General features: G+C 39.5%; 4 protein-coding genes across 4 annotated transcripts; 1 reads left to right on the forward strand and 3 right to left on the reverse strand.

The window, feature by feature from the left end:
* Positions 1-747: 747 nt before the first annotated feature.
* On the reverse strand, positions 748-7,762 carry LOC136767708 (zinc finger protein 658B-like). Its single transcript, XM_066721656.1, has 2 exons — positions 7,694-7,762; positions 748-4,068 (listed from the first exon to the last, which is right to left on the reverse strand). Exon 2 carries the CDS (start codon positions 3,604-3,606, stop codon positions 1,531-1,533), a length of 2,076 nt encoding a protein of 691 aa, XP_066577753.1. The 5' UTR covers positions 3,607-4,068; positions 7,694-7,762; the 3' UTR covers positions 748-1,530.
* Positions 7,735-21,385, forward strand: LOC136767709 (zinc finger protein 665). The gene is made up of 3 exons (XM_066721657.1): positions 7,735-7,839; positions 8,227-8,371; positions 18,179-21,385. Exon 3 carries the CDS (start codon positions 18,661-18,663, stop codon positions 20,719-20,721), a length of 2,061 nt encoding a protein of 686 aa, XP_066577754.1. The 5' UTR covers positions 7,735-7,839; positions 8,227-8,371; positions 18,179-18,660; the 3' UTR covers positions 20,722-21,385.
* Positions 21,386-23,432: 2,047 nt separating this feature from the next.
* LOC136767706 (NACHT, LRR and PYD domains-containing protein 3) lies at positions 23,433-50,386 on the reverse strand. Its single transcript, XM_066721652.1, has 15 exons — positions 50,340-50,386; positions 47,736-47,867; positions 45,150-45,176; positions 42,269-42,310; positions 41,484-41,597; positions 40,816-40,929; positions 40,126-40,435; positions 36,055-36,136; positions 31,598-33,389; positions 30,363-30,536; positions 29,946-30,119; positions 28,751-28,924; positions 27,941-28,114; positions 27,167-27,213; positions 23,433-24,901 (listed from the first exon to the last, which is right to left on the reverse strand). Exons 2-15 carry the CDS (start codon positions 47,792-47,794, stop codon positions 24,372-24,374), a joined length of 3,813 nt encoding a protein of 1,270 aa, XP_066577749.1. The 5' UTR covers positions 47,795-47,867; positions 50,340-50,386; the 3' UTR covers positions 23,433-24,371.
* Positions 50,387-53,630: 3,244 nt separating this feature from the next.
* On the reverse strand, positions 53,631-63,883 carry LOC136767712 (uncharacterized). The gene is made up of 8 exons (XM_066721660.1): positions 63,791-63,883; positions 62,224-62,541; positions 57,867-58,172; positions 57,475-57,573; positions 57,314-57,344; positions 56,589-56,632; positions 55,052-55,098; positions 53,631-54,843 (listed from the first exon to the last, which is right to left on the reverse strand). The coding sequence occupies exons 1-8, from the start codon at positions 63,834-63,836 to the stop codon at positions 54,760-54,762; spliced, it is 975 nt and encodes a 324-aa protein (XP_066577757.1). The 5' UTR covers positions 63,837-63,883; the 3' UTR covers positions 53,631-54,759.
* Between the last annotated feature and the right edge of the window lie 37,710 nt (positions 63,884-101,593).

The following is a 101,593-nucleotide window of genomic DNA, read 5'->3' on the forward strand; positions in this document are numbered from 1 at the left end:
TTATAAATCACCAAAATAACTTATCTTACTTTATTCACTATCAGATTACTTTGAGACATTTAAAACTACAGTACTCACAAGATCAGCATTAGAAAGCAGTCACAGCCTTTCTTACTAAAATGTTTTATTACCATTTTACACAATTAAAAAAAGACTGAAATAAATACATTAATACACTGTATAGACTGTTACTGAGTGTTTAACTTTTATTATAAACTTGAACTTATACCCAATATGTCTGTGCAAAGGAAATCAAGTGATAATGGTGATAGATCACCTAAAGCTGAGTGTCAGGTGGACTTTTGTGGGCAGAGTCCATGACCTCCTTCCGGCGTTTACTCAAGACACATCTTTTCAGACAGTACTTGTAATATTAGAACTTTTAAATCCCCATTAGATAGCACTTCATAGCATTTTATCATGCTTCTTGCGTTGTTGATTGATTTCCTCCTTGCTCCCTTTCCCATAACCCTTGGCCCTTAACCTTACATCTTGAGGGCACTTAACTTTACTTTCCAGGATGTATGTCCGCATTTACTGTACTTAACTGTATAAATTGGAAGTTGTAAAATCTATTATATCTTGAATTGCTTTGTTTAATGTAAATTAGAATTTGTAATGTTTGATGCCTTGTATTTAACTGTATTCTTGCACTTTGTATTGCACTTATGTTGTAAGTCGCCCTGGATAAGGGCGTCTGCCAAGAAATAAAAATAATAATAATAATAATTTTAGATTCTCTGGCTGTACAATCTTAACAGTCTTTAATAGATTATCGATTTAATATTACAGTACAGTATAAAACATAATAATTTCAAATTAAAATAGTATGAAAATCATAAGTTATCAAAACTTGCATCCCTATATTACAATTACAATTACAATTTTTTTAAATATAAGATGACTATAGGATGACCATAGGGCTAGGCTCCATAAATAGGTGGGATCTTGTGAGACAGAAACAGAAAGCTGAAAAAGATGGTGCAAAGGAGGTGATTTATTACTTCAAGTGAGGGTAGTGAAATTAAAATGAGAAAATAAAACCATACATCCCTTTGGAAACCAATAATACTTCTTAACGAGTCCATGTCCAAAAATGAAACCCAAATTGTAATCCAGATGCAAGTTCAAGTTCATAAACAAAAGTTTCTTACAGGTTTTCTTTATCTCCGATGCTCTCTTGATGTCTGTTTCCCTCTCTCTCTCTCAGCTCCTTAACTCCCCAAAACAAAGGTAATTTTAAGAACTATTTCTGATCTGGAATGTATTGTATTTTTTCATTTGACCATGGACATGTAAAGAATTGTATACAAAATATGAATACAAAGACAACCTATAATTTGAAATGACACACACCACTCTAGAAGTTTTTCTTCTTGAAATGTAAAATACACCAAAATACATTGATCAATTTTCCCATGTTCTTCAAAATTTCCTCTGCAATTAAAACAGCAGTTTCTGTGATTTCATACATGTTTGGTGGTGAAATTATAGCTTGAAGCTTTTCTCAAAGGAAAGGTATCAAATCTATTATGATTTTGTGTGACGTCTCTGATGTGTTTTAAGACGTGCTGCCACACTAAAAGTCTTCCCACATTGGGAGCAGCTGAACGGTTTCTCTCCAGTGTGAATAAGTTGATGTCGTTTAAGATTTCCTGAAAGGGTGAAAGTCATGCCACACTGGGAACAGCTGTATGGTCTCTCCCCTGTGTGAATTTGCATGTGTAATTTAAGACTTCTTGCTACACTGAACGTCCTCCCACACTGTAAGCAAGGATATGGCTTTTCACCTGTGTGAATATACTTGTGTGTTTTGAGAGTACGTGAATGACTGAAAGTTTTCCCACACAGGGAACACAAGAATGGTTTCTCCCCTGTGTGAACTCTCTCATGTTCTTTAAGACCTCCTGACTGAATGAAAGTCTTCCCACACTGCTGACAGCAGTATGGTTTCTCCCCTGTATGAACTCTCTCATGTACTTTAAGATGGTCTAACCTGTTGAAAGTCTTCCCACACTGGTGGCAGCTGTATGGTTTCTCTCCTGTGTGAATTATCTCATGCTTTTTAAGAGCTACTGCCGTTTTGAAAGTTCTCCCACAGTGGGAGCAGCAGTACTGTTGTCCCTCTCCTATATGAATTGCCTTGTGGCTTGTAAGACTACTTAAATCACTAAAAGTCTTCCCACACTTGAAGCAGCCGTAGGTTCCATCTTCTGCGTGAATCAGTGTGTGTGTTTTAAGACTAATTGATCTTTTAAAACTCATTCCACAATGGGAGCAGCTGAACGGTTTCTCTCCAGTGTGAATAAGCTGATGTCTCTTAAGATTTCCTGAAAATCTGAAAGTCATGCCACACTGGGAACAGGAGTATGGTCTCTCTCCTGTGTGAATCTGCATGTGTAATTTAAGACTTCCTGCCACACTGAAAGTCTTCCCACACTGGGAGCACTGGTGCGGACTCTCTCCTGTATGGATATGCTTATGCGACTTAAGACTTTTAGCATCCCTAAAAGTGTTAGAACACTGACTACAGCTGTATGGTCTCTCTCCTGTGTGAATCCGCTCATGAATTTTAAGACTTTGTGCATGGCGGAATGTCTTCTTACAGTAGGAACAGCAATGTGTTGTTCTCAGTCCGGTGTGAGTTCGCTCATGTGATTTAAGACCACGTGCCTGACTGAATGCCTTCCCACACTGTTGACAGCTGCATGGCATCACGTCCAAGTGAATTTCCTCATGTTTTTTACATTTATTTAATGTATCAAATTTTTTCTCACAATGGGAGCAGCAATGCAGTCTCTCCCCTGTGTGAATTTGTTTGTGGCATTGAAGGCTTTCTGCATCACTAAAATGATTCCCACACCGCTTGCAGCAATATGGATTTTCTAGTGTATGAATTTGCTCGTGTTTTTTAAGACTTCCTGAATGACGAAAAGCTTCCCCACACTGTTGGCAGCAGTAAGGTTTCTCTCCAGAGTGAATTAGTTCATGTCTTTTACAATTTGCCATCTGATTGAAACACTTCCCACACGTTTGGCAGCAATATGGTCTCTTTATCCTGTGTATACGTTCATGATTTTTCAGATGACAGGATCTGCTGAAACTCTTCCCACATTTGGAGCAAGTATATATATTTTTTATGCTGTCAGTTAGTTGGTGTGTTTCACGGCTTTCTGCTAGACTGAAATTCCTCCCACTGGGGGTAAAGTGGTATGAACTGTCTCCTTGATATTTGATCAGGATGATCTGATTTTGGGGCACTATAATGGAATGGTATGTCTGTGTGTGTAAAGTGGACACTGTTGAGTTGGCACTCACTAGCAGCGAGGAGGGAATGAGTGTGTAAGAGGGTCCTGAAGGTTGCGGAGTGAGTGATGCTTGAGCGACAGCTTTCACTCCACTCAGACAAAGTCCACCAACACTTTCTTCAGGCTTCTTCATTCCCAGCTCCGGCATAGAAACAGACTCCCTTGCACATACCTCAGATTTCATGTGATCAGGGCCTAGCCTAGGCTCATTCTTTATTTCAGCAGAGTCCTGCACTTCAGTGTCGACAGACTGTAAGTGAGAGTTATCTTCTGACTTTATTACATCTAGTTCACTCATGTCTTGTAAAATTTGGTCATACACCAGAGCAGATTTCACAGTCCATCTATGTACATTTGAGAGATGGTATTTAAGAATGTTCCATCGTGCGAGACTTGACTCTGCTATAGAGATGGTCACCGAGGATTCCTGCGACTCGAGACATCATTCAGTAGAAATCCTTTCTAGTACGGCAAAAAACAATAAATCTAGAATGTGTAATAACTTGTTAAGAACATATTATACATGGATATATCAGAGTGTACTGAATCGTTTGGCATGCTCATGTCCTTTTGTGACATATACAAATCATGGTTTATCCATTCAGTAGCTCTTTCTGATGATCAATCCAATTGTATCCCATTTTTAATGTTCCTGTGCTGCTGTCAGTCCCTGTTTGTCTTCACAATTTCAAGATTATCCAAATCAAGATTCTCTCAGGGTCACTAAAATTTCCTCACAGAATTTCTGCTTCTCCTGCTCCTAGGGAAACAGAAGACAGAATAAAACATTTTAATTGCAGCACTGCATACAGAAAGAATAATACCTCTCACTGTTGGGAATAATGTCACAGTAGCAGTCATTAATGAGCAGACGGGCATTAGGTGACAATTATGGCAAACCCTCAATATACTTGCAACATCCTAATTAATTTAACACAAAAATGCAGAAGTAAAGTCAATAGGCCTTGATTCAAATAAAGTTAAGAATTATATGTTCTATGACAATTGCAATACTCTGCACAGCAATAACATATCTCCAAAATAATTATTGCATGTATTACTAAATACACAACTTGCAAGCTTGGCAATCATTTTGAATCCAGCAGAGAAAGCATGGAGTAGGTGCCATTGAACAGGTCATCAAATACTTCTCCAAAACCTCTGGAGCCCCATAACATAACAGTTTTCCATTCATAGCCAGGATTTTAGAATATCCTGGTTTATTTTGGAATATAGACTAACACACCTCGTTCTCCTGAAGGCTGATCCTATTTCTTGTAAATTTAAAAACTGATATATCCTCCTCATTGTTGTGAAAATATGTATAAATTGGAGTAGGCTATTTTTATTATTATTTATTTATTAACATACACCCTTATCCAGGGTGACTTACAAAATATAAGAGCAATACAAAGTGCAATAATACAGTACAGTTTAAAACATGATGCAATTTACAAATTCCAATTTACACAAGTGTATAGGTAATATACAGTAAACAATAGAAGTGGTACAGCCTGGATTGTTAAAGCTAATAAGTGCAGACAACATGTGAAGTCATCGTTAAGAGCTAAGGGTAAGGGGGCATAGGAGGAATCAAAATAAACAATATGAGTACTAGTAATGCAAAGCAAAAAGTATGAAAAAAACATTGTACAAGTGCAATTTTACAGGAGACTAAATGACTAAATTACAAGTACAGTCTGAAAAGATGCATCTTGAGTAATCGCCGGAAGGGACTCTGCTGTTTTGACTTCAATGCGAAAGTCATTCCAACACTTATAGGGGCCAGGGATGAAAAGGAGTGGGCTCTGGAGGAAGGGGAGTGGAGGGAGCAGAGCAGTGTAGTAGTGTGTGCGAATTGGGGCATGGAGAATATCAGGTGAGCCACAGAGTTCTGGATGAAACTTCAGACATTAATTTATCCTGTGCCTTTATGGTCGGGGTCACTTGTGTAATAGGATAAAGGAAATCCATCTTTAAAGTATGTAGGAAACCACAGCATTTTTGTGGGCTGCTAACTGCAATGGTCTCTCTCTAGTAGACTATGTACTGTCTAGTTTTTTATAGACTAAAAGTCACATGTGACTCTCCGCTTGCCTGATTTCCATTATATTTTCACATCATTATTCAAATAATGATTTCAAATGTGGGCGTGGTTAGCGATTCAGGGACCGCCCCACCAGTATCATGAGCTACGAGCCGATACTGTTTCTAGGGCAGCAGAATATACAGAACAGCCCCAAAGCAAAAAAGATCTGCCTCCATGAGTCATTGAGGGTTTCCCATTCTTCTTGAAATAAGCATGCTTTATCTTGGACTATAAAGGAATAAGTGGAGATTTCGAAGTGTAGAAGAAAACAACTTTTGAATATTGTGCTTCAGAGAATAGGCCTAATAAGAAAAATAAAGTTAGAATGAATGGTGTCAGTACCCTCCCAGCTAACAGGGAATGTCCTGGGAACTTTAGGGAACGTTCTATTTAGGTCCCAGTAGTAACGTTCTCTCTGGGACGTTTTTAAAACATTCTGCAAACATACTGAATGTTATAAACAAACAGGTCCGCTTTAGGTTCTTACTTGACGTTACAAAGCGGACCTGCACAGGACATAAGACGACGTTCCCTTGTGGTCCCCCAGTGGTCAGAGCATGACTTTCTGATTGCATGACATTTAGAAACGTTCCAGTTTTGTCCCCTTTTGGTTCCCTATTGGTTATGGCAGGATGTTATATTCAGAACATTCACAGGACTTTATGAAATGTCCCCTTATGGTTTCCTACTGGTTACGGCAGGAAATTACAATCAGGTCATTCACAGGACATTAGGAATGTTCTATATTAGGACCCATTTTGTTGTTGGCCGGCCACTTAGCCAGTGGAAATGGTGCGTAAAGTGACTCCATGGAAATGGAAGCCCAATTCCATAATTGTTTTAGAAGAACTGGCAACCCTACACAGATAGACTAGTATTATATGATGTCCATTTGTTTCAGACTCCTGGATAGCACTCGGCACATCCCCACTACCACGAGACTAGCAGAAACATTTTGAGGTTAGACTCGTCAATTCCTCCCCTTACCTAAATTGTTTTTAAGAAAATGCGCACTAGTAGGAGATTCACTCAAAACATGCAGAGATTTACTAAAAGAGGGTAACTCGGTTAATTGAGTTGTTCAATGAAGGAGTTGCTCATGAATTACTAAACTGCTCAGATTCTACTTAAATTAACAACTTCCTAGTCTGATTCTATTCTTATTCTTAGCAAATAAGTTAAGGCTGAAATTCACCCCCTCCCCGTATCAACAACTTACAAATTAAATCATGAATTTATGTAACAAACAATTTCTAGCTCAGATCTACACATAACTTAAAATAATAATAGGCCTCAACTATGAGAATCAGATTCGTTTGAGTTGTTCAGTTTCAGTCAATCAATATTCTTGTTAATCCACTCACTAGACTGAATTAAATTAATTGATTCAGTTAAATTAATACAAATGTCCATCACTACTCTCAACTTTACATTAATTGGCATTTTTTCAAATCAAAGTAATACACAGCATGTGCCTGGACTCAAAAAAGGCAGTGACCATAGTTTCTGATGACCACCCACCCGCTGGGGTTTCTAAACCAATGATTGGGAGAATCAAACATATATTAGAACCAATGTGTGAAAGCAATATCTTTTATTTGTATGAACTGTAGTATACACGGGTGTGCAATCAAAATCGATATACAAATGTGTTACATTCTGTAGTAAACATAAATAGTTCTATAACTGTTAAATGTCTGATTAATTTAAAAGCGACATAAAAAAAATGAAGTTATGAAATACTTGTGTCTGCCATTGTGGACCAGTTACAGGATTTACATTGCAATTATTTAGATGACCTATTATAAGTAATAAAATAAGCAGAACATATAGCGTGAAAAACAAATATATAATGTAATACGTTTATGGTGTAGATGGCATGGGTATAGCCCATTTAAAATTAAGAAGCGATTAAGTAAACCAGAAAATGTCATATAGCATACATTATAGGCTATACACATACATACATACATACATACATACATACATACATACATACATACATACATACATGAATACATAATAAACATACATTAAATTATTGATGATTAAAAACTCGTTATCGCGAATGTAGCTTCACGGCATTCAAATGACTGCAGACAGGGGTTTGCTTTGTATGTGAATAGTTGCAACACAATGAAAGAACCAAACATAACCGTGTCAAGTAATGCACATCTCACATAATCATATTTACAATACAGCAGTAATCAAGCTCATACTTCACATCACACTCAATGCTCAATTTGTAACATAAAACCATATACATAACTCCAGAACATAAAGCAATCACGCTTACCAGGTCATTATTTCTCAGCATCCCTTTGCAGGCTCTGGAAATCTCCTGATCCAATCACTTCCGCCTGGAACCTACTCTCCCACAACCATAGACACAGACCAGATTTAGTCAATTTGACATGTACAGAGAGACGCCAGCATGTCCAGGTATGTGCTATGTATGTACGATATGCTATGTAAGCTGATGTTGTACGAAGTGTATGTCTTCTAAGGGCTAGCAGTGTCTTGTGCCTCAAAATCAAATGTTCAGTTCGCATATATATATATATATATATATATATATATATATATATATATATATATATATATATATATATGTATATATATGTATGTATATATATACAGATTATATGGCTAGAAAACTATTCTTTCACAGTTTCACATACAATGTGTGTAAAATTGTCTCAAAATCTAAACATACTATCTCAATAATAAAAATATCAGTTATAAAATACAGTATATTATTTATACATAGGGAAGCGACATGAATGACAAAATAAAACGGCGTTTAGCTAACATTTGCCCTGTTCCTAGACATGATGGCGTTTGCTCCGCAGCGCACACGGTCTATCTAGCGGGTCTGTGTCTATGGTTGGCGGAGGCGGAAGAGAGCGGAGGCAGGAGGCTGGAAGGGGCAGCAGAAATGTGTCCATAGAGAAATGTAGCAATCAGTTACCTGGTAAGATTTGATTGTTTTTCTGTTATAGAGTTATGTCGTGTCTATGGTTTTATGTTATTAAGTGAGGTTCAAGTGTGTTGTGTACTATTTTCTTGAGTACTATTGCCTTTTATATGTATATATATTCCAAAGACGAAGACTACAATACAAACGAAAGATAGCCTATATCAGAGGAATACAATCAGATACAAACAACTTTAAAAATGTATCTTTTTTTTTTTTTTTTAATCTCGGGGGTTAAATTAACATAGTTTTTTTAAGTAAGTTCACTGATTTTGAGGCTTTACCTTTTTGAAAAACTAACGAGAATCCTATATAACAGTGGAATTCTGCCTGAAAGTATAAACAATTAACTTGTCTAATAATAATTTTGATTTATTAATGGACAATGTTGGTGGAGATATGATTAAACTATCGATGTCGCATCTTTGTTTTCATGCATACAATAAAGCAATATATGTGCAGCTTATCTACACAAACATTAAAGTGAGTATGAATAAAAGCAAATATCGGACCAAAATGTTCTGATAAAGGAATAACCAGAGAATAAATGTATAATGGATTCAGTTTTGTTGTTACAAAAACTACACAAAGCTGAAACATCAGGGTTATATTTAGATTGTTTCGTTAGTGGGGTAAATGTTATACATAATATTAAATCTTACTTTTCTAACTTTGTTAGTAATGGAGTATTTTAGAGGAAGGGGCAAAGAGAAATGCCAGTTAATGTTGCTAAAATTGCCATACCAAAAGTTCCTTTAGAGATGTAGATATTTCTGATATAAGTATTGGAATAAGTATGATCTAAAAGAAGTTTAGACCTAATCCTCAGATCAGGAAATGTATTTTTAAAAAGTCACATTGGTCATCCAGAGTTCTTGACTTTGTTTTAAAGTGATTAATCATAACTTATATTAGCATTATTATGACTATTATTATCAAAATACATTAGGACATTATTTACATTACAGTTTATATTCATTATTAATGGAATAAGTTAAATATTTCCATCAACAATAGCATCTCTTGGTTCAGATTGTTCATATATAAAATACATAAATATGGTAAGCAAATCAAAATCTAGCGAATGTTCTGTTAGACCTACAGTGTCTGCTGGTTTTTGTTCCAACAGGAGCTCCCAATTACTTAATTAGTGTCATTATTTACTCAGGTAGGCTTAGCTAACACTATTTTATTTTTATAGCTGATACAATGAAATCTGACTCAAAACACTGAACCCACAGAACATTTCAGAGTCTGGAGAGAAGGGTTCAATTCATCAATTTAATTGTTTAATTAGACCAATTAAGGAGCTGAGAGCTGGGCCGGAACAAAACCCAGCAGACACTGCGGCCCCCCAGGACTGGAGTCTGACACCCCTGGTTAAGTCAGTCCATACACTTGCAAATTGCTGTACCGGGTCTGTCAATTCTGTTTTATGCAGTCACCAGATGTGAATGTGAATTGCCTTGCCTCCACTGCTTTGTAAACAAACTTCAGCTTCTTAATCTAACCAGGAGCAGCAGAATTAATTGTTAATACCTGAATCAATGTATTGTATTCATGAAGAATCACAAGCGTCAATGATTGACACATTTATTTTTGACACCAGAAGAGATTTATAGGCGCATTGATTTATTCATATTATAGTGTGATGTATGTGAGAAATTGGACTCATTCTCTCTCACGAGCATATATTTGACTTCTACACAAAATGTCTTCATGCAGCCAAGATCGATCTCCACCCCCCCTTTTTCTCTCATTGGATAAAACGTATTTTAAATAGTCCATGTGGGATTGCATAAATGTGGAAATTATGCCGAAAATCTGAATACTCTCATGTCTGAAACAAACGCGTTATTCAAGCTTGCTGTGCAAAAGTAGGCTGATAGAAAATATTCCACACAATGCTCGAGTGCTATTCTGAACCATTTGCTCCTTTTCTTTCCGCTGTCTGCCATTTTCACTGCATTAAAATAGCAACATATAAACACTTAGTTCTCATTTTGAAGTCAAAGCATAATCGTTGCATGAAGCAAATTGCAATTCACGAATATGCCTAAAAAAACATTTTGATTTGATTTAATTCTATTCATTATCCCAGCTCTAAAATCTAAAAATGACAGTAATGTTTATTTTAATACTCATTTGTCTATAATAAGTATTAAAAAATTAAGTGATTAAAGTAACTTGTTCACATTACATTTTTATCTGTGAGGTGTATGTTTATGTAGCCTACAGTAAAATGTGATTACTTATTTAATTTTAAGTGATAATTTATTTACAAAATTACAAGAAATGTAAACAACATTAATATTTAATGTTATAATAGGGAAGTTGTGTAGATGACGTGGGTATAAACTTATAGCTTATAATTTAAAAATATGAAGTGATTAAGAAAATTAGATTACATGTATAAATACTTAAGTATTGATAATTAATAATAAAAGTCTTTATAATAGTTAACTTATTTTTAAACTAGCCATTTTAGTTGTTTTGCTGGAAGTAGAACTCTTATTGTGGCTTAATTCGGTACAGCTACTGTGTTACTTATAGTAAATAGTTTGAAGTCAAGGAATTTGGAGGAAGATACAGTTAGGTGTCTATTGGTGGCAGTTAGCTGGAACAAATGTACCTTAATGACCATTTCTTGGTAACAGAAAGTCAAGTAGTTGAATTGGGACAAAAAAGAAAGACAGTGTTTAGGGCACAACAAGTTGCTAAATTTAGAAGTGTGTGGCCACTACAGTGTCATGTTTGCAGAATGATTGCCTTCCTGGATGAACATTGTCAGCATGTTGAGGTCCTAGAGATCAGAGTCCCTGATCTTAAGGCTCAGCTTGCTGAACTGCGCTGTATTAGTGATGTGGAAGAATTGGTCAATTGGCCCATGAGAGAGATGGTCTACACGTCAAAACCTAGGAAGGTTGAGCCCTTAGAGCAGGAAAGTGTACAGAACTGCTGGGTCACAGTAGGTTGTAACTGCAGGAAAGTGAGTGCACACACCTTAAAAGAGACAACCCAAGAGCTAGAAATGCACAACAGGTTCCAACTGCTGGACACCACGTTGGACAGTGACAGCTCAGTGGGTAATGCGAGGGCAATTGAGCACCAGAGTAGAGGTCTGCGCGGGACTGTTTTTTTCATCCCACTCCCGCCCACTGCCGCCAGGTTCTATCCCGCACCCGCCCGCTCCCGCTTACAATCCATTCTGTGCTCACCCGCTATCAGCTTACAATGATTTTCTTCCCGACCCAACTGATCCCGCTAAATTTAGATCTTGTTTCCAGAATCTCACATTTAAAATTCCCCCTAAAGAAAAAGAGATTGGGGATAACAAATATAAAATGTAGTCTATAAAATAATTGTATTTGTTATTTTTATTTGTCTTTCAAAGATACAGCATTCTTTTATCATATTTTACTGTCAACACAGTAGAAAAATTGTCACATAGAAAATTTAATTAAATACAACATCTGTCACTCAAAATTATAAGCCAAAAAATACGAACAAACGAAAACTGTTGGCTTACTAGCTATACTGCAAAATTATTATTATAATTTTTTCCCAAACTATTTAAAACATCCATGCATGAACAGAATGTCGCTGACTGACAACATTTTCAGCACCGAACTTCTCCAAAATCCGACCACAAAGGCTGAATGCCTCTCTGAAGGGGCACTCGTGGCCGGGATGCAAAGATCATATCTTGCCACCAGGCTGCTCAGGGCAGGGAGCTGGGACTGTGTGAATAGCCCGCTCCCGACATCCTTTGACAACAGCAGATCCGCGCTTTCCTCATTCTTATTGACCCCCTGCACAGCCTGCTCTGAGCACTGTATTATGGCCGTGCTCCAATCAAGGACGAGTGCAAATGTAACATATGACGCAGAAAGCACATGCATAATACAGTTCTCAGAGCAGGCTGTGCAAGGGGGTTGATAAGAGTGAGTAAAGCACGGATCTGCTGTTGTCAAAGGATGTCAGGAGCGGGCTATTGTCAGACCACCCACTCCCGTCCACAGTACACCACAGTTACCGACCGCCACTGTCTTCAATTCGGAAATGTAATCCCGCACCACAGAAATCTGAACGGGTCCCGTAGGAGAACCGCGGGAATGCAGACCTCTGCACCAGAGCACCATGGTGCCCACTCCCCCCCAGAACAGGGAGGTAGTTATAGTAGGAGACTCGATTCTTAGAGGTATAGATCACAGTGTGTTCTAGTGATAAGGAGACCCGCATGGTATCTTCCCTGCCTGGTGCTCAGGTTGCAGATCTACTTGCCTGCCTCCCTGGTGCTCAGGTTGCAGGGCTACTGGCCAAAGCTGTAGGGGATCCACTGGTCATGGTCCACATTGGAACCAATGACATAGGAAAGGGTATGCTACAGATTCTGCAAGATGAATTTTAAGAGTTGGGTAAGAAACTAATTAGCAGAACTTTCATGGTATATTTCTCCAAAATACTACCAACATCACATGCCGGGAGACAGGCAGAGATTAGAAAGTTCAACATGTGGTCTAAATCCTGGTGTATGGAAGAGGGCTTTAGATTTATGGGCATTGGTCTTCTGGCAGGGCTGTATGTTAGCTTTTTTTTTGCAAATAGCACTGGTGCTACAGAGGTTGATCATTTTGTAGCACAGGCCACAAAACTGTAGAACGAGTATAAAACATCTGTTGCCATCTCTGAAAACAACTACAAGTAGTGAATTTCAACACTTAAACAGGTATGTGACTGGCAAAGGACATGAATGTTGCATACAGGGCACACAAAATCCAAACCTTAACAAGAAATGTTTTCAGACAAACATTGACGCTGGAAAGGTTACTGCAGCTCCCTCTGAGATTTTGGGCTAAAGTGGTATGTTTTCCACAGCAGGTGGAGGAGTTAATAAAGTTTACCTACCATGGGTTCCTTTTTTTGGACAGTCAGCATGGCATGGCAGTATGGCCAATTCCAATCTAAATGACTGACACAGTGTAAAAGTATGTGGTATGGGGCTTCAAAGTCTGAATGTTTCAATAATACAATTGACCATTAGTAATTAGGGAAACAAACTAGTTGTTAAGTCATCCTCATCAGAACAGTAATAAGAATTGCAATGATGAAATTATACCAATTCTTGGTTTTATGTATATTAGATCACATTCAGTGTATTTCTACAGCAGTAATCAAATTTACCTGCGAGGCATGCAGTGGAACTGAATTACATGCTCTCCGACCTCTTCTTTGATCAGGGCAATGACACCTCTACGATGTCCCATATTCACCACAGCTACATCAGTTCTGAACCCAACGAGCTTGTTTATCCATCCGATCCCCTGTCCCAGCTGCTCAACAGCAGTCTTGGTGGCTTGTAGTACTCCTTGAATGAGATGGTAACTTGCATTCATCCGAAGTACAAGGAACTCTGCATACCTTATTTGCATTATTGTCTCGTTATTGAAAAACACCCTAATAGTGGGCTACTCACATAATGCATGGCTATGTTGTAGCTTCTGTTGCCCGACCAGCTTGTTTGTTGGCTTTCCGTTTTGAAGGATTCGAACATAGACAATTTCCCATTCCTTGTTCGATGCGTCTGTGTTCCCGTTGATCATCACAGAAAGGTAGCGACTTCTTCTAATTTCCTCCACCAGGTCGAACTTCATTTCATCGGCCATCGGCGAAATCATCTCTGATGTGGTTATTATTATTATTATTATTATTATTATTTTTTTTTTTTCTTGGCAGACGCCCTTATCCAGGGCGACTTACAACATAAGTGCAAAACAAAGTGCAAAAATACAGTTCAATAAAGGCATCAATCATTACAAATTCAATTTACATAAAACATAGCAAGTCAAAATATAATACATCTATTACATTTTACAACTTCCAGTTTACACAGGCAAGTACAGTAAGTGAGGTCGTACATCCTGGATGGTAAAAGCTAAGTGCTGTCAAGATGTAGGGTCACAGTCAAGGGCTACAGGAAAGGGAGCAAGGAGGAAACAAAAACGCAAGAAGGTTTATTAGACAGATAATTATTAGACAGTAAATAGATGAACATCTTAATGAAAACCATATTCTTGGTGATAGTCAACATGGGTTTACACGAGTCAGATCATTTCTTACAAATGTATTCATGTTTTTTGAACATGCAACTGCAGCTGTAAATAGGGATTGAGCAATTGTCTCTGAACCTAAATGAAAGACTATCACCTGCAGAGAGTTAAGTTATGTGGGGCTTTTACTGTTTAATAAACTAATTGAGATTGTAATTAATTGATTTGATTGATTGTAATTATGGTCATCCATGAGCAAGTGCTGTGAGAATAAAGTGTCATTATACACTCACCTAGAGGATTATTAGGAACACCATACTAATACTGTGTTTGACCCCCTTTCGCCTTCAGAACTGCCTTAATTCTACGTGGCATTGATTCAACAAGGTGCTGAAAGCATTCTTTAGAAATGTTGGCCCATATTGATAGGAAAGCATCTTGCAGTTGATGGAGATTTGTGGGATGCACATCCAGGGCACGAAGCTCCAGTTCCACCACATCCCAAAGATGCTCTATTGGGTTGAGATCTGGTGACTGTGGGGGCCAGTTTAGTACAGTGAACTCATTGTCATGTTCAAGAAACCAATTTGAAATGATTCGACCTTTGTGACATGGTGCATTATCCTGCTGGAAGTAGCCATCAGAGGATGGGTACATGGTGGTCATAAAGGGATGGACATGGTCAGAAACAATGCTCAGGTAGGCCGTGGCATTTAAACGATGCCCAATTGGCACTAAGGGGCCTAAAGTGTGCCAAGAAAACATCCCCCACACCATTACACCACCACCACCAGCCTGCACAGTGGTAACAAGGCATGATGGATCCATGTTCTCATTCTGTTTACGCCAAATTCTGACTCTACCATCTGAATGTCTCAACAGAAATCGAGACTCATCAGACGAGGCAACATTTTTCCAGTCTTCAACTGTCCAATTTTGGTGAGCTTGTGCAAATTGTAGCCTCTTTTTCCTATTTGTAGTGGAGATGAGTGGTACCCGGTGGGGTCTTCTGCTGTTGTAGCCCATCCGCCTCAAGGTTGTACATGTTGTGGCTTCACAAATGCTTTGCTGCATACCTCGGTTATAACGAGTGGTTATTTCAGTCAAAGTTGCCCTTCTATCAGCTTGAATCAGTCGGCCCATTCTCCTCTGACCTCTAGCATCAACAAGGCATTTTCGCCCACAGGACTGCCGCATACTGGATGTTTTTCCCTTTTCACACCATTCTTTGTAAACCCTAGAAATGGTTGTGCGTGAAAATCCCAGTAACTGAGCAGATTGTGAAATACTCAGACCGGCCCGTCTGGCACCAACAACCATGCCACGCTCAAAATTGCTTAAATCACCTTTCTTTCCCATTCAGACATTCAGTTTGGAGTTCAGAAGATTGTCTTGACCAGGACCACACCCCTAAATGCATTGAAGCAACTGCCATGTGATTGGTTGGTTAGATAATGAGATAATGAGAAATTGAACAGGTGTTCCTAATAATCCTTTAGGTGAGTGTACGTTTGACTCTTTGTAGCCTATTAAACAGCACAATACATTTTGGGATTATTTTTTTTCCTTTCATGGTCATCTTATTTTTCTGATTGTAGGCTATTTTAAGTTTGTAAAATTATTTTGTATTTTTATGATAGGAGTGGATGTCTTTTGATATGTTCTTTTTTTAATTTTTTACTGTGGATCTGTCATTATCCTAGAGATCTTATATATTTTTTTTACCCAATCAAAAACAGTGACTCTACGAATATCTAACCAATTCAAAGACCCTCTGAAAGCTCTTGGACTCCTAAAGTAGGTGTCAGATTACGTGCTGGTCCAGAGCACACTGGTCAGAACGCAGAGGACAGAGAGAGAAACAGACTTGTACATTGTAGCTTATAAACAACATGTTCTTGATCCACAATGTTTTTTTATCTATGGATTCAAAACAACTTCAGTTGAAAGTAATATTCTTGTATAATGTACTTATAAGGCAGTATTTGAGTGGAAAATGTGCTTCCCTCTTGGATAGTTTGCAAATTTGCAGATGATACTAAAATAGGTGGCTCAACAGATACAATCTTGGCAGCACAGGCTATTCAAAGGGACTTGGATAATATTCAGTTGTGGTCTGACACCTGAGAGATTAAATTCAATGTGGACAAGTACAAGGTATTACATGCAGGTAACAAAAATGTCCACTATAATTACACTATGGGAGGAACAGAACTAGAAGAAGTAATGCATGAGAGACCTAGGAGTCTACATGGATGCCTCACTTTCCCCATCCAAAATGTGGGGAAGCAATAAAAAAGGCAAACAGAATGCTAAGGTATATTGTCAAAAGTGTAGAATTGATTCAAGTCTTCAAAATCATGAAAGGCATTTTCCACATCAAACCAGAGGAGCTTTTCCAGATCTGCAGGGACACATGGACCCAGGGACTCAAATGGAAATTGGCCTTAAAGGCATTCAAGACAGAAAACAGGAGACACCCTCACACAGAGAGATGTTACAGTCTGGGATTCCTCAGCAATGTGGTTGAAGCCGACAATTTTGGGACTTTCTATAATTCTTTCCCTCTGTAATTAGGGCTGGATGATAAATCAAATTAATTTGATAAATTTGAATTTATTTTTGCTTGATGTGTAAAATGCCTGAATCACGAAATGGCAAAACGTCAATCTCCGCTATCATTCTACAGGACAGGCAGAGAATAAACATAACCTGGGAATTATCTCAATACTCCAGATGGCCAGTCTGCTACTGAGCCTGGGCCCAGGTCGTTGTGTCCCAGTTTCCCCCCCCCTATCGGTGGCCTTGTATATGCCTATATATACATTACTTTCAATGGCGGCAGTGACCTTTAATCGCAAGTCAAGTGTAACATCTAGAATACGCAATAGATTTTGGACCATGTCGCCCAACACTAATTCTGGCCTAACTTAAACATGGGCAGAATTTAAATTGAAAAAGCAAAAATAAACAATTTAATCTTTACCCCTAATGAAATTACTTTTACGTTCCCAAATGTGACATGAACATGCTACTGGCAAATCTTAAACTTTTAAATGAATGTCAGTGTTTATGCTAGTTTACTTATTTCAGCTAATGACACTATCAAAATCTACATTAAAAACGCCTAATTATTAATATAATACCAGTTGGTATCTCAGTAACGTACATTCCCAAAGCTATATGATACCATGTCACTGTTTTACGTACATGCACTAAATTCTGTATCCTCCAGTTCTGCTGCCCTAGAACAAATTGTGGGGATGTATAGATTCTAAAATAAACCAGAGTATTCTAGCTAAAATGCTGGCAAAGCCTCCATCAAGATAATCAACCTAGGACACAACTGGACTTTCCAGCATGATAACAATCCAAAGAGCCCACCCACAAGTCTTTGACTAAATGGTCAAAGGAGCACCAAATCAATATTCTTGATTGCCCTTCACAATCTCTAACCCTTAATCCAATTAAACATTTGTTATTGTGGTATGAAGTCCAAAAGTGCAAGCCGCTTAACCTGGAGAGGTTCCATGGCTCCATAGGTTTTGTATTTGATGACCATATCATTAGGCTACTAGAGGCTTATTTACATTCACTGTCTACATACATTAGGCTATTGCATGTGTGTTGTGTGCCATAATTGTCACTTTTTGCTTGAGTGTCAAGCTACTGTGCCATTCTTCCCATGTTATTCTATTTGTTTGCAGTGCTGCAATTAAAATGTTTTCTGTATTCTGTCTTGTGTTTTCCCTAGGAGCAGGAAAAGCAGAAATGTCTCTACCTGTGGGAAAAAAAAATTGAGTCACCCTGAGAGAGTATTCATATGGATACACTTTGAGAAGACAAACAGGAACTGACTGAGCAGCACAGGAACATTAAAAATAGTATAACATTTGATTGATCACCAAGAAGAGCCAGAGACTGGATACACCATGATATGTATATGTTACAAAAGGACAATATTAAAATCCAAGCATGCCACGTGATTTGGTACACTATAATATCTCCATGTATAATATGTTCTTAACCAACTATCACACATTCTAGATTTACATTTTTTTTGCCACACTAGAAGAGATTTCTACCGAATTAAGTCTCAAGTCGCAGGAATCCTCAGTGACCATCTCTATAGCAGATTCAAGTCTCGCACGATGGAACAGTCTTAAATACAATCTCAAATTTACACAGATGGACTGAAAGAAATCTGCTCTGGTGTATGACCAAATTTGACAAGACATGAGTGAACTAGATGTGATAAAGTCAGAAGATAGCTCTCACTTACAGTCTGTCGACACTGAAATGCAGGGCTCTGACGAAATAAAGAATGAGCCTAGGCTAGGCCCTGATCACATGAAATCTGAGGTATGTGCAAGGGAGTCCGTTTCTATTCTGGAGCTGGGAATTAAGGACTCTAAAGAAAGTGGTGGTAGACTTTGGCAGAGTGGAGTGAAAGCTGCCACTCAAGCATCACTTACCCCGCAACCTCTACTCATGTCCCCGTCAAAGCTTGTGAGTGCCAACACAACACAGTCAACTTTACAGACACAGACAAACCATCCAGTCTTAGTGCCCCAACATCAGATCATCTTGTTCAAATATCAAGGAGACAGTTCATACCACTTTACCCCCAGTGGGAGAAATTTCAGTCTGGCAGAAAGCTGCGAGACACACCAACTTGCTGACCATATAAAAAAAATGTATACTTGCTCCAAATGTGGGAAGAATTTCAGGAGATCCTGTAATCTGAAAAACCATGAACGTATACACAGGATAAAGAGACCATATCGCTGCCAAACGTGTGGGAAGTGTTTCAATCAGATGGCAAATTGTAAAAGACATGAACTAATTCACTCTGGAGAGAAACCTTACTGCTGCCAGAAGTGTGGGGAAGCTTTTCGTCATTCAGGAAGTCTTAAAAGACATGCGCAAATTCATACAAAAGAGAATCCATATTGCTGCAAGCGGTGTGGGAATCATTTTAGTGATGCAGAAAGCCTTAAATCCCACAAACAAATTCACACAGGGGAGAGACTGCATTGCTGCTCCCATTGTGAGAAAAAATTTGATACATTAAGTAAACTTAAAAATCATGAGGAAATTCACTCAGACTTGAGGCCATACAGCTGTCAACAGTGTGGGAAGGCATTCAGTCAGGCACGTGGTCTTAAATCACATGAGCGAACTCACACCGGACTGAGAACAACACATTGCTGTTCCTACTGTAAGAAGACATTCCGCCATGCACAAAGTCTTAAAATTCATGAGCGGATTCACACAGGAGAGAGACCATACAGCTGTAGTCAGTGTTCTAACACTTTTAGGGATGCTAAAAGTCTTAAGTCGCATGAGCATATCCATACAGGAGAGAATCCACACCAATGCTCCCAGTGTGGAAAGACTTTCAGTGCAGCAAGTAGTCTTAAATTACACATGCAAATTCACACAGGGGAGAGACCATACAGCTGTTCCCAGTGTGGCATGACTTTCACCCTTTCAGGAAATCTTAAAAGACATCAGCTTATTCACACTGGAGAGAAACCGTTTAGCTGCTCCCAATGTGGAAAGAGTTTTAAAAGATCAATTAGTCTTAAAACACACAGACTTGTTCATTCAGAAGATGGAACTTACGGCTGCTTCAAATGTGGGAAGACTTTTAGTGATTTAAGTAGTCTTACAAGCCACAAGACAATTCATATAGGAGAGGGACAACAGTACTGCTGCTCCCACTGTGGGAGAACTTTTAATCTAGCAGTAGCTCTTAAAAAGCATGAGCGAATCCACACAGGAGAGAAACCATACAGCTGTCAACAGTGTGGGAAGACTTTCAACCGGTTAGGAGGACTTAAAGCACATGAGAGAGTTCATACAGGGGAGAAACCATACTGCTGCCACCAGTGTGGGAAGACTTTCATTCAATCAGGAGGTCTTAAAGCACATGAGAGAGTTCATACAGGGGAGAAACCATACTCCTGTTCCCTATGTGGGAAATCTTTCAGTCATTTACGTACTCTCAAAACACACAAGTATATTCACACAGGAGAAAAGCCATACCCTTGCTTCCAATGTGGGAGGACGTTCAGTGATCAAGGATCTCGTAAACGACATGAGCGAATTCACACAGGAGAGAAACTATTCTGCTGCCCTCCATGTGGGAAATCTTTCAAGACATCAACAGAACTTAAAACACACCAATTAATTCACACAGGAGAGAGACCATTCAGTTGCTCTCAGTGTGGGAAGACTTTTAGTGTGGCAGGACGTCTTAAAACACATCAGCGACGTCACACAAAAACATAATAGATTTACTACTTTCACTATGAGAAAAGTTTCGACCTATAATTTCACCATCAAACATGTATGAGATCCACACACCACAGAAACAATACTGCTGTTTTAACTGCAGAACACATGTTGAAGAACATTGGACAATTCATACAGCAGAAATATCACAGTGTTTCAACTGGTGTTTAAAGAATGTAATTGAAGCAGAAAATGTTCATAAATGTCAAAATGTCATAGTGTGAGGATACACCACTTCCACTGGCCATTAATACAAGATTAATAATAAAATGGCTTATGTAGTATGTGAGCTGAAGGATGTGTGATTTGTCTCATGGGGGGTGTAGTGCTAAACCAAGTTTAATAATTGACAAAGTGAAAACAAAGCAAGGGATGTATTTACATTTCAAGAATAAAAACAAATAATTTAGTAGAATTGTGTGTATCATTTCAAGTGATGGATGTATTCATATTTAGATGTTTTCATTCTTCAGGTACATTTCTTAAATAATTGAATATTGGCAAAATAAAATAATTTAACTGTCTGCTGTCAAATGAAAATAATACAATACAGCCCAGATCACAAATTGTTCTTCATATTACCTTTTTGTTCGGCAGGTGAGACGTGGCAGATATCAAGGAGAGCATGTGAGCTAAATAAAACTGGTAAATATTTATAGACATTTTGATAACTGTTTGGTGTGTGTGTGTGTTTGTTTCTTAGGGTTTTGTCTTTAGACCAGGACCTGTTAAGAAGTATAATGTCCCATTTCCACTAGCCACATTGAGGTGCACCTCAGCATGGCCATTCAAGTCCAGGGAGTTTCCATTATGGCTCAGGTGCACCACCACCTTTGCCCAAACTAGTTTTTGGAAGCACTGTTTCATATTCATCATACTGGCTGAGTACAAAACTGGTCTGTGGCACATACTGTTGTAATTAATTTAGGTTTGCCTCACCAACATGTTTGAATACTTATGCAATCATGACTTGCCCATTTTCATTTTATATTAATTCTGTTAATATATTACAATTATTTTAATAGACTATCATATAGGTGTGCATAATAAGCAAATAATGTAGGAATATTGTTGGGTGATTTATACACTTTAAAACTATAATAATAATAATAGACTCTATTACCTATTTAATTAATGAAAAGATTTACTCAAATTAAATATGGTGTTACTCTTAAAACAATTAGCAGATTTGAGCATTAGTCTTTTCCGTAGTTTGATAACAAGCAAGAAAAAAAACAATTGTGTTGCTTTAAAACTTGCAGCTATGACACTTTGAAATAGGAATGAATATTATATATACAACCTACTCCACGTATTCAAAGCAAAAACTAAAATAAACACAATTAAATATAAAATGAAAATGGGCAAGTCATGATTGCATAAGTATTCAAACATGTTGGTGTGGCAAACCAAAATTAATTCAGGTGCACAAAATGACCTAAACAAGCCACATAATCAGTTGAAGGGCCTCTGTGTGCCATAATAATAGTGATTCTCATTATTCCCGAATAAAAACACCTGTCTGTGTAGTTCCTTGGTCAGGCAGTTAATTTCAAGCACAGACTCGCCATGTAGACATGGGAGCTTTCAAAGCAAATCAGGGATAATGTAATTTAAAAGCAGATTAGGAGAAGGGTACAATAAAATATTGATGTCTCTGAATATCCTTGTGAGCACAGTGTACTCAAACATAAAGAAACAGAAGGTGCATTGTACCACCCAGAAAATTGCCTAGATCAGGCCGTTCCACCATAGTGAGCAGTCGGGCAAGGAGGAAACAACATTAAAAGAGCTACAGAGTTCAATGATTGAGACAGGAGGAATATCTAGAACACTTCTTAAAAGTGACCTGTAACCTGTAACCTGAGTGTTAAGACGGAAGCCATTGCTAAAATAAACAATTACATTTCTTATCAGACACCCATATCCAGGGCAATTTACAATTATTACAATTTATCAGATTATTTTTACTTAAAATTATACATTTACTGGAGCAATCTAGGTAAAGTACAACGGTACAACAGCAGTCTTCCCCACCTGGTCCTAACCACTACTCAAAACTACTATGGGGAAGCTTCTCCTCAGCAGGGAATGGAAGACTTTCTTGGACTGAAGGAAAAATTGATGGAGCAAAGTACAGGCAAATACTAGAGGGAATCCTGTTCCAGTCTGCTCAAGACTTAAACCAGCTGTGAAAATGTACCTTTCAGCAGGACAATAATCTAAAGCTCAAGGCCAAAGCTACACTGGAATGGCTAAAGATAAGAAACTGAATGTTCTTGAGTGGCCCAGTCAAAGACCTGACTTTAATCCTATTGAAAATCATCTGGAGACTTGAAAACTACTGTCTGTAAGTGATCCCCAAGCAACTTGAAAGAGCTTTAGCAAATTAAGTAAAAAAAAAGAAAAGGTTTGCATTATTTTGTAAATTCACAAAATGGGACACACTTGGCAGGGTCTGAATACTTTTATAAGGCACTGTATATATATTAGAAAAATTTTAAAGGATCTGGTTATAGTTAGACTGCACTCCTTGTGGAATTCCAATATGAAGTCAGACACTTTAAGATCCCGTGAATATCATACACTTTGTTAAAAGACAACCGCTCAATGTTAACCTTCCAGCAAATTTCAATTTAACACTATATATATAGGCCTTTATTATTTATATATAGGCCTATATTATTTATATATATATACACACACAATGACAATATAATTTGTTTATTGTATAATTATAATATTAGATTAAATGAAAACTGGAATTGTTTAGTATTTAAATATTTGAGGAACTGATACATAATAGAACATTCTAGTCTTCACATTAAGAGAGACAAATTCTACCAAAAGATTATGTTAATTTCATCTTCCACAGAGCTATCACATATTACATTTGTTTAAATTCCCATAAAGTCCCAAGAATGAGAAAGGCAGGGATAGAGATTGAGAGGGAGATAGTAAGTAGTGAAGGAGGGAACAAAATAAAATGAGTCAAAATGGGAAGCGTTTGGTAAAAGGTAAACAGAATAATTTGGGTCACTATGAGGATAGAGAAGATGAGGGAGGAGAAGGGGACATGTGGCATATTTATATGATTAATTCAGAATTTTAAATCAGCTTTTTCTATGCAAACATACAATAATACATTAATAAACATTCATATACATAATTTTAAATTAAGCTATCTTATTACCTGTTTTTCTTAAAATGTTGTTATTCTATGGTTACATGATCTCATCAAAGTTCTGATAGAGTTCCACAAGGTACTGGAAATAAAGGAAAATGCAGAAAGATAGAGCTGGAGCAGACAAAGAGACTAGTGTTCAGACTACAGTGGAACAGTAAGTTAGGGGTAGGAGAAAGTGAGACTGGGGTCTGAAACTGACATACAGAAGGGATGGCATATATTGAAAGACAGGGAATTCAACTTTAAATAGACATATATCCACTTCTATACTGAATAGAAAACACTATTGCCCAAAATAAAACTTGCAAGCTCAGTTTCTTAAACTGCACTGTTAACTCAGAATTTGCTTCACCAGGCCACCAAGGAGAGATAAATGACACTTTGGCTGAACACTAGGTTCAGTGAGGAGCAGCAAGTACAGACAGGGCCTGGAGGTTGTCTTACAGGACCCCCCCCCCAGCTATGTCAGCTGGCACAGGGACACACTGGAATTAAGGCCAACCCAAAAGCCTGGATAAAGGGCCTCAGTAAATGTGGTGTGAAATGTGTGCAGGAGGGTCATTGTGTCAGAGTAGACATTGTAAAATGACAGAGTCCCGGCTGTCCAGTCCAGATACACTCCTATTCTGTGGGATGGTGGGACAGGTATGGCGGTCTTTTTTTTCCTGTGCCGGGCAAAGCAAGTGTCACCCTCGCAGTACAAACTCCAGGACATGTCATTGAGTCCAAGGAAACAGTCAAGACCTGCTCCTTTCCTGCCCATTCCTTTATATGCTACTCCTATACCAGCTTCTCTCCGACTCCACTCTGCCTCCCAGTAACAGCGACCAGTCAGACCCTCACTGCACAGCACTTGGGGCCTGTAGTCAAATCTCTCTGGGTGATCGGGGTAAGGCTGCTCTTTTCGTCTCTGCGTTGCTTTTCTGTTCCCCTCAGACAGAGAGAGGTGATTGTATGCTGTGTTTGGGTTCAGTGTGAGCTGACAGGCATCTGTAGAGAAGAGGGAGGTTAGAAATATATGGAGCCAGTATCCAGCTCAAATATCTTTTAACAAGAGAGACAATAGTTCTGAACACCAGGTTACAAAAGAGAAACTACATTCACTTACATTATATACAGTCCATTTTCCTCTCCTCCCTGTATCCTTTCCTCCTGTCTTTACCCTATCCTTCCTTCATCAACCCATCCCAAATCACTTTTCTCTCCACACCAATTTCCTTCTACACCTCTACTCTCTATTATTCTTGCATCTATTTCTATACAGCCTCCCCTCCCTGGTTCTCCCCCTTTATCACCTCAGATGGAAATAGGGTAAGGATGAGATAGGTAGTGAAAAAAGTGAAAGGAGTTGAATGATATGTGGGAGAAAAGGGTGAGGGGAAGTGATCAAGTTGAGGGCGAAAGAGTATAATTTAAAGGAAGTAGACAGAAAGGTATACAGTGAGAAAGGTTAGAGAAGGTAGAAAATGAGGGGAGAGAAGAAGGGAGTGACTGAGGAAGGAGCAAAGCAATGATAAGGAGTAGGGGAGTTTTTGAGGGAGAAGAGAAATGGGAGGGCAGTGGGGGAAAAACTAAAAAGGGGGATGGGAGGCTGAAGGGAGTTGGGGATAGACAGGGAAGGGTGAGGCAAAGAGGACATGCATAATGAAATCAGAGAGGAAGGTGGACAGGAGGGAGTTAGAAAGAGAATTGGGAGATTGGAAAGAAAAAATAAAAGGCAAATTGGGGATCAAGGGAGGGATAGATAAGCAGGTAGACTGAAGAAACAACAGGAAGGAGGGGTGTAAGGAGGGAGGAGATGGTAAGGAGAGAAGGAGGAAGGAACACATTGGGAAGGGTAAGGGGAGAAGGAAGCAGATTCTGAAGAAGAGTACATGGAGAAAGGGAGAGTGAAGGAGGGAGAAAAGGTAAGAACGGTGAGCAGATGAGGGAGAGAGGAAGGCAGAGAAAGGGGTCACAGTAGTGGACTGGAGAAAAAAGAAAATAGGCAATGACAGAAGTGGGCTATGCGCTGGTGCTCTAAACTTAAGTGGTGTATGGCATATTAATTAATTAATCCTTCAGTTTCTAATTGTGGTTGTATACTGTTTATATTTCACTTTTTGCCTTGAAAATAGTGTTTTGGGAACTGCCAAACCACTAGTGTGTTTCAAATCTTAATTATAAATGATAAATAATATAAATTGAATTATTAATGATGCCTAACTCTTTTATAAACCATTTACCAATAATTTACCAATGACTCAATTTTATTCAGAAAATAAGCAGAGGATTCTTGCTGCTCAAAGTCTTTGAAAAAATATTTAGTTTTGATTCACTTGGGTTCACATATTAATCTGATATACATGAGCAGTACATAGTATAAACATAATTATGTTTATGTAGGAACAGGTATCTCAAATTCTAACAGACATATTTTTTTCTAAATAATTTAAAAAGTTCCCATTAGAGATTATAAAAATGTACTTGCATTGCATAATCAGCTTTTAACAGCACATACATAGAAGCTACATTCACTAACTTCTGTTTTTCACACTGAAAGCTTAGAGTGCCTGCCACCCTTCTATCACACAATCAGATTATTTAATGCAAATAGAGCAGGCAACACCTTGATACTGAAAGCTCCTGAAAAGCCACAGACGTTGCTTGAACATGGGTTTTCTCTATCAGTTTCCACCCATCCTCCCTTGGCTATTTGAATGCCACCTCTTTTAAGCCCTGACTGAAGCACAAGTATGATTGGAGATCACCTACAATTTGGGTAGCACTCCTGTTGAAGGCTTAAAGTGCTCACCACTCTGAAGCCCTCCTTTATGTAATGTTTTTAAATGTATCACAGTTATTATGTCTCTACCATATAGTTGCCTTATTAATTTTGAAAGGTGGAGAAAATATAGAATCATAATGGATTCAGAAGTACACTTCTGTTTCAACCCTTCTAAACAACAATGTATGAGCTTGTATGACATAATATTGAAAAATGTATGTGCCATAAAGAACAATCAGATTATTCCAGATAAGATTTAACTCAGTTGTTCAGAGGAGACCGACAGAAGAAGTAGAAAAAAATGGGAATGAGGAATAAAATAAATGATAATATGAGTGAAAGAGGGAGGGAAACAGAACAGAATGTGAAAGTGAACTGTCAATGTTACTTTCCCGCTCTATATCCTACATTCGTATTGCTTGTATATCTTTATATCTGTCTCACCTGCTCTCTTAATTAATATTTTGGAATTTATCAAACAGACTTACATCTCAGAGGTCTTGGTTTTTTCCTGTGCTCTCCACTGTGGTCGATGCTGTAAAAAAAAAAAAAAAAGAACAATTACTCACTTGCACATACACTGCTGCACACAAACTGTCTATGGAGCCTATTTATTTGGAAACCACAATTCTCACAAGGCAGGAGAATGAACAGAGAATATATTTGGCTCTACAATTTATGAAAAACAAACAAACAAACAAACAAACAAACATGCAATACCTGATCTTGATCATGATTTTAGGAAAGTTTTTCTTGTCAAAAGATTCCTTAAAAAACTAAACATTTTGTTAACATTATAACATTGCTATTTCTTTTTCAAACACCTAACAACATTACAATATGCCAGATAGATGCTCTATGAGAGGATATGATTGGCACCTTTGTGGGTGTCAAGTCCTTACATTTAGTTTTTAATTGCTCATAATGTATGTTTTATTTTAAAAGGTGATATGATCTTCAGATATCCAGAAAACACACATCCTCTACTTCAGGGGTGTCAGACCGCTGTCTTGGAGGGTCGTAGTGTCTGTTGGGTTTGCTACAGCAGAGCTCTCTGCACCTTAATTGGTCTAATTAATCAATTAACTCGATGAACCCTTCTCTCCAGATTCTGAAATATCCTGTGGGTTCAATGTTTTGAGGAATCAAAATGTAAGGTATCAGCTATCCAAGTAAAATATGAATATAAAAAGTTTTAGATAAGATTATCTGAGTAAATCTGGGCCCCCGGGACTGGAGTCTAAAACCCCTGCTCTACTTACACAAGTTTCTCCAATTTACAGTTGGGATCCTCAAGTCCATCAGAGAGCAGTATTTCACTAGAGTCCCCCAGATGATTGTAGCTTAGATCCAGCTCTCTCAGGTGTGAGGTGTTTGAACGGAGAGTTGTGGCCAGGACTGCAAAGCCTCTCTCTGTGACCCCACAGTCTGAAAGACTACAGAGAGAAGACAGGGTTTGTAATGTTTATATAACTCTAAGGGAAAGACAACCTTTTCTGCTTTTAAAAGTGTACTAAAAATCTAAATTCTATGTTATTTTTTTAGCCTTAGGATATTTACATTTATAGCAGTTTTCTTACAACATGTACATACATTTCCTTACATCTCATAGGTTCCAGCAAAATACAAAGCAGCACCAATACTAACAAGGAATAGACATCACTTCATCAATGTAACCAGACGTGTTCTGTCAGTAAGCATGTTGTGATTTCAACAAATACATCACAAGAGGGTTTGCAAACCCCCTCAACACTGATCAGGATTCATTCTCAGGCAGTTGCTCTTATTAATACGTTTTCTTATATTTTCTAAATCCACAGGTATGTTTCAATTGTAAAAGTAAAGTAGCTATTCCTCTAGGTGTGTTATTTGCTTTAAACTTGATAACAATGCGATGTGCAATGTCTGTCATCTGAAAGGAAGTCATCCAAGCTATGTCAGGGCTGTGGGGAGTGCTATATGTTAAAACCTATGACAGTGTAACCCACTACTACCTTATAAGGAATAAACATTTTAATCAGTTTGACTAGTCACTGATTTAATATTCACTAAAACATACACTTTCTACTTACACTAGTTTCTCCAGTTTACAACTGGGATTCTGCACTGCAGAATAAAGCAGAGTCACTACTGAGTCCCCCAGTAAATTGCAGCTCAGATCCAGCTCCCTCAAGGTTGAGAAGTTTGAACGGAGAACTAAGGCCAATTCCTCACATCCATTTTCTTTGATACCACACTCCAACAGCCTTCAAAGATAAACAGTCACTTGGATTCAAACATATAATACTTTTAACATTTAATACATTTGAAAAAAAATGTATATGTTTTGTCAATTTTTTCATTATGGGTATTGCATATTTAGTGTAACAAAAAAGCTTTTATTCTACATATTATAATGATTTTCTACAAAAATTGGAAATTATATTGTGATGCGTCACTGAAACATTTGCACTTTTCATTGTTTTGCATTGGCACGTTGACTATTTGTAAATAACTAAAGTTGATCAAGTTTAATCTCTTCCTGGCTTTCCTGCTCCCTATGACAGGCCCATACTATGTTCTCCTCTTAAAAGCAAGCACAACAGGCAAAATGCAATAAATGGACCCTCAATTTATTTAGATAATTTTATAAATAAATCTACTATAACAAATAAGTTATGCTATCCAACAAGGCATCAAGTAATACATGGAATAGAGACTTTTGTGCTAAAGGAAAACACAAAAGATCTTCCGTCACTTAAGGGTAAACTCCCTATTTAAGCAAAATAATGCACAGATAACATAAAACAATCAAGCAAAACAAGCCCATACCCTTAATTTTAAATACACCAGGTGCTCAATGAGTCACCATCCCCACTCCCAAAACTAAACAAACTCAAAACAAACAGCACTGTTTTAATCATATCAATTTACGTCCTCCTTATTCTAACACTTTCTTCTACCTTTGCTATAATCATAAAAAGTATGAAAACTTTTTTTTGTATTACACTTCCCTTCCACAGAGCTTACATATAGTCATGAAGTTACAGTCTTTTTATTTTGGTGACACTCCATCACAATAACTCTTTAGGTCATCCAGAAATCAACTGCCCACCTTATCATCTCTTTTCCTCATGTCCCTTTTACTACACGTCTTCACTCATCTTGAATTATTTTTAATTTTTTTAATTAACAAATTCATAATTTTTTAGAGCAAAGACCCAGGTCTATGAAATTCTACCTTTGCTAATCTCTAATAATTTACACATTCACACACCTTCAACTTACAGCAGTTTCTCTAGTTTACAGTTGGCATCCACAAGTCCATTACAGAGCAGTCTCATTCCAATGTCCCCTGGGTGATTGTAGCTCAAATCCAGTTCTCTTAGAGTTGAGCTGTTTGAATAGAGAGCTGAGGCCAGAGCTGCAAAGCCTTCACTTGTGATTTCACAGCCTGCCAGACTGCAGAGAGAAGAAGACAGGATCTCTTCAGGACTAGACAGTAATCAGAATGTTTGACACTTGTTGTAAAAGCATTCCAGTAAATTCAATTAATATTATGGAATAAAGAAAAGCAGATGTGTGTATAATTGTCTCTGCATGAATTAAGCTAGGAAAAAAGATAATGATCTCCTGTTATCCATCTTTACAATCAGGCTAGTTTTTTCTCCCCTTGGTGTGGTGATATATACCACTGTTCCTTACCTCAGTCGCTGTAATTTACAGTTGGGATGCATAAGTCCAGTAGAGAGTTTCTTCATCCCTGAATCCTCTATTTCATTGTCTCTCAGATCAAGATCTCTCAGTGTGGAGGAGTTTGAACACAGGGCTGAGGCCAGAGCTTCGCAGCTTTTCACAGAGAGATTACATTGGTCCAACCTATAACATACATGTTCATACACATGGATACAGGTTCAGGTTATAATTATATTATCCTAGTCCTCCCTTGTTCCATATATGCCCTCACCATTTGACCTATCCTTCCCTGCCCTCCTCCATGCTCCAGTCATCTCCTCAGACAAATGTAAGAGAACCAAACGTCAAAGTCTTAGAGCACAATTGCTACCTCTTTAACTCCTTCTACTCTGTAATATAACAAAAAAGTTGCAAACTCCACTTTATCCTCCCTCCCCAGCCCTATTCATTCCCCTCCATCCTCTTAAATTGATCCTGACAACATGCCTCCTTCTTCCCAAAATAATGAATACCCTTTAATGCGCAATCGCTAGCACTGTCCATCCCCTACTAACCGCCTTCCCCTCCTTCTTTGTCCTCTATGACTTTTAACTCTCCTCTCCACACCAGGGTCACAAATAATCACATGCTCTGTGGAACCTCTTTCATTCTCTTCAGGGTGTTGCTCCTGTTTTACTTCCCTTCATCTCCTCCCATCTCAACTCCCGTTTATCCTACAGGCCTACTTCCAATCAGCCTTCATACAAGCCTCTCCCTTTCCCCTACGAAAGAACGCACCCTCGACCCAACTGCCTCCAGCAGGACAACCAGGCTGTATAAAACAACCTCTCTTTGTTCCTGTCTAGCTATTCTTAGATGGACCTTCTGCAATATGGTTTCTGCTCTGTTCACTGGACTAATATAACTGTCACTGTATAACTGTGCCAAACTCTGTTTATGTTGCATCAGTCTCTCTGCTGTGTACTGACCACTCCATTCCCCTATCATCCGTTGCTGACCTTGGAATCTCAAGCACCTTCCAGGGCCTTTGTGAACCTCTCAAGACTGCTCAAACTACAACTGTACTACCTCAACCTTCCCCTTTATGGAATTATGGCTCTCTATTTGAACTTACAATTACTGTTCCTTATTATATCTGTATTTGTTGTTGTACATCAAAGTTCCTTAATTGTACACATATGTGTAATCATTTATGAATTGGGGATAGTTAAATAATATTGAATCTGGGTTATATCAATACTTACAGAGCTCTTCTAGAATTCTTGATGACTGGTAGAAGCTTCAGACAACCTTCTTCTGATCTGCTGTACTTTTTCAAGTCAAACACATCAAACGATCCTTCTGATGTCAGCAACACATAGACCAGTGCTGACCACTGTTCAGTAGATAGCATTCTTTCTGATCGATTTCCTAAGCTCATGAAACCTTTGATTTCCTCCACTAGAGAATTATCATTCAGTTCATTTAAACAATGGAACAGATTGATGCACCTCTCTGTTGAAGATTCCTTTCTAATCAATATCTTAATGTAGTTGGCTGTTTCCTGAATGCTCTGAAAGCTACTGTTTGTTTGAGTCATTAGGCCACGTAAGAGATTCTGATTAGAGTCCATTGAGATGCCCAAAAGGAAGCGAAGGAAAAGGTCTAAGTGCCCATTTGTACTCTGTAAAGCCTTATCCACTGCAGTCTTGTGCACCTCAGATAAATGTACGCTTTTAAACTGTGTTTTCAGTTTGCTGGCAATGGTTTGGTTTAGTAGATTTCTGTTGCAGTTTGTATATGAAAGAAACACATACAAAGCAGCAAAATATTCCTGAATGCTCAGATGTACAAAGCAATAGACTTTTTCCTGAATTATTTCGGATTCTTCTTTGAATATTTCCGTGAACACCCCCGAGTACACTGAAGCTTGACTGACATCGATGTCACACTTTGTTAAGTCATTTTTATAGAAAATAAGATTTCCATTTTCCAAGTGTTTAAATGCCAGCTTACCCAGTTTCAGAATATTTTCCTTCTCTGAATCTAACAGGTTTTGTGTGCTTGTCTCAATTCCACAAAGATACTTCTGGTTCTTTATATTTGTCAGGATTAGCAGGAAGTGTGTGTACATTCCAGATAGAGTTGTTGGAATGACTCCGCTGCTTGCCTTACCCAATATTCGTTCAAGAACAGTGGCTGAAATCCAGCAGAAGATTGGAATGTGGCACATGATGTGGAGGCTCCTTGATGACTTGATGTGTTTGATAATTGCAGAGGCCAGGTTCCGATCCCTGACTCTCCTCCTAAAGTACTCCTCTTTCTGCTCATCATTAAACCCTCGTACCTCCGTCACCTGGTGGATGCACTCAGCAGGGATCTGACTTGCCGCTGCTGGCCGGGATGTTATCCAGAGGAGAGCCGAGGGGAGCAAATTTCCCCTGATGAGGTTTGTCAGCAACACATTCACAGATGTTGATTGTGTTACATCATGGCACATCTGATTGTTCTGAAAATCTAATTGAGTCCGACTTTCATCCAAACCATCAAAGATCAACAAAACTTTGAAATCACTCAACTGAATATTTCCAATCTCTCTCAGTTCAGGGTGGTAGTAATAAAGAAGGTTTAGCAGACTGTATTTCTCCCCTTTCATCAAATTCAGCCCTCGAAAAGGAAGAAAGAAGGTGAAATGAATATCCTCATTTGCTTTTCCAGTTGCCCAGTCAAGGATGAACTTTTGCACAGAGACTGTTTTTCCAATGCCAGCAATCCCCTTTGTCAGCACAGTTCTAATAGTTTTTTCCTGACCAGATAAGGGCTTAAATATGTCATTACACTTGATTACAGTCTCTTTTTTCTGATGTGCCATCTCAATCTGCATCACCTCATGTTCATTGTTAACTCCTTCACTTTCACCTTCAGTGATGTAGACTTCTGTGTAAATATTATTGAGGAGGGTTTGCTTCCCTGGCTTGCCTATACCTTCAAATATGCATTCAAACCTCTCCTTCAGGATAGATTTATGTTTCTCTTGGACTCTTTTCAGGGACATACCTGATAAAAGAATGAGGGAAAAAATTACACATATTTTAAAACTACTGAATTAAAATGCATTGTAAAAAGGAATGGCTGAATGGATAATGTTTAATTTTGCACCCATAAAAGATGGTAAGAAAAGTTTAGGAATGGTCTAATTGAAGTAGATTTAAAGCTACATATCGGTGCTGTGTTGATAATCTTAAGATTTTACATATTTTAATTTCAGCAAAGTAATAAATGATATTGCGTATATTCTATTTAATCATCTTTTGTTCCATTTAAAAAGGGTATGAATAAATTAAGAGGTCACTGTGTTTACAGTTGCTATAGGAAGTATTCACCCCACTTTTTCACATTTTGTTGTGTTACAGCCTGAAATTTCCATGTCTTTAAATGGAATTTACGCATTTAATTATTATCTGTTGTATGTGTAATTAATTTAGAACAATTTGCAGATTATATTTTTCACTTTGACATTATGGACATTTTCTGTGTTGATCAGTGGCAAAACCTCCTGATTAAATCCATTCTGATTTCATGTTGTAACATTGTCACAATCCCTGTCTAAATGCACCTCCACATATCCCCACTAGATTTTGCCATCGCCCTTCCTTACCAGTCACTTCTCCCAGCTCCTTTCATTCAATCAATTCCTAAACACCGTGTGCACTTGTTCAATCACCCTCTGCTCCCATTCACCCTGCACCTCCCAAACCTGGTTCCTTGCTTCCCTCTGCTCCACATATAAACCCCTCACTCACTCTCAGTCCCTGTGAAGTTTTGTCAGTGTTAGCTACATCTTTGAGTAGTCTCCCTGTGCCATGAAGCCTTGACCTTCTGCTTTACCTCCTGGCTATGACTTTGGACTTTCCCTGTTTGCCTGATCACCCGACCCTTGCCTGTGACCACGACCACGTCTTTGCTTTGCCTTGATTGCCCTGTCCTGCTGATATCTGACCCACAACCTCTACCATGCACCGCAACTGGGTCCCCTGTTCCCGTGTCCTGTAGACAGTGACAAACACAATGAATGTTGTTGTAGTATGTTGTAATATACAGTGATGGAAAAAAGTATTTGATCCCCTGCTGATTTTGTACGTTTGCCCACTGACAAAGAAATGATCAGTCTATAATTTTAATGGTAGGTGTATTTTAACAGTGAGAGACAGAATAACAACAAAAAAATCCAGAAAAACGCATTTCAAAAAAGTTATAAATTGATTTGCATGTTAATGAGTGAAATAAGTATTTGATCCCCTATTAATCAGCAAGATTTCTGGCTCCCAGGTGTCTTTTATACAGGTAACGAACTGAGATTAGGAGCACTCTCTTAAAGGGAGAGCTCCTAATCTCAGCTCGTTACCTGTATAAAAGACACCTGTCCACAGAAGCAATCAATCAATCAGATTCCAAACTCTCCACCATGGCCAAGACCAAAGAGCTGTCCAAGGATGTCAGGGTCAAGATTGTAGACCTACACAAGGCTGGAATGGGCTACAAGACCATCGCCAAGCAGCTTGGTGAGAAGGTGACAACAGTTGGTGCGATTATTCGCAAATGGAAGAAACACAAAATAACTGTCAGTCTCCCTCGGACTGGGGCTCCATGCAAGATCTCACCTTGTGGAGTTTCAATGATCATGAGAACGGTGAGGAATCAGCCCAGAACTACACGGGAGGATCTTGTTAATGATCTCAAGGCAGCTGGGACCATAGTCACCAAGAAAACAATTGGTAACACACTACACCGTGAAGGACTGAAATACTGCAGCGCCCGCAAGGTCCCCCTGCTCAAGAAAGCATATGTACAGGCCCGTCTGAAGTTTGCCAATGAACATCTGAATGATTCAGAGGAGAACTGGGTGAAAGTGTTGTGGTCAGATGAGACCAAAATTGAGCTTTTTGGCATCAAGAGCCATGTACCATCAAATCTTGGGTGAGAACCTCCTTCCCTCAGCCAGGGCATTGAAAATGGGTCGTAGATGGGTATTCCAGCATTACAATGACCCAAAACACACAGCCAAGGCAACAAAGGAGTGGCCTAGCCAGTCTCCAGACCTTAATCCCATAGAAAATCTGTGGAGGGAGCTGAAGGTTCGAGTTGCCAAACGTCAGCCTCGAAACCTTAATGACTTGGAGAGGATCTGCAAAGAGGAGTGGGACGCAATCCCTCCTGAGATGTGTGCAAACCTGGTGGCCAACTACAAGAAATGTCTGACTTCTGTGATTGCCAACAAGGGTTTTGCCACCAAGTACTAAGTTGAAGGGGTCAAATACTTATTTCCCTCATTAACATGTAAATCAATTTATAACTTTCTTGAAATGCGTTTTTTTTTTTGTTTTTGTTATTCTGTCTCTTTCTGTTAAAATACACCTACCATTAAAATTATAGACTGATCATTTCTTTGTCAGTGGGCAAACGTACAAAATCAGCAGGGGATCAAATACTTGTTTCCCTCACTGTATATGTTATAAAGATAAAATATTTAGATAAAACTGTCCATGTGGCCCCTTAATTATCCCATCCCCCTGCCTGTTTGTTCAGAAATACCAATAGAAAAACTTAAAATAAAAAGTATAAATAAACAGACAGGCAAAGATGGAAATATTGAAATGTATAAAAGAATATGATATTTAAATGTCATTTATGTGGAAAAAATAGGCTTATCCTTTAAACCCACCCCTTCTATTCATGTCATGGAATCCTCCTGTGTGAAAATCCTTAGGATGATCTGTCAGTTCACTGGTCGTTGTCCATAGAGCCTAAAAGAACACAGCAATAAGTTTAGAGACAGATTTGACATTCAATAGCTAGTGAGAGAAGTCTGCAGTAACCCCTAATTCCTCCCTCACATGCACTCAGCTCCTTTCTCTGAAACCCCCTGCGATCATTTTTTTTAAATTAAAAACCTATAACACACTCTACTAATCTTCTGGTGAATGGTCTATGTTTTTCTAAACTGGATTACTAGGTTACTAATCTAGCAAGGACATCCTCAAAACTCACCTGTTAAGACTGTATCTATACATTGTATTGTATAATACATCACTATCCTGTGCAACTCAGCTGCCTTACCTCCAGAGTCCACTTTTTTTCCATCCTCGACCCGAAGTGGTGGAATGACCTATTCACTGAAGTCAGGACCGCACAGTCCCTGACCACTGAGGTGTCAAGACACACCTGTTCAGACTGCATCTGTAATACCCCAGCCTAATCTCCTGGACAACTCATTACTCTTGTTCTTATGCACTTGTTTATTTAACTATGCTCCATCATGCTCCTGATTACTTATGTATTTTTAGCACATCTATCATTTTACTTTAACTTCTCCTATGCCTACACCCAGGGCCGTGCACAGACATTTTGGTGGGCAAGGGCTCAAGCAAAAAAGGGTCAGCAACCTGGAGGCCATATAAAATACAATTATTAAACACCATCGAAGAGGGCACTTGATGAGTCTGAGGAAAAAGGGCAGGGGCACTAGCCCCCCCTGGGGTCTATCCATACACGGGGCTAGGGGGGTACTAGGGGGTGCTTCAGCCCCCCCCATGAAAGTTCATAGCACCTCCATAGCACCCCCAAACATTTTTATCTGGAAGGAATTATATACAGCCTACATTTTAATTAATAAATGAGTTAATAATTTGAAACAACAAAATAAAATAAAATAAAAACATTTGAATCATTACATGTGCACAGCTCACGCAATTTCACGTAATGTGAATTGCAGCTACTGTGATTGCCGCGGACCCAGAGACAGAGACGGCAGTTAGCACAACTGCAAGTTCCAGTCACATTAACAACACGAGGTCAAGTGTAAATGGGCCTATGGATATAAGCCAAAGACCAGATGAAGGACCAGGACGCCCTGTCTGCAAATATCCAACCCAGACATTTGGAAACCAACAAAGAAGCTTCCAATTTGGATGGTTTGACCATTATGACTGGCTGGAGTATTCTGTAGATAAGGATGCAGTTTTTTGCTTTTCATGCAGACATTTTGCAGCCGCGGGTGTCCATGGGCTCCGTCTAGAGACAGCGTCCACAATTTCTGGATTCCAGAACAGGCGTTCAGCACAGCTGAGGTTCAAAGCCCATAATGCAAGTGCAGCACGTAAGTTTTCTATGGAGGCATGGTGTGAATTTAAACAGAGGATGTACGATGGCTCAAAAATACTGAACGTCCTTGGTAAAGGACATTCTAAAGTGGTCGAAGAAAATCGGCACTATATGAAGGCTGTGGTGGAGAGTTTGTGTTACATGGCATGTCAGGGCATTGCTCAGCATGGCCACAGAGAGGATGAGCAGTCGGCGAACAAGGGAAACTTTCTCAAGCTCCTCCATGTCATCAGCATGTTTGACAAAACTGTTGCTAAAAAAATAGCTGACAATCCGTCAAAAGCAAAATATACTCACCACGAAATATAAAATGAGAAGATCACTATTATGGCTGATATGGTGAGGAAACAGATCAGTGAGGAACTGAGAGATGCAGGTTATTTTGCCTTAATTGTGGACGAGAGTAAAGATATTAGCAAAAAAGAACAGATTTCGGTGGTAGTTCACTACCTACATGTGAGGAATGTTATGGAGGAGTTTTTAAACTTTACGCCAGCTGATGGATTGGATGCGGATTCACTGCTACGGTCTATTAAAACAACTCTCAGTCATTGCGACATTGATGTCAACGCCTGCATCGGCCAGTGGAGCGGTGGTGATGTCAGGGTGTCACAACGGGGTGCAGGAAAAGTTCAGAAAAGAGGTGCCACATGCATTATATGTGCACTGTCATGCACACAGACTTAACCTTGTTCTGGTGGACTGTGTAAACAATGTCCAGCCTGCTTCTGAGTTTTTCGAGATTTCTGTACAATTTTTTGGGGGTTCAGTGGTCCATGACCTTTTCAAGAAAAAACAGAAGGAGCTTGAAACCTCTGAACAGCCAGTTTAAAAAAACTCTGTGAAACACGTTGGGCATGTCAGCACTTTGCATTGTGGGCAATTAAAAAATCCCTCCCAGCCATTCTGTTCACTTTGCAAGATATTAAAGGACAAACGAACACAAGGCAAGAAATAGATGCCAGGGCAATGGAGGGGCTTATTGAGCAACAATTTGTTTTGCACTTTATTTTATTTGAGGACGTTTTCCAGGTCACCAAATTCGCTTCAGACCAGCTGCAGTCACCCAAACTGGACATCTCATCAGCAAATTATTTGATCCAATCTGTCATCACAGCACTAACCAAAAAACGTTCGGAGGAATGTTGGAGCGACATACAAAATCGTGCAAAGGAACTGTGTGCCAAGGCTGGCCTAGCATCAGGGAGCTTATAACCACAGAGGAGAGATGCACGACAACAATGCCAGCGACTAAGGGACTTTATCATTGAGGCTCCTATACACGTGCTCACGCCTCTGATGATGATTTGTGCACCCAGTGCTTTTATCAAGTAATTGACAAGATGGTCAATGAATTGACAAGACGCTTTTCTAAAGAGGCCAACAATGTGCTGATGGGGGTCTCAGCCCTCAGTCCACAACACAAGTCATTCTTGGATAAGCAGTGCCTATTGCCCATGGCACAGTTCTAAGGCATCACTGAAGAAAATTTAAATGTAGAGTTACACCAAGTCCAGCGTCTGCTTGAAAGAAAAAAAACACAAGGACATTCCAGTAATAAAACCACATTTGAATGCTGTTGCTTATGGAACCATATAAAGATGCGTTTATGGACTTTTACAAATTCCTCTGCATATCCCTGACACTTCCTGTGACATCTGTGTCATGTGAGAGATCTTTCTACTGTCTCTGATGCTTAAAGACATATCTGAGAAGCAACAGTGGGGATGTCCGAAACAGCAACTTGGCACTTTTGGCCATCAATAGCTGGAGAACGAAAGCTCTGGATGTTCAACACATTATTGACAAATTTTCCATAAACCACAACAACCGCCACATTGTCCTGGTTTGAAACTTCCAATAGTAAGTGATTGTGAATATATCCCCAATGCTTATGGGTGCTTTTTGATGTCACATTGCCCTTGACTGAAATTCCGAAATATTTCTTCTATCAAGTCTTTGGGAAGATTTGAGCTATGTGTTTGTTTAATTTAATAAAAATAAAAATGGTGAGTAATAAAATAAGTAATTATCATTAATAGTATTTATTACTAATAGTTAAATAAATAAATACAATTAAAATGGAGTGGCCAAGACCTGTTCTGCTCATATTCTTTAGTATAATGGCCCAGCTCCCCCTATCAATGATCTAGCACCCTCTCAGCACCTACGATAAAAAATCTATGGCGCCGCTCCTGGGTCTATCACACAATTTTGTGTATGTGCTGATTGGCAGAGTGATGAAAGCTACTCTCATCACTCTGCCAATCAGCACATACACAAAAGTTGGCCAGGGAAAAAACGTTTTTTGTTTTGTCAATTTATTTTTATCAATGTAATTATTTTAATTTAAAATAAGTGTTTTAGTAAGATGTATTACATGGCCTTGTTTTTGTTTTTTATTGTGAGCAATTTTGTATTGTCATTGTCATCTAGGGGGAAGTGGGGGTTGGGGGAAGAAAAAACAAATGGCCTTGTTTAAGTATAACATAAGTGAAAATCTTATTTTTGAAATTCCAAAACAAAATCTCACAGTCAATATATTAAAATAAATACATACGCCAGAACTCTTTGTACATAGGAACAGTAAATAATGAGTGGAATCAACAGATAGATTAGTTTGGCTCCTTACCTGTTTCACATCCTGTCTTGTCTTAGCAAAGACAATATCATGGCTCTTGTGATTCTCCAAGGCACACAGGCTGCAGATCCAGGTCTGGTCAGTCTCACAGAACTCCAGAGCTCGGCGGTGCTGCTGGCACAGTCTGTGCTCCAGGTCTCCAGTCGTGTCCTCCAGTCTGTGTGTCTGCAGGGCTGGCGCTGTGTAGTGCTGCCGGACATGTGTTTCACAGTAGGATGCAGCACAGGTCAGACAGGATTTCACAGCTCTAATTGTCCTCACAGGGCACACATCACAAGTCACATCTCTAGGCCCAATATAGCTGCACAGAACAAGAGAGAGAAAAAGTGTGAAAATCAGAGATTGGGTGTTATTCTTAGGGATTTTAAAAAGTACAAACAAATAATTGCATAGTTGGTGCAAAGCTGCAGAATTAAAAGAAAATGAGTTTTGACATTAGTGTCGTACAAAAACAAATGTGTCCCCTTACTTAGTCAAACCTGTAAAGTGCAGCTTTTTACATGCATTCTAACAAATAAAATATGTTAGAATGTTTGATCTTTGTTTTTTGTTTTAATTGTTTGTTAAAAAAATAAGATTTTTTTTTCTAGTACATTATTTATTATTTTTCTTCACAAAATGTTTTTACATAAAGTACAGTGAATGTGTGGCATAGAATAAAAATAAGTTGAATTAGTTCACCTTTTGTCAAAGTGGAAGTCTTGTCTTCGGAACTCATTTTTTCTATTCATTGAGTCATCACTCTTCATGGAGAGACAACTGGGCACTGGTGTCACTGTTCTCCATGGTTTAAATCTGTGAAAAAACATGGACACAGGCCTTTCATTAAATCTTCCCCTCTTTGGCCAACCTTCAGCTATAGTAGCATATGGTGTAACTCAAATCAAATAGAACCAAACAAGATTAACTGGGATGGACGTTTTCAACACACAACACATCCTGAAATACTGAGCCACCATTATTTGGTAAGTTTTACATTTTAAAGTTTTAAAAGTTGTGAATATGAAAGAATCAACCTGGAAGAGTATAAATCTTACTCATATCATAATTTTAGGTCAGAGTGCACAGTAAAATGGGTAGGGCTGAATTGCTTTTAGAATGTGCTTCAAGCTGTGCAATTAAAATATCAGCCTTACTCATTTAAATCCATCAATGGAAGCATGATATTAGACATGACTGAAACTCACATGAAAAATTAGCCATTGTAAGAATAATTTCCTTACACAGATTGTTCAGTAAAATCTGTAGATTATACTGAACAAAAATATGAACTTAACATGTGAAGTGTTGGTCCCATGTTTCATGAGCTGAAATGAAAGGTCTGAAATGAGTGCACACTGTAACTCCACCTTGTGTCAAAGCTGGAGCCCTCTCCTTTGAATTCATTCAGTGGATTCAATAAATGATCACTCCTCATAGATTGGTAGCTGTGTACAGGTAAAACTGGCCTCTCCAGCCTGGCCCTGTGGACAGACATGGACACAATATTGAATATACCTCTCCTCTCTACAGCTTGGAAACTGTCTGTTATCGTATGTGTCATGTGAAAAACAATCAAACTCTATTCCTCAACAACATCTCCACCAATAGCAGTTAATTGTTCCTAGATTTGACCTGTGCTAGCATCAATCCCAGATACGCTGGGGTGGGATCATGCTTTAATCTCTGGCAATCCATGTAGATATTCTGTCATTTAATATATACATTATCAATCTTTATAAATATAGATAGATATAGATATAAATATAATATATTGATTTCATAATATTAATAATGATGTTGACTGTCATTGTAAACCAGTCAACTATAAAACAATTTTCCTGGGATTTGATCAAAACATCTGATCTGTCATTGATAACCTTTCAAAATGTTCAAATGACCACATTATTATATATCGATTGATATATATTTCATTTGTTCATCAGTTCACCTACATTTATCAGATTATAAATGTTTATTATTTGTTGATTGTTTTCTTAACTAAAAGGTTTATGTAAATTAATCTTATTAAAGCCATCCAAGTACACTTTAACATATCTCATTACTGACTGAACATAATGCATTATTAAATACAGTAATTTATTCTGAGATTTTCTTCTCTGAACTGATGGGTTGATTAATTTAGTTATCAAACCTCATAGACTGCTGGCTGTGTGCTGGTGCCACTAGCCTGGCTCTGGCAGAAAAAAAAAGAAGAAAAAGGTTGTACAGCTTGGAAATTTAAGTTATAGTATATATATATATACACAGTGGGGGAAAAAAGTATTTGATCCCCTGCTGATTTTGTACGTTTGCCCACTGACAAAGAAATGATCAGTCTATAATTTTAATGGTAGGTGTATTTTAACAGTGAGAGACAGAATAACAACAAAAAAATCCAGAAAAACACATTTCAAAAAAGTTATACATTGATTTGCATGTTAATGAGGGAAATAAGTATTTGACCCCTTTGACTTAGTACTTGGTGGCAAAACCCTTGTTGGCAATCACAGAGGTCAGACGTTTCTTGTAGTTGGCCACCAGGTTTGCACACATCTCAGGAGGGATTTTGTCCCACTCCTCTTTGCAGATCCTCTCCATTAAGGTTTTGAGGCTGACGTTTGGCAACTCGAACCTTCAGCTCCCTCCACAGATTTTCTATGGGATTAAGGTCTGGAGACTGGCTAGGCCACTCCAGGACCTTAATGTGCTTCTTCTTGAGCCACTCCTTTGTTGGCTTGGCTGTGTGTTTTGGGTCATTGTCATGCTGGAATACCCATCCACGACCCATTTTCAATGCCCTGGCTGAGGGAAGGAGGTTCTCACCCAAGATCTGACGGTACATGGCCCCGTCCATCGTCCCTTTGATGCGGTGCAGTTGTCCTGTCCCCTTAGCAGAAAAACACCCCCAAAGCATAATGTTTCCACCTCCATGTTTGACGGTGGGGATGGTGTTCTTGGGGTCATTCTTCCTCCTCCAAACACGGCGAGTTGAGTTGATGCCAAAGAGCTCAATTTTGGTCTCATCTGACCACAACACTTTCACCCAGTTCTCCTCTGAATCATTCAGATGTTCATTGGCAAACTTCAGACGGGCCTGTACATGTGCTTTCTTGAGCAGGGGGACCTTGTGGGCGCTGCAGGATTTCAGTCCTTCACGGCGTAGTGTGTTACCAATTGTTTTCCTGGTGACTATGGTCCCAGCTGCCTTGAGATCATTAACAAGATCCTCCCGTGTAGTTCTGGGCTGATTCCTCACCGTTCTCATGATCATTGAAACTCCAAGAGGTGAGATCTTGCATGGAGCCCCAGACCGAGGGAGACTGACAGTTATTTTGTGTTTCTTCCATTTGCGAATAATCGCACCAACTGTTGTCACCTTCTCACCAAGCTGCTTGGCGATGGTCTTGTAGCCCATTCCAGCCTTGTGTAGGTCTACAATCTTGATTGATTGCTTCTGTGAACAGGTGTATTTTATACAGGTAACGAGCTGAGATTAGGAGCTCTCCCTTTAAGAGAGTGCTCCTAATCTCAGCTCGTTACCTGTATAAAAGACACCTGGGAGCCAGAAATCTTGCTGAATGATAGAGGATCAAATACTTATTTCCCTCATTAATATGCAAATCAATTTATAACTTTTTTGAAATGCATATTTCTGGATTGTTTTGCTGTTATTCTGTCTCTACCTGTTGAAATACACCTACCTTTAAAATTATAGACTGATCATTTCTTTGTCAGTGGGCAAACGTACAAAATCAGCAGGGGATCAAATACTTTTTTCCCTCACTGTATATATATTATGAGATGTTTACAGCTACGTTCCAGCACACATTTCCTACACAAATGTTTATAATGCTTTATTTAATTAACTCATTGAATGCTAACCAAAATAAAATATGCCTCTTAATTGTTTTCCTATCTTTGAAGATAAATAATAAGAATGTAGCATGCATGCTGACTTTGTATTATCATTAAGCAGTTCTGAAGGTCAGACAGATATATATTGCTAACAATGAAACATGAGACAGCCTAGCATACACAATTTGCATTTTTTATAAATGAAAGTTTTTGAATATCTGACACTTCTGTAGTTAAAATTGTTGACCAGTTCACACATGGATTTCATTCAGTTTGCATTTAAGGTGAATAAGTCAGTTGATGATGCTCTGTCTTTGAGCCTACAATTAATTATATAGCATGTGGAATTTTCAAATACCTTATTATTTTTGTAGAGTATAATTAATTGTTTCTTTTTCTCTTAAGACTATTGATCAAGCATGACAACAAACTTTTGGATAATGCTGTAGTGAAAAATATCATAAATTTGTACTTGGTAATAACCATTTAATCTATTCTAAAAATGTAACAGCTCTAGAGGTTTGTTGGGGTAAACTTTCCAACAAACTAAAATGGGATATAAATGTAAATATTACCGTGACAAAGCCTCAACAGTGGGTTTTCTTACTCAGACAGCTGAAACTTTATTGTGCATCATTATTTTATAATTCAATTCAACTGAGCTGTTATGAATGTACTTATTTTTCTCATAACAAGGTGTTTGGTAATATATCACAGATTAATTAAAAAATGCTTGGGATAAATTGTCAAGACTTAGAGGCTATATTTTTAAATCCCTGACAACTCTGTACAGGGAACCGACTTAATCCATTGTTGATCAGTCACATTGCGCCTATTATCTGATTCATCTCTTAACATTCAGCAGTTGGTGTAAATCCGTCCAAGTAAAATCAAATAGTTTTCTAAACATTTATAACCCATTTGCTATAGTCCTGACAGATTCATATGAATTATTATATATACTGTGATGCATCGCGGGGCGTGGTACGTAATGGTAGATATGTGAGAAAGAGAACAGCTCCCTACCATACTCATGGAGAACTAATTAACAACGCTCATCAAAGTCACCTATGTTTGTATGTAAATGGTTTGAGCAACATTAATTCCTAGTGCATGTTGTGTAACTTAGAAGATGAATACTATATCTATCTACCTACATTAAAAAACAGTAAACTCACCTTGGGAATCGAGGAACATATTCTCCTCTGGTTGGTATATATGGGAGATAAAATGAGGTGTTAAGGTTATGTCAAAAATAATTACAGGAAATCATCAATTATTATATATTTTATCTTGAAATGAAATCTGTTTGACCTGGCTACATCTTTGTATGACTCAGTTTTAGCAATGTAGAGGCTCCATCCTGGGCCCCCTCCTGTTCTCTCTACACTTGCTCCCTGGGCCCCCTCATCGAATCCCATGGTTTCTCTTACCATTTTTACACAGATGATGCCCAGATCTTCCTGTCTTTTCCCTCATCCGACACCCTCATCCACTCTCGCATCTCTTCCTGCTTGTCTGCTATCTCTACCTGAATGCAGTCACACCACCTCAAGCTCAACCTCTGCAAATCTGATCTCTTTTTTTCCCCCTCTTCCTCGCCTTCTGCTAACCTCTCCATTTTAATCCTTTACAATGTTTTTTCATACTACTTGCCTAGCATTACTAGTACTCATATTGTTATTTTGATTTCCCCTATGCTCCCTTCCCCTTGGCCCTTGACTGTGACCTAACATCTTGTCTGCATTTGGCTTTTACAATCCAGGATGTAAGACCTCCTATATTGTATACACTTGTGTTAATTGAAATTTGTAAAATGTATTATGGTTTGAATTGCACTGTAATTTGTAAATTGGAATTTGTAATGTTTTATTTGTAACTATATATAGTTGAACTGTACTGTATTTTTGCACTTTATTGCGTTTATGTCTTGTAAGTCACCCTGGATAAGGGCGTCTGCTAATAAATAAATAATAATAATAATAATAATAATAATAATAATAATAATAATAATAATAATGATGATGATACTGTTCAACACTCTGAAGACTCTGTATAGGAAAGTTGAAGAAAGTGTTTTGTGATAATTATATAATGTTTTATATTAACACTAGCATTAGAAGTAGCTTGTATACAGACTGAGCAGATTAGCTTTAGCAGGCTAAGCAAAAGGTCAACAAGGTTCATTTGTTAGAAATTCCTGTCAGTAATAAAAGATCACACAGTGCCGAAATAGCCTACAGCTGTTTTGTTGAAAATCTGTTGTGACTTGTGTCGTTTCTCCAGATAGGCAGGAACTGTTTCTGTTAATGAGCGATTGACAGTAGGTAAATGACGACTGTGGGATCGCATCTTCCTGGTGCACATCAAAGACAGACATCTGCTTTTTGGATCCATCACCTCTTCACAGGAAGACAGATCGTAAACAGACTCGGACTTGTACCTTCTGATTGGATGAACGACCATAAGATTTCACGTCACTTTCCTATAAAGTTGCACTCATGTTTGTAAACATTAAGTCCTCACTGAAGGAATTTCCTGACATGGGGCTTTCGAGCCGGCTTGATTAAAGTTCTATTTGCTTTATCTCAACGACTTCTCCACTTATTTCTGAGACAGGTTCTACACACTCACTCAAGCATTTCCTCCTGAATGAACATGTATTTTACCACTTCAGCTATAAATAAATATACATGGAAAGTACACCAATGCAATGTATTATTTATACATGTTAATCACAAGTCACAATGACATGTCACCTCAACAACCTAGAACTTGTGTTGCAGTGGTTACAGAAATATAGGTTAAGAGAGTTAAGTATATAAAATTAATATGGGGCAAAATGGGGCCTCCAAGGGCAGTAGCGGACTCAAGGGCAGTAGCGGACTGGCCAGGGGAGTAGTGGTTAGGGCTGTTGTACAAGGTACTGTACCTAGATTGCTCCATTAAATGCCCAGCTGTATAAATGGGTAATTGTAAAAAATAATGTGATGTGATGTCTTGGCTAATGGGGTGGTGGGGAGAAAGTTGAGTGATGCATGCGGGCTGACTGGTCAATTCCTCCATCTGTGCAGCAGCTGCAGCCTTTAGCCCTGCCCCTTCCCTTACACACCAACCCACTGACAGTGATGTAGCCACTGGACATTGATGTAGCAGCTTAGGGGGAAGTCCACTTCATTTTTTGGAAAATATTGTGGAAAAGCATCACAGTACAAAATGCAAAAGTGGGGCTGAAATGTTAAGGGAGAAAAAGTAAAGTCCCATGAGTCAGATGCAGCCAGACGTTAACAGACATATTTGGTAGTAGTGCTATTAGTAGTGCATGCCAATGCCAACAATGTACATGCCATGGAGGATGCCACAGCCCCTTTTCAAACTATAGTAAAGCAGAAGAAGGAGACAGCAACAGCATAGCTGACAGGATTGTAAGTCTAGGAAAAAGGTTGCACAACATACAGCCCACAGGCCAGATGCCTCCAGATAACCATTCCCCCCACACCCCTATCATTATTTAGGCTCTGATTAAATTGTTGCAAAAGGTTAAAAAGATGGCGTTGATCAGAGAAATGGAATAAGCCATTTGAGGGAGCAAGTTAGTTTCTTATACACTCAGGAATACACTGTATCAGGAGAAGAGACACACACTCTCAATCAAACCCTTAGATAGAGATACACATTTAGAGCTTCACACTCTTAAGTTGAGGAATTCAGAATGACAGATCAATAGCCAAACAGTCCCTCACACTTTCACTGAGATACTTTACCTCTTGATTTCAGCACCCAAGGCTCTGTTTTGAGCCTCAGGTTTCCCAGAGTGTCTCATCTCTGAGGCAGATCCCACCCCCACTCCAGACCAGGGGCTGTCCTGGGCAGGCAACAGATCCAGATCAATAGACCTGCCAACACACACAACACAGTCACACAGAGACACCATAAGTATAACACAGCCATATGTATACCCACAGATTAAGTAACATCACCACCTTAGTCAGCAGATCTATGTCAGCAGACCAACAGATCTCCTCCTCCCCCTACCCTGATCAGTCTATCTCCATTACTCTGGGATCAACAATACTCTTTCCCTTCTTCTCAGCTAAATACTTGACACCTTGACCCCAATACCCCTGCCTCTCATACTCTTAGCACATATTTACTCTAGTACACACCTGCCAATTTTTCCTAAACAACATATGAATAATCCCACCCTTCCTCACCAAATACTCAACACAGCTCATCCTGACCCCGGTACTCTCTGGCATAGACTATTGCAAGTCTCTTCTGGCCAACTGCCCTGCAACTGAAACCTTCCTGATCCAGCTCATGCAGAACTTTGTCAGCTATTAAAAATACACAAGTTACAAAATCACTCAGGCTGAGTGGCTCAGCAATCTCAGCAATCAGTGCAGATATCAAACTCATAAGACAAGCTACAAGAAACAATTGGGGCAGACGTAGATATCTCCACTTGGATTGACTAGGTCATTGTTTTTTCCATGTTGACAATGGTTTTGTTACAGCTAGATATTACATTAACATTCTATTAAATTATGCCACGAAATCTGCAGTGTTACAGAAATAAGATACAATAATGCAACATTCTTAATTCCAAATATTGAGTTAACATTATTCAGAGAAATGTATACATTTTGATTAGGAAAAAACTGACAGGTTGAACTGGGAGGTTTTGTTATTTTAAAAAGTTGAGGCAAAATACATTTCTAATAAGTTTACACAAATGAAAAAAATTGCAATATATTTGCAAATATTGCTAATTTGCTAATACAAATATTGATGATCTCTTTATCTATACATATTTTTCAGAATTGCATTATTTGGTCAGTAACCAGTGTAAATTATTACAGGGGCATCTTCATATAGTGCTGATGTTAATAACCCATGTGTGTTATTACATTCTGTAGAACAATTAAGCCTCAGTCAGAATGTAACGCATGAACCAAAAGCATCTAGTTATATACATTAATTGCAGCAAACTTTACATTTGCTACTGTCAAAGTTTTATACCAGAGTAAATCTGCTTTATTGCTTTCACTAATTTGAGTATGTTCTGGATTGTGTTCATCCTAGCCCTCACCCTCTGATCCAACAGGTCCCAGACATGCTCAATGGGATTGAGATCCGTGCTCTTTGCTGGCCATGACAGAACACTGACATTCCTGTCTTGCAGGAAATCATGCACAGAATGTTTGTCCTCATAGGTGATGTCTGGTAAGGACCTGCCTTACAACAGGCCTACAAGCCCTCAGTCCAGCCTCTCTCAGCCTATTGCGGACAGTCTGAGCACTGATGGAGGGATTGTGTGTTCCTGGTGTAGCTCGGGCAGTTGTTGTTGCCATCCTGTACCTGTCCCGCAGGTGTGATATTCGGATGTACCAATCCTGTGCAGGTGGTGTTACACATGGTCTGCCACTGCGAGGACGATCAGCTGTCCTTCCTGTCTCCCTGTAGCGCTGTCTTAGGTGTCTCACAGTACGGACATTTCAATTTATTGCCCTGGCCACATCTGCAGTCCTCAAGCCTCCTTGCAGCATGTCTAAGGCACATTCATGCAGATGAGCAGGGACCCTGGGCATCTTTCTTTTGGTGTTTGGAGTCAGTAGAAAGGTCTCTTTAGTGTTTTTATAACTGTGACCTTATAGTTATAGTGTATTAATGACCGTTCCACAAGTGCATGTTCATTAATTGTTTATGGTTCATTGAACAAGCATGGAAAACATTGTTTAAACCCTTTACAATAAACATCTGTAAAGTTATTTGGATTTTTACTAAATTATCTTTAAAATACTGTGTCCTGAAAAAGGGACGATTATTTTTTGGCTGAGTATATATAGTGGTAATATGCACTTCTACAATTTACTTAGAAATACCCAAGAGTGTGATTCATGTTGTTGAATGATGTTAGTAAATAATCTGAACAACTACTGAAAATTCAACATCATCTACATCTCTCTGACAGGAAAATTACTCATCTATTTATTACAATTTTTGTTTGGTCTCTGTTTGGCTTAAAGTCACATTATTTAAAGTTGGGTAGAGTCCTTACTTTTATTTATTGTTGTTACTCCTATCATTTCCTACAAACCTACAAAAACAAGATATTACCAGAAAGTTAATATTGTTCCATTGGAGACCATCTTTCTCCCACTAACTCTTCTCTATTCCCATACATGGTCTTGGCACCAAACCTAATGCTTATCCAAGTCTTTGAAACCATAAGAGACAGACTCTACACACAATACAGAACTCAATACAGATACCTGCCAATGCAGCACACAGAAAAGCTGAATCTTCATTATTTAAACTACAAGCTTTGTTAACTTACTCAGTCATTCAACATGGTTTGCTCTTACCTCCCAGTGAATGCTTTTTTCCCTGCTTTATTCTTCAAAAATGGTAAAAGCTGTTTTAAAGCGGACTTTGTAATGTCTTTCTGTTGACCACTCCCTGTGCACTCTGTACTTCCATCAAGTTAATAATGAACATTACAAGTGTATATTATTGTTGTAGATATAAATGAATAGCACCTTAGAACAGTGTCCTTCCTTGTAGTTGGATAACATAGTGACAGAGATTAATGCAAATAATTTATCCCCAAACAGCAGAGGGAGACAGAGGAAGAGAGAGGGGGGGGGAGAAAACCAAATCACATTTTAAAAATACAAAAATGATGATTAGCAATAATAATTAGCAGATAACTTACCCAAGGTGACAGTTACAAAATATTAAATGTTATAAACATATAAAGGATTCAAATGACAACTCCAGTACTGATAAAGGATCTTTTATTTCCTCTACTTCCTACATTAGTGTTTACTTTTATCTTTACAAACTCTTACTTCACCATCCCCTATTTTGAATTTAGTTTTCCAAAACACGGACGTTGTTCAGCCATACTAAACATTCTTCCATCTGGACACTTTGAGACTAAATGAATATAAAATAGCTGTCACAATTTATAATAATGGGCACAAATGCCTAATTAATTAATGCATGAATTATGGCATCACATATATAACAATTAAGGTTATCTTTCAATTCCAAAACAGTTCCCTAGTTGACTCACGTTTGACACGGAAATATACTACCGGTCAAAAGTTTTAGAACACCCCAATTTTTCCAATTGTTATTGAAATGTAATCAGTTCAAGTCCAGTGAATAACCTTAAATGTTACAAAGGTAAGCGGTAAACTGACAGGTTAAAAAAAAAAGTTTAGGTAACCAAAAACTGAAAAATAACATACATTTCAGAGTTATATACTGTGTTACTACACCTTCTTAAGCATTATTTTATGCGCAGCTCCTGTGCATAGAAGTTACACTGTATCACTGTATTCCTACAATGTGCACATCGTTTGAAAGCTTATTCTCTTGCGGGGGGGAGGTGGGGGGCTCTCATTCAGATGGTCACAGATCACTCAATTTCAATTGAACTTGTTTGCAAATAGGCTTGTTTTGTTCAGAACAATTTAACGATTAATCCAGTATATATTTGATGTTCTATCAAGCACAGAGAAGTTCAAATCCAATTATGTCAAATTGTTGTGTATTATTACACTGTAAACAGAGTTTTCCATCTTGACATTTTGAGCTCTCTACGGGTGTGTGTTGCTTCTACTAAAACATGGATGGTCTTGTTTTGATTAGTAGACTGTCTGGTTCCAGAATGTCATAATTGTCAATATTTTACAAGATTCTGTATGCCTACTCAGGGGGACCACCCTGTGGCAATAAACAAGATATGCTATGTACCACAATGTCCACCAAGCATTCAACAATAGATTTTACTTCTATGTTCTTTTCGACTTTAGGAAATATGGTCTAATCTTGCAAAAAAAATACTAAAATGACATTCAGCAAGCCTCCAGTAATTATTTTAGCATAATATTTTGCTGAGTTTTGCATTACGCACGACATATACATTGAATGTACAAAACATTAGGAACATCTGCTCTTTCAATGAAATAGCCAAGGCAAATCTAGATGAAAGCTATTATTCTATTGATTTAACCTGTTAAAACCACTTAAATCATAGATGTAGATGTAGATGAATAGGAAGACAGGAGGAGGAGGTTATAAAATGATGTTTTTAAGCCTTGATACAATTGAGACATGGATTGTGTATGTGTGCCATTCTGTTATGCATTCACCCTACACTTCCCCAGTGCACCACCAGAGGTCATCCTCCCCCCCATTCTGACCCTCTCACATTCCTCAGCAACATATGCACTTCCCCAATTGGCATTCTTGCACACCATGTGCACTTGATTTTTCCACCCTCTCCTCCGATTGGTCCAGCACTCACAGCCTGTTACCTGCTTCCCTCTTCCCAGCATATATATACGCCTTTGTTCCTCAAACTCTTTGTGAAGTATTGTATTTTCTCAGAGTTGCATTATTAAGCACTGTTTATGTACCACTGACTCCTGTATCATTGACCCATGCCTTCCTTTTGACCTGTTGCCTGAATTTCAGGCATTGCTGCTTTTGCCTGTTTACTGATGTTTACTCTTGTTTAATAACCCCTTGCCTGTCTGTGACTCTGCCTTTTGCCCCAACCCGTGCTTCTGCACTTGGGTCTGAAACTCCTGTCCACAACCTGGCCGTGACCCGTTCAGAGGGTACATGGCCAAGACACAATATTTATGTGCCTCTAAACAGGGTATGGTAGTAGGTGCTAAGTGCCACAGTTGATTTCTTTATTTTGAAATATAGTTCTGTGAAAAAGAAGTTAGTTATTGATTTATTTATTATGCCTTTTGTTCAAGCTCCTATATATTCAATCTGTCAAATAAAACAATAGGATGTGTGTTTTTGACCATGTCACAAGGAAATTATCATATTGCAATTGAAATCACAATTGCAATATCTATCAAAATAATTGCAATATGATTTTTCGTCCAAATAGTACAGCCCTAGTACAGTACAAGCCTGTATTGGGGCTGTCCACTATCAAGCTGGTGGGCAATTCCCTCATTTTCAAGGAGCTGACACAGCGGCTTTCCTGGTGGTGGACTATGCCATTACTGCCCTAATCTCCACTCTGTCGCTTTCCACCACACAGAGAGACTTTGTCTCTCCAAACTGCCAGTGCAGGACTACTGACGTAAGTCCTATGTGGCAGATTGTGTGCATTCAAAATACATCTAGCCTGATGGCTGTATATGTGGCAGAGCTAGCAGACAAGCGCAAAGAGGCCACATGGGAGAGATTGCTGGAGTGATAGATGTGGTGGTGGAGTAAATTATGTACTCTGGACACTCACTGGCAGCCCTTGTGGCAACTAGATGCCAGCTTTAGCTCTCCAAGCCGGTCTAGGCCACCTGCCAATTTGCCCCATCATCTGCAATTGGGTGCCCCCCACAGCTGTTGTGTTTACTGGCACTCTCGAACTGAATGATAAAAGTCTCCCAACTGGACCCACAATCAAAAGTGGAAGATTTGTGTCTCAGCTGGCCCACAAATGCAAAGCCGCCAAGCTATGTACTACTTGGTGCTCTGACATTGCGGCCTGGATTCCCAGTTAAACTTCTTGGAGCTCATCAGCATCCCACTTCCTGACACCATTGTAGTATTTGCCGGGTTTTAAAAAGAGTAGCACCAACTCATGGTAGGTAGAACTAAATACAGCTTTATTGATTATGCACAGCAATACACACAGTGGGTAGAGATTGAACAGACTGCCCCATTCCTTCTGATTCCTCCTCCCTTTTATCCCCTCTCTGTGCCCCTACCCACAGCACAATTTTTCCATTATTAATCCCTTATTAGATTAAGAGCCACCTTAAAATAGCTTCACATTTAGTTGTTGGATATGGTCTGGGTTCTCGCCATCGTTAGAGCCAATAGTATGAAAAAGTATTTGAACTCAGCTTTAGCAACAAAGTCATTGTATGAAACCTTAAATTAAAAATATTAAACTTAAACATTCATAAATGTAGATAAACCAGTCTAAATGTAATGCAATGTCAAATTCAAATATAGTATATATATACACAGTTAGGTCCATAAATATTTGGACAGTGTCACAATTGTAATAATTTTGGCTCTGTACGCCACCACAATGGATTTGAAAGGAAACAATCAAGATACATTAAGTGTAGACTTTAGTGTTTTTATAACTTTAACTATAACTCTTTAATTTGAGGGTAGTTACATCCAATTGGGTGAATGTTTTAGGAATTACACCCATTTTAATATGTGGTTCCCCCAATTTCAGGGGCTCAAAAGTATTTGGACAAACTAACATAACTAACATGAATTAAATTTTGAGTTTCAATATTCAGTTGCAAATCCTTTGCAGTCAATGACTGCCTGAAGTCTGGAGCCCATTGACATCACCAGATGCTGGGTTTCTTCCCTGGTGATGCTCTGCCAGGCCTGAACTGCAGCTGTCTTTAGTCCCTGCTTGTTCTTGTTTCCTTTCAAATCCATTGTGGTGGCGTACAGAGCCAAAATTATGACAATTGTGTCACTATTAATCCACTGGGGGAAACAAATACTGTATAATATTAAAAGTAGGCCTATGCTGCAAGTGATAAATAAATATGTAAGTAAAACAAAAACTCTACACCACAAAAACTCAAACTGTATTACATCATGTACACATTATCTATGATAATATACCTTAATAAAAGAACAGTGGGTAATGGTTTCAACTGCATTAATTTCCCATATTACCTCCCATACAGCAGTCTTATAATATCAGTAAACAATCAACACAACCTAAAACCATATTGAGGTTTATCAAATAAAATATCCTGTACTCATTCTCTAGTCTTCCACAAAATCCGAATGCAAAATCATGTTTGGCCTTGGTCCCCGAAAGTCAAGCTCCAAACTTGCATATTGCACTTCCTGTCAAACAAACAAACACTTCCAAATGAGCATTTATTTTTTTATAAGAAGCTGAACTTCTACTACTGATACCTTTACAACAAGCTAGTAATACTAATAATTAGGCTATGAAAGAGTGACATGTTTACTTATAGGCATTTCAATTCAGATTCAATACATTTGACTAATCAGTAATACTAATAATAATAAATTAAATGCTTATCTTTACCGTTGTTGATTGCTTTATTTCACATCTGGCTGATTTTCCTGGTTGTCCTTAAGAAGATATAAATAAATCCATTAAAACTTAATTTACAATGTACATCCTTATTATTACATTATTTGCTAAATAAACCCTGCTCAGTTGGCCTACTATGGAAAGTGCGATTTTCTCTACCTTACAATTTAGACCAGTGGTTTTCAAACCGGTCCTGGAGTACCCTCCGCCCTGCTGGTTTTTGTTCCAAGTAAGATCTTAATTACTAATACCAGCTATTGTGCACTAAAGCTGAGGAACCCCAGTCCACATTTTGATAGAATATGGAATATGGGACACCAGTCTATACTGGGTAGAGAATGTAGATAGAATGTTTATGGGTTGCCAATTATATGAAAATTGTATGTATCATCAGTATTTGTCATAATGTATTCTCAGGCTATATTATAATAATGAATATTATTGAGCAAATAAACATGTTAATTAACCTAACTGTACATATGAAGAAGTTTAAATGTGTCTATTCCATGTTTTCTACAGTACCATCATTAAACAAGGAAATTAATAAGTTATTGTTGCACACAATGTGTTCCACTAGGACAGAGGATCTCAACCCTGGTCCTGGAGGACCCCATACCCCCCCCTGCTGGTTTCTGTTCCAACTGAGGTCTCAATTACTTAATTTAACCCTTAAGTTAACTAATAATTTCCTAAATCAGAGCCTTTTCATTATTTTAAATAACTTAAACAACTTATTAAAGAACCAACTATTTTATTATACATTTTAAAAAGTCAAATCGAAGCAGACTGTTACTTCAATTATATATATTTATGTATTTCACATATTCCTTCGTGCCTTTAAGCTTCCAGAGACACACTTGTGCTGAACTGACTGTCAACCACCATCTCTCAATGAGAGTCTGCACATTTTCTGTTGTGAACTGTCCTTTTCTAGAAGGAGGATTCTTCTGTATCATTTTAGGATTAGAGTAGGGACCCTAGGGCATAATTCTAGATGCTTTTAGGAATATTTTATTCACCCTAGGCTAGGCTATATTAACAATGATTTTAGTGATTAATTTAGTTCATTCCCCTTTGCAGAAGATTTTTTGTCCTGCTTTTCTGTGTACATCTGTATAATTAAAGACAAAAATAAATAATAGATTGCTGCTAAACTGGTATCTGTCATTGGGTGCTCTGAGGTCTTTGTTTAATGTGCCGGGGGAAGTAGGGGTGGATTAGAGGCCTCTTCAGCCTTGTTAAGTTCTTGGGGTGGTATAGGCAGATCGCTTAAGCTACAAAGCATTAGCCACCTGTGATATATACAATGATCCCCATTATATATACATTGTATAATATTTATAAACATTGAAAACTATATTGCCATCATCAGGATCAACTGACAGTCTATTAATCTGTTACAGCACTCTATTCATGTCTTATCATATCCCTTAGCCATAGTTTTCACAATATAGTGTAACTATATAGTGAAAATAATTGAATTAAGGAAACTGTGCAAAAACAAAAGCAGTAGTTTAAAAAACCTTACCAGAAGATCGATTTCTATACACTGCTGTCGTGGTTACATCTCCCCTAGAAGAATAAGATTTGATTACTTATACTGTACTATATAGTAAATGTATTTATTCCAAGATCTGGTGGTGGAAATAGCTCAATAAATTATTTGTTATGAATGATAAACTATAAACGGTACCAATGTCTGGTTATTAATGTAGCCTATAGTTAATCAGAACCAATTAGGTTTAACTAATCAGAATTGCTGGAATTACACTTCCCCCCAAGTGGTGGGATGATCTTCCCACCTAGATCAGGACCGCATAGCCCTTCCCTGACCACCTTCAGTAGTTACTGAAGACACATCTGTTCCAACTTTACCTGCAACACAGAAACCTAATCTCCTGGGCTGCTCAGCACTATTAAGCCCTTTATTTTACTATGATTCCTTATGCTCCCATGTACTTATATATTATTTCTTTTACTGCAAATTCTCCTATGCCCCCCATATACCTAGGACTCAACTGTACAATGCATTTTATATACCCACTTGTTAACTAATTGTTCTAGAATGTATGTTTATTGTATTTTGTACAGATTGTACTATTGCACTTTGGAATGCTTGAATATATGTATTGGTTATAATGTAAGTCACCCTGGATAAGGGTGTCTAAGAAATTATTATTATTATTATTATTATTTTTTTTTTTATTTTTTTTTTTATTTTTTTTTTTTAAATTAATTACATTCAATACGCACCGTTCTTTCACATCAAGGTCTTTTCTCCGCCCTACACAAAATAAAGGAGTGAAGAACACACACACAAAAGTTATAAAATAATTTGTCTGTTATAAAACGCAGATATAACAAAGCTGTATTTTAAATTTGATTTGTGTAGGGGGGTGTGGATTGTTTTTTACCTCGGCATATAAATATGATAAACAGAAGGGCTAAAATAATGGTGACCACAGTGGTTGCTAAAGTTCCATAGAGCAGTGACAAGCACATTCCTTTAGATCCTGCAACACAAGGAGAATAAACACATTGGATCCATATGTACTTTGAAACTAAACCAAAGGATTTTAAACATGTTAATTTAGCCAGTTTTTCAGAAACAATTAATGTTTTGTTTTTTTCTGTGGTTCTGAATTTGATTATGAATGTGATTATCAGCAACTATGCATTTGTTTTTCAGCAAGCAAACATTTATTTTTTAGCAGCACATTTTGTTTTCGTTGTTTGCATTTCAGGGCCACAGTACCCAATACACAAAAATCACTACATATCGAATGGAGAAAGAATGGAGGCTCACCACCATAGTGCACTATTTTACTGATATTCTTCCCAGTCACAGTCTCTACCACACAGGTACAAGGGACTCCACTCGTCCAAAAATTGGCTGGGATGAGGATTTGGTTTCGGGTGAATTGTGAAGCCGATTCCTTCTCGCTTTCCCAGCTGGTGTCAGTTTGGCCACTGTAAACTTTGTCCAATATCAACCAGTACACATGGGCCTTTGACGGAATGATCCCGAAGACCAAACACAGGAGGGGAACATAGGGCTGGTCAATATCCGATGGTGAGAGGATTTCAATGGAGAGATGTTTGGTAAGCTTCTCTTCACAATATTAGGGAGATAAAGAAGCAATTGTAAAAAGCACAAAGTTGGGAAGTGGAAGTTAAAATTTGTGTGAAATGTAATTACATGAATTGGCTCTGGCTTCCCCGCGACCCTCACCAGGATAAGCGGTTTTGAAAATGGATGGATGGATGGATGGATGTAATTACATTTATAATTTAAGCAATTAATCAATGTTAATCCCAGTCATGGTACCAGGAGAACTCAAATATCTGATTTACAGAAAAATGCAAACCTGAACTCAGTGCTGGAAGACTTTTATCAATGCATGGAGTTTGCATTATCAAGGCACATCAGACCCATTTGAATCGTCTAGGTCCCCCATGAGTCACACACCATTCCATTGTGTTGAATGATAATCACTGATAATCATAATAAAAATACCTTTACTTATTGAGTGCTTTTCTTGCTGGTGCGCAAAGAGTTTTAAAGACATTTTAAACAGAGTAAATCAATAAAAAGGCACAAGAAAACACTGACAAATTTAGCTGTTAATAATAATAATAATAATAAAAGAGCATAAAATAATTTTTGTTTTAAATAGTGCATTATATATATATATATATATATATATATATATATATATAATGCACTATTTAAAACAAAAATTATTTTATGCTCTTTTATTATTATTATTATCTGTATATATATATATATATACAGATGGGTGACAAATTAAAGGAAAAACCTGAATAAATCAGTGGAGGAACATAACGAATGCAGATGCCTCCAAACAGGTGTACTGCATGATACAATTAAGCAATTAACATCCTATCATGCTCTGTGGCATGTATACAAATGCTGAGGAGGCCCACCTGACCTTGATTTTGGATGGCAAGAGGAAATGATGTGACTTTGAAAGAGGGTCATTATTGGGGCGCGAATGGCAGGAGTTTCAGTGACAATGACTGATCAACTGGACAAGTGGGCGAGTGCATGTGTGGCGACACCAAGAGAACAGTACAGGCCTGACTTCTTGACCCCTACAGTGAGGGGGTCCGGAGGCTCTGTTATGCTGTGGGGGGGGATTTTCCTGGCATGGTTTGGGTCCACTTGTCCCCTTAGAGCAGGGATGGCGAACCTATGGCACGCCCCTCAATTGTCTAATGTTTTAATGTTGTCTAATGTTAATGTTTTAGGTCGCGTTTTTGCGCAGATTTTCGCAGTTATGTTTAGAAATGTAGAATCCTCTGCGAAAATCTGCACTTCACGAACGAGATGTTAATGTTATGATGAGTGTTTATGCGGCTGCGCAGCACTGTGGCAGCAGGAGCAAGATGACACAAACTGTAAGTCTGTCCTGTTGTGATTAATTGTGGTCAGCAATGGACATGTTTGTTGAACACGCGGGGGAAAACATTGTGTTTACCGTTATCTCCTGTATCAGATGGAGGAATGGCCACAATCACTCATATAACACTGCGACAATTTAAAAACCTAATGCATTTCGCAAAAGAAAGCTGTAAATTCTCAAAAATAAAGAAATTGTGCTCACGGTAGATTGATACCACTGCATTATTTTTGTCTTAAAACATAAGTGCCACACGATGTATATTAATCTACCTGTTTTAGTTATTTTACAAAATGTAAAAGCAGTAGATATTAAGTAAATATACGTTGATAACAAACTAAGGCGCATTGGTAGTAACTGAGTGCAAGTGCAAACAAACACAAAACAATATGAAGGGTTACTAATGCAGCCACATGAACAAACTTCTACTACTTGTGTGTAACGGCAGGGCAATGGAGAATCTGTGGGTCTTTGTTTTGGGGGTAGATGGTGGTTTTAAATGTACTTTAGCATTATAATCCTCAAACTTAATGCGTGATGCAATGTGATTCATGCATTTTACTGCACTGTAGCAATACTGCAACATTTAAATGATGTAGTAATTGTATGATGCACTTATTCTTTAATGTTGTGACATGCTTTGGCATGGTGTTCCACTATATACAATTAAGATTGATTGATTTCATTTGAATGAGGATTAAAGATTCTCATTGTCCAAAATAAAAAGGGACATATTGCAAAAAGGATTGAGCTAGTGATGTGCTATTACTATTGCTTTGTATATATGTAAATTGCCAATAATCTGTGAGTGTAACGGGGCTCATTCGGGTTATAATGAGCACGTTACAAAGTGACTTAACCCCTCAGTAAAAGTTGTACAGTGTTGAGCCTCCCATGGTGGAAGAGCTCTTTTGGGGTAGAGAGTTTAACACTGTACTGCGCTGGAGCCGCTGCGGCACGGAGCGGGCGGGGAGCTCCGACCTGCATCAGCTACATGAGCAAAAAGGGAACCTGCATATTTATAATATTTTTGGGGAAGAATATGTGCAGACTGGAGCGGCACTTGCTCTCAGGACTACAGAGGGATAAGGGGGTGGGTTGAAGGTGGGGGGAGGTTGACAGTGGATGCAGGTGGCGGGTGGGTGGGATGGTTCTATCTGTCCATAGTTTTTAGATTTTTCTGTATTGTGGTTTGTTTTGTTGGCATGTTTTATTAATAACTTAAATTACAACAAAAAAATATAATTATTGGTTAAAAAAAATACTGTTTAGCTCCTGTAAAAACTTTTTTATCCCTAATGTATCATTGGCACCCTTTGACACTTAGCAAAGTATACAAACCAGACTTTGGGCACTACATTCAAAAATGGTGCAGCATCCCTAACTTAGAGGGAAGGGTCACTGCAAATAATTACAAAGTTATTCTGAGTGATCACCTTTATCCTTTATCAATGCCCCAATCCACAGGGCATGAGGGGTCACTGAATGGTTTGAAGAGTATGAAAATAAGGTGAATCATATGCTATGGCCTTCGCAGCCAATGGATCTCAACCTAATTGAACACATATGCTCTGCACCACCATCATCAAAACACCAAATGAGAGAATATATTTTGGAAGAATGGTGTTCATCCCTCCAGTAGAGTCCAGAGACTCGTAGAATCTGTACCAAGGCGCAGGGCTTGTGGTGGCCCAACACTTTACATAGACACTTTATGTTGTTTTTTTCCTTTATCACCAGTCACCCATCACCCGTCTGTACATATGTGTGTATGTGTGCGTGCGTGCCATTATTATGACTACCAATGTGTCTTGATAACACCAATTCCATGCATTGTAAACAGTCAACACAGGTGGCTTATGTGGTTTGGTTTCGCTGGTAAAATTTTGCAGGTAAGGTAAGGGGCATGCTTTCACATCGCATTACCAAAACCATTAAACTTTAAGAGACAAATTAATTCATTAATTAATTAAGTATTTGCATGTCCACTTATTTGGAAATCTTCAAACTTGTGTCGATATCCATAGTTGTAAGGAAAAGGCAATGATATAATAACCAAAGTTGCAAAACTCTGTTTCTAGGCGTTAGCATAATATAATCTATAATGAGACATTATTATTTAACCGTGTAGCATTCATATAGTCTACCTTTTTTCTGCCTCATGTCGATTCTTATTTGTACATTTTGAATGTATTCTTCAAATACCATGTTTACCACATATTTTGTTGATTTTGCGTTTGTTTTCTGAGTCTAAATTAATGTTTTTGTTTCAGACATATTCTGGTGTTATCTGAGGCAGGCATTTATTTATTTGTTACTTTGTGGTAATTAGCAAGCATTCTTCAATCAAATTAGACATTTGAAATAATACGTTCAAATCAATAACTGAAAATGATTAAGACCTAAAGTATTCAAATAATTTTCATTATTATTCGCTGATTGATTTAGTTAATAATCGTGGTTAGTTAAATTATACATTTACCATTGATCTCTTTTCAGATTAAAAGAAACTTAACGTTTCCAGTTCATTAGGCTGTGTATAGTCAGTGGTTTTGTAACCTTTTGATTGTCGTTGATTTCAAAACTTTACAAATGCGGGGAAACTGTGTGCAAGTAACACCTGCCATTGATTTAGTATGGAGTGGGCAGTTGAAGTAAAAGAAACCCCCGTCATGACTAAGAAAATATCAGACCGAGCATCAGGTTTAGGTCAGCCGAAGTGTCTTCCTGTCGCCGTACCTGTTATTATTACCGACGACCCGTTGCCGATGTAGATCTGTTGGCCCAGCACGAAGGAGCAGTAGTAAGTACCGGAGTGGGCGACCGTGGCGTTTTTAATGAAGAATGGGCAGGTCATCCCTCTCGGAGTATCTGAAGCAGTGCTACTGGACTGGGAGTTGTGGTCGACTTTCAGCTTTTGGTTCTTCGTGTCTAATTTCAGCCAGGCTACCGTGAAGCAATAACCCGTGACTTCACCAATATCGCACTGCAGGGTGACGTTGCTGCCGACCTCCGCCACCACTGACGGCGGGTACTGGGAAAGCAGGGCCAGTGTAGCTGGGGAAATAAGTACATACATTGAATTCAGATCCAGTTACTCAAAGTGACAAAACCGTGAGTGTGTGAGGGGTTATATGATACATCTTTAATCTCAATGGTTATTATTATTATTATTATTATTATTATTATTATTATTATTATTATTATTATTATTATTATTTCATATTGTGTAATTCATTAAGCAAGCAATACACAGAAAACGGTTTATTAATCCGTGTTGTTTGTGTGTCAGTTTCAGATAAATTAAATGGGGGCTTTTTAACAACATGCCTATCCTGGAAACCTGCAGAAAAATACAGAAACCCGAATGTCTTATTTGTGGCAAAATTGTTTTTTAGCAGCATGGAAAGAACACATAATAAACAAACAAACAAAAAATGTTTTTACAAAGTTTTCTACCAGAAACACGTTGCCTTATTATTTATGTACGAGCTTTATTTCTATGTTTAGGTTACCTATCTTTCTGGAAATAAATGTATGGCATATTACCAATATACATTTGTATACGCGCTTATAGAATACAGATCAAATAAGAAAAATACGTTCTTAATAAAAATAAGACATAACACATTATCATTAAATACTGGTGCTGCATTAGATTAATTCATTAATTTCAATATAATAATGTATAGCTAACTGACAGTCATTCAGTGTCATATTACCCAAAATTCGGAAATGTTCCCTAGTGACCAACCCAGATTTTTGAAAATGTCTCCCTATGTAAATTGTGACTGATTATCATTTTTAATAAGAAACATTATGTAGCTGAAGTCAGGTTTGCAGATCAATTTTACCACATGCTATGAGGCTTTTTAATATGAACACTCAATCTGTGCCGTTGTGTTTTATGTAGTATTGTGATATATTTATTGAGATTTCCCCTTTGGTGATTAATAAAGTACTACCTTATCTTTTATCTTATCTTATCTTATCTTATCTCATCTTATCTTACAAATGTGCAGGAAAATACTACAAATCCCTGGTGTGTATGTATGTTATATTAGTAGTAGCAGCAGTACTAGTAGTAGTATTTACAAAGTAATGTACCTTAATCTGTCAATATGGGAATAAATAAATAAATAAATAAATAAATAAATAAACATTTCCGAAAACAACAATGATAAAAGGAATCCATTATTAATGTGCAGTTACATAAACTATAATACCAGCGAAAAGTTAAAAAGGCCGCTGGAAATAATAGTTAAGCAATCAATATAGAAAGATAAGTAAAGAAATACAAAGTTACCTTTCAAAACATGGCATGAATATAAAAGGAACAGCTGGAGGAGCATGTTGAAAGCTTCACAGAAATGTTTTACAGTAGGCTATACGTGCATGTCTTTACAATAGGCTGCTATCTCTGCATCGAGGAAGTCTTTGAATGTAGGACGAAAGTGTAATACTGGAACAGCACAGGAAATGATTATAGAACAAGGCTGTTGTGTACATTGTTGATTTGGGGTCACCAAATGCTGATGTTATAATTTTTGCCACCGCATGTATATTTCCAATAGATTAAACATCCTGAAAGATATAATTTAATGTAGGCTACATAATTACTGAAATATTTTCCGTAGTGAGGAGGAATTCAGAAATTACCACACAGCGACACATGTATTTCCTTTATTTTCTTAAATGTATTTAGTAATTATTTATTGGAGCACTAAAAACTTAACGATATCTAAAGGGGGCAAAATAAGACTGGATGGAAATATTTCTAAATGACCTATTAACATCACTTAAAATTCTTTCACGTGGTTTATATAAATTACAACAGGTTTTACTTATTTTTGAATATTGCGTGGACGCTGGATCGGGATGGCAGTGAAGTAGACAGAACCTCCTCTCAAGTCTCGTTCATATGTCCATATCAGGAGAATGTATACAAATCAATGAAGTTAAAGTCAAAAACCACTTGCTGCACGATTAGTCTTAATCTGTGGTCAGCCCAGAGTGACAAGCCAAATTATCATTTATGACATCTTTAATTCATCAGAAATTTCAAGATATCTTCAAATACTTTCAGATATCTTCAAATATTGAAACATGTATCTAAATAATTTAAAGATATCTGCAAGTAATGTATAGATATCTGCAAATGATTTAGATACATATTTAAAAAGCACCATAATTAGATATCTGTAAATGGTATTGCCGTCTCTGCCACTGTTCTGCCTGAGAGTCTGAAATATTCCCCCGTAGCTGTTTGTTTAATCTGTATTTATGCTATTGATTATTATGACTTTATCCATTCCTAGCGTGAAACTATGAAGAGTTTATGTTTGAAATAAATAAATAAATAAATAATATAGGTTAACTATTGCGTGCTTAATATATATTCGATCATTACGTTAATGTCCTTTTTAAAAAAAGCATTGGAATTCTATCAGAAAAAATAGGTAATTTATTATTAGATGTATAACCACTACACCAATACCTTCATTGCTAAACCACCAAATCTTGTTGCGCCAGTTTAAGCACCGTATCACACTGGGTTCAACACACACACACACACACACACACACACGCACGCACTCACGCACACACACACACTCTCACACACACACACACACACACACACACACACACACACACACGCACGCACTCACGCACACACACACACACACACACACACACGCACGCACACACACACTCTCACACACACACACACACACACACGCACGCACTCACTCACACACACACAAACTCACACACTCACACACACACACACACACGCACGCACTCACGCACACACACACACTCTCACACACACACACACACACACACACACACGCACGCACTCACGCACACACACACTCTCACACACACACACACACACACACACACACACACACTCACACACACACACACACACTCTCACACACACACACACACAAAACACACACGCACACACACACTCACGCACACACACACACACAGACATAACACAGAGACACATTCTCACACACACACACACTCACACTCACACACACACACAACACAGAGACACTCACACACACATGCACACTCACACACACTCACACACACATGCACACTGTCTCTCTCACACACACACAACACAGACACAACACAGAGACACTCTCACACACACATGCACACTCACACACACACACACACACACGTGCACACACTCACACAAACACACAACACAGACACAACACAGAGACACACTCTCACACACACATGCACACACTCACACACACACACACACACAACACAGAGACACTCACACACACATGCACACTCACACACACTCACACACACATGCACACTGTCTCTCTCACACACACACAACACAGACACAACACAGAGACACTCTCACACACACATGCACACTCACACACACTCACACACACATGCACACACTCACACACACATAACACAGACACAACACAGAGACACACTCTCACACACACATGCACACACTCACACACACACACACACAACACAGACACAACACAGAGACACACTCTCACACACACATGCACACTCACACACACTCTCTCACACACACACACACACACACACACACACACAACACCTCCAAAAGTCTCTAAAAACGGAGGTGCTTGTGCTTCTGCCGCCTACGCTTTACATGTTACAGCGTCAATTCTCCGTGTTGTAAGATCAGCTCGAAGCCACAGTCTTGTTCCCCGCAGCGGTTCTGGCCGCACTCTTGACATTTCACTGCAGTCGACAGTGTGAACAGGCACCCTGAGAGACGGACGGAAATTGCTTGAGACCACTGTTTCCGTGCACCACAAGCACAATATAAGTGGCAAAAAACAGGACCCTTGTCAATGTTCCCACCAGAATACAATGCTTTTATCAGTTGTAATGCAAGATGACGGGTACTGTCCTGTTCTGAGGAGAGACCAAATGGTCTGATAGTTTAAACAAAACCTAGTTTTAAAAATAGTTCATAACTATATTACAAATTCCTTTTTTAAATGTATTTATTTTTTACTTTGAAATTATCCAACGGAAAAGCAAACAATTAATTCAAGATTAGAAAATTAACATCCCTAAAATGTTGTAAAATGACAAAATATGTTGTAAGATAATGGTCTAACCTGAATGAAAGATATGAACTTTCCTAAAACAAAACAAAAATCAGATTCAATATGCGGGTATGCTGTTGTGCTCCCAGGATTTAAACTCCGAATAAATACCTCCTACTCTTATATCTCTATAACTCTTACAAATATCCTAAATTTCAAAAAATATCCCCCAATGAATCCCCGGACCCAATAAAGCATTGTATATTGACCAAGATAGCATTGTATATTACGGTGTCATAGCTTGTTAAATAATGTATACAACAGTTAGGAACCAGTAACACTTCCATTAATAAATTATCAATAAACCAGAATGAGATTATTTATAATGAAAATACTATTTTATTTCATGTTTTAGGGGATAAATTATAAATAATATATTATAAAGGTTCATTGATCATATCTAAATAGAATTATGAATGGTTCCAAACAATTTTATATATTATTTACCAAATAATGTATTAATGGCACTAATATATAGTTAAACTGACTGCGCCGGGAGAGTACCTCTCTTTGTGTAAGGCAGTAGAGAAAAAACACTCAACTTTCAGTGTTTACAACAACACTTATATGCTTTATATACATTGTGCTGTATCTTAACTGTCCTCTCATTCTACACAGGATGCCAAAGTTTTTCTCTGCGGCGCGATTGACCAAAGACAGTTCTGTGCGTAACATGCCTTACCTTTCTAAGCAATTCACCTAATTGCTTTGCGTAACAATGGTTAGTTAGAATATGAAGATAACAGATTTGTAAATATTTTGCAAAGTAGAAAAAAACAGACATTTTTTGACACCTATTATTGCACAAATCCAATCATATCAAGCTGCTGCTGTGCGGAAAAAGTCTCTTCTGCAGTAACTTTCCATTCCTTTCATTTTAAATATAGGTCGATAAGAAATCATCGTGATTATCTTTGCAGCCTGTGCTGTCGTAATTTTACACACATTGCATTTTGGCTACAGTTACATTAGATACGTACTGCACCTGTTCCTTCTGAACCAGAAAAAAAAAAAAAATCAGATTGAAAGTGAGGAGTTCATATAGACTCCTAGGTCTTTCTCATGCGTTTCTTCATGTAGTTCTATTCCTCCCATAGTGTAATTATAGCGGACATTTTTGTTACCTGCATGTATTACCTTGCACTTGTCCACACTGAATTTCATCTGCCAGGTGTCGGCCCACACCTGAATATTATCTAAGTCCCTTTGAATAGCCTCTGCTGCCGAGATTGTATCTGCTGAGCCACCCATTTTAGTATCATCTGCAAATGTGACAAGTTTGCTATCTATCCCAGAGTCCAGATCATTAATATAGATTAGAAAAAGCAAAGGCCCTAGTACTGATCCCTGTGGAACTCCACTAACAACCTCACTCCAGTTAGAAGCGACTCCTCTAATCGACACCCTCTGTTTCCTATACATCAACCAGTTCATAATCCATCTACTTACATTACCCTGAATGCCTACAGCTTCCAATTTGAGGATCAGTCTTTGGTGTGGAACCTTATCAAAAGCTTTTTGGAAATCTAAGTATATCATATCATATGCTTTCACGTGATCTACAGCTGCAGTTGCATGTTCAAAAAAATCTAATAAATTAGTAAGACATGATCTGCCTCGTCTAAACCCATGTTGACTATCTCCAAGAATATGGTTTTCATTAAGATGCTCCTCTATTTTCTGTCTAATCATTTTTTCCACAATTTTACAGGTCATGCAGGTGAGACTGATTGGCCTGTAATTTCCTGGCTCAGTTTTGTCCCCTTTCTTGTGGATTGCTATGACATTTGCTGTCTTCCAGTCAGTGGGCACATCCCCTGTCCTGTGTCATTTGGAATATTTAAGTTAGCAGCCTATAAATAATTTCCCTCATTTCTTTAAGTACTGTTGGAAATATCCCATCTGGTTCAGGTGATTTGTTTGTTTTTAATTCTGCTAGTCCCTTTAGTACCTCCTCCTCATTTATCCTGATCTCTCTTAGGGTTTGACTGGACTGATTATCAACCTGTGGCATGTTATCTGTCTTTTCTTTTGTAAAAACCTCTGTGAAATACTCATTTAGAACATTTGCCACATCTTGTTTGTTTTCTAAGATACTTCCATTTTTGCTCTTTATCTGTTTCACTTCCTCCTTTATTGACCTCTTGCTGTTGTAATATTGAAAAAGCTCTTTGCATTGGTTTTAGCTCCAATAGCTATGTATATTTCTGTTTCCCTCTTTGCTTTCCTGATCCCTTTCTTAAGATCTCTTTGCAGCTCAACATATTATTTGTATTTTGTTTTGTCTCCATCCCTTTTGTATGCGCTATAGAACATTTTCTATCTCTTGATATTTTTTTGCATACTTCTATTGAACCATTTTGGCCAAAGTTTTTTGGTCCTCAATTTGCTAAGTTTTGGTACAAATTTCTCCTGAGCCTCAAGTAGTATATTCTTATAAAATACCCATCCATTTTCAACTGAATCTGAATCCAGTGTGCTCCAGTCTACCTCTTCTAAGTGCCACCTCATACTTTCAAGGTTTGCTTTTCTAAAATTGTAGACCATTGTTTTAGAATTGGTCCTGGTTTTTTGAAAGAATGCCTCAAAGCTAACCATGTTGTGATCACAGTTTGCCATTGGTTCTCTAACTACTGTCCCCCTGACTCTATCTTGGTCATTTGAAAAGATCAAATCAATGCATGCACTCACCCTGGTTGGTTCTCTGACAAATTGAGTTGAGCAGTCATTTACCATCTCAACCATTTCTATTTTTGCTTCTGTAGTCCCGACTGGGCTTTCCCTGTCTATGTTTGGGAAATTGAAACCCCCAATTATAACAGCCACATCCTTGCTACATGCAGTCCTGATTACACTGTACAATGCAACATCTTGCTGAATATCTGAGTTGGGTGGTCTGTAACACACTCCTACCGCTAATCCTCCCCATCTTTTGTTCAAAAGTTTGACAAAGAAAGATTCTGGGATCTAATTTGAGTTCTTCTGCCTCAGTGTCATTTTTCACATATAATGCTACCCCACCCCTTCGATTTTGCCTGTCTCTCCTAAACTGTGTGTATCCTTTCAACTTGTATTCATCCCCATCATTTTCTGTAAGCCATGTTTCCGTCACTCCTACAACATCATAGTCACATGCCAGCACTGTGGCTTCTAGGTCTAACGTCTTGTTCCTTATACTCCTGGCATTGAGGTACAAACATTTCAGGACTTTCCTACTAACAGTTTCCCTTGGTTTTCTTTCCTTGGTTGAACATCTCCCATGGTCAGAGCTCCCTGCCCCCCTGGTCCCTAGTTAAAAAATTCTCAGTTACTCTGCACATACGCTCTCCCAAAGAACAATGCTCCATAAACCTAAAACCCTCTTCCCTACACCATGATTTAAACCACGTGTTGAACTTTCTAATCTAGTCTCCCTGGCCATGCATGTGGTACCAGAAGTATTTCAGAGTAAACTACCATGGAGGATCTGCTCTATAGTTTTGTTGCTAACTCTTTAAATTTGTCTTGCAGAACCTCTGTCCTACCTTTTTCTATGTCATTGGTTTAAATATGGACCATGACCAGTGGATTCCCCCTGGCTTTGGCCAGTAGCCCATCTACTAGTTTAGGGAGATCTGAAACCTGAGCACCAGGCAGGCAAGATACCATGTGGGTCTCCTTATCACTAGAACACACTGTGTGATCTACACCTCTAAGGATTGAATCTCCTACTATAACTATCTCCCTGTTCTGGGGGGGTGTGGGAACCATGGTGCTCTGGTGCTCAACTGCACTCCCATCACCCTCTGAGCTGTCACTGTCCAACTCAGTGTCCAGCAGTTGGAACCTGTTGGGCAATTCTAGCTCTTGGGGTGTCTCTAGGGGTTGTATGCACCCTTTTCTGCAGTTACGACCTACTGTAACCCAGCTCTGTACACTTTCCTGCTCTAAGGTCTCAACTCTCCTAGGTTTTGGCGTGCACACCATCTCTCTCATGGGCTGATTGACCACTTCTTTTATATCCCTAATAGAGCGCAGATCAACAAGCTGAGCCTCAAGATCATGAACCTTGATCTCTAGGATTTCAGCATGCCAACAACGTTCACAAATTAAATCTTCTTGGATAAGGCAATCATCCTGCAAACCCGACACTGTAGTGGCCACATGCTTCTAAATGTTAGAATCTTGATTCCAGATCCCTAGTCAACTGCTTAACTTTCTGTGACCGAGAAACAGTGCAGCTCTTTCTCAACAGCTGCTTTAAGTAGCTTTTGTCTACCTACCCCCAATTCACACCTAACTGGCCCTACCTGCAACAGAATTCCTGCTAGTCCTTGACTAAATCACCTTTCTACAACCTATTTACTTTCACCAACTCCGCAGCTGAACTGAATTGACTTCAATTTAGACAAACTACAGACAATGTTAACTTCAATTAAGGCAAACTTAAAACAAAATGAGTAATGCTAAGACTGGTCTGAAACTAGTCACACAACAAGATGGCTGCCTCTCACCTGTATTACCCTATGTCTGTCTGTGGCAACTTGTAAATACTTCTGTATTACTTACTCTTGGTAGTACAGTGAGGGAAAAAAGTATTTGATCCCCTGCTGATTTTGTACGTTTGCCCACTGACAAAGAAATGATCAGTCTATAATTTTAATGGTAGGTGTATTTTAACAGCGAGAGACAGAATAACAACAGTGGCTCTTCCACCAGCTTGTTTGTCACTGCACTCTGAAGCTGTGGCTGTATGAGGTCTGTAGGTCTCCTTGGTATCTAGAATCGAGCTGTTTTGCTTCTCGTCCTGAGCAGCAGTGCTTGAGCTTGGCTCCACTACCTGGCAGCTGCACTCTCAGCTCTGATGCATGGAGCGTGTCTCTAGACCAGTATGCAACAATATATTTTTCCATGGGCACCAATTTGGCCTTATCAGGGCACAACAGGCATTCCACTCATTAAAGTTACTGTAAAAAGTGATATGGCGAACTTTGTTTGCAATATTGGACTGTTGAACATATTATGTTCTTGTTAAGTTATATTGAGGACCCAAACTAATCATACATCAGATGCATCACTATTGATTACATCAGAAAATAACCCTGATGACCGTGTCTTCTTTAGCTTTGTCAAAAGGTGCTGGTTATTGGGCTTAATTGATGTAGAGGCATTTCAGAAATGGTCCTGCAGTCTCTTGTTTCCAAGATGACTTCTACAGTTGTTTCAACAAATGTTGCCTCACATAGGTATGTGCAGAGGATCTTTGAAGCTGCGCATGCCACACACCTGTATTTTTCTTTTGGTAACTGCAACCAAAAGTCAATTATTTTGCTGGACTTGAATGTTTGTGCCACAGAGAGGTAATTCTGAAACTCTATCAGCTTGATCTCTGACACTACACTACAAGTTTTTTGTTCTGTTTTTTCAGTGCACTTTTGGCGCTTTTCCCCTCAAGAACTTTAGTTTATTTAAATTTAGAATAAGCATCGCAGACACAGCAGATACCTCTCACGGGCATGACTTTGCAGACCATTGCTCTAGACACTCTTCCTCCCCTAGAGAGTCCACTGTGGCTTCAGGGTTCTGCTTTTCACTGAGCCCTTTGTCCTCACCCGCTCCACCCAGTCCTCCTTGATCACAGCCTGCTGAGATCAGTGGACAAGTTCCATTGTCCATGAGTCCTCTCCTCATCACCCTCTACAACACCTATCCCTTCTCTGCAAAGGCCCCAGTGCATGCAGTTGTGCTCACGACACTGTGCTGGAGGCATTATATGCCAGGATGTGAAAGGTGTTTGAAATCCTGCATTTCCCCCCCCGTGGCACCTGTCCACCCCACCCACTCCAGGCAGGGATTATGAATAGAGGGTGTGGGAATTCATTGACCCTCACCATGACAGCAAGGTGGGCTTTGCACCCACGCACCTCTGTGGAGGATAGCCATTCCCCACCAGCAGCAGGAGGACCCAGGGAGTTCCTGGTGATTGTGTAGCTTGCCGCATCGGCAACAGATCCCTTGGCCAGATGACCCTGCCCCCCCACGCTCACTTTTTGATCAGGGGAAACAGTCGAAATGGCCTCTTACAGCCCTTCCATTGCTAGCGGACTTCATGATGGAAGTCAAGTCCTCCTGGAACCGCCCGATTACAGCTCTTGTCCTGATCTGGGCATGTAAAGCTTTTGTCAGGACTCAGATTGGCACTGGTGGATTCCACAATCACTGCCATGGTCTCACTTTCCCCTTATCAGTTGAGCCTCAAGACCTCTCTTGTGCCAATAAGCACTTAAAGATGCTCAACCAGCGCACCATCCTGCAGGCCCTCCAGCCCAGGGATTGGTTCACCACAGTGATTTGAGAGATACTTATTTTCACATTACTTTCTGAAAAGTGTAACAGTCGGGCTTGTTTTTCAGCACCATGGAGAGCTGTAAGCTTTAATGTGCTTCTCCGTCAGCCTACACTAGAGAGAGACATATGACTTTAAAGTTTCACAGATTGTAGGCTGACAAAAACCCAGTACATATATTTATTCTTTATTATTTTACTTGTGACTGGGTCTGCCAACACTCCAGGATTGTGAAGTCCCCTGTGATATATCTTGCATGTTAGATTAAATGTTAAAACAAATCTCACAAACACTATTAGAATTATAATTTCTTAGTAGAAATCTATTCATTTAAGCCTCTATGTATTCCAGAGCAGAAAGCAACCAAATAGATGGCGAAAGAGACAGATAGCAAGAGGGTGTGAGCAACAAGGGAGAGGGCAGGCAAAAGGCACACAGGAAGCAAAATGTAGGTCTAAGTAGTAAGAAGTATAACAAGTGGAGTGAGGAAAGGATGAAAGGAGCTATAGAGAAGTACAGGCTTTTAGCTAGAGCATGGAATGTACCGAAGTCAACCTTACATCGGCGTGTCAAGGAAATGATTCAGGGGCATAAGTATGAAGCAGGAAGAAAGCTCTTCATTTCAAAGCAGGATGAGGCAGAACTGGAATTTGAGCACTGTTTTAATCTCTTTAAGGATCTCTTTAAGCCCAGCACGTGACTTGCATGCACTAATATAGGCCTAAAATATGTATTGAGTCTGAACTCTAATCAGTGTTAATTCTTAAGGAAAAGTAAATTAAAAGTGATTAGGTACATTGAGGGAACAAAGTATTTGATCCCCTGATGATTTTGTACATTTGCCCACTGACAAAGAAATGATCAGTCTATCATTTTAATGGTAGGTGTATTTTAACAGTGAGAGACAGAATAACAACAAAAAAATCCAGAAAAACACATTTCAAAAAAGTTATAAATTGATTTGCATGTTAATGAGGGAAATAAGTATTTGATCCCCTATCAATCAGCAAGATTTCTGGCTCCCAGGTGTCTTTTATACAGGTAACGAGCTGAGATTAGGAGCACTCTCTTAAAGGGAGTGCTCCTAATGTCAGCTCGTTACCTGTATAAAAGACACCTGTCCACAGAAGCAATCAATCAATCAGATTCCAAACTCTCCACCATGGCCAAGATCAAAGAGCTGTCCAAGGATGTCTGGGACAAGATTGTAGACCTACACAAGGCTGGAATGGGCTACAAGACCATCGCCAAGCAGCTTGGTGAGAAGGTGACACAAAATAACTGTCAGTCTCCCTCGGTCTGGGGCTCCATGCAAGATCTCACCTCGTGGAGTTTCAATGATCATGAGAACGGTGAGGAATCAGCCCAGAACTACACGGGAGGATCTTGTTAATGATCTCAAGGCAGCTGGGATCATAGTCACCAAGAAAACAACTGGTAACACACTACGCCGTGAAGGACTGAAATCCTGCAGCGCCCGCAAGGTCCCCCTGCTCAAGAAAGCACATGTACAGGCCCGTCTGAAGTTTGCCAATGAACATCTGAATGATTCAGAGGAGAACTGGGTGAAAGTGTTGTGGTCAGATGAGACCAAAATCGAGCTCTTTGGCATAAACTCAACTCACCATGTTTGGAGGAGGAGGAATGACCCCAAGAACACCATCCCCACCGTCAAACATGGAGGTGGAAACATTATGCTTTGGGGGTGTTTTTCTGCTAAGGGGACAGGACAACTGCACCGCATCAAAGGGACGATGGACGGGGCCATGTACCGTCAAATCTTGGGAGAGAACCTCCTTCCCTCAGCCAGGGCATTGAAAATGGGTCGTGGATGGGTATTCCAGCATGACAATGACCCAAAACACACAGCCAAGCCAACAAAGGCGTGGCTCAAGAAGAAGCACATTAAGGTCCTGGAGTGGCCTAGCCAGTCTCCAGACCTTAATCCCATAGAAAATCTGTGGAGGGAGCTGAAGGTTCGAGTTGCCAAACGTCAGCCTTGAAACCTTAATGACTTGGAGAGGATCTGCAAAGAGGAGTGGGACAAAATCCCTCCTGAGATGTGTGCAAACCTGGTGGCCAACTACAAGATACATCTGACCTCTGTGATTGCCAACAAGGGTTTTGCCACCAAGTACTAAGTCGAAGGGGTCAAATACTTATTTCACTCATTAACATGCAAATCAATTTATAACTTTTTTGAAATGTGTTTTTCTGGATTTTGTTGTTGTTATTCTGTCTCTCACTGTTAAAATACACCTACCATTAAAATTATAGACTGATAATTTATTTGTCAGTGGGCAAACGTACAAAATCAGCAGGGGATCAAATACTTTTTTCCCTCACTGTATGATAAATGATCAAGTGTGAATTTGTAACTATACAGTTTGAACTGAATTATCATAATACATATGGTAGCAAGTTGTGTCCCAAATTACCTAATGTGCTGTTCCAATTTGCAAAACATGACAAAAAAAATATGATTTTGCCACAGTGCACACAAAGTTGTTTGCTATGTCTCTTGAGAGTATAAGATCAACATTTAACATAATAACCTTATTATGTGGTTAGGTTAGATCCTGAGGATTTCAGAAATGTTTAATGTGTTGAGTTTAGGTTTAGAATTGATGGCAAGAGGGTTCTCATAAGGAAGAAATGCAAAATGTGTTCTGAATTCCCTCCTATATCAATTTACTGGGGGGAAAATCATAAAATTAAAATAAATTCAAAGTGAAAAATAAATAACGTATGTAAAAGAAAAACACTACCAATATTACTACTAAGCTCATGAACTGTTTTACGTCATATACACATAATCAATAAAATACCTTAAGAACAGAACAGTGGGTGTCATAATTACAACCTGAACCTTTCCTCAGGCTCACCACCAGATGTCACCATTACATCAGCTTTTGTTAAGTTCTTTAATTTGACTCTCGTTTTTTTATTATTGAATAATGTATCCCTCCCTTCTTTGTCAATCACCTGTTTCTTGTTCCCTTGGCTCATTAGTTAGTTTCCACAATGTATACCCCTTTGTCTCCAGAGCCCAGTGCGAGATATTGTCTTCTCTCAAGATACAATTAATTCCTAGTGTTTGCCTTCCTGTGATTTAGACTAGTTTCTTCCTTCGATTTACAACTTTGTATTTTCCGGACATTCCTGTTTGCCTGATCATCTGACCACTTGCCTGTATCCTTGACCACCACTTTTGCCTAGTCCCTCCTGTTCCTGATTGACAGATATTGACTCCTAACCAGCACTCTACACTTGGTTCCATCACCCCTGAAGTCTCTGCTTATGACAGAGGGTAGTAGTGTCAATGCCATTAATTGTCCACATTGCTTCATATAAAGTAGTTTGATAATGTCAGTAAAATGCATTGCAAAACAATCAACACAACCTAAAACGATATTGAGGTTTTTCAAGTAAAAGTTCCTGTACTCATTCTCTAGTCTTCTGCAAAATCCGAATGCAAAATCATGTTTGGCTTTTGTCCCCAAAAGTGAAGCTCCAAGCTGCACTTCCTGTCAAACAAATAAACGTTTAAAAAAGAGCTTTTTTTTTCATAGGAAGTTGTACTTCTACTACTGATATCTTTAGGAAGACTGAGTATATCTAATAGGCTATGTGACAGTAACTTTTGAGAAATAACGCACGTTCCAGAATGCTTAGTGCGGCCTTCTGGTTATACAAGAAAGAGAGTTCAACAAAGCAAGGCAGATTGTGTTTGGTGAGTGTAAGAAGAGAGACAGGTGCGATGCAATCTCCAAACCTGGAAGGAAGGGCTCCAGAACTGCATAGGTAACACGTCTGTTTTAGAAATATGTTGGGTAATATGTAAATAAGACTCAGAAAAGGTAATAGCAGTGGGTGAGTAAAATCACTGCACTATAGTAAAAAGCTGTAAGAAAGATTTGGGTTACAAATAAACCAATGTGCCAAAGAACAATGGAAAAACACATATGCTGAGAGAGTCAACCACTGTATTCTTCTGCAACCAAAACACGAACAATAATAAAAAAAGCAAATAAATAAATAATAAAACAACTAAAAGTCCAAGGATTTCAGTGTGTACTCAAAGCCTGCAGACCCAGCGGTACCCAGCAGAGGGCGAAAAATCGCAATCTGATATCACCCAACAGAGGGGCTGTGACAAAACAAGCAGTTAAGTGTTTGTTAAGATATATAAACACACATATTTATTTCACTGACTCTCAGAACACACTACCCCACTCCAGTATATACTAACCCTGAATACATACCGGTTCTGTGGTTTTATCTCCGGTAGTAAACCTGTAAGGCAGAGGTCAGTGTTTGTCCATGGAGTGGAACAATCCCTAACACCTTTTCCTCTTTCCTAACATAGTAAGGCAGAAAGGAGAAACCGTGTTCAATTGTTTGTGTGTTGAAATGAACCGCCATTATCCAGAGTTTGCTCTGGGTCAGAGAAACGTGCTCTGTATGTGAAGGTGGACAACACATTTGGTGTATTGGAGTGATTGTGCAACTGACTGTAGACCACCTGCACATCCCCTTGCTGGAGGATCCTTCCCTCAACCACACACTTGTTTTAAGCAGGAACAGTAATCACAAAGGCCTCTTAGAGTGCTCCCATTACCTGGACACAGCTCCCGCCGTGGTATGGCCCCTAGTGGGGCAGGTCGGTTTTCAGGTTTCACTTCACTATAGCAGCATATACCTACATGTTATGTACCTATATAGCTTAAGATTACCTGTACCTGTGGTGTGTTGACTCATAATTACCTCCCGCACTCCCTGGTGTGACAGGTCGGTATTGAGGTTTCTCTTTACTATAGCATCATATAGCTACATGTACCTATCTCTACCAGCCACACACTGTTATGTCTCAATGTTCAGCTTCCCACTGGTGTGACTTACTGCCTAACCTCCTCACAGTGATGAGCTGCTTTGCCTCCTGGTACCTTCCTGTGCCCCCTGGTGCAGCAGTTAGGTGCTGCAGCAATTTCAGGTTGGGTTTCATGGTAAGTGTATAACCCTATATTTACATAGGGGGTGTTGTGAGTCCTACACGCTGCACTACAAAGGTTGAGAGTCTAACTTCCATTGGTATGAGGCGAGTGCCCCCCAGTGATGCGCTGCACTTTTCCCTGGTTACCACCCTACAAAAACCTGTGTACACTTGGGCCCTGAGATATTACCAGGCTGCTTTGACATTGTTTAGATTTGTACTTAAGTCCAAGCTATATACTATTATTATTTATTTATTGGCAGAAATTATACTATGACTTATAAGGTGTACTGCCAGCCTTAATGCAGCCTCACACTAACATGTCTTGCCTTAATCTGTCCACTGGTGTAAAGCTTCCTGTTTGCACTATTCTGCTTTCTGGTCCACTACTCAAGAAGTAGTTCCCTGGGCTCAGAATGGTGCCTGCACCTGCTGGTGGCCCACTCACAGCCTGCTATGGTTCTCTATCTGAGACCACTACAGAGAGCTGGGGATCAAAGCACTGGCCCATGTGTGGTTGCACTGTCTCTGCTACACATTCCCCCTTTTCCCCCTTCTCATGGAGGTCCTGGAGAAGAGCTGGCAAGAATGAGTGACAGTCAGCTGATTGCTCCAGGTGGCCTCACAGAATGTGATTCGTAGACTTGGTCTCCCTCCTGTGTGGGCACCTGTGGTGGCATGCCCCATTGCATTGATCTGCTGTCTCCAGCTCAGAGCACGCTACGGCACCTGATCCAAGCTCTCAGTCTGGCCCCTCTGGGTTAGGCCTGTCTGCCATGGTGGTAGCTGTCCAGCTGGTGAGAGCTTCCTCTACAAGTTTTCCTACCACTGGCAGACTTTTCATTCATTGTGCAAGGACAAGGGTCAGGATCCAGACACCTGTCCCATTGGGGTCTTCTTGTAGTTCCTGCAGGGGCTGTTGGACGAGCACAAGTCTCCCTCCACGCTCAACGTGTACCTGGCAGCCATCTTTTTAGTTGATAAAAAATGTGACAAAACATAAATTCAACAAAAGACTAATGACATACATGACAGTATTTTATGAGGTGGCCGGTCAGGGAGCTGTTTCATGGTCCAATCATATTCATGCATGCCTTGACTCGGTCATCACGTTCGTGTAGTGCAACTTATCGCAGATCTGCGCTGCTCCACCAATGGGACCAGTAGGATTCTGCAGCTCTGAGCAGAACCGCGGAAATCTGCATGACAGAATGCACCCCGATTGTACCCAAGTGTGTGTTTTGCTAAACCTTGAACGCTTGATGTGGTTTACTGTATTGGGCTTAACATGAAGTTGATACAGATTGTGTGAAGTTAAACGCCTGTTCTTTTGTGTATAGGACTGGTAAGTGTGGGTATTAGGATCTAATTGGTTAACTTATAAGTACAGTAAGCTAAGTTAAGTGCTTGCAGTATGAAGCACAATTCACGTTTGGCTACAGTACGGCTTAACAAGATTAATATTGTCAGCGAATGTGCATACTGGAATATAAAAATACAAATGGGATGATTATATTTGCATTTTTACCTAAATAATGCATGCATAAATGGAAAATGAAAATGCAATTGTGGAATTATATTTGAATTTGAATAAAGTCCACAATATGCTTCAATGCTGTTCTTGTAACTCTATTCTTATTACAAATAAATTGTAATAGAGGCTTCAAACTTCAGAACATTTGAATTACAGTAATTTGTGACCATGAAGTTTACAATACATTCAAATACATTTCAAATTAAGTAAATCAATGTTTGTTTTGCATCCATCCACTAATTTGGCATCAGACCAAGAAATTGGTGAAAATGAAGTAAAAATATACAAATCTAAAAATAAAAAGCTAAATTATGACTAAAATTACATTGACTAAAACCAGACTAAAATGACAGGAGGTTTCATTGACTAACTAAAACTAATTAAAGATTAAATGTCTACGATGTGACTAAGAGTAAGAGTAAGATTAGAACTAAATCTAAAATAGCTGCCTAAATTAACACTGCACTGCACTCCACTAATTAGAAGCTGGTGTTGGCTGTGTTTCTTCTGGCCATTGCATTGAACATGTGAGCAAATTGCATGCCCTGTCAGTACACCCATCTTGTTTATGCTTTGCAGGGAGTGGTCCAACCCTGCTTTCCTCATGAAAGTAATATCTCCCTTTCATGTTAATAGACTGATAGAGTTGATGGCTTTCCATCCTCCTCCCTTCTATTTGGAGGAGGAGAGTCGGCTGCACCTGTTGTGCCCATACGGGCACGCTGGTGCTATATGGATCATACTAAGGAGAGTATGCGCTTGGACCAATTGTTTCTGTCCTATGGAGCGCAGATGGATGGATGTCAAAACAGTGCATGTCACATTGGTTTATGGACACTACTGCCATGGCCTAGGAGTCATCTGGCATCCCAGTGCCTGAACACCTGGTGGTGCACTCAACTAGAGGCGTGGTATCATCTTGGACCCTCTTCCAAGGTGCCCCTTTGAATGATATCTTGTGCGGCTGTGAGTTGGGCTTCGCTGCACATGGTTATCCGGTTCTATAGGCTGGATGTGACAGGGCTGGCATCCTGTATTGGGAATCCGGTATAGGCTTTAGTTGTGCCTCTAGCCATGTGGCACAGGCTCCTGGTCATTGTTTAACCTACTTGTCTGCCTCCTATGTTGGCTCATCCTGGTAGGCGTGCCTTCGGATGTTGCTTTGAATGAACCGCTTCCTTCCTGACTGGACTTTCCAGTCGAGCACCTAAGGGTGTTGCTCCTGGTATTGTGAATAGTGCCCAGTAGAGTGCCTATCCCACTCTGTATATAGTTAGTTTGTGTTAGGTGGAGGCTACACAGGTATTGTCTCCCTGTTCATCCTGCTTTTTATGTAGTTTGTTTGTAGTGGATACTTAGGTGCTATTGCCCTGACATTATGCTGTGTATATAGTTTGAGCAAAACTGATGTGTGTTGAGACACAGTAGAGCACTCTGTTGAACAGCTCCTGGCTGTGTGGACTAGTAGAGCAGGCTTGTGTCTGCTTCTGTTGTCCAAAATTGTTGCCCTGTTACCACAAGTTGTGTATAGTTGATTTGTGGCTTAGTAGAGCTTGCTTGGCGCCTCTCCTGGCAATGAGCTAGTTAAGCAGATGCACATCTGCTCCTATTGTCAGACAGAGGTTGTGTAGGCACTGTTGCCTATTCACTCTGCATTGTATATAGTTTGTTTGCATAGTAGAGCAGAAATTGGGTCTTGTTCCTGTAGTGGTTATTGAATTCAGGGCAAATGTTGTAACTTGCCCCTCAGTTATACAATAACATTCTTAAGGGGTGGATGCTGCATCCACTAACACAGCTGAGTACGCTTGGTGCCACTCCTGGTTGAGAGCCAATGGAGCAGGCATGTGTCTGCTCTTGAAATCTAGCAAATGTTGATTAGGTACTGTTTCCCTGCCCTCCAGCTGTTATTATGCCTATATGTTTTCTCCTACCAACAGGGACAAGGTACCCCTTCTGATAATGTCTGACTGTAGTGTGCATGAGCTGTGCTCTGCACCATTCAGTGCTACTTGTGTTGCACCCCAGTAGATCATGACTGTGGTCTTGCTCCTGGAGCAGTTCCAGCTTTAGCAATAAGGGGATCTACCCTGATGTATTTAAAGAAAATTAAAAAGTTCTGGTTGAGTTGAGACCTCCCCTTGTAGCATTGGCCTCAGGACAGATTTCTGCTTTCTTCCTCCCTTGCACAGGTTTGGGTCAACTGTAACCCCACCCCCCTTGGATAGTATTCTCAACTTGAAACTATAGGTTGTGAATGCAACCCCAGTTATCTGAAAAAGAGAATACTATCCAAATGTTGCAAAGAGGAAGCAGCAGTCCGGACAAGGAAAAATATATAAACAGTAAACTGTAATCAGGAAGGGATGATTGTATGACACGCAGACTGGCCTATAGGCAGCTTTTAGTCAAATGTTTTGTATGAGGTACCATCGTAACTGACTTAATCCCTTCCCCATTGGATAGTATTCTCTTTTTCAGATAACCGAGGTTGCATTCACAACCTATTGTGATTTCAGAGAGACTGTCACCACAATGAGCTCATGGACACATTGATCCATATCATATATACATTGTATATTTATAAACATTAAAAACTAGATGACCGATTATTATATTCAGAAACAACTTACACCAGGATCGACTTATGTTCTATTATGATCATTGTTTCTTAAAATCTGTTACAGCACTATTTGCATGCCTTATCATATCCCTAAGCTATATATTTCACATAGTTACATTACTTAAAATTATTTGATTTCATGAAACTTACAAAAACAAAAACAGCAGTAGTAAGTGGCGGTAGTGAATAAATAACCTTACCTTAAGATCAATTTATATACACTGCCATTGTGCCTTTTAATTACTTATACACTCACCTAAAGGATTATTAGGAACACCTGTTCAATTTCTCATTAATGCAATTATCTAACCAACCGATCACATGGCAGTTGCTTTAATGCATTTAGGGGTGTGGTCCTGGTCAAGACAATCTCCTGAACTCCAAACTGAATGTCTGAATGGGAAAGAAAGGTGATTTAAGCAATTTTGAGCGTGGCATGGTTGTTGGTGCCAGACGGGCCGGTCTGAGTATTTCACAATCTGCTCAGTTACTGGGATTTTCACGCACAACCATTTCTAGGGTTTACAAAGAATGGTGTGAAAAGGGAAAAACATCCAGTATGCGGCAGTCCTGTGGGCGAAAATGCCTTGTTGATGCTAGAGGTCAGAGGAGAATGGGCCGACTGATTCAAGCTGATAGAAGAGCAACTTTGACTGAAATAACCACTCGTTACAACCGAGGTATGCAGCAAAGCATTTGTGAAGCCACAACACGTACAACCTTGAGGCGGATGGGCTACAACAGCAGAAGACCCCACCGGGTACCACTCATCTCCACTACAAATAGGAAAAAGAGGCTACAATTTGCACAAGCTCACCAAAATTGGACAGTTGAAGACTGGAAAAATGTTGCCTGGTCTGATGAGTCTCGATTTCTGTTGAGACATTCAGATGGTAGAGTCAGAATTTGGCGTAAACAGAATGAGAACATGGATCCATCATGCCTTGTTACCACTGTGCAGGCTGGTGGTGGTGGTGTAATGGTGTGGGGGATGTTTTCTTGGCACACTTTAGGCCCCTTAGTGCCAATTGGGCATCGTTTAAATGCCACGGCCTACCTGAGCATTGTTTCTGACCATGTCCATCCCTTTATGACCACCATGTACCCATCCTCTGATGGCTACTTCCAGCAGGATAATGCACCATGTCACAAAGGTCGAATCATTTCAAATTGGTTTCTTGAACATGACAATGAGTTCACTGTACTAAACTGGCCCCCACAGTCACCAGATCTCAACCCAATAGAGCATCTTTGGGATGTGGTGGAACTGGAGCTTCGTGCCCTGGATGTGCATCCCACAAATCTCCATCAACTGCAAGATGCTTTCCTATCAATATGGGCCAACATTTCTAAAGAATGCTTTCAGCACCTTGTTGAATCAATGCCACGTAGAATTAAGGCAGTTCTGAAGGCGAAAGGGGGTCAAACACAGTATTAGTATGGTGTTCCTAATATTTCTTTAGGTGAGTGTACTATACCTGTTAACTATTTCTTATTGTTTGAGAGATTTATTAATTAGGTGCTATAAGAAAACCATACCAATGTACAATGATTAATGTATAGCTAATCAGAACCAATTGTTGGATTAACCCTTAAACCCATGCCCCTAAATGCTGGAATTACCTTCCCACCTGAACACCTTCCAGCAATTACTGAATAATACAGAAGCCTAATCTCCTGGGCAATCTTGTTATTATGCACTTTATTTTAGTATGCTTCATTATGCTCCCATGTACTTATGTATTGTTGTCACATCTTTGTTTTACTTCTCCTTCCTTAAGCACATACCTAGAAGTCAACTGTATTATGTTGAACTAGGATGTATGCTTATTGTATTTTGCACGTTTGTAATTCTTTAAAATCTTTCTTGTGTAGATGGTAAGTCATAGTAATACTAAAATAGTAATCAATTAAATTAAATACGTACTGTTCTTTCACATCAAGGTATTTTCTCTGCCCTACATGAACAAAAAAAAAGTGTAGAACACACACAAACATTATTAAATAACTTGGCTGTTATACATTGCACATATAACAAAGCTGTAGTCTATATTTGATGTGTGTGTAAATGTGTTCTCAGTGGCTCTGAATTTAGTTTTTCAACACTTTTTTGTTTGCACTTCAAGGCCACTGTACTGGATACATTTTGAACAAGGGTGTCTGCTAAGAAATAAATAATTATGTTGAATATCATGCAGGTTCAATGGACTCATTTCCAGGGTTTGAGTTATAATCTGAGCTTCGTGGGGGTCTCTAATATAACTAACGTTACCGACGGAGATAGGCTAAATAAATAAATAAATAAATAATAAGCCTAGAGAGAGAGACAGAGACTTCATTGCTCATTACGTGTCCAACACTTTCTCTCTCTCACACGCACACAAACACACACAGCAGCCTACTACTTGCCCCAGATGTCTGCGATATTGCAACAAAGTTTAAGTTTCAACAGCATGAAATATGCCAGCAAAGACACATCGCTCAAGGAGAGACCGCAATTCCGCCCTTTATGGTATCATATAAAGTGTTATTATTTTACACACTGCTTGCCACCGGCACACAGTAGCAAGCAGATTTTCATATGTAGCACTCTACTAATTGGACAGTCATGCCATGCGCAGCATAGTTCATTGAAATACATGTTTATTTTAGCCTGTTTATCTTGTTAGTGTAAATAATACTAATTACAATGAACAATACATTTTTGTCATTCAGAATAATGGTTGTTGGGAAATGAATTAGTGACCCCCACAAATGCATGATTTTACTGCTTCCATGGGAGCTCATACCCCTCCTTATGGGAGCTGAGCTCCCACTGGCTCCCACATAACTCGAACCCTGCTCATTCCCCCAGACCTTGGCTGGGATGAGGATTTGGTTTCAGGTGAATTGTGAAGCCAATTCCTTCTCGCTTTCCCAGCAGGAGTTGGTTTGGCCACTTAACTTCATCCGATATCAAACAGTACACGTGGGCCTTTGATGGAATGATCACGAAAACCAAACACAGGAGGGGAACATAAGGCTGGTCAATATCCGATGGTGAGAGGATTTCAATGGAGAGACATGAAAATTGAAAAAATACATGTTATGGTCATCTGAAGCTAAGTGCCATGATATTGACAAATTCGTCTTTTGTTTTGTTTGTTGTATTCTATATTATTTTTCAAGATAGGACCAGGTATATATTGGTATACATCTAATATTTCACAAAAGGTTACATTTCATTAAACAAAATGTAAATAGTAAATAGCCTAATAATAATTACCAGAAATAAAACAAATTAAACTCAGTTCTGAAGTTCGTCTTGCAGTGAAGTTTCGTAGTTCTTCAAACCTACAATTTTAATCTATATAAATTACAAAATGTATAGAATAAATTCACCACTGAAGAGGATAATTACTTTATGATATCAGTTTAAGATGTATAGTAAAATGTTGCAGAAAATTAATCTCTGGTGTGTGTGTATGTTTATTTGTGAAATTAACCATACATTTACCTTAATCTGTGGATATGATACATAAAACGAGAATATAGGGTATCCATTATTAATATGCAGTTTCATATAATAGTTAAGCAATCAATATAGAAACAGAACTAAATTAATACAAATTTACCTTTCAAAACATCACGTAAAAAGAAGAGCTGGAGGAGCATGTTGAAAGCTTCACATGAGTTTTGAAAGGTATATGTGACTGTCTTCAAAATACAGCCTTCAATAGCTGGAGGTCTCTGAATGTAGGGTGAAAGTGTAATACAGCAAATTTATTTTAGAACAAGGCTGTAGTGTACATTGATTACTGAAGTGAATGCATTGGGGTCAAAAAATAAAATGCTAAATGTTACACACACTCTCACACACACAATTTCTCTCACATACAGACTCTCAGAAGACTTGGCTGTTGTTTTGATACATCGCAATCTGGAATCTTGTCAATGTTCCTACCAGAATATAATGTTCTTTCTCAGTTTAAATGAAATATGCTTATGCTTGATTGGCCTATTTTGAAAGGAGATGTCAAAGTCTAACAGTTTAAGTATAACATATTATACACCAAACAAACCTACAGGTTACCATAAAACCTTAAAAAACGGAAAAGGAAACAATTAATTCAAGATTTATCTTATTTGTATTTATTTATTCATTTGTTTATTGGCAGACACCATTATCCAACTTTACACAAGCATTATAAAAGTGCAGAAGTAAAGTTAATTTAAAATACAAAGCATACATCCTAGTACAAAGTGGAGGATGGAGGAGATCCAGGGCTGTGGGGTGGAGGGATGAGCAGGACAAGACATGAGTGGGTAGAGAGAGAGTCAAGGGAGGAGGTGAGGGAGGAGAAAAAGGTGGAATTAGCACAGTCAACAGATAGGAAAATTAGTCAAGAGGACATATGAGAATGAGAGCAGTGGAGATATTGTGCAAGGGTGGAGGGGGAGAGGGAGTGGAGATTCCTTAGGAAAGTGACGGTAAGAGTGGGTGGAGTGGGGAGAGACTGGAAAGAAAGAATGAGTAGTAGTTTGAGATGTCCAGGGGAGTCAAAGAGAGAGTATAAGGGGGCAGGCTCTGGAGAAGATGAGGTCCAGCTGGTGGACTGCCTTGTGAGTGAACACTTGAAAGAGTGAAGGAGGGGAAGGAATCCAGCAGAGTGGGAGAGGTTGGAGAGATGGATGTTGAAGTCTCCCAAGCAGGCATTTTTGTAAAATGTGTCAGATAAGATTAAAGCAAATTACAAAGATAAGGATGGCAATTCATAAACATCCAGCAAAAATGAAGCACCATATTTGCTACCATTTGCTAGGGGGATTTTTTTTTTTTTTTACATTAACATGATAGACAAGTGATAACTTACTGCCATTAAAACAATAGACAATATAGACAACTTCTCCACCCCCCTCACCCACAAAAGTGGTTCAATATGTATACATTCCTCAGCAATTCACTGCAAGGAGGAATGGTATTAGTGAACAAAATAGGGTTACCTTAATATGCAAAATAAAAGAAAATACCTGATTGGACAGAATCCCCAAATATCACTGCAATACATTTGTACTGTACATTTTAAGTAGCCCCTTTTAACATTCAATTTCCACATCTTGTCCCCTGCATCAGATTTTACCTATACACTCTGTCCCATTATATTCGGATCATCGACAATTCCATAAAAAAAAATAACATTTAATCAAAACTACAATATACACTCACCTAAAGGATTATTAGGAACACCATACTAATACTGTGTTTGGCCCCCTTTTGCCTTCAGAACTGCCTTAATTCTATGTGGCATTGATTCAACAAGGTGCTGAAAGCATTCTTTAGAAATGTTGGCCCATATTGATAGGAAAGTATCTTGCAGTTGATGGAGATTTGTGGGATGCACATCCAGGGCACGAAGCTCCCGTTCCACCACATCCCAAAGATGCTCTATTGGGTTGAGATCTGGTGACTGTGGGGGCCAGTTTAGTACAGTGAACTCATTGTCATGTTCAAGAAACCAATTTGAAATGATTCGACCTTTGTGACATGGTGCATTATCCTGCTGGAAGTAGCCATCAGAGGATGGGTACATGGTGGTCATAAAGGGATGGACATGGTCAGAAACAATGCTCAGGTAGGCCGTGGCATTTAAACGAGGCCCAATTGGCACTAAGGGGCCTAAAGTGTGCCAAGAAAACATCCCCCACACCATTACACCACCACCACCAGCCTGCACAGTGGTAACAAGGCATGATGGATCCATGTTCTCATTCTGTTTACGCCAAATTCTGACTCTACCATCTGAATGTCTCAATCGAGACTCATCAGACCAGGCAACATTTTTCCAGTCTTCAACTGTCCAATTTTGGTGAGCTTGTGCAAATTGTAGCCTCTTTTTCCTATTTGTAGTGGTGATGAGTGGTACCCGGTGGGGTCTTCTGCTGTTGTAGCCCATCCGCCTCAAGGTTGTACGTGTTGTGGCTTCACAAATGCATTGCTGCATACCTCGGTTGTAACGAGTGGTTATTTCAGTCAAAGTTGCTCTTCTATCAGCTTGAATCAGTCGGCCCATTCTCCTCTGACCTCTAGCATCAACAAGGAATTTTCGCCCACAGGACTGCCGCATACTGGATGTTTTTCCCTTTTCACACCATTCTTTGTAAACCCTAGAAATGGTTGTGCGTGAAAATCCCAGTAACTGAGCAGATTGTGAAATACTCAGACCGGCCCGTCTGGCACCAACAACCATGCCATGCTCAAAATTGCTTAAATCACCTTTCTTTCCCATTCAGACATTCAGTTTGGAGTTCAGGAGATTGTCTTGACCAGGACCACACCCCTAAATGCATTGAAGCAATTGCCATGTGATTGGTTGGTTAGATAATTGCATTAATGAGAAATTGAACAGGTGTTCCTAATAATCCTTTAGATGAGTGTATAGCAGCTCATAGCTTCTTAGAAACTAGGGACTGGGAGCTTTCAAATGTCTATCCTGATCTACAGGATTGCACAATTGTCCGAGTGTACAGGGCTAATTTGCATATGCTTGCGTTTTTGTTTTTATTATTCAGTCAGCCGATTAACCCTATCACATTTCTTTCATTTGATACAAGATAACTGCATATGGCACAAACTATCAAGGAGTTACACACACCAAAAACATGTACAGGAAAAAAAACTGAAAAATGTGTAAAGTGTAAAGTGTAAAGGGTTAATAGCTCTATTGGGGTTTTATTTATGTAATTTGGAAGTGAATACATACTTTATCTGTTATGTATGATTTATTATAGTGCTATTTGTTTTTAGCACAGCTTATGATATATTGGGGCCATAATTGGTGACTAAGTATAAATAGTGATTTTTAACAAATCTTGTTGATCACATTTGTTTGTTGAAGAGCAATTGTTGGTGACTTATTGTCTGTGATGAAGTGATGAATTGTGGAGCAATAAGTGTTTAATATCTACCATGCAATATCAGTCGATATTATTGGTCGCAGACCAATGTCTGTGAATATGCTTATTGATTCACTTGTTTTATAATTAACTACTTTGAGAATGGGCAGACTCTCACCAAGCCTATTGTATTTTGGCAGCCCAGCTTTATTATTTTCTACAATGTCACGGTTATCTTGTTGTGAGCAACATCATCCAAATGCATTGTTTTCTTGTAATGACATTTTAGGACTATTAACATTGGATTGTGAATACCAGGGGTGTCGTGCTAAATGTTTTTGGGGGCACAGTCCGAAAATAAATTACAATTTTAAATTACAATACAAATTAATCTCTTGCCTGTTGATATTTTGGTATGATTAAACTTGTATCCGTTTCTGATTATATATATATATATATATATATATATATATATATATTAAAAGAGTCCTTAAAAATGGCATGCATACTAACAAACTATGAAAAATTCACTCCATCCTCCTCTCCTGCCTCGCTGACCTTGGAATCTCTGGAACTGCTCTCACCTGGTTCTCCTCCTACCTCAATGACTAGACCTACCAAGTGACATGGCAAGTTTCCTCATCCACTCCCAAACCTCTCCTGACAGGTGTACCCCAAGACTCTGTCCTGGGCCCGCTCCTGTTCTCTCCACACTCACTCCCTGGGCCCTCTCATCACATCCCATGTTTTCTTTTACCATTTTATGCAGATGATGCCCAGATCTTCCTGTCTTTTCCCTCTTCTGACCTGCTCATTCTCTCTTGCATCTCTTCTGGTTTATTGGTTATCTCCACCTGGATTTGCTCACACCACATCAAGCTCAACCTCTCCAAATCTGATATTTCCCCACCCACTTCCTCCTCACCTTCTCCTGATCTATCCATCTCAATCCCACTGGAATCTATGACAATCTCTTCCTCTTCTTCCACTAAGAACCTTGGAGTCACCATCGATCCTACACTCAGCACATCACCATGCTGACACACACCTGCCAATTCTTCCTGAGCAACATTCACCGAATCCGACCCTTCCTCACCAACTACTCGACTCAGCTGCTTGTCCAGTAACTGGTCCTCTCCCGCCTGGACTATTGCAACTCCCTCCTGGCCGGCCTGTTTCGACCAGACTGCACTGAGCTACCTTCAGACCCTCATCTCTCCATACATCCCCTCCAGACCTCTCCAGGCTTCCAGTGCCAGAAGACTAACTTCGCCTACTCTCCACTCCCCTTCCTCCAGAGCCCGCTCCTTTTCATCCCTGTGGTGGAATGATGGTATTTGTATGTAGATGCTGGGGTGCCAGGCAAGAATTAAACCTTATCAATACAAATTTAATTTAAATTTATCTCAAAGTACAAATAATTACAGGGACTCAGCAGCCAGCCTAGGTTTTTATCCACTGAACTAGGGTTGGCAGTGCTCCAGGTTGCTGGCTCCGGCTCCAGAGTGGCTCTAGAGGTTCAGCTCCAGCTCCAGGCTGGCTCCAGAGCTGATGGAGGCCCCCTGCTCCAGCTCCAGGCCGGCTACAGCAGGCCCAGCTCCAGCTCCGGAGCGGCTCCGGTGCAGTTCCACACTGCGGCTCCGGCTCCAGCTGCTTTCAACCTGCTCCAGCTCCGGAGCCACCAAAAAAAACTAGGATCATTATTTATAACATTTTTGTTTTACTTTTGTGTAAATAACTGTTCGACAAAACTGAAATATTAATAACAAACATCTGATTAACCATTCAAACATGAAAAAGTAGAACATTTTAAAGATGTCTGTGGCAATTAGGGTTGCCATCCAGCCAGTATTTTAACAATTTGTCCAGTATTTGTACACTACATGGCCAAATGTATGTCAACACCCCTTCTAATTTGTGGATTTGGCTATTTACATTATTACATAATTTGTCATTTAGCAGACTCTCTTATCCAGGGTGACTTACATTTGCACCCATTTATACAGCCGGGCATTTTGCTGGAGCAATCTAAGTGAAGTACCTTGCTCAAGGGTACAACAGCACTGCCCCACCTGGGATTTGAACTTCCAGTTTTGGGTCCAGAGCCCTAACCACTACTCCACAGTGCTGCCGCATATTTCAGCCACACCCACTGCTGACAGGTGTATACAGTGCCTCTCAAAAGTATTCACCCCCTTGGACTTTTCTACATGTAATTGTGTTACAACATGAAATCAGAATGGATTTAATCTGGAGTTTTTGCCACTGATCAACACAGAAAATGTCCATAATGTCAAAGTGAAAAACATAATCCGCAAATTGTTCTAAATGAATTACAAATACACAACTGTGAATCTGCCTATATCAGGCCATCGAGAAGGGCACTAGTCAGGGAGGCCACCAAGAGGCCTATGGCAACTCTAAAGGAGACACTGTGCATAATGCAACAATAGCCCGGTGCTTCACAAAAGTGGCCTTTTTGGGACAGTTGCAAATCAAAAGCCATTGTTTATAAAAACTCACATCAAATCTCGGCTAGAGTTTGCCACAAGCATGTGGGAGACTCTGAGACCAAGTAGAGGAAGATTCTATGGTCTGATGAGACCCAAATAGAACTTTTTGGCCTCAGTGCTAAGAGCTACATTTGGTGCAAGCCTAACACTGCACATCATCCCGAGAACATCATCCCTACAGTGAAACATGGTGGTGGCAGGATCACGCAAAATGGATGCAGCAAAATACAGAGAAATCCTGGAAGAATGCAATAGACCTGGGATTTAGGAGAAGATTAATCTTCCAGCAGGGCAATGACCCCTAACATACAGCCAAAGCCACACTGGAGTGGCTTAAAAACAAAAAGGTCAATGTCTCGGAGTGGCCCAGTCAAAGCCGGACTTCAATCCAATTGAGAATATTTGGAGAGAGTTGAAAATTGCTGTTCATCAAAGGTCCCCATCCAACTTGATGGAGCTTGAGCAATTGTACAAAGAATAATTGCCAAAAAATGCTGTGTCCAGATTTGCAAAGCTGGTAGAGACTCATCAACATAGACTCATGGCTGTAATTGCTGCCAAAGGTGTCTCTACCAAATATTGACTGAAGGGGGTGATTACTTATGCATTCAATTATTTTCTGTTTTGTATTTGTAATTAATTTAGACAATTTGCAGAAAATATTTTTCACTTTGACAATATGGACATCAGTGGCAAAAACTCCTGATTAAATCCATTCTGATTTCATGTTGACACGTGGAAAAGAGGGGTAAATACTTTTAAGAGCCACTGTAAAATCAAGCCACAAAGCAATCTCCTTAAACAAGCACCTCCTCTAGGTTGACATTTCGCAATCCCCCCTCCACCAGGGGTCTGGTATTTTCATATCTCAAAACTCGCAAACAAGGTGCAGGGGGCATGACTCCAGCATGTGACCTTAACTCCCTGGCAACCAACTTTTGGACAAACTAGTCAGGACATTTCAGATAACAGATGGCTATAAAATGAGGTTAATTTAGGCAGATGAAGAATTTGGTGGAATAAAATAATTTGAATTTACTAAAGCATTTTTTTGGTCTAGTTGTACTATATCTGTTTTAACTGTATCACCCTAAACCAGGGGTTCTCAACCCTGGTCCTGGAGGACCCCCTGTTGTTGTATGTTCCAACCGAGCTCTCCTTTACTTAATTGAACTCTTAATTGAAGTAATATTTTGCAAATATGTTGCTAAATTGAATGCTGGTGGTGAGGGAAAATCAAAGAGAAATCATATTTACCTAAATGTTTCTATATGGGTTTGAGATAAAAAATATGAACAATGACGCCACTGATGAATATTAACATGAGTTGTGCATGTGCATAGCTGTGACGTCCTCTAGGACCAAAGGAAAGGATCCAAGTGCAGGCTTTTAGAGTTGAAGCAGATAATCCAATAAGGGCAAAACGAGAGAGCATAAACAGGGACAGTCCAGGTCAAACGATCAAGCAAACAGGCTAGTAGGGAGATCCGAAAGGGGTAAACGAGAGAAGGAAGCAAGAGGTCAAAAATACACAGGAAGGCAATCAAGAAACAATGCTTAGAAATGATCCAGGAGAGAATGCAAGACTTCGCAATGAATCTAGGAAACAGAGGGGTTTAAGTACTGTGAAGGAGAATGAAGGATTGACCAGTGATAGGAGAGGAGGACAGAACAGGTGCACCTGGTAGGGAAGAATGTGGAAAGACTGGTTTGTCTGGATAAAGGAAAGGAGAAGCACTAAACTAGTATTCGGGAGAGGGAGACCTCTGGTGGTGAACTAAGGTAGAAACAGGGGAGACCGTGACAATAGCACTGCAATTTCAACTAGAGAACCTAAAGGGTTGTGGTTTGGACACTTCCTCTCCTTTGATCGCTCAAATAAATGTCAAAAAAAGCAAACTGTGAAAGCAAACTGTTTGATGTATATGGCTGAATGGATCGAAGAGATGTGAGGAGGGGGGGGCGATTTTCAGCATAGCACGAGTATTTCAACTTGATCATTCTATTGAGAGGAAATCTCTCACCATATTATCCAAACCGGGAGGAGGCAGTCGAGGATCAGAGCCGTGTGACTCAGAACCTGCTCAATGGAGTTGTGTAACGTCCTCAAGGAAAGGATCCAATTGCAGGCGTTGTGTTGATGCAGACAATCTGACAAGGGCAATTGAGAGAGAGTAAACAGGGACAGTCCAGGGTCAGTCGATCGAGCGAACAGGCTAGTGTGGAAATCCGAGAGGGGTGAACGAAACAGGAAAGCAGGGGTCAAAAAACACAGTTAGGCTCTCAAGAAACAAGGCTTAGAATTGATCCAGGAATGAATGCAAGACTTCGTGATTATGCTGGGAACAGAGGGGTTTAAATACTGTGTAGGGGAGAGGGCTTGAACTAGGTGAATGAGTGATTAGCCAATGGTAAGAGAGGAGGACGAAACAGGTGCACCTGGAAGGAAAGAATGTGGAGAAACTGGTTGGGCTGGATAGAGGAAAGGAGAAGCACTAGGTTTAGTATACGGGAGAGGGAGACCTCTGGTGGTGAACTAAGGTAGGATCAGGGGAGACCATGACAGTACCCCCCTCCCCAGAATCGGCCCCCGGCCGGACCAAAGTGGTGAAGATGGCAGCAAGGATGGCCACGGGGCCGAGGAGCAGGAGCAGTGGGATGGACCCTGTGAAATTCTGCAATGAGAGAAGGATCTATGATATCTGAGTCAAAAACCCAGGAACGTTTTTCTGGATCATACCCCTCCCAGTCGACCAAGTACTGTAGGTGCCCTCTGTGGCAACGAGATCATAATTAGGTCCATACTGCATATGCCGGACCGTCGTCGAGATCCAAGGGAGGAGGAGGCAGAGAAGAAGAAGAGACCTGAGGAGGAACAGGAGGAGAGGAGGGATCGGGACGTACAGGTTTCAATAGAGAGACATGGAAGGATGATGCTATTCTGTAATGAGGAGGCAACTGGAGACGATAAGTGACTGGATTAATTTGGAGGAGGATAGGAAAGGGACCGATGAAACGAGGGCTCAGTTTCTTAGACGGGAGTTTAAGCTTAATATCTCGGGTTGATAACCAGACCAACTGTCCCGGATGATATTGTGGAGCAGGTTGTTGGTGACGATCTGCCGAGGCCTTTTGACGGCGGATAGCTCTGTGGAGACGGACATGTGCTGCATTCCAGACATCTGCACTGCGGTAGAACCAATCATCAACTGCTGGGACATCTGTGGAGTCCTCATTCCAAGGAAATAGAGGCGGTTGGTATCCTAGGACACACTGGAAGGGGGTGAGGCCTGTGGAAGAGCTGGTCAGGGAATTTTGAGCAATCATCTTGGGAAGTGTTGCAACAAGATCGAAGAAAGCGTATGATTTCTTGATTTAAACGTTCTGTCTGTCCATTAGATTGAGGATGATAGCCGGAGGTGAGACTGACCTTAATATTCAAAGCTTTGAAGAGTGCAGACCAGATGCGGGAGGTGAATTGAGGACCACAATCAGACACTATGTCTTCAGGGATCCCATAAATGCGGAACACATGATGGAATAAAACCTCCACAGTTTCGAGAGCAGTGGGAAGCTTCTTCATGGGTACAAGCCGGCATGATTTTGAAAAGCGATCAATGGCCACCAAAATGGTAGTACAACCCTGAGAGCTGGGGAGGTCGGTAACAAAGTCAATAGAGATGTGAGACCATGGGCGCTGTGGGATTAGAAGAGGTTCCAGGAGGTCAGAGAGGAGATGTCGCGAAAATTTAGATTAGGCACAGACAGAGCAAGCATTGACAAACTGGGTAACATCTTGAACCAGAGTGGGCCACCAGAATTTTCTTCATATCAAGGCAATGGTGCGATGAATCCCTGGATGTTCAGAAGCAGGGGTTGAATTAATCCATTGTAGGAGTGTGGGACGCTTGGAGGAAGGTACATAGGTTTTGTTAGAAGGACATGTGGAAGGGGCAGGATTAGAGGAGAGTTCCTTCTGAAGTTGATCCAAGAAGTTCCATCGAATAGGGGCAACAATGCAGGTGGATGGCAAAATGGGATCATCAGATAGGGGTCCATGAAAAGAGTCAAACTGGCATTGATGTTCTTGGATCCTGGGCAATACGTCAGGGTGAATTGAAAACAAGTGAAGAACAGAGCCCAGCGTGCTTGACGGGGGTTAAGGCATTTGGCTGCTTGAATATATTCCAGATTCCGATGATCCATGAGTACCAGAAAAGGGTGTTTAGAACCCTCCAACCAATGTTTCCACTCTTCAAAAGCCAACTTCACTGCCAAGAGCTCCCTGTTTCCAATGTCATAATTCCTCTCCGCAGGTGATAACTTCCTGGAAAAGAATGCACAAGGATGGAGCTTAGTTGGTTGTCCGTGTCATTGAGAAAGCACTGCCCCGACGCCGTTTTCAGAAGCATCCACTTCCACGACAAAAGGGAGATTAGGGTCTGGATGTTTGAGGACTGAAGCAGTGGTGAACAGGGACTTGAGTTTCTCGAAGGCGACCTCAGCAGCATTCGTCCAAGATAAAAGGCGAGCAGAGCCCTTTAATAGAGAGGTTAATGGAGATGCTACCGAACTAAAGTTACGAATGAGCGATAGTAGAAATGAGCAAAACCCAGGAAAGGTTGCGATGTGGTGGCAGAGCAGAGGCTCGGGATTTGCTAAACACGGCAGCCAGATCCTCGTATTCAGATGGAAACTCGGGCAGTGTTGAGAGAAACGGACTTTCGATGTGGGTGGCTCTGCAAGGTGAAGACAGACAATTAGAAAGACAGTGTTCTCCCCAAGAGATAATAGTCCCCTTGAGCCAAGAAATAACAGGATTATGATGAATGAGCCACGGATGTCCGAGTATAATGTCAGCTCCAGGGGAGTCGATCACTAAAAAAAGGCAATCGTTCAGTATGCAAGTTTCCAATAGACATGGTGATTGGAATGGTCTTCTGGGATACCGGGCCTTAACCGATGGGTTGGTTATTGACTGCTCTGATATTAAGTGGTGGAACGGACGGTGAGAGGGGAAGTTTCAATCGCTCCACAGCTCTTCGGTCTATGAAGTTTCCTGCGGACCCCGAATCAATTAATGCAGACAAAAAGACATGTTGAGAACGGAACTGAATTCGAACAGAGAACATACATTGAGCGCGTGTTACCAGGGGACAAGTACTCACAGATTTCTGTGGGGTTGCCAAGGAAGATCCAGGACGATTGGGACAGGCGTCTCGGAAGTGACCAGACTGGCCACAGTAAAGGCCAAGGCGCTGTTGTAGTCTCCTCTGTTTTTCCTCAGCAGATAGTCGTGTCCTTCCTATTTGCATGGCTTCTGGTTCTGGAACATGGCTAGGCTTGAAAGAAGGTCTGGTGGGCAACCGGGATGTAGCAGACAAAGACCGTTTTCCTCGTGATCTCATAAGATTTGTCAAGTCTGAAGGCAAGCTGTATCAACTGTTCCAAAGTAAGCGTGTCTCCCTTGCAAGCTAACTCTGCTTGTAAATCATCACGCAAACCACGACAGAAAATAGTTATTAATGAAGGCTCACCCCATCCACTGATCTCAGCCAAGGTCCGGAGCTTCAGAGCGTATTCAGTGGTAGAAGAGGTACCCTGATTGAGAGAGATCAGTTGTTCACCTGCGTCCTTCCCAGCTGTCGGATGATGGAAAACCTGCTTGAAATGATCAAGAAAAGCTGGTAGAGATCGAGTTTCTACTCCCTTACGAGCCCAGACTGCAGATACCCACTGAAGTGCCTTTCCAGTAAGCAGTGTAATGATGAAAGCGATCTTAGCCTCATCGGAAGGGAAGGAAGTTGGCAGATGTGCAAAATAAAGGGAGCACTGTAAGACAAAGCCCTCGCAGCCAGCTGGTGAGCCATCATATTTGTCTGGTATAGCCAAATGTACAGGTCTATCGGGAACTGAAGGAGCTGACGGGCCTGGAGCTGTTTCCGGTGTTGTCTCTCTGGGGTGCTCGAGAGATAGATTAGGTAGTCTTTTAAGTAATTGTTCCAAGGTAGATCCGATTTGTTGAAGCATTTCATCATGTTCTCCCAACAAAGCCCCCTGAGCCGTCAAGGCTGCAGCAACGTCAGGTAAAGCCGCTGGATCCATGGTAGGCGAAGTCTTCTGTAACGTCCTCAAGGACTCAAGGAAAGGATCTAATTGCAGGTGTTGTGTTGATGCAGACAATCCGACAAGGGCATATGAGAGAGAGTAAACAGGGACAGTCCAGGGTCAGTCGATCGAGCGAACAGGCTAGTGGGGAAATCCGAGAGGGGTGAACGAAACAGGAAAGCAGGGGTCAAAAAACACGGTTAGGCTATCAAGAAACAAGGCTAAGAATTGATCCAGGAATGAATGCAAGACTTCGCGATTATGCTGGGAAACAGAGGGGTTTAAATACTGTGTAGGGGAGAGGGCTTGAACTAGGTGAAGGAGTGATTAGCCAATGGTAAGAGAGGAGGACGAAACAGGTGCACTTGGAAGGAAAGAATGTGGAGAAACTGGTTGGGCTGGATAGAGGAAAGGAGAAGCACTAGGTTTAGTATTCGGGAGAGGGAGACCTGGTTTTTGTTCCAATCAAGCTCTAAATTACTTAATTGAACCCTTAATTGAACTTATAATTGTGTACCAGAACAAAAGTTGTTTCTTTAATAAGATAATAAGTTCCTTGTAAAATTGTATAAATAATTGAAATCATTATTTCAGTTAGGGGTTCAGTTAAGTAATTGAGAGCTCAGTTGGAAGATAAAACAACAGGGTAGGGGGTCCTCCAAAACCAGGATTGAGAACCACTGGTCTAGATAATTGAGGACACACTTATTGAGCATGCAGGGGGGCTAGCATAGTGTCCATGCACATGGAGAAAGTGTGAGGTGCTAGAGACAAGCCGAAAGGAAGGACAGAATACTCATATGCCTTGCCTTTGAGAGAAACATCCTGTGCACCAGCAAAGTGGGGAAGTGGAGATCCAATGTGGAGAACCAGTTACCTGGCTAGATGGCCTGTAAGATGGTGCGCTGGTTCAGCATTTTGAAACGCAACACCTTGAGGTGGCGGGGAGACAGCAGGGCATGAGACCTAGGCCTGCCACAAGCTCTGGTGCCAAACCAGCTATGAGCTCAGCATCCTTGTACCTGCTGGGGGGGAAGTGGTAATGCCCGGGGTCAGGGTGCCTGTCTTCGTGTATGTACAGGTGGATAGATTTGTGCTAACTGCCTAGAGTATTCTCTCATACCATCAGCCCGAATATAAATATATACCACTTGCGGTCAGCGTCAAGCAATCTCCTCACCTGCGACACCCAGCGTTGGCATTGTGCTGACACCATAGCAGCCAGGGAGTGGCCGTTGACACGGGCTCCATGGCGCATAACTCCCAAAAGTAGGTCTGCCACCATCGGCACGAGGCGGGGTACAATTCCGCGCTCTCCACCAGGTTGACCAGGGAGAGTACTTACAGGCTCTCCGTATTACATAATCATGCTGACAGGGTGCTGGCTGCCTGGACCCATCACTGCCTGGCGATGACACCAGGAGGAAAGCCACCAGTCTGCCTTCCTGAGTTCCCTGGCCTCACTGCCACAGGTAGGTGCAGGCACAGAAACCAGAAGGCGGAGGTTCAGTTCTCCTGGGGACAAGAAGTCTGGGAGCAGAGAGAAAGGGCTCAGTCTGATGAATACATTAATTTTATTATTTATACTTTTCTGAGGAACATGTAGCTAACTTTGCCCCTTTGGTCCAGAGAATGCAAAGTGCCCTCTCCGGCCCTGCAACAATAAAAATAATAATAGTAATAATAATAATAATAATAATAATAATAATAATAATAATAATAATAATTAAAAAACTCAAACACTATCAGAAACTTGTGTGTGTGCTCTTTTTCTTAAAATGTGAAAGGGGTACGAATTAAGGGTATTATCAGGCAGAGTCGATTGCTAAGCTCCTACAGGCTGTAGTGTAATATCTGTACCTTGACCGGGGGACCGTTTCGAGGGCGCTCAGCCTTAAGCTGCAAATCTGCTTTGCTCTCATTAGCGACCCTTTTTGCCTGTGACCTACCTTTACACAGAGAAAGGGAAAGGCAACTAGAGACAGAGTGAGAATGAGAAAAGAGGGGACTTAAACAAATCTTTGCCCTATCACTACCTGCACAGCACATTTCAAATTACAAATGTGTCCCGGTCTAATTTCTTGGCATGAGACACTGAAAGATAATCTCACTGTGTGCCAGGATGATCAGCACAGCAATGAGTAAAGACACTGATTGCAGAAAGGTTTGTAAGGTGGGCAGGAGTATCTGAATCCAGGGTGCAGTTGATAGACCACAGGATAGGAATGAGAATAATTAAAGGACAGAGTCTAGAGCAATCAGATATATTTGTCTCGTATAGGCAGAGCACAGTAAACAAATGGTTACACCTGGAATCATAGGGAACTAAAGATGTTCAATATAAAGAAACGGTAAAACTGTAACTCTACACTCATAATTACTCTGCTGAATCCAGAGTCTGCATCCTCTGCTCTGCTGCTGCTATGTCCCAATAAAGAACCATCGATTGACAGATATCAAAGTCAACTCCTTTTTCCTTACAAAACTTTCTATTACTTATAAGTAAAAATGTGATATAAATATGTATAGTATAAATATAGAGTATAAATATGTTGTTTTCCATTTGTTGAGAAGCTTAGGCTAGTGTTTGGATTTGGTCCAAGTTTACATTTTATACATTATTGTATTTTAATATGTATTAAATTATGCACAACCTAAAGCTGCAACTGATTCCCATTATTTGATATACTTGAATCTGGAGAGAGTCCATTATTATTGCAAAAATTGCTTCTATAATAAGAATATTTTAAACTCTATAAATCTTTGGAAAGTAACACTACACATGGCTTCAAGTGTTACATTTAATATGAATCATTCCCAGCAGCTGCGGCAGCAAATTAATTGAACTTTTTAGGCATAGGATATGTTATTTTGTTAGCATAGGAAACAAGTCCATTGATATGTGGCCCTTACATATGGTGAGTGTTTTAAAATACAATACTTTATTGGCCAATTAAATATGTTTAAAATAAATTACAATCAAGAGAATGGTATTTGTCCCTTTTGTATTATACAAAATCATATTTCCCAGCTTCTCCTATTTAAATGTACCTTTCACATTCACCCCTTACTGTCACCCCTTAAGTCACACACAGTCTGCCAGAAAATGCCCATGTGGAAAATGATCATTCATTCGATTAGGAATCAGGTTTGGTTTGTCTACTGTGCCTATAGAATGTATTCACCCCCCTTGGACTTTTTCACATTTTGTTGTGTTAAAACATTTAAACGCATCAAGATTTCAGGTTGTATTTTTTATTTTTATGCTGCTCCACACTTTCTACAGCATTCCATGACTGAGATGGGAGAAATTGTCCATGTGTCAACATAAGCCCAGGTACTCCACAAATCTGGTCTGTATGGAAAAGAGGCAAGAAGAAAGCCATTTCTGAAAAGAGTCCATTGCACAATACTGGTGGCAGTATTGGGAATATTGGCCAGGGATAGGGCAAAATGGATGGAACTAAATACCAAGCATAAAACAGATCAGCCTTAATCTTTGGGTGAAGCCATAGCATGCTTCACTTTAGTGGCTTGGATTCCTGGTGACAATAAGTGCTGCCCTCCATTGTTAAAGTACCTTTAACTGAATTATCTTACACACAGAACATTAAATAATGGCAACCAGAAAAGAACCATTTAAAACTAGGCAATCAGACTGCCCACCCTATGATCTGTAATAGGATTTCAAGAATTATAGCTTATGCTTTCATTATTGTTTCCTTCTATTTTAATAGCCCTTTGCACGAAATACAGCACAGGAAGGTATTTAACTTGGAAAACAAATTAAATATCTAGTGTACAATTCCAGAGGGAAACAATTTTACAGTATACATTTAAAATACAAATGCTGTCCTTTCCTTCAAGTTACAAAACACTTTCTTCTGCCCGCACAGCCACAGTTTGCATGGATCATAAAACAAATTAGTAAATAACTTAGTAATTATTAATTAATGTAGTAAATATCTGCTTTAATGTAGGTGTTATATCCATATTAT

This window comes from Amia ocellicauda, chromosome 14 (assembly GCF_036373705.1).
Source record: "Amia ocellicauda isolate fAmiCal2 chromosome 14, fAmiCal2.hap1, whole genome shotgun sequence".
NCBI classification, from domain to species: Eukaryota; Metazoa; Chordata; class Actinopteri; order Amiiformes; family Amiidae; genus Amia; species Amia ocellicauda.

Excerpts from the sequence above, each read along its gene's own strand:
- LOC136767708 (XM_066721656.1), bottom strand. The coding sequence starts at position 3,606 with ATGAGTGAACTAGATGTAATAAAGTCAGAAGATAACTCTCACTTACAG.
- LOC136767709 (XM_066721657.1), top strand. The coding sequence starts at position 18,661 with ATGAGTGAACTAGATGTGATAAAGTCAGAAGATAGCTCTCACTTACAG.
- LOC136767706 (XM_066721652.1), bottom strand. The coding sequence starts at position 47,794 with ATGAGACACTCTGGGAAACCTGAGGCTCAAAACAGAGCCTTGGGTGCT. Across the intron at positions 30,120-30,362 it reads TGTAAATTACAGCGACTGAG|TCTGGCAGGCTGTGAAATCA; the intron begins GTAAGGAACAGT and ends TTCTCTCTGCAG. Across the intron at positions 27,214-27,940 it reads TGTAAATTGGAGAAACTTGT|CATCGACCACAGTGGAGAGC; the intron begins GTAAGTAGAGCA and ends TTTTTTTTACAG.
- LOC136767712 (XM_066721660.1), bottom strand. The coding sequence starts at position 63,836 with ATGCTCCTCCAGCTGTTCCTTTTATATTCATGCCATGTTTTGAAAG. Across the intron at positions 58,173-62,223 it reads GTCGTCGGTAATAATAACAG|AGAAGCTTACCAAACATCTC; the intron begins GTACGGCGACAG and ends AATATTGTGAAG. Across the intron at positions 55,099-56,588 it reads GTATAGAAATCGATCTTCTG|GACAACCAGGAAAATCAGCC; the intron begins GTAAGGTTTTTT and ends TATCTTCTTAAG.